Below are 123,545 nucleotides of genomic sequence, written 5' to 3' on the forward strand. Positions count from 1 at the left end.
GTCCATGGGATTTGAATCAGCTCTGCACGGGAGGGCCTGTAGTCAAGGATACCTGTATTATTTATGGCCAAGGTTTTCAGAAGGGAATAGTTGATCTTGCATCCCTTGGGTTTGGTCGCTCAGTGTGTGACCTGTGCAGAGCACCAGCCTCCCTGAAAAATGGCCTTTAGAAATCCTATTCCTCACTATTTATTTGTTGTGTTTGGTGTTCGTGGCTGGATGTAGGTGGGCAGAAACCCAGGATCCCCTCATTTAATGCTGCTGGGTCAGAACTGAGCAGGGCTGGACCTAACAAGGAATACAAGAACCTGCAGACTTCAGATTCCACAGAGAAAAGGGGTTTAAAGAAATGCTGGGAGGTGTTTTGTAGTTGTTTTTGGGAATGTGTGGCTGCAGTAGGTGACAGAGTGATGCTGTTTTAACCCTGGTGAGGAGTGATTGCCCCTCTGCTCCCCTATTGCTGGAAGTGCTCAGAGCTGCACAGGACCTGGCTCTCAGGATGTATCCCACACTTCAGCTCGGAGTTAATTTCATCTCACATCTGCTGCTTATTAAATTAATGCTAGATGGTTCCCTGGAATGAGCACTACAGATTTTTATAGCATCTCACAGGTGATCAGGTGCTGCAATGAGGGTCGGGACTCTGAAAGCAAAGCAGGCAACTGTACAGGAATCCATAAAGGGGGAAAATAAGGTGTGGTTTGTCACTGGAAAGGCTGACAATTGTTGAGGAAGAGATGAGATAAGAAAAACAAGACAAGTCGAGTTTGGTACTATACTGATGTTATTTATAATCTCACTACAGACCTAATTTCTCTTGTGACTTTAATCCTCCCCATTTGCAGCGAGCAATCTATTATATTGGAAGATATTTGAGATGCTTTGGGAGTAGGGAAATTATTATACATAAAATATGTAGCTAATATTATTAGAACAGACTTTGATTAATTTTGCAGCTGGCAACATTACCCCTGCCTGAAAATTAAATCCATTTGCTATCCGTGTGGAAGTAATTGTGTTAATATCAAAGCTAGTTTTAGAATGAAATGGGGAGAGCTCCACTCCATGTCTCCCATGCAAGGAATCAGGGATGCGAGACGAAGGGCTGGAGTGATAATTCCTTGCTAACACAAGGAGTTATCCTTTCCTCCACAAAATTTGCAAGACTTAACAGAGTTTTTTGTGATGTATTTAAGGTACATTCAAGCATATAGATAAATTCAAGTGACCTTGTCTCGGTCTCACCCTTGGTTTGCAATATTGCCTGTGGGCAGACACTAACATTTGTATTTGTCCTGCGTGTTTGTGCAGCCCCAAGCGCAGCAGAGCCCCGTTCTCATGGGCAGGTTTATCACCCCAGTAGTTATTGACAGCAAAGATACGTGCCCAAGCCAGAAATATCTCAGTCTAATTACACTGGAATGATTTTGAAAAGCAGTTGGACGAGATTAAAGAGACAGCTTTTGTTAATTAAGAACTGTTTGGGCTTCCGGTGCTATAAAGATCCCAGCTGGCCCCATATCCACCTCTGGCTGCAGCTGGGCTCTGGATCTCCCCCTTTATTTCTCCTGCTAAAGTTTTCCTCCCTGCAGCCTGTTTGCTAGAGTGCAGGGATTCTCTCCTCCTCCTTTTCCTCAGCAGGAGGTGGGCAGGTCTGACTACATTAAATATACAAACACGCTGTGCTCACTCTCTGCTCCAGAGGCATCATCGGTGGCCCGTCAGCAGCAAAATCCGAGCAAAGGCTGCCCCAAGGGCTGGGGAAAGGCTGAAAGCAGCAGCAGCAGCAAATAAACCAGCAGCCAAAGCGCCCCGTAGGAAAGGGGAGAGGAGCAGCAGGGAGCCCAGGGAGGCTGGGCAGCCCAGGCTCTTACAGGAGCTCTCTGCAGCCATTGCACATCACTTGTGGGTATCCGAGCAGCAGCGTCCCAGGAAAGAGCATCCTTCGAGGAGGAAGAGCTGGAAATCACTCAGAAGAGAGAAGAGAAAAAAAACAAAGCACCAGCTGTTATCCCTTCCCAGACGGAGAGAGAGCGAAAGGAGTTTAGGGGAATGAACCTGGAGGATCCAGAGACTCAGAGTGGAAAAGTTGCCCTGACGGGAGACTCTGCACACTAAAGCTCTGCTCCACGATGGGATTTCTCGTGCCTAAGGGAAACCTCCTCCTCCTGCTGTGTGCCAGCATTTTCCCCGGTAAGTTTGAGAAAGCTCTTCTCCCCCTGCTCTGCTCTTTAGTTCTTTCCTCCCTTGTCCCTCTCAAAGACACACTGCAGAGACCAGCCCCTGTCAACAGGGAATTTCCCTGACTCCTCCACCCTTCTGCCCCATCATTTCTGGTCCCCTGAACACCAGCCTCTGCTGAACAGTGCTTTGCCTTTATTTTCTGCTCCTTGTCTGATTTGATGGAGAAAGGGTTAAAGCCACGGTGGGAAGAGGACAGGAGGGGGAAACCAGACGGGGGCTCAGCATCTTTCTTCTTGCCTGGGCTTTTCTTCCTTAGGTAAAGTGTGTTAATGTGTCTCGGGGCTACAGCTCCGGCTGGGGAGAGCACAGCCAGCGCTCAGCTAATGCTTCCCTTTGTATAATCCAGGGCAGCTAAAGACTAAGTAGAAGCCATATTCCACGAGGGACGTGGGGAGAGCCCCCGGCTCCCTCTCCCCTCTGTCTGGTACAGCCGGCACAGGAGCACAGCTCCTCCAGCAGCCCCTGGGTGAAACTTGGCTTTAATTTTTAATAACCACCAGGCACCTCTGTAGCTCCTGGAGCCTACGTGCGGGGTCAGGGCTGCTCCTCACAGCCTCCAACTTTTAAAGTTATGCCTGAGCAAAACTGGGATCTTGTTATCCGACTTGTTCTCTTCACCATCCTCTTCCTTCCCCCACTGTTTTTGTGAAATGCCCACTAAGAAGGTTAAAAAGCTGAATTTCTGTCTACCTTTTTTTTTTTTTCCCTGATGCTTTTGATGCCAGTTTTTATGTGTAAATCTGATCCAAAATCCCTATCTCCCACCAGGAGGCTGCTCTTTCCCTTTTGGCTTGCCCTTCTAGCATCCCTCTTCCCTGCTTGCAGACTCCAGCGCTAGAAACTTGCCACAAAGTGGCCATAAAAATTAGACCAGATTCAGGGGGGAATGGCTCATGTAGTGTTTTCTAAATGGTATTACCAGTGCTGCCAGCTTTCTTCAGACCAGCTCTGCTCTTTAAGAGTGGGTGAATAGAATGAGGAATACCTGGCAGTGCCTGGGATAGAGGGGAGGCAAATCACCCGAGTAGCATCACCCTCCTGTGTGTTCCCAAGTGCCCATCGCTGGGGTTTGCTGGAGTTCCCCTCTGGAGAAGGCTCCAGCTATGCCAGCTCTTGGACCTGCAGGTGTTTCATTCCTTCCCCACAGCCTTTGGCCATGTGGAGACCCGAGCCCACGCAGAGGAGCGACTCCTGAAGAAACTCTTCTCTGGTTATAACAAGTGGTCCCGTCCCGTTGCCAACATCTCGGACGTGGTCCTCGTCCGCTTCGGCCTGTCCATCGCCCAGCTCATCGATGTGGTAAGTGCAACCTCTTTGTGCAACAAAGGCCAAGACTAGCCAGGCTGGGGCCCAGGTAGAGGCTTGAGAGATTGTGCAGATCTTGCTCCTGCATTTTTCTCCTTCCTGTCCCTATTTGCACGTGGTACTTCCCAGGACAGTGTGTCCGTGCAGCTGCATGTTCCTTGAGCAGGTGTTGGGTGGCTTTCAGAGAATAGTTTGGGTTGGAAGGGACCTTTAAAGGCCATCTCATCAAACCCCCTTATTTTTCAGAAGAGGGGACTCCCTGCCACTTTTTACTGTAGTCATGGGGCAGAGTGAAAAGGGTGATAATGCCCCAGCCCTGGAAGTGTTCAAGGACAGGTTGGATGAGGCTTTGATCAGCCTGGTTTAGTGGAAGGTGTTGGAGGGGGTTGGAACTGGATGAGCTTTAAAGCCCCTTCCAACACAAACCATCCTGTGATTTCTATGATAATGGAAAGAAGAATGCAACTTAAAGACATTACTGGTGTGGCACAATCATAATAAATGACTCTCCACACAGTTTTATATTTTGAATTCAGAGTTTTGAGATGAAAAGGAAGCAGCTAAGATGGTTCAGGAGGTGGGGAATCAAAGACACCAGTTGCTGGAGAGTCTCATCTCCTCATGCAGAAGCCATCAGCTTCCAGCTTTGCAGCACAGAAATGGTCTCCCATTCCCCTCCTCACTCTTACATCAGCCTGAGGGATCCAGGGCTGTTTGCAGTTGCTAATGTTGAAGTTGCATGGTTCTCATCTGAATAATTGATAAGACTAAAGATGAGACATTAGTGACTGTGGAGGCATGAGAGAGACTTTCCATTATGCAGCTGCTGAATCGTGGAAGAGGAGGGATCGATACACCTGCTCCTCAGTGCTTTCCTGGTTTACTTAAGAAAAATTAATCTTCTTAAAATCATGTCAGTGGTTAGAAGTGCAGCTTGTGGGCAGAGCTGTGCTGGGACCTGTGGGCATGGCTGGAGGAGAGCTCTCACCCCTCCTGCCCCAGTCTGTGACTGGTGACACTCCTGCCACCACTGTGGCTCTTCAGCTCCTCTCTCCCTTCCTGACAGTGACAGTTTTGGTGCAAACCCCGCTGCACTTGTTAGACCCAATGCTCAGCTCCCAACGACAAGGAGTCTGAAAGGGAAATCAGAGCTGTATTCAAACCCCAGCTCCTGCTGACAAAAGCTGGGGGCAGGGGAATGGAAATCAATGGGGAGCTCAACATTCCTGCATGTCCTTATCTCACCCTGGAGTGCTGAGGGATTTCTGAGTCCAGAAATAAGGGGGAAGGGATCAAATATGTGTCCGGGAGCAGCCACCGAGAGATGCACTTGGACTCCTATGCCCGTGTGTCTGCAGGACCTCACGTGCTGTGTTCACCTTGAGAGAAGGGGCCAGGTAGTGCAACGTCCCCATGGCTGTGGAGTCACTGCTGTCCTCCGGGCTGGCTTCATGAGGAGCATCCAGCTGTGCCAGCTGAGGAGGAACTCGGTCATTAGCACATTGCAAACCCCTCTGAGATAATCCCATGGGACTGGAGTTGTGCTTCGCTCAGGACAGGAGAACAGCAGAGCCTTGGGTGTAGTGATGGGCAGGAGCTTCCACAAAGGGTGGCTCCAGGGAGGAGAATTCCAGTAAAGGGCAGCACCTGCTACACTGGGATGCCCAGTGCAGGGCCTGTGGAGGAGACCCTCAGGTGCTTGGATTGAGAAGTAGTAAGAGAAGCAGGTTCTCAAGGATCAGTCCAGGTCATGGCATTCTTCATCTCCCATCAGCACCCGAGCAAGCAGCTGGATATTTTCTCTCCCTTTGTTTCTCATTGGAGTGTTTTTGTATTCCTCCTTACTCCATGTGCTTTTGGTCCCTAACCCTGGAGGAGAGAATCTCTGATCAGGTTTTACATCTGGTGCCACAACAGCAATGAGGAGGCTCAGGGAGGAGGAGGCAGAGCTCCCCCCAAACCTCCTGGGTTTTAATGTTCACAGTCAATCCTGAACTGCCACAAGAGCAAGGTTAATGATGAGCAGTTTGCTGTCAGATGAGCCCTGCCAGCTCAGCTGGGTTTGATGCCAGCCAAGGCAAGAGAGAAAAAAGAACCACACAAATACACCCTGAGCTGTGGTGGGACTCTTCAGTCAGACCAGCTCTAGGCTGTGCTTCACATAATTCATCTGACTTACTTACAGAGGGCACAAAAGGCAAGCAGCAAACAGCATTTAACTCTACTGCAGTGCTGCCAGCATTGTATCTGCCTGACATTATTTACATATATATATATATACAGTCCTACCTTTCCATACTATTTGTGCATAGGAGTGGGAAAAAGTCTACCCATTGGTGGAAATACACCAGGCTGCCCAAGAGTTCCATGTCAGTGGAGCAGCTGGGGTTTACTCAGAAAACCCAGTCCATAGTGCCACAAGTTCATGTGTTTGGTAGAAGGAGAAATGCTGCTGAGCTTCTTGTTTTCAGAACTGTGTCCATGGATAATGTTTCACAGGAGAACATCCATGCAGATGCAGCTGAGCATTGGAATCCACCACACGTGTGTGAGTAGGAGTTTATATGTCCATCACTGCCTTCCTTCAGCGCTCAGGTGGAAGGCAGGCTGGGGAGCTTTTTCCTCTACCTGGTATCATCATTCCAGGCTGAAACCATCAGCACTGAGGAAAATCCCAATAAATTCCAGTCCATCTGCTCACAGGATTGCTAGGTGCAGGCTCAGCTGTTCAGTGGTATCAGACAGCTGTGCCCTGTCCCATGTCAAATGACAGAAACATCTGCTTTTTATTTCCAAGATGGAACTTACATTTATTGCAGAGGTGATTTGTAATTACATAAATGAAATACAATTAAGAGAAATTAAGAGGGTTCTTTGGGCCGCTTAATCTGCTCCTGTAACCAGTATCTGATCTTGCATTTCAGGATGAGAAAAATCAAATGATGACCACGAATGTGTGGGTGAAGCAGGTGGGTGCCCCCAAATATGTATTTTTCGTGTTCCTTTTCAGCTTTTCTGTTGAACTCTCCCAACTTTGTAACCACCTCATTTTTGGCAGGAGTGGCACGACTACAAGCTGCGCTGGGACCCCCAGGAATACGAAAATGTCACATCCATCCGAATCCCCTCAGAGCTCATCTGGAGGCCAGACATTGTCCTTTACAACAAGTGAGTGTGAGCACTGTGGCCAGAGGGGAAAGCCATCCTTGCAGATTTTGTTCATGGGGTTAAAATGCTTCCTGTAATGATTCCTCTTTATTTGGTTCTCTGTGGTCGGATTTCATGTAGATTCTATAACATCTGTCCCAGACATGCCTTAAATGACATGACTGAAGTTCATCACAAGGGCTTTGCTCTCCTAATGATCCTTCCTCTGAGCAGCCAGTTTGGGGAACGCCAGGTATTGTTTCCTCTTCACATGGCAGATGCACAATTAAGCTGGATTTGAGCTTTCAGTCCTCTTCAATTTCATTTCACCCAAGAGCTCTCCCCTAATTCATCACCATCAACTGGAAAAGCCAATTACTGAGAATGGGCTTAAATAAGGAATATATGCTGAAACATGTCAGGCTTGTGCATCTACAAACAGAGGTTTCAGGTCAGCTAAATACCATTCTGGAATGATTCCTAAATAGGTATTTGTTCCTCATCCCAGTTGTTTGGAATCTGTCTCTGGTATGGACACTTCTAGGAAGCAGGTTGTGGTTTTCCTTCTTTCCTTTGCAGCCTGTTGATATTCTTAGAAATGCTGCCCAAGTGCCAAGGCTGTTTTCTCCCTGGAGCCCCACCACAGCTCTCCAGTCTCCCAGGATGTCAGATATCCCAGTCCCCTGCCCCAGCACAGGCCCCAGAGAAAAAGGCATCAAAGAAAAGCATCTTTGCATGCAGCTGGCACTCAGAGAAAACCCTCAGAGCAGCAGCCAGGCTTGGTTTTAATAAACAGTCGCCTGGTTCTAGCTTTATATGATTTTGTTTCTGTTTAAAAACCAAAATAAATGGCTGAAGCTGGAATCTGCCCAGGGGAATGTGAGCTTTGGAGACTACAGGGGCTGTTATCTTTCCCATTAGCTTGTTTCTGATCCTCAGTAGTGTGGAGTGATTGCAAACCTCTTGGAAATCACTGCATCCTCACCGAGCACCTTTCGGAGATTAGCCCAATGGAAATGACTCATCTGGAGGCACTTGGACCTTCCTGCCCTACAGGGACACACTCTGAGCATGAGCATTGCATTGCAAGTGCCTTGCTTGGCAGCCAAGAAGGGTCTTCACAGCTTCCACTGGGGAAAAAAAAAAGTCCTTGTCATTGTTTAACTAATGACAATGGCAAGGATTATTATTTTCAGAGCTCCTGGTGGTTGTTGTGGTGGACCACGGTGCCAAAGGAAATGGTGCAACACAAATCCCCACACGGCCTTTGTGCATCAAACCATCCTTTTGCTGGAGCTACTGGCACGTAAGAGCCTGATGTGTCACCTCTGCTTCCTCTCCCTTGGCTCAGCATGGTTGAAGAGGATGGTCCATGCAAGGAGGGGCCTGGAAATGAAGAATCACAGAATGACAGAATGGTTTGGGATGAACAGGATCCTAAAGATGGTCTCATTCCATCCCCCCTGCCGTGGGCAGGGACACCTTCCACTAGACCAGGTTGCTCAAAGCCCTGCCCAACCTTGCCTTGAGCACTTCCAGGGATAGGAAGGCTTCCAGAAGGAGACCTTGGTGTTCTTTAGGTCTCTGGATATTTTGGGATTTCACGCTGAAGGCATCCCCCAGATGTCCAGGACACCCAGACCTCAAGCTGGGCAGCCTTTGGCTCCTGCCCCTCTGCCTTGTTGTAGTTCACTGTTGCTGCGACTTGAGTCTCCACAGTGACTCCAGGGGTCTGATCTCCTGGCCACAGCAGCTACTCCAGAACGTCCTTCTCATCCTTGTCTGGGCTGAGAGTCTTTAGGCCCTGCCCACCTTACTGCTCTGACTTGCAGTAGCAAATCTGACTATCCTGGGACCTGCTCACACAGGGAGATCTCGTGCCTCAGCTCCTCACATCCAAGCTACTTCCCTCCCTTGATCCATACTTAGCATTAATAATCACACATTCATCTGCTGGTTGTCATGAGTCTATCATGCATTTTTAATTGGTTACTTTAGCCATGAATTAAACATGGTGTAGGCTAGGCACCAGACATTAGTGGGTTTCCATTAATTCCATATGTCTTCACAGCTGTGTTTCCCTGTGCAAACTGTTTTCTGCCTTGAGATGTGCTTCTCTCTTCCACCTAACTTCCTATCAAACCCACCTGCAGCTGCAGTCAATATCTGCATCAGGTTTCACATTTTTTAGGGATTGCAGGGCAAATGCAAAGCAAAATCTTCAGAGTGGTGGGGCACCAAAGTGAGGCTCTTCTGCAGAGCATTTCACCAACTGCATTCCCAGCCAGGGCTTCTCCTGGTGGGCATCTCAGCTGGAAACGATAGTGACTAGTCATGGTGATGCTAACAAGGAGTCCATCTCATATTTTACAAATATATATAGATAGTTTAGAGGGAGTTTAGCATAGCTGCACATAATTCTGGGTCTCTAAGAGCAAGAGAATGTGCAAAGTAACTTTGGTGGAAGAGAGTAAGAGGCCATGCTGACCTTTTGCACTCTTCAGGCTTTTTAGTGTGAGCTGATTATTGCTTATCACATTCTCTGGCAGAAATATGGTATTGCTGTTTGGGATAGAATCCTTTAGAAAAAAATTATACAAATACCACTTCTGTTTTCCTCTTGGATTATATACATAAATTTTAAAAATTCAGTTTATTTCATATTTACATCATTAAAGAAACCTAACCCTTTGTTGTGAGTTTGCTCTCATATCCTGGCTCATTATTGTAAAAAACATTTCATTTACCCACTCTAGAGACCCAAATTAAATCAGTAAATTCAGCTGGTTGGGCCTAGAGAGTAAATATAGTTGTCAACACTCATAAGGAATCTAAAACCAAATTAATATCCTTCAGGGAAATTAATACGCTGTTGAATTTTCAGGCTTGGTGAGATAAGTTCCAAGACTCTGCAAATAGTTTCTACTGGATGTGACACAACATATGTATAACAGAGGAATATGAGTTCACAGTGAAGTGACAAAGCCTCCTCTTTGCCAAGAAACCAGACTGTTCCTTATCTGAAGTTGTAAAGGCTCTTCAGGCACCACCAAATCATTTCTAAATGAATTATCTAATCCTCTGCATTGATTTGTTTTTCCATTCATGAATGGCTTTGAAGCACATTTTCATTTTTCTTTGTATATTTGAAGTATATAAAAAAGAATTGTATTTTTTTCCTCTAATGAGGGAATAAGCTCTTGGGGGTTGAATTTTTTGTTTGTGGTGGGGGTTTTTTTGGTGGTTTTTTTTTTTTTTTTTGCTTCTCCACCACTCTGTTGAGCCACTTGTTCATCATAGGAGGTCCAGAGGAGAAACCTCTGAAAGGACAGGTTTACATCCAGGTGTTCCAGTTGCTAAAGGCTGCTTGGGGCAATCCAAGCCCATGTCCTTGAGCCTAATGCATGGTCAGGGAATTTGAAATGTGAGCTCCACTGGCTGGTTTTCAACTGGATAATCATGGTAGTATCACAGCGTTTGTCTTCTCCAGCCTGGTGATTTTAAAACCTAGGAAGAAGCTACTAGGAACATTAAGAATTCAAAAGTTTTGTTTTTCTTGGTATTTTCTGGGGTTGACTGTTCCAGAAAGTAATCCCTGCCTTAGACTCCACAGTGACAAACAAAAAGAAATAAAAAAGGCAAGATCAGATATGAAGGAAAATCAAATACAAATTTCTGTAATTAGGGGTAGGAAACATCTTGAGGAATTCACCCAATGGTGAAATGGACACAAAGGGATTACTGGACTGGGTTAGAAGATCATCTGGCAGGCAGCTTTTGAGAATCATGGAAAAGCAAAGGGTTCTTTTGAAAATTACTGTAGCAGCTTGTTCTTGTGAGCTATACTGTGATGTTTGCAAGCAGTTAGATTTGGGGAGTAACACGGGTTTCATGACTCATCCCAAAGCTCTTTGGAGGAGAAATACCAAAAGATGCCCCAGTGCAACCTTTAAAATTGGAAACATGCTTGACATTTTTCTTTGTGTGCACTGGCACAGATCTCATCATTGTGCACCAACTGCATTTATAATAGGCAAAAAAGTCACTGATTCACTCTTCAGCTCTCCTGATTCTTCTGGGAGCTTCAGTGGTTGTTTTTCTGGAGAGGGATGTCTTCAGATGCTCTGAGGTTTGCTGCCAAGCTCTACCCCGTAATACAGGAGCTGATAGAAGGAAATCTATAGGAGGGATCCCTCTCCTGGGCTGCTGCTCTGTTCACACCCCAAGGGCTCCTCCTACCACTCTGCTAAGGACCGAGCAAGAGCTTTGCCTTCGAAGTGCTGGCGAGGATCCTGGGCAAAGGGGAGAATCAGAGCAAAATGCACCAATCCAGCACAGCCAGAGCCTCCTGAGACACTTGTGCTCATTCCATCAGCGTAGCACAGCCTTTTCTGAGAATGGTGCCTGTTTTGCTGAGGGACAATCAAAATTTCATTAGTTACTGCTGGTTTCTAAGCATCTAAACCAAGCAAAAGCTGGGATGTGACTGAAGGAAGTCCCATCAGTGCACAGACATCCCCACCTGTGCACCCAAGAAGTTTTGTACCCAAGTTGCCAAGATCCTGGAGATATTTAAAACCCAGCTACGTAAGGTCCTGATCCTCTTGTGGCTGACCTGCTTTGAGCAGGGAGTTTTGGGCAGGAGACAATTCCAGAGGTCCCTTCCAAGCAGTGCATTTGTAGTTATCATTTGGGAACACAAAACAGTAGTTAAACAACATATTTTCTGGTTTGCATTTGGAGAGAATTTTAATCTGAACATTACAGAAGCATCTCTTTAAAGTGTACCAAAAGGGTGCAGGCTCTTAATACTACAATTTTTCTTTGTTACTGCTCTTTGATGAAAAATGCTTTAAATGAGGACATTCTACTATATCCATGTATGTATATAGATAATTTTCAGGCTCTTAAAGCTCTATTTGGATTTAAATTGCATCATCAGAAATTAAAATAAATGTGTGCCTCATTTACATGCATTCTGAAAACACTTAATTTTGTGAGATGATGTTTTTCCCAACTGCAGGAAAATAGAAAGTGGCAAAAGAAAATAAAAATTCTCCGTCAGCAGAGCTTTTTAGTGAAACATGGCTGGTGGATGTCAGTAAAACAATGCCATCCTCAAACCCTTACAAACTTAGGATATTTGGAAGAGCAGCCTTTATTCTCAAAATGAGAAATCAAAGGCTGCAGCACACAGCAGAGCTCTTTCCTTGAGAAAAGAATAGGTAATTGTCTTCTCTCTTTCTTGGTGAGCATGGCTGTGTTTGACATGAAAATACAAGAGCTCCAGTTCTTTATTACTGACATATTTTTAAAGCTGTCAGGTCAGAGTAACCAGGAGAGCCTGACTATCTGAATTCTCCAGTTCTTGTGATGTTTACCTTGCACTCACGCCTTCTTCCAAATGGATTTTCATGACAACTGTCACAACAGAGTGGTCTCCAGTGAGCAAGATGAGAATGTGCTACTGCTCTAAAGGAATGTCTGCAGATTTTCTCTGTCCCCCTACATCAGCTCTCCTTGTGTAAGGCAATATTCATGTGGTGCAGTCAGGGCTGTCGGAACAGGACTGGGTTTTCCCACAGCAAAGCTTTCCAAAAGAGCACAGGGTTTCCCCAATCCCCTGACTGCAGACTGTGTTCTCACCTTCATCCCTTGGAGGAGACTGGGGAAAGACTTTGGAAGGCAGTCAACATCCAGGTGACCTTGTTTGCTCCCTCTCTCATGTGGAGAGAGGCAGAATCAAAGTCTCACCCAGGAGGGGAGAGAGAATCTCTCCAGGCTCCCCTGCACGGGCAGGGTGCCAGCAGGCACAGCTTCCAGTCCAGTAAACATATGCTTGAAGGTCCAGTGTGGGTGGAAAGCTTGCAGAAGGAGGCAAAAATATATGGATGCATGAAGGGTGAGACAAGTGGGAACATTGCCTTTGCATGATGTAGCTGGGATATTTTCTATGTACACAGCATGGCTGATTTACCCTACTTACAAACTCCTCTACGCTGAACTGCAGTGAGAAGTCCAAACACACCCAGTAAAGTCAGGAATTCCTTCCTAGTCCTGTTAGGTGGGTGAGGCAGGAGCATCCCAGGGTGTTTTGGGGCTCCTCAGAGTCAATAGTGGGCTAAATCTGAGGAGCTACTCTGCAGCTGGTTTCACTCCTGCCATGGCACTGCAGGCAAAATCCAGCCTGGAAAGCAGTGCCAGTGTTATTATTTGTAATAACATGGGAGCCAAAGAGGAGCGAGGATGAAGCTGGGTTTGTTAGATGAGCAATTAAAAAATTAAAAAATACATTCCTTGTTAAAAAGCAGATAATTTACAGAAACAAGGGACACACAAGATCTGCAGCATCTCAATGGTTCCATCCACACTTGCAGAAGAGGAGTGTGGCTGATCACACAGAAACTGCAAAAGTGCCAGGGAAGGCATTTCTGGGAATGAAACACAGTTACATGAATTATTATCATTCCTGGATGGCATCTTAGCAGGAGTTTCGTGTTCTTTTCCAAGAGTTTTCGAAGGAAAAATGCACACCTGTGTTGTTTACCCAGCCACTTACGCACTGCTCTACCTAAGAAGGGAAACACTCGTAGTGGATGCTCATAATCCCTTTTCTCTAATAAGATCAATTATAAATATTGCTCCATTAATGAGCGATTTAATCATGCCTCAGAGATATCATTAAATGCAGAATTGGATTCCATATTCCTATTGAGATTTAAGTGGAAAACCACCGAGAACAGCAAGCACTGGACTGTCACTTGCTGTGCATATTTCATGTCTCAATCTGGCTTTACTGTGCTCCTGGCAAAACCCAGGAGAAAAAAAAGAAGTGGTTTTCATCAAAATCACATGATCTGAAGTGTAACTTAGATTTAAGAATGAAGAGGTAAGACAGGAGCTGGATGGATTGTACAATGGCTCAGGTTTATTTGCTTCAGGGTAAATCACGGTGCTGATTTTGTTTTAGTCACTTTGGGAGAGTCTTGTACATAGTTTCCCCTTCCTTTTTTTTTTTTTTTAATAAATGTTTTAAATCTTTAGAAAAAAATCCAGTTATAGGTCAAAAGGCACTGTGTCCTTTCGTGTTCTTTTGTTTTTCCAAAATCTGCGACAAAGAACAAAGAAGAGTTTAGTATAACCTGGTTCTACACCGCACAAGAATTCTGAGTTTATTTTTCCATTAATTCAAGCAACCTAGAAAATTGTCTCAAGGACATCTGGGCTGTGATCCTGAGGACTGGGGACATATTCCATCTCTGCCCAGAAACCGTGTTAGCCAAGGCAGCTCAGCTAGGGCCAGATCCTGCCACTATTTCCCAATAATACACCAGTCTCATTTTTAGGATGTTTCACAGGGCAAGAAGAAATATGTGATGTGAGTTGTGAGGCCCTGGCACAGGCTGCCCAGAGAAGCTGTGGCTGTCCCAACCCTGGAATTGTTCATGGCCAGGTTGGATGGGGCTTGGAGCAACCTGGGAGAGAGGAAGGGAAAAAAAATGTCCATGGCAGGGAGTCGAAATGAGATGGTCTTTAAGGTCCTTTCCAACCCAAAGCATTCCATGATTCTATGATTCCATTAAACTATCAAAAAGTCCTTTTGTTTTTCAGTTTTGCTTATAAATGGATGGATGATCTCCTAAAGAAATGAATTTAGAAAGTTCCTCTGCCTTCTGCAGCTTGAGGAGCTCTGCTGGATCACCCCGTGTAGATGATCCTGCTGCTGGTGGGGAGGAGGAGGGATGTGACCCCTGTCACTGTGTGGCTGCTGTCAGGGCACATCTGGGCACTGAAGCAGCAGAGCAGGGCCCAGGGATTTTGCCGACTGCAGGCTGGGCTGGCTTCAGCCAGAAGGACTGGGCAGGTGCAGAGAGCTTTCTATCTATATCAGCCTGAATTATTCATCTCAAGTTTTTAGCAGAAGCTCTCTGCTCTGCGCAGCCTCCCCGTTGTCTGGCAGTGCTGCTGTTTGTAACTCGGCTTCTTCCTCCAAAAGCCTGGAAAATACAGTTTATTCATACAATTCCAATAAAAAGTCCTGTACTGTTATCTATTTATCTGATACCACCACACAGACCCCAGCTGAGAGTCCTTGTGAGAAGACACCACAAAAGACAGTTCTCTTCCTGACTGGGAAATCAAAAGATTAATGTTCTTTATTCCTATTAATAGGATGTTCTTGCTGTTTTTCACTTATAAAAGACTGAATGATTACCCAACACTCTTTCATTTTTAGCAGCTGTCACAAATAATTCTGCAGAGCCCACAGCTACACTACCTGATAGTACTTCCTCCCACCTCTAAAACAAACTCAACCCATTCCAGAGCACTTTGGGGAAAACCTGTGTACAATCACACCAAGGAACTGACTTATGCCAGGGAAAGGCTGATATTTGCATGCATTCCAGGGCTTGTGTAAGCCAAGAGTTCAAAGTCCACTGGACTGAGTGGATGGATCCAGTGTTTGGACATGATGCATCTTGCATCTCTGAGCTCATCTGGAAGCCAGGCACTAAATATCCTCTTTCCTTAACAGAGTTGTCATGTCCTAGAGAAGTCTCAGACTTTTTTTATCTTCCATCTGTTCCCAGTGCTGACGGTGACTTTGCAGTCACCCACCTGACCAAGGCTCACCTCTTCTACGACGGGAGAATTAAGTGGATGCCCCCTGCTATCTATAAAAGCTCCTGCAGCATCGACGTCACCTTCTTCCCCTTTGACCAGCAAAACTGCACGATGAAGTTTGGCTCCTGGACCTACGACAAAGCCAAGATAGACTTGGTGAGCATGCACAGCCACGTGGACCAGCTGGACTACTGGGAGAGTGGGGAGTGGGTCATCATCAATGCTGTGGGCAATTACAACAGCAAGAAATATGAGTGCTGCACAGAGATCTACCCCGATATAACTTATTCCTTCATTATCCGGAGGCTGCCGCTGTTCTACACCATCAACCTGATCATCCCCTGCCTGCTGATCTCCTGCCTGACCGTCCTGGTCTTCTACCTGCCCTCTGAGTGTGGAGAGAAGATAACCCTGTGCATCTCCGTGCTGCTGTCCCTCACTGTGTTCCTGCTGCTCATCACGGAGATCATCCCATCCACCTCCTTGGTCATCCCTCTGATTGGGGAGTACCTCCTCTTCACCATGATATTTGTTACCTTGTCTATCATCATCACTGTCTTTGTGCTCAACGTGCACCACCGCTCCCCCCGTACCCACACGATGCCAGACTGGGTGAGGAGGGTCTTCCTTGATGTAGTCCCACGGATCCTTTTCATGAAACGTCCCTCCACAGTGAAGGACAATTGCAAGAAGCTCATTGAGTCCATGCACAAAATAACCAACGCGCCAAGGCTTTGGTCCGAGATCGACGTGGAACCCAACTTCACTACCTCATCCTCCCCCAGCCCCCAGAGCAATGAGCCATCACCCACCTCTTCCTTCTGTGCCCACCTTGAGGAGCCAGCCAAGCCTCAGCCCATCTGCAGGTCCCCCTCTGGGCAGTACTCTGTGCTGCACCCAGAGCCCGTACAGGTGACCTGCTCCTCTCCACAGCCCTCCTGCCACCCCCCGAGAGACACCCAGGCCACCTCTGCCTTGAAAGGCAGGTCACTGAGTGTCCAGCAGATGTACAGCCCCAACAAGGCAGAGGAGGGGACAATCCGCTGCAGGTCCCGGAGCATCCAGTACTGCTACCTGCAGGAGGACTCTTCCCAGACCAATGGCCACTCCAGTGGCTCTCCAGCATCCCAGCGGTGCCACCTCAACGGGGAGCAGCCCCAGCACAAGCCCCCTCAGTGCAAGTGTAAGTGCAAAAAGGGTGAGGCAGCCGGCACAGCAGCCCAGGGGAGCAAGAGCCACAGCACCAAAGAGCAACACCTTGTGCTGATGTCCCCAGCCCTGAAGCTGGCAGTGGAAGGGGTTCACTACATCGCCGACCACCTGCGCGCGGAGGATGCGGATTTCTCAGTAAGTATTCCAACGGAGCCTGCTCTCCTTCAGAAAGTCAAAATGTGTACATGCTGATGCAGGCTCAGCCATCCCTCTGTTGCAGGTTTTGGCCAGTGTAGGCACAGCTGGAGATGTCCTTGGGGTCTTGGCACGAGGGCCAAGGGGGTTGCACAACCAGGTCACGCTCAGGGCTGCTCTAGAACAATGGATTCTCCCACAGAAAATAAGAGTAAAGTTGTTGTTAGGTAGCAAAGATACAGTTAGGATTGTGAGAGACCCAAAACGCAGGCGTCTCATGGGAACAGAGAATTATTCTTTATTTAAGCTTCTGATGAGCAGGGAATTCACACTCTCTGCTTTTTATTAATCACTGACTCTGACTGTGGAGCCCAGGAAAGCAAATTGCCCAAGCAAGGTGTGGGTGTGGGAAGCTGTAGTAGCGTGGGGATATTGCAGGGGCTGTTTAGCTCTGCTCTCATATCATGATGTGATTCCTCATTAGTGGACTTCCACTGGAGCAGTTGGCTCTGTGCAGGGAGGTGGGGGAACAAATTTCCTGCTTATTCTGTGGAGGTAAATAGGGCTACAAATAAAGGAAGTAGAAGCTGAAAGGATTTCTTTTCATGGAGATAGCAATGCACCCAACAAATGCCACATCCTTTCACAGCTCTTGGAGCTCTTTCCTGCGGGGCTATGGGTACGGTGTGCTAGTAATTATGGCCATAATGAAGGCAGGCACAAGATAACCTGAAGTTAGTCGTCTTATTAAAGAAAAGTCTTATCTAGCTTTTCCTAGGCAGATCTGTATACAAAGGTGCTTTTTAACTTTGCCTACAGTTTAAATTTCTTCAGATTTAGAATCAGTGCAAGACATAATGCATTTATACAAGACTTCCTAGGCATGGAGAGCATCTTTTATTTGCATTTTTCACAGCACTGCACACTGAGCAGCAGCAAGAAAAGCTTAAATACTCCTGTCCGTTTCTATACTCTTTGGTATCATAGTTAAGGGCCTCTGTTCTTCAATGGATTTCACTTCACAGCATCCCTTTGAGGAAAGAACTGTTTATTCCTTATGTTGAGGAGTTACAGCCAAAACACAAACCTCCTATTCAAGGTCACAGAACAAATCTGTGGCAGAGATGGGCTGTGAATCCTCATCTTCATTAGCTGCCAGTCCAAAACTCCTTGCCAGGGTAAAGCACTTCAGAAGCACATTAGGAGTGCAGGAATTAAACTCTGCTCTCTCCCCCTGGCAATAATCACAAGTAAACCCATGGATGTCAGTTCAGTTTAACTCAATTTTTCCCCACGGTGCAAATGAAATAATATTACACCAATAACACTTCCTGTTTCAAATTATTCTCCCTGCTGAGCTGGTTGGTGTTATCAAGAATGGACTCAATTAATATTTTGGGTTCCTTCCTCTTAATTTTTTTAAATGAAGCAGTCTTCATAAGCCACAGATTTTCTTCTGATACCTTCTGCTGCTCTTCTCTCTTGAAATTGAAGTGATTATCCTGAAGAGAAAGCTATTTACAGTACTAAACATCAAAAGAAGAAGAAAAGGAGCACTTTTGAGCCTTTGGTCTCTGACCCAACCTCCTGCCAGCCCAGGCTGTGAGAAAAGGCACCAGGAAAACATCCAGCAGTGAGCTGTGGGCAGGTTTTTGGGCTCTCCTGGGGACTGGGGGTGACCTTTCTCCACTGTTCCACAGTAGCTGTGGCTGACACAGAAAGCAGAGCTTGAGTTTTCAGATAGAGGGGGTAATGCTGACTCCAGCGTGGGGCTGCACTATTTTCTCTCCGTGGACCCAAGTAACATCAAGTAGGAAAGCAAATTTTTTTTCTCCTGGTGAAAATGAAGAAGGAAAATGATATTCTGGAACTGAAATGTACTGTGAGGAGCAGAACCGATGTAATAAAATGAGAATTTATTGGGGAAAAAAATCAGTAGTCAGAAATTCACTTTCATCTTAAAATCAAATTGTGGAATTTCTTCATGGAAGTCTTCAATAAATCTATCAGCAGGCACCTCTGATGCAGCTGCTGAGACACATCTCGCAGTCTTGTGGGCAATATTTCCAGGGACATTCACCTTCCCAGAAGGAGAACAGAGCTTCTTTTAAGTTCCTGTTTATTTTTTTTTAAATAAAGCTCCTTTGCCACAGGGGCAGTGCTTCTAAATTAAAAGTAAATAGCTCATTTAATTAAGTGCTCCAGCAAAGAGAAAATGGGAAATGCAAGAGGCAGTTGTTTGTTACAGAAAGATATCTGCAAACAATACAGGCACAATGGGACACTGGGGAAAACGCAGGGCGGAATTGTCCCGGCGTATGATGGAAATGCCATTAGAAATTAATTACAGACTGAAAGGCAAAACAAGTTCCATGGCACACATCAGCCAAAATAACCACACACCACCAGCACCATCTGGGAAATGGTTCTGTCCGGGGCTGTGTGCATCTCCGGAATACTCTGGTAGGAAGACATTTAAAAATAAAATGGGAAGGAATAAAGCTGAGGGGGAGGACACAGGATAATCTCACTGGGTTATTTTTAACAAAGTACAATAAAACCACCTGGGACTGCTCTAATCTGTGTTGCAGAGTCTGGGTCCTGGGGATCAGATGTTGCCAAGGCACCTCAATCCTCCACTCAAATCCTGAGGCTCAGACCCACAAGGAGCTGGCCCAGGGAAGAGCTGCAGATACATGCTTTTCGGAAATTTGAGAGTGGGGGAGTCAGCTGGTGTTTCCCCTGATTGTTTCCCAAAAATAATTTTGAGTGAGCTGCTTAAAAACTAATCAAAATAGAGGTCAAGAGTTGTGGTGGCAGATGTTGACAGCTGCATGGATGTCAGAGAGACGGCTGCGGATCAGACCCCACGTGGGGTGCTGGACCACGGGGAAATGCTACAGTGATGGCAGAACACAAAACAAAAAATCCAGATCATTTTGTCTCACTCATCCTCTTTTTTTTTTTTTTTTTTCATTATCTCCCCATAATTTCCAATTTCACCCTCTGTGCTCTCAGTCCAAAGCTGGATATTGATTTTACAAACATCTGATGCACCCCAGCTATCATTTTCAAGATGGGCTCAGTATTTCTGCATACACCCTTACATTAGAAAGCAAATTTCTGTCCAAGTTGTTCTTCTTCGCCCACTTTCCTCTTCTTTGCTCAGAGAGAAACTCATCAAGTTTCTTTTCTTTGTGTGACCTAGCACTTATTTTTATTAGCATAAATATTCAAAGTAAGTTATTTTACCAGAATGAGGCATTATTTACTCAATCCAGCTTTCCACTTGGACATCAGGTGGTAAATTTCAGATTTTCTTAACACGTTGGCTGCGTCATGAGACATTAATCCCATAAAAACAATCATCCAGAGCTTGCTTAGATGCCTTTCTCATGAGGAATTTTAAGCATCAGAGACTCCAACTCTCAGCAAGTGATGAATAGGTCAGAAAACAGGTGCAGCAAAGGGGAGTTATCCACGGAGCTCTTTCCACAGAACTGTAGAATCACAGGGTTGTTTGGGTTGGAAGGGACCTTAAAGCTCTTCTCATTCCACCTGCCATGAGCAGAGCCCCATCCAACCTGCCCTTGAACTTTCCAGGGATGGGGCAGCCACAGCTTCTCTGGGCAACTGTATCAGGGCCTCAGCATCCCCACAGTAAAGAATTTCTTCCTATTTTCTAATCTAAAGTACTCTATTTCAGTTGAAAGCCATTTCCCCTTGTCCTGGCAGTAGATGCTCTCATTAATTTGAATAAATTACAGTTCACAACCCAAGTAGATTATAGAAGCTTGGGATGAGAGAATTCCTTTTGATTTCAAGGGTCACTATTTTTTTTTACCTACCCTAATTATAGATGGCTGTGCAGAGGGCTGTACATAAAATAACATGATTTTCCCCAAGAAGGTGACAAGATGCAGGATGAACCTGGTTGTTTTCTCTGCCTATTCCATAGTAAAGGCTGGCTTAACTTTATGCTGGTTTTAAAAGGAATAAATCTATCCATTGCATGAAAACATTGAACCCATTCTTATGCTTTTGACAATGTTCAGGTGTTCCTGAAATTGAAAATGCTTTGTCCAGAGATAATGTAATATGGTTTCCAGTGCGTGCCTCATTTCCCAGCTCACCAGTCTGCTCACTGAGCCAAGGAGCTGAGCAACACCTCTGTACCTGGAAACATCCTCTGCTGCAAATGGCATTTCACTGATACCTGGATTGCTTCCTTTACCAAAATGCATTTTTGGCAGCTTTGCCATCCCCTGCTCCTTTCACCACTCACAGCCACTGAAGAGGTTTGAGCAGGCTCTTGCTGAGATGTTTTCTCCAAAGAACACGGCAGCGTGCCGAATTTCAGCCCTCGGGCCTATTAATCACCAAGTGGGAAGTCGTAGGAAATTATAATGGGTACAGTCATATCAAACAGAACTTTGCCATCTGATCAGGCCTCTCCCTGGGAAAGAAATGAATAACAGCAATGTAATAGAAGAAGTTTTCATATGTGTATGGTTTCTTAATGAAGCAACCATTTACCATTCTGCCTCATGGTACTAGACCTCCCCAGAGAGGAATTGCTGGAAAATCCTCCTACAGCAAGGCAAAAATGGGGAAAACAGAGGGTGAGGGTGCTTTTATTTGCTGGCTCGTTTTCCCTGCCTATTCACCCAAAGCTGTAAATGCCTTCACAGAAAGAGTTTGGCTTTATTAATCTGTAAGCAAATCTTTTTATGAGCGTGGGGAATCGAGTAATTTCTTACCCCCCACTCTCTCCAGCTTGAATCACAGCCTCATTCACACACCCAGTTACAGTTGTTGCTCATGGAAAATGGGAGAGTGAGTGTGCAGAGGACCTTAATTATCCACGGGGGTGTGTCTGTCATCCATAGGGATTTGTGATTTCACACACACACACCCCCCTGCAGTCTGGGAATCTCTCAGGTTATTGATAGAATAAACCTTTGTCATTTTATAGGACTGCTAAGTGTGAGTGAGACCTTCCCCTCCTATCTCTGGAATTATATGAAAATACCCTATTTTGGAGTCAAGGTCTAAGAGTTTTCACAAATTTTAATCTCAAGTAAATGTTAATGATTGGCCTTTCCCCTCTGTGTTCCAGGTGAAGGAGGACTGGAAGTACGTTGCAATGGTCATCGACAGGATTTTCCTCTGGATGTTCATCATTGTGTGTTTGCTGGGAACTGTTGGGCTCTTTCTCCCACCGTGGCTGGCAGGAATGATCTAAATATAGCACCAAAGGGAAGAAAGTATTGTCCCACTATCCCACTCTATGGATTTTAGTTCACCTGGAAGGAGAGAACAGAGAAATGGAGGCAGCCCTTTGAATAATTCACTGCTTATCCACACTTGAGCTGCTCCTGAGCTGTTGGGGAATCCTTTCCAAGGTTGCATTGTTTTGCCAAGCCATTTTCATCTCCTCCATCTAATTTAGGGGAAAAGTTCTTATCAAAGTCTGTACATAGCATGGTGGCATTCATTGGCATATACTCAGCAGTGTAAGAACATGAGCTTTTCCGTAAAGCAGCACAGAAGGGGCTCTGCATCCACAAACCAGCCCCTGGCAATAGCTCCAGTCACCCTCAGCAGTCTCACTGTGCCCTGCCCAGTGATTTTGCCCTGTCAGGCTGAAGTCTTTCAGGACTGTGTGTCCCTGTATGAGTCATTTTATAAATAAAGTTCCAGATTTGGGATACCTGTGCAGGATGTGGTCTGTGTTCAGCTGGTAAAGGCAGAGAGACTGGAAAGGTTTAAATAATTGCTTGTGACCAACAATGATCATTAGATGCAGATTTTATACAGATTTCACTTTGGCCAGTGCCCTCCAGAAGCTGTGGAGACTGGGGCTGAATGAGGATCATGCAAATGGAGGGAGGATTTGGGGTTAAGATTGGGACCATGTTGATAACACTTTAGTGTACTTTCAGAGGAGATCTCCCGGATCCAAGTTATGGCTTCTGCAAGACAGCAGAGGGTCACCCTGAGCTGTAAAACCCCTGGTGTATGTGGAGAAGATACCTAGACATGGGGAAGCCAGAATAGAAGTCCAGGATGACATCAGGATAATAAAGAAATGTGCCAGGGTCACCTACAGTGGCTTATTTAGAGAGAGAGACTCCGTGATCTCCCTGGGCAGCCTCAGTGCTCTGCCACCCTCAGTGTAAAGCAGATTTTCCTCATGTTGAGGTGAAACTTCTTGTGTTTCAGTCTGTCCAGCTCAGTTTGGTCTGGCTCACCAATCCCATCCTCACTGCTGGGTGCCAGCTGGGTACAGCCCACAGCCCAGAGTCTCCCTGCTTCCTTCAGAGCTCTCAGAGGCACAAGAGCTTATGAACATTTCACCTCTGTGTGCAGGCAAGGGCAGACGTGGTCTAAAAATCCAGCTTCCCCCAGGACCTGCTGTAAGAGCACGACCCAAAGGCCAGGCTGGCAGCTCTGGGATCTGGGCTTTGCCCAGCCCCTCCACCACACACCACAGCTGGGATCAGCACACACGAGACTGACTGGGCACTGGGAAGTTAACCCTGCCCTGAATTTAGGGGAATGCACACCAGGAGAGGCAGGCAGCTGCCTGGAGACCAGCACAGACGGTGCTGGTAGAAGCCAGAGCCAGGTGAGACCCCAGGCGAGACCCCAGGCGAGACCCCAGGCGAGACATGTCACCCCTGTGTGGTAGCCTGGCACATGAGGCTTGTTCCTGCCACATGGCTCAGTGAGCAGCACAGAGCTGCTCAGGCTCGTGACAGCAATGCTGGAACCGAAACAATGTGGTTTAGGGACTTCTTTGAATTTTAAGTTACTGCACTCAACGCAAACAACGCAGGTTAAAAATCAATGCAGTGATCAGCCTGTGAGGCCTCAGCTAAGAAACTACAACTGACCTCTGTGTTCACAGACTCAGCCAAGTGCTTAAAATCTTTTTGGCTCACAAAAAAACCGGAGTAGCCGTGATTTGGGCCAGTTCCACTAAGAGCTGTGCTGGCACAGCACGGGGAGGGAGGGAGGGAGGATGAGGGAGCCGAGCTGCTGTTCCTCGTTGCTTGTTTTCAGAATGAAGAGAGACTCAGCCTTTGGAGATGCTAATTTATCCCTTTTCACAGTCAGTGAGTTTGCTTATAGCAATGAAAGGAAAACAAACAGTCGAACATCTTCAAGGTCTAGTGCATAGATGTACCAGCACAGCTGCAGTCTGTGTGCAGGGCTGTGACACAGCGGGGCTGCCTCTCGGTCTGTCACTGCCACGACGGGGTCACAGGGGCAGCCTGAGCCCTCTCCAGCACCTTTTCACAGTTTGAGTGCACTGACAAAAGGATCATGAAGGTGGAAGATGTCTAACCCTGGGCCCTGCTGGGTCAGGGGCATCATATCACAGCAATGCCCACAACAGCTGCTCAGAGCTCCCTCTGCCTCCCCCTCCTCCTGCTCCTCCTCCCGAACACATGAGAATCACTAACAACGGAGCAGGTGGGAGGTTTGGCTGTGCATGCACATTTTTAGCAGTGAAACCACCAGCAGTTTCCAACTGGGATTGAGTCAGCAGCAGCTCGAGTCTCTGCTCACATCTCCCAGCAAACACGGGAGCGACAGCCAAAGCCAAACCAGGGTGGCTGGACAGCAACAGCTGCTGCTGGGCCCCTGAGGGCAGAAGGGAATGGTTTGGAGGCACCAGGAGAACTGATAGAGGTTTAAGGACAGAGTAAGAGCCAAATGTTTAAGGTGGCATATTGGGAAGTTCAGTGGGGACAGGCACAGGCTGTCCTTTGTTCACAGCAAAGGGTTCATCTCCTATCCTCACCTTTTCTGCTCGAAGTTATGGCCAGTGCACACAGTGTGAAGGGCAGCGTGGCACTTTGACTGCAACAGAGCAGGACATGAAACCCCGGGCAGAATGGCCCTGCCATGCAGGAGGGCAAGGAGGAAAGAGCTCCATTAGCACATCAGAAGTATCAGGTGTGGTTAGGAGTGCTAAGGATGTGATTTTGTCCCTGAAGAGTCAGTGCCACTGCAGGATCACTGGGTTTGGCAGGACAAGATGAGAAGTATCAGCTGAAACCAGTTACAAAGGTGTCACTGGCTTTTGGGGAGAAGCTGGGGTAGGCCAGGTCTGTGGCATCCTCTGCTTTGTTAATGTCTCAGCAGTTTTCATTCACTGATAACTACAGTTCTTGTCATGTTGCATTAGTAGTTTCCCAGGTTAAAGTTCAAATAAATTCTTGTTTCTGCTTCTGACGTGCCTCCTTTTAAAGTCTGAGGGGAGAAATTAGGAAACAACATCTACTGCTCTTTTTTAGGCAGGTTATTCCATCTTAGAGGTTGTTTAGGAGGATGCTCTCCCTCCATAGGATTCAATGATCAGAAACTGGAATAAAACTGGGACATGAACCAGACTATAACTGTAGAATAATGAATAATTGTGCTATTTCAAACCCATGGAACACAAAGAGGGGTTTTTAGCATATGAAAGACTCCGGGAAAATGCATGCAGCTAGACTGCTGGCATTTGTAATGTTCCCAGCTCAGAAATTATTCCCAGGACTGGAGTGAGCAAGCTGGCATCAGAAGAAGAGTGAGGAAGCAAGAGTGGGACACAACAAGAGCTCTAAAAGTTTCTTGGCAAAGATCCACAGAAAAGTAAATGGTTTTCAGGGTCGAGTGCAAAACTAAGTTCAGAGACCCCAAAGGCATCAAAGACAGCAGATATGGATGTTGATCTTTTCTGTTTTACTTGTGCAGATTGAATCCTTGCCATGGTGTTTGATGCTTTCCTTCCACTACCACTCCTTTGGGCATGAATAGAAGAAAAATGACTGCAACAACCTCAGTTACTTCCATTGTTCTGTTTTTCCCTACTTCTTCTTTCTTCTGCTTCCCTAATGCTCACTTTGCCTCATCATCTTCCCAGCCACAGAGGATGCAGGGTATTTTGTCTGCAGCTGGCTGGTAGGATGATCAATGTAATCCCCATTTCCCCAGCATTTTCAGAGCTGATTTCCATCTCATTCCCCAATGAGCTAATCCACATAGCTTATAACACCTCCATTTTGGCTAAGTTTCTCTAGACATTTATCAAGAAACTGGACTCAAGGAAATTCACTGGTGTAGAGACAGACAAGCAGAGAGATGCAGCTGTGAGATGCAAGATTCATGCTCAGTCCTTTGACAACCACCCCCATAACAGCCCCACCTGGCTTGATGATCCCACCTGGCCCTCCCCCACTGCAGTGATATCCATCAATGAGACCTTTCCTCCTCTCCCAGGATATCTTTTTGTTTCCAGCCCTTTAATTCTGGTCCAGCCAAGCTGTTGAGTCATGGAGAAAAGGCATAACAATCTCTGCTGCTTGTTGACAGCGTTGCTGGTTACTCCTGTGGTTATATCTTACTCCTGAGACAGAGATAACACCTCAAAAAGATGCTTGTAGCAAAAATATCTGTCACTGAAAGGTTCTCAGCCTCTGCCAGAATCCACCTACACCAGGTGGGTCAAAATCTCAGTGCCTAAAATCTCCCAGCAGAAAAGCTCTTTGGCTCAAGGAATTGGGTTACAAAGCTCTGGCACAGGCTCTGTGACACTTCATGGACTAAATATCCTTGATTTCAAGTAAATAAAACTACTCATGGGACAAAATTTAGGAAGATAAATGGGCAAGTTGTTTGTGCAGGTAGTCTGTCTCCTAATCAATAGCCCTGCAGGGACCCAATTTTGTGAAAGCCTGACCCTTCCTTTTGTATCTGAAATAATCAGACAAAAGCAAATGTTACTTGAAATTCTATCAAAATAGATCAAATCCCAAGCCAGGCAGTGAGGGAACGTGAGCAATTTTCAAAAACAGTTGACAAAGAAACATAGAGGAGCTCTGTCTCAAATCACCTGCAGTCACTAATTTGAACAGGCAGAACAGCAAGTTCAGAACTGGGAATTTGGCCGCACTGGCTTAAGTCAGAAAAGAAGAATAATTACCTGCAAATGCAGATATTCCTCACTGCACTGCTCACCTTCCCCACTTTGTGACCACTTCATGGTGATAATTTTCAGGTCTGCTCTGCAGGCACCCCTTTTACCTCCTTGCCTTTGCTGCCTTTCACCTGCCAGCTATCACAGCTTTGGAGTTTACACTCAGTGCTAAATTCAGAACCATTCTGAACCAACTTAATGCAGGTTTGCTTTGTTTGTTGGGGTTTTTTTTCCAAGGAATAGGGAAAGCACAGTTCCAAAGCTCTTTGACCTGTATCAACAGGTCACACAACACCTCAACTCCCAACACCTGTGCAGGGTGTTCCTGTGAATGTGTCTCTTCCAAACACTGTGTTCCTGCTGTGCTGGAACCTCCAGCTCCTTTGACCTCTCCTTTTTTCTTCTGACTGGAGCTCTGTCTGCAACAACTCTTCATCTGAGCTGAAAGGTTTCCATTTTATATGTCAAGACAAGTCTGGAGAGCTCCACAGTGAACAGAAATGTTACGTCTATCAGAGAGGCATTTCTGTGCATTTTCCTGTATTTTCCAAAGGGAATGTATGTCATACTGAAAATATTAATTCTTGGGAGTTTCTAGAGAATGAACACATGTAAAGCCAAGGACTACTTTAAATACTTACAGGATGCAGTAACCATATTTTATCTCACTTTTGTTGCAGGGTGGCTCCCACAAGAGTCTGACATGTTCCAATGTTCCTTTAGCAGAATTTCTTAGCTCTATAGGACTTTTCCTTAATCACTGGAAGAAATAATGTTTGGAATCATTGTCTAAAAAACTCAATTCTCCTAAGGTAAACCTCTTTCTCCTTGGTATTGGTGTGGCAATCTGCTTTCTAAATGTGATACATTTGCAGCTGAGTTTTCAAAGGTTGGCTGTAGCTGTATGAACACCCAGGCTGCCAGCCTGCATGTAACTGCAGAAATTACACATCCAGAAGAAATACACAGGAATGTGCACGATGCTCCATTTTTTACCTCTTAACAGCTTTGAAAAACCTGTACTGATACTTTTTGTGCCTACTCTGCTGTAGGGTTAGGGTTTAAATCAGAGCTTAGGAAGGTTTGTTTCTGAAGCAGGGGCAGGTTATAGGCAGTGATCCAGCACAGCCTGAAGCAGTGTTTGCAAAGAAGGAGGAACATTTTTCTCAGTATATCTGCATGATTTGTTGCAGACACATCTCAGCTGATGGCAAGGAAAGGGGTGTAACATGACAATTACTTCCATGTCATATGGGTAAAAGCCAGACTCGGAGCTATTCAGTATTCCACCTCATAAAATGTAAAGTAGCTACTCAGCCTGCAGGAGAGAGACATGGAAAAGGCAGTATGTTAATCTCCAGCTCCTCTCAGCACATGTTTGTGGCTCATGTAAGGCTTTGCCTGAGTTACCAAGCCTCAGAGAAGGAGTGGAACAGTGGTTTGTCACATCACACTGAGGTGATTTCTGGTTGCAATGTTGGTGTACAAAACACCCCTGCAAGGAAACCATCAGCATTCTGCCAAAAGCAGAAAGAGCCAAGATGGTGCTAGACTTTGTTACCTTGGCAGCCAGCAGAAAATGCAGATTTACTCCAGTGGATTTGCCTCTTTGGTCATGAGGTGCTATTTTTCTCTGTGCTGGGGACACAGAAAAACAATGGACATAGAGAAACCACAATCAGACAAACAGGCAGAAATTATCTGTTATTTCTGAGCATTTCAAGATAGTATTCTTTTTCTTGCAAGTCTGTCAGCCTGAGTGTCCAGTTGTGCCTTTTTTCTTGCTGTGGGACGTGAGATGTGAGTTGGAGCACTGCAGTTGTGCAGACAGATGGCTCCCCCAGACAAAGGCTGTGGCTGTGGAGTTTGATTGACTTGTCCATACAGAAATGATGGAGCATTAAAAAAACATAACACATCTGCTATTCGGGTTGCTGCTTCTTTTGGAGTGCATGGAGTTTTCTTCCAGAGATTTCCAGGGAAAAGCAATGTCTTCAGCTGCCTCCGCCCCAGCCATCAGGGGACAAAACCTGTGTGTGGAAAGGATGAAGCCACTGAGCAAATGAATAAATCAGTGTCAAGGTCTGAGAAGGAATGGCACAGAATTAATCCCTTTCCCTTGTAAACCTTTTGTTCCATGCCAGGGAATTTCTTCATCGCCCAGGTCTTTGTACCACTGAGCCTCCATGAAATGTAAATGTAGGAACTGAGGAATTGTTCCTCGCTCCATCACCCATGGAAACATTGCTGGGGACATGAAGAACTGATTCCCCATGATCACTCCCCACCTGCCTGACTACTGCTGCAGTTATGAGTTAATCCCTGAAAGATGGCTGAGGAACAGCCCATGGAGCTGGCTTTTATCCATGTGGATTGCATGGGAATCACCCTGACTGCTTTTCAGAGGAGGCTTTGCAGCAGTGATGGTGCCTGAAGGATGAACAGAGGTCTCTGCCTGGCTCAAGAGAAGTAACCAGAGACCAGCCATAAAATCCTAACTTCTGTACTGACATAGTCAGGACTTACCTCTTCTATCGGCCTCATAACATCCAGAGATATCACAGCCCCCTGGATATCCAGGCTGCCCAGGCTGCCCTCTGGCACCAGGGAAACCTGGAGGACCGGCATTCCCAGGGTAACCCTTCGGACCTGGTTTTCCCTGCACAACTTCTCCTGGAGGGCCTGCAGAAGGAGAAGCACTGTAAGCTGTAGCACATCTGCTTTAGCAGTGTGATACCTCTTCTGTATTTTCTTCCATCCTACATGGCAGGTTATTTTCTGAGCATGGCTTCCTCATTTTGGTGGACAAATAGGACCTGCCTGTTGGAAAACATGTTCTGAATCCCAGTATTCTTGACCTTAAGGGTGCCCAGCTTAGCTAAAACTGGAGCCTGGTTATGAGAACCCAAAAATCCACCTACATGTTAATGCAGAGAATCACCTTAACCCCAGGATCCATCCCAGAGTCATTGGGGTTTGTGTCTTCACATCTCAGCTATAGAAAATGAAATGAAGAATGCGTTTGACCACACTCTTTTGACAGTGCCTGGTTTGTTATGCCAGTGGAAAACTTCCCACAGACCCCCAAGAAGCAGGGATCAGGGTGGAGGAGTACGCCAAATCCTCACAGATTACTCACAAACCCTTATGTTCCATGAGCTGAATTTTCAGAGCTTCTATCTCCTGAGCATCTGGTCTTGCATGCAAAAAGGCAGCAAAACTAAAACTGCCTGGACGTGTCTCAGGTCCTTAAAATACATCATCCCCTGGGAATGGGTACCAGAGGGAAGAAGCTGCCTGGAGTAATCTCTTGCATCTTAGCAGAGAGGAACCATCAAGGATGCTGCCAGCAGGGCTGTGGTGGGAAGGTCAGTCCAACCCCACCACAGTGCTCCTTCAGCTGGATGATGCTTTGAATCTGAGAGCTGGTGGCCATCACACGGCCTTGCTGGATCAATAAACAGAGGTTGTGGTCACTCTACCTGTTCTGCCTCTGGGTCCTTGGCTCCCTTCCTCACTGGCTCCAGACATCCCTTTCTCTCCTTTGGGCCCTGGGGCACCTATTCACAAATAAGAGATAAGTATTGCTTCACTGTATTTCAAATTTCACCCTGAACTGAGGCTCCTGCAGTCTCCCCACATGTCAAAGTGGAGTCACAGCCCTTGGCAACACTGAGAAACGTCCATCTGCTTTCATTCAGCCCAGGCACCTACTCTTGCTATGACCAACAGGACATTGATTTCTTTGATCCACACAGCACTGATTTGCAGCCCAAGAGGGGTGGGAATAGAAATTTTTCACAGAGAAATTCATAGCAATAGTGTTACTGCACCAGCCTGAGAGTCAGGTCCACCTCTGTGCTCTTCATGCGCATCAAACAAATCACAAAGCTGAGCTGTCTCTTTGACCAGGTGTTGGTTAGCCAGGATTGCTGTTTTCATGTTAAATTACTCATGAAACCAGTACCTCTCAGAGAAAACAGGTACATTTTGACAAAATACGATTTTTCGTTGTTTTAGGATGAAAATATTTCAGTCAACCATGTCCTTCAGGTGGACATTTTCATTGAAATCCATCTTCTCCCATCTCCTGCTCGGCAGGCTGGAAAAATCTGCAGGCTGTTATTCCTTTTTCTCTGAAGTGACATTGTGATAAACTCTGCAGATACCAGCTAGGACTGATTACTGCAGGAGGAAGGAGTTAAACAGAACATTTCCAGTTACTCCGAGGTGTTAGGACACTGCTCAAACCAATGTTTTTCTTTTTATTTTGACGGACAACTACTTGAGCCACTGACAAACATCATCTGCAAATCCAAGCAAAACATCTTCCCACCTTTCACTCATTCGTGTGCAGTAACTGAGGCCAATTCTGAGATTACATTAATCTATTTCTTTAGTCACATCTGAGTCTTTCACTGTTGAAACTACTGCTCCAGAAACTTGCTTCCCCTTTAAAGATTGCTTCAGTTGCCTCATGCCCTCCATCGGTGTTTTCCAACACTTCTCATTTCTGCCCAAAGTCGATCTGTTCCACCACCATGTGTTCACCCAAAAGGCTGCTTCTTTTGCCTTTCTATAGGAAAAACCTCCTGCCCTCTAAAATTAAACTCTCCATGCCCCCCAAACCTACAAATGGTGCCAAACTGGCCTTTCCCTCAATGCAGAGCTTGAAAATAGAGTGGGCTCCATCTGGCTTCTCCCTACTCATTGAGATTTATAACTTGGGTGTCTCTTCCTAGAACTGAGGAGTCCAAAAGGAAAACAGCAATGAAATTAGATAATATCATGGATTATCTTTACATTACTGCTTGAGGCACTGAGATGTTTAGTTAAAGTATCAAAGATACAGTGAAAAATGTTTATGAACACTTCTGTCCATACCTCTCTCTCCTGGATACCCATCTTTGCCTGGCTGTCCAGGGGTGCCATTTTCTCCTCTTTCTCCACTGCTCCCAGGTGGGCCTGGAGGACCTGGTGGTCCTGGTTCTCCTGGTTTTAACCTTTCCTCCCAAATGGGAACTGGTTTCCTTGCATGTTCATGTATGAATGAATCAAATTTCAACACATGAGCTGAGAAGGCAAGGCAGAAAAAAAATGTTTCCTTGGCTGGGAAATTCAGAAGAGACATAAAAATCAAAGGATTTTGTCTAAAAAGGTACTCAAAATGATCAGCCAGTGCTAAAAAGCTGTCAGTCCCAACTGAGAAAGGCAGAAGATGAAGATGGGCAGCTGAGTGATGACTTTGCTGCCTGACCTTGGACAAGCCACTGCTTCTCTTTGCACATCACAGCACAGGAGCTTTACAAAACTGCCTCATCTTGGGAGGAATCAGCACATATCACTGAAAGAATAATTTCTCTCAAATTAGTTTCAAGCTTCTCCATTTAAGAAATAAAGGAGGCTTTTCAAAACACCAGAGGGTTTTGCAAATAAATATTTCACAGGTCTTCTCTGTGCTAATGCCACCTGCTAAAGCCAAAGTAGGGCTTAGAGCCTGAGATGGGACATTTGCTATCTGTGGTGCTCAGCAGGCCACAGGGTGCTGGAGCTCCTGGGACCACTACAGCTTCAGGCTGTCTCTCCTCTGGTTTTCCACTGCTGGAGAGTCACAGGATCACAGACTCACAGATGGTTTCACTTAGAAGGGACTTTAAAGCTCATCTCATTCCACCCCCCAGCCATGGGCAGGGACACCTTCCACTATCCCAGGTTGCTCCAAGCCCCATCCAACCTGGCCTGGGACACTTCCAGGGATGGGGCAGCCACAGCTTCTCTGGGCACCCTGTGCCAGGGCCTTCCCACCCTCACAGGGAACAATTTTATATCTGATATAAATGTATTCTTCCAGCTTAATTAAGCCAGTCCCCCTTGTCCTATCACCACATGAACACACTCAGGAGTTGGGTTGGTTGTACTCACTCTGGATCATCCGCTCACAAGCCTGGCTAACGAGCTGGTAAATTGTGGCCAAAGACTGTGGTTCCCCCTAAAATGAAGCAATTTTTTTTTAAATTAAGAAAAAAAGGAAGTATTAATATCTTTTAGAAAGGATCGATATCCTAATGCATTATAGCTTTCAGCCCATTCATTTTCTCAGCTTGTGTTCCAGAGATATTAATTACTGTGAAATGCAGCTCTATTTATTTATCACGAAGCTCTGAAACCAGAAAATTGAAATTGGAAACATCAATAATTGCTTTTCTCCTGCATATCAAAAGGCCCAGACTGAATCTAAATAATTACCAAAAAAGGGAGAGCAAATTTCACCCTCAAATTTTATCAGAAAAGATGCTAAGTCTATAACTCAGTGTTCTGTGATATGTAAAACATTTAGTATGATCAGATATTACAACATCCTATCTCTGACTCCATCTTCTATGAATATTGATTCTTCCTGTATTTTGAATAAATCATGATTAAGGGGCCCTCTAGAAAGTTTAGTAAAGCAGGGAAAAGTGATAAAAATGCAAAAACCTGCTTAAAAATAAGCACTGACTGAAAATTCATACCTAATGCATGTACTTCCAGAACTGTTTATAAAACATATATCTCTGGCTGGATAACAGTGCAGATAATCCAGGCTTAAAAAACTGCTTGGTGCAACACCCAAGGGAGGGGGGAATTGAAAGTTCCAATGTAAAGAAAAGTCTAGAAAAAGAAAAGCTGGTGGGATTGGAAGGAGAATGCTCTTAAAAATTATAATTCTGAGGCATTAACTTGAGACAAAAGCACCTCATCCCTGTCTGAAGACAAATTTGCATAAGTCAATCTTGGCAATGACTCCTAGAAAGACATGGCATTTTAATTTAACCAGAAGTCAGGATGAGAAAAACCTGAAAAACTTCCCAACAAAATAACCTTCCAAGGTAGTGTGGATGTCCTGACTGCCAGGGTTCTGTACTGGGGCACAGACAATGATTATTGCAGATGAGTTCCCTTTTGCAACACATTAAACCAGAACAAAGTGGGTTTGGTTTTTTTTCCTTCTCAGCAAAGAATAGATTTGCATTTGACATTTCTGCTTCATTACTACAAATGATACTAAGGAGCTCCTGACTGCTGTGGGATTATTTATATCCCACCAGCCCAGCCCCTGCAGGTGAAAGGAAAGGCAACAAGCAATAGGTACAGTCATCACTGGAGAGGTCTGGCTTGTATTTGTAAGCAAAGGTTGCAATTCAGGTTACCACACCCACTCTTTTGAGTGTAGGATGAACTGACAGTGTCACCTGGCACCACAAAAACTCACTTTCTCTCCTCTTTCTCCTTTTGGACCTGGCAGCCCCTATAGGGAAAAAAAATTAAAAATAAATAAGGCAAGGAAGAACAGAAAACAAATTCAGTGGGGGTGTGGGTTACATTAGTGGGACATGGAGCACAAAGTTTGTTTCTCACACTCTTGCTGTTTCCTTCTGGCAGTGCTTATAAGAGCTTTAAGTTCATAGGAACACTTTGTTTTTATAGAAAAATAATAATAAATCAGTAACTGGAGCAGTGGGATAAGCACCATCCATAGGGAAGCAGAAATTTCTCAGCTGTGATCTTTGAACAGATTTCCCAACTGGGCAGGTGGTTTTTAACATCTGAAAAGAAGAAATACCTGCGACATTTAGATCTGGGGTTTCACCTACAAGCCCAATGCTGGCTGCTATAGCTCAGGAGTGACTCTCTTGCTTTATTCTAGAAGCTTACACCAGAAATTTGTTTAGATTTTGTGTAGCAGGTGAATCTACAGAGGGCGAAGGGAGGTGGGGTTTGTTGAATGTTTTATCAACAGATTAGTAGCCTGGGCTTTGACTGCCCAGACATTGCCTTAGGAAGGATGAGTGTGAATTTAAAGCATCCTTTAGACTCTGAGGGAGAGCTGCTGTGGGAACAGCTCATTTCCATTCAATTATTCCATGCCTTGGCCTTCTTTGAGACCAAAAAGCAGAAACCTACTGTTGGCCCAACATCACCCGGAGGTCCCTTCTCGCCACTGCTGCCTCGGGTGCCTGTTGCTCCTTGGAAACCCTGCAGACATTAAAAATCCAGTTATTTCCAAACTTATTTTTCTGTTCAAGGGCTACAGGGCCACCAGCAGTGTGAGTTTAGAGGACTCAAGCAAGGGAACAGTAGCCTTAAGTTTCCTGTCCAGCCACGAGCCCACTGTTAAAAGCACATTGTGTGTGTGAGTCATGTTCACATCATTTCCCATCACCACCTCAATTATGGCCAAGCCAGCAAAGCTGAGTTTTACCAACAAACTGCAATGCAGTTTATATTCTACAGGCTTTTGATCCTTCATTAGATATTCAGATTTAGACATAGCCTAGAGCACAACCCTTTTCTTCAGCCTCCCAGTACCACATGGTTGTTTTCCTTTTCCTTTAAAACCTGTGCTAGCCTCTAATACTTTACAACATTAACAGCAGCTTAGAGAGTGGGAAGCACCTTCTGTGGTCATTCATCTCCTCTTTGTAAAGTTTCTATGCCTTTTGGAGCCATAAAGGGAAGAAAAAAAATTAGCCAAAAACAACTAGCAGAAATACTTTCTTTTAGAATTTTCCAGCTATTACATTTAAACTCAGTAGATATTAGCAACTTTTCTGAACAGTGAAAATGAGAAAAGTTTTCAAGACAGCACCAGAACAGCTTACAGAGCCTGCTCTGAAGATGACAGTGCTTTCCTCATATTTAAAAAGCTGAGGCTCAACCCTGCCAGCTCCACATCTTCCCAGGATGAACAAGTCAAAGTTACAAGCTGAATTCAACCTTGGCTCCCATAAATAACTTAGCACAACTACTGCCAAATTCCTTATAATTCAGCAGTGAGACTCAGATGTGAGATTCAGCTGTGAGAATTAGTAACTTATCAGGTCCACCAGCCATCAACTAAACCCAAATTTGGTTCAGTTTCCCAAGTAAAATGAAATGTTCCTGTGGTGCCTTCCAATTAACAGCTGTAAATCAACAGATCTCAAAGTTCTGCTCCAGGCCTGGCTGCAGATACTGGCAGTGATGTGGGGGGAAACCTTTCACACTGCCTGCATCCTCCAGCTCCTGCTGATTTCAGTCTAGCAAGCCAAATCACCTCCAACTCAACCAGCAGCTGGAAAACAGTAGTGTCAGGAAAGTGAAAATAGCAAAACAAGAATCTCCACGCTGGGATGAAGCTTCCTCAGGACTTGCCAGAGGAGGCCAAGAATTTTCTTCTCACACTGAGAGTGGCAGGGAAAGGGGGCTCCTGCACAATGTGCCAGGTGATCCCCATGGTACCCTGCAAAGGGGGTTTGCCCTGACACTTTCAGGTGAAACCACGAAACTCTGCTGAGGAACAGATTTTGATGTGCATCACTCACAGCGAGTACTCACCCTTGGTCCAGGAGGTCCTGGAGGCCCAGCTGTGCCTTCTAGTCCCCTCACACCCTGCAAAGCCAAATCCAGTCATTTACTAATGAGAGGATTCTAAGAGACCTCATCGGCAGTGAGATGTTTTTCCATGTGCTGCTTTTAACAGGAACTCGCTACAAATGGGTAAAACAAGCATCTGTCGAGCAGCAGGAAGGGTGGCACCTGCTCAAATTTGGCCAAACTTGAAATGATCCCATTTTTTTCCCCAGTCCCTCTGGTGTTGTGAAAAGACCATTCACTTCTACACTGAGTGCATAGGGATGTTTTGGGTCTCTGCTGGGACACTCCCAGCAGATTTTTAAGCAACCTCACATAAAAGCTCAGGGGTGAGGTGTTTTACCTTTGCGCCTTGAAGTCCATCCCTGCCTGGAGTTCCCTGCACACCAGGAATGCCCTGTAAATCAGAATGGCTGGGTAAAGTCAGCATCTGATTATCACTGCCCTAATTCATCTTGTAACAGAGGACAAAAGAAAAATGTCAAAGAAGAAACAGATTTATTCATTAAACAGAGCAAGGACTGTTGTCCCAGTTTTAATTCCATCATATCTAGCTTCCAGATAGGTCTATCTTTCTTACACCAAGTGACTCAGTTTCCCTTGGGAAAGTGATGACACTCCAAAATGACAGTTCCCAAGCAGACAACAGCAACAACTTTTCAGATTTCCCTCAAGTAGTTACTCAGAAAAAAAGGGCAAATCTTCGGGACAAGTAGAAGGAGTGGTGTTTACCATTACCTGCATGCCAGGGATTCCAGTGTCTCCTTTCTCTCCTTTAATTCCTGGTGGTCCCTTGGATAAAAACAGAAGCACACAGTTGGGTGTGTGGCAGAAGGCTTTAAGGCAAAGAGCATCCTGCTGCTCCACATCCATGTCCCGGGTTGTTCCTGCTCCCTGCAGTGTTCCAGGGTAATTTACAGCCACAGCATGTGCACAGGGATTTCTGCCATCCCAAACACGTGGCAGCCCTCCCCACTACTCCCTGCCAAGCAGTGATGATCGCTGGAAAGCAAAATGCCTGAATATTCATAGGATATCCTGAGTTGGAAAGGACCCCACTGGGCTGCTTTCAACAAAAGCCCGTTAAGGAGAGTCTGGACAAAAACAAGCTTTGGCCAGAATGATTAAGTGCAGGGCCTCATCAGCATAAAACTCACTGATTGTCAGCTCTCCCTCTGCAGCTGTTCAGCTGTTAGTGAGGGTGATGTAAATACATAAATCACAGCATTGATACCCGTTTCTGAGACAGGTTCTAACTGCAAAGAGTGAGTGAAAAAAAAAGGCAATGGAAGAGGTCACATACCACAGGGCCCTGAACTGTGATTCCTTGGGAACCTGGAGAGCCTTGTTGGCCACTGGGACCCGCTGGTCCTACTTGTCCAGGTGGGCCTGGTTCACCCTGAAACCAAAGACAAGGAAACAGTCATAGGGAAGGGAAGTGGTCGGTGCCTGCTGTCCTCATGGGCTGCACTGCTCGAGCTGGGTCAGCATGAACCATCTACGGGATTCAAGATGAAATTGGGGCACTGAGGACATCTCCGGTAACCTCAGCTGCCTTTGTATTTTAGATCCAAGATTTTGGTTCATCTTTCATGGGAGCAGACAGCAAAGCTGCAAAGGGTGCTTTGCAGAGCACAATTCACCTTTCCAAGCAGTTATTCCTGTTATTCAATGTAATCATAGAGCAAAGGGAAACGTTCCTTAGCCCATTGCTGTGATCTGTATCCATTCTCACTCCTTCCCTCAGATCTTTCCCCTGTAGCCATGCTGCTTTCCCAGATGTAATCCCAAAAAATGGCACCAGCGGGCTGCTCTGGCTCTGCCCTGTGCTGATCCATGGAGCTGTGAACACTTGCACCAGAGCTTGCTCCCATCCCCAGGGCTGGGGGATTCAGACCCAGCCATTCCCCGTGCTCAGCTCCCCATGCTGCTCAGCCCCAGGGCAGTACCAATGTGTCTGCTCCGGAGGCTTGGCAGCAACCACAAGCACAGTGCAAAGCCTGACCCTGTCCCAGCACAGCTGCTCTCAGAGGGCACTGCTGACCATGTACAGTGCATTAATTCAGCACAACCGGGCTCATGATCTCAATTTCCAAAGCCCAGCTGAGCATGTAATTAATGATAAGTGATCCCATCCTCCTCGATGTGTTGTTAAGACTCTGTTTGGGCTCAGCTTGGTGCAGTGAGATAATCTCCAGCCTAAGGACTCACCTTGGGTCCTGGCTCTCCCTGCTCCCCCTGAGGTCCTCTCCTCCCAGGGCTGCCCTGCCAGTGGGACACAAAGAACATCATCATATTTACTGCACTGTAGCAAGGAGCCTAGGGGACAGAACTTTGTGCATTTCACTGCCCCACAGTGAAAGATGCTTCCTGCCCCACAGAGCTCACACCAAATAGAGACAAGAAGAAAATTAGCTGAGTTGTCTGGGAAATGCGGGAAAGGGAAGAAGAAAGGAACAGCACAGCCCCTCCATGACCAGCCTTGGGAACACAGCACTCACTCCCAGCAGGGAGAGAGGAAGTCCCAACCTGTTTCAGCTCCCTCCAACTCCCTCAGTGGATCCATGCTGAGACGACATCTCATATGGACATGGGAACACACTTGAGAAGGAAAAAAAGGGGTGCTCACATCCACACCCCTCTGAGACTCTGTTGGGTTTTATATTCTCCATCCCAGAGAAGAGACACGTGCTGAGATCAGGGACAGCACCTGGCTCTGGGAGACCTGGCTTAGCTCTGCCTCTGCCTGACGCTGGGTGTGGAGAAGAAACCAACCTTCTGGCATGAACTCATTGTGTGTGAATTTTGACATCTTAATCTGAACATTGCTATTCTTGAATCCAATAAAAACGTGGATTTGAATTGAGAAGCACGGGCAGGGAACTTTGGGAAAAGTGCTTTCAGAAGTGTTCAGAAACTCATTCCAGAAGCCAGCTGGATCTGGTCAGAAACACTCATTAAGGACAGTGATAAATACAAGGTGGGACATGTCCTGCTAACCGGAGTTTTAAAAATAGCAGCGAGTGCTGTTGTAACTGCAGCAAATTACCAGGGGTTCAGTGGTGTGAGGAGAAGGTTATGTGTCAAAACCCGATTTCCTCTAATGCTTTAAAGAGTCCTGCTCTTTAAGGAGTTGTCTGTGGAGATGCTTAAACCACAGGGCAATGCAAGCTGGTAATTATGCACTTAGGATATTGGAGCAAACTGTGACAGTGGAGTGTGCTGTTAATTAAACTTCCACCGGAATGAGCAAGTAATTACTCTGCAATGAGGCACTTTCCTCTCACGGAACTGAACTCCCAGCTAAACCACAGGTCAATGCAGGAGGTGATCTGAGACCTTTTCACTTGAAAAAGGAGGCAAATGTTTCCATAATGGTTATTTTCCAGAAGAAAAGCACCTGGAGTGATTGAACTGAGGTGCTCTGGACAGGCTGTCTGTCAGGTTTCAGCTGGTTTGTGCAAATCAAATGTTTTCCCCCAAATTTTCAAAAAGCGATTTTTTTTTATAACTGCTTCCTAGTGTTTAACAGGAATATTTTCTCCTGTGATTTAAGCCCATGACAGCTTTCCTGCATCCATAATGGATAGGGCAGAATTTATGCCCTTTTTCCTGAGCATACTGCATATGTAATGACTGTTTTCTCTTCCCCCTCATTTCTTCAGGGTTTTCTTGCAAGTGACATTCAGAAAGAGAGCTTTGGGGACAGACAGGATAGCAAAGTCTCCCCTTTCTCTTTGCACTGTCCACCCACACAGACACTTACAAGACTCCAACAGGATCCAGACAGGAAGATTTTTTTGGTGAGTTGTTTTTTCTTTAAATTTACAGAGAGTTTCAGAGCCTCCAATCCATGAGATGAAATCTCTGCAGACACTAAGGGTGACCCGTCCTCCTCTCCTAAGAGGATTAATGTGGCACCAGGAGCTGCTCAGCCTGTTCCCAGCTGCAGCTGTTGCACTGCCAACTCTCCATCTCCCCATTTTATCACCATCCAAAATCCAAAGGGAAACTCTCAGCCTTGCCCTGGAAGAGCTCCTTGAGTTAGGATGAGAGGAAATGGCCTCAAGTTGCACCAGGGGAGGTCTAGATTAGACATGAGGATAAAATTTCTTCACCAAAAGGGTTGTCAAGCCCTGGCACAGGCTGCTCAGGGCAGGGGTGAAGTCACCACCCCTCCAGGGATTTAAAAGGGGTAGATGTGGCACTTGGGGACATGGTTTAGTGCTGGGCTTGGTGGCCCTGATTAATGGGTGGGTTCAATGATCTTTAGGATCTTTTCCAACTTGAACGATTCTGTGATTCTAAAACTTCACAGAGCCCCAGGAGTGTGATCCACATGCCCAACATGCCACAAAAAATGAAGCAACACCAGCACATGCAACACACGGGGCAGGAGGGTGAACTTACAGGGGGCCCCGGGGGTCCTGGCAAGCCTGGGCGCCCAGAAGTGCAAGAACAGGCAGGAGCCAAGGTAGGGCAGGTGTCCTCATCCCTCTGAAATGAAATCAAGCCAAAAACAATCATGAGCAGCTGCACAGCAAGAGCAGGATGGCTCACTCAGTGTTTCAAAATTCAGTCTTTTACTTGAAGAAAAGCAGATTTTTTTTCTATTCCACTGAGAGATTTTTGTGAGCAATCGAATGCTTTATTTTTTCTGTTGAATAACAAGTTTAGACAAAAAACCTATGAACCAGCCCTGCCTGCAATATGCAAACCACATATTGGAAGATAATTTTCTCCTTTCTACATATTTATACACCCCACATAGCAGCTCTCTGTGTTGAGAAATGAAAGGAAGAGTGGGGGATGCTGTGTCTCATGAGATGGCAGCAAAGCTGTAGGACTGCCAGGGCTCCTGGATGAGGTTATGACAGGAGAAACAAGCACTGCACAGGAATTTGAAGTTTTCACTCTTTTTGAAGCAAATATATTTTTGTTTACTTCATCAAGAAACATGCTGGTGTTATTCCCAAGAGAAGAGGGGAAAAAATGCTTTCCCTCTTGAGTCTATCAAAACCATTTGCAGCATCACTTCAGTGCCATGGACTTGTCCCATCCTCCCCAGCTTCCTGTCAATGAGCAGAGTGGTGCCCCTTGTCTTACCACTGCAGGGAGATCACAGCACCTGTCCTGCTCTGCCCCTACACTGCTGCACAAGATCTTCAGAGACTGCAGCTGGAACTGGGGGAAAAAAGAGAGTTTGATAAGAAAGTAGCACTGGCTCCCACCACCTGTCACCAAATCTTATGAAGTTCAAGTGATAAAAATAATCTTCAGAGATGATCTGACAGGACTCTTGTGTGTGGTCCCAATTATAACTGTGCCCCAAAAAAGCCACAACATGAAAACTACCCCCAGACTGAGCGTTCCACAAGCCCTCAGGTCTCTGTCTTGCTAAGCAAGTCAACAAAGCAGCTTCACAGCAAGTCTCCAATTTACTCACAGCCCTGCAATAGCACCAGGTTCTCAACTAATTGGGCATCAGCACCACCACAACATGAAAGCAAACTTTGATTTGCTCCCCTTGGGGGTATGGAGAGAAGAGTAAATGTGGCAGCAGCATTTCCCAGGGCAGATGAGATCCCCTCCCCAGAAACCCCAACTGGTCTTTCACTGCCTCCCTCACAGCAGCCACATCTTCCCATTCTGATTAACAGAAAAGCACAAACTGCACAAAGCCAAACAAAATAACGAGGCAGAGATTAATTTTTCTTTCCTTGGTTCCATTTCTCTTCTCTCTTTTTTTTTTTTCTTTCACTCCATGCATTTAACAAGGAGCGAGCTGTACAGCCCAGGGAGGGTGACAGGCACCGTACGGATACAGATGAGCCCAGCAGATCAAGTGGCATTTAAAGATTTCTTAAATTAAATAAGGTTCCATGATAACCAGTAATGAGGCACTGTGTCTTCTCAAGGGCAGCAGAGCTGTGGAAGATGTGAAATGTTGCTGTGCTTGAAAGGCAACGGCAGTAGGGACGGCACAAGGCTGTTCATTATTTGGCCAGACCTGTCTAGTTAAGGTGGTAGCAGGGAGAATTTGGGAGGGACAAGGGAAGCACAGATTCCTGCCTTGATGGCCACAGGCTTGTGATCAAATTGCCGCAGAATTTATTTAGGAAACAAGTAAATACTGACTGAATACACTGTCCCCTGGTTTGTTACACAGCTGAGCCTGTATCTTACGGGCAATTCCACTTTTTTCCTGGTATATCCCAGACCTCTGCCTCTCAGTTTGCAGCTGGGGATGCACAAGGGATAAACTGTTTTTACTGTGCTGCTTTGAGGGAAGGGGAGTTATAAATCACCTGATGAGCCGTTTCCCCCTGGAGTTCTAGATCTAAAAGTAGAGCCAAGGAGCAAGATCTGCACATCGGTGGTGAATGGTTTCCTACAGCCCCACTAGAACCTTGTGAGTGGTGAACTTGCCACTGATTCTGCACATAATTCACACTCCTGCTTTGGGGAGTAAGCATGGAACAGACTGACAGGGGAAGGGTGTTTTTGCCCTGAGGACTGTGCACAGGGCAGGACACCGAGTCCACACATCCCCTTTTTCTGTCCCCTTGCAGGGAGCAGCTCCCTGCAGCTCTGTGTGATGCAGTGAGGACATACCTGCAGGCTGGCACTCACTGTTTGGCTTGGGGTTTTTTTTCTAAGTAGCAGCAGATAAAGAGCCTCTCTACTGGAGATTAATTTCCTCTCATTTGCATGCAGATAGACACATCCAAACACACTGGAGACTGAGGCACACCCAGCTCTGCTGCCTTCAGCCACCAGCATTTCCCGACATCGCCCCGTGTGGGTTGATGTGCACAACTTTCCTTGCAGAAGCAATTCCCAAACCCTCCTGTCTGCTTCAGCATCTCAGGGCAGGAGCTGTGCTTCCCCAACCCCCAGCCAGCAGAAGGCCCCTCTGGGACACACTCATGCTGCTGCCCCCCATCACGGTCCCCACACCAAGGCAGGAGGTGAGAAGGACAAAAAACGCTCTCCCTGTGCTGGGAAAGCTCATTAAAACCCCAGGGATCAGTGGGATCAGGACACAGCCGTGCATCACAGCAGTGTTGGAGGTGTTCAGTGAGCATGATGTGACACGGCACTCCTGCCCATGTGCCCACCCCAGCCAGCCCCGGCAGCGCTTCCCAGGACTCACCGGCACGGAGCCGCTGCGGGGCCCTCTGGTCCTGGTCACTTTTCCCAGCATGATGAAGCCGGCTGTGGAGATGCTGCCGAGGGTGTTGATGGGTTTCTCTGCTATTTTCTTGCAGTCCACATAGAGCTTGACCTTAAAGTGGCTCACGGCCACGTGCACCTGGGCAGCAGGTGGAAAAAGGGGTGTTGGAGCTCCGTGGTGGGATGAGGGGGTCTCCTACCGACAGTGACACCTTCTGTCCCATCTGCAGCCCATCTGCTGGCATGGGTGGGGTGTTTTTAATGAGTGAATGGATCAAGGGGGCCCAGGAATAAGTTTTAGTATGTGCTTTCCCTTGTTGATGCCCACAACTCTCCGTGGGAAAAGCTTTCTGCAGCTGAGCAATGAACCTGCCCACAGATACCCACAGGAGGAGCTCATCGCTCATTTGGGTGCAACACCTTTGCTATGAGGACACAGCCAAAACCCCCACCCTGTTATGAGTGATAAAGTGGCTTTCTCTTAAGGCTGGATTCTCTTTTCCTTTCATTCAGAACTAAATGGTTACCAAAATTCTAAATTCTAAAAAAAAAAAAAATAAATTTTCAACTTTTTCCGATTATAAAGACTTAAAAAACACCTCAATTTTTGGAGTCTGGGGGAAAAGGGAAAAATCGATATGTGGATATCACATTTTGATCATGAGATCCACTTAAATTCTTTACAATTATGAATTTCAGCATATCAAAGAGGTTGGCCATTTCCCTGGAAACCAGGATGCAAAGCATTTGGATAATCACTCCTCACTTTGAACAACACACATTGCTGGCAAAACACTCCCAGACCAGAGTGAGATCATGAGCTACATTTCTCCCTCTCTTGACAAGGACCTTATGAAAGCTCCCATAGAATATCTTCTTCACTTCCTGCTGGTCAAAGGAGACTTCCTGTAAATCAGCCTTGTAGTCATGATTGAAATAGGTCAAGGATTTCTTACTGGCTACAGGGAAAATAGGACAGAAAACAGCTTGGAGTTAAAAGAGAAGTTGATTTCACACACATATAAAATAGTAAATAATTAGGCTTAAACATGGTGGAAGATTTCCTATGTAATCAAGAAATGCTTTTAAACAATGGAAAAAAATATGTAAAATAAAGAATATGTTACAAGTAGAATAAAAATGAAAACATGTCTTTTAATTGCACTGGGCCTTGTTTTAAATGTGAGGTTGGCAGCCCCGACAAAGCTTTCCAAGAAACTGCTGCTGAGTTCGGAAACCATTAAAATTATCCAAGTGAGTTCTGCTGCTTGCAAAATGTATGGAAACACCCAAATTTAATGTATTTAGCAAGAAAGCTTACGGTCAAGGTTAACACCCAGGAGAGGCTGGAAGTCCTCGTCCGTGACCTGCCACACAGCAAAGGGCTCCTTGGGGGAGTCGGGCAGGAGGCGCAGGAGGATGATGATGGTGTGCTCGGGTGGGATGGCAAACAGGTGGACATCACTGGAATGACACAAACCAAGGGAACATCGGTGATTTAAATCACCAGGCAACATCCTGCGGCCTCACCCAGTGTGTTTGCTGGGCAGGGGGGCCTGGAAAAGCTTTGCTCCCAGGAGTTGATGGTGATATGTCCAGAAAGAGCCTGGACCTGCTGAAGTCTGGGCTGAGTCATGAGCACTCATGGGGGGCTTCTCCTCATGGCTGGAGGATGCTCAGTCCTCCAGGAGCAGTTGGTGTCAATCCATCACTGCCAGAGCTGCCTCAGTGAGTGCAGCCTTAATGCTTTTCACAAGAGAGACTAGTGGAGGCCTACAAAACATCCCTGCCAGGTTCCCCCAGATCTCCTCTTCAAGAAGGAGGAATGGTTGCCATGCATCATGGGGTGAATCTTTAAACCTTGGCACAAAACTCTTGGCTAAGTGACATGGTTTAGTGGCAGACCTGGCAGCATTAGGTTAATGGCTGGACTCAGTGATTCTTCCAACCTTAATGATTCTATTATCCTAAATCAGTGTAAATGCCTTTCAGGGATAAGCACTGAGCCCACAGAAAAGCCCCCTCTGGGTCCCCACATCCCTGCTGCAGGATTTAGGCTCGGCAGCAGTGAGAGCATACAAGGCAATAAGGGAAGGTCAAATTGGTTTTGCCTGAAACACGCCTGTAATCTGAAACAGGACACGTTGGCACAGCATAAACACAGCCCATCAGACATCTTTTCAGGAATGATTCATAAATAATACAAGTTTTTTCTTTCTCTCTCGCTTTCTGAAGGGGTGGTGTCCTTGGAAAGGCATCTATAAGAGATGAACAAAAGGATTTGCCCATCATTTTCTGAGTATTCAGACCAAAGGGTTCTCTGAATCTCCCTGACTGTTTACTCTAAGCAGCTTTGCTTCTTTAACAAAGATTAAGCAGAGTCAGTGGCTCAGTAATTAGGCTTTAAACAAAGTAGCAATGAATGTTAGGAGTCAGATCACTCCTGATTCATAATCATAAAAAAGGAATGAGGTCATGGGAGCTGCCTGGCTCACTCGGGACCCTGTGGAGAAGCTTCATTTGCAACGGAATGGGGTCATGCCACAACCCAGAGCCAGTGGTTATTCCCTCTCACCAATGCAGCCCAGGCTGCAGAGAGCAGCCACAAGAGTGATATTTTCTAAAGCAAAGATCTCTCTCCAAACCAGAGATGTTTGGGAGAAGGGACTGAAGATGAAAATGTGACCTCAAACTGCCATCACTGAAGTGCAGGTGGCTGTGGACAGAATGCTTAAAGACTGGTGCAGTGTCCATATGTAACAGGATCCTCATGTCCATCACAGCAACAAAAAAGCTGGAAAAAAGTGATTTTGGGGAAACCAAAAACAGCACTGTGAAAATGTTGGGCTCTACAAATGTATAATAAATACTATTGTGTCCCCTTAATTTCTGCATGACAACTCATCTTGAGGAAAGTCAGGTGTTTATTTATTAATACATTAAGTAAAAACCCTCTGGCTGTTTTTTCAATCTACCAGTGGTTTGATTTAGCTCGTCATATTTATCATTTCATTTGGAAGCTGCCAGCGGGGCTGCACCCTTCCTCCCCAAAATGACCTTCCTTTGCCGTGTACATGGCATGAGACTGAGGATGAGGATGGCAACAGCTGCAGCTCTGCTCCCACCTGGTCCTCTGGGTGAGCTGAATGTCTCTGAACAGGGTGAAGGTGCGGGAACCACTGAATATAAAGGGCTCCATGGCTACGCCTTTAATGGAGGAATATTCCTTCTCTACCAAGCCAAAAGCTTCCATCAAATCAAATCCTGGAACAAAGGAAAACAGAAAAATCAGTGGTTAGACAAGAGTGCAAAAGAAGTGTGTTTGAAGAGCAGGTCGAATTAGCACAGAGAAGGAGACAGGAGAAAGTGCCCGTAATGATACAACACCAGCTCGAGTGTACTCCTCAAATGGCAGCCAGGGAAAGTAAGTTTGTGTGCACATTTGTTGTAATCTCTTCCTCTTGAAGGAGAGTGGACAAAGGATGGAGACTTTCACAATTGTGTTTTCAAATCTTCAGAATGAAAAAAAAAAAACCGAACAAGAAAGATGCTACTCCAACACTTTCTTCTTTTCAACTACACACAAAGTATTATCTTCAAAAGGCATGGAATCAGTCCAGTAATTGCTAGCAGGGAGAGAAAATTATTTCTACTCTGAAATGTCTTAAATGTAAGAGCCAGAAAAAATAGGAAAAAAACTTTAAAATATGAACATTTCCATTTCTCTCCATTTTCAGGAGACACCCAGGGGTGACCTGCCTTGTGTGGGCTACAGAGATTCTCCTCTGACATTGCCTCTGGCTCGTGCAGCTTCGTCTCTCTCCCCCAGCTCATCATTAAAGCTCCAAGTCATTTTCATTTCAGTTTTCTGCTCAGTAAGACAAGATCTCACCCTTTGGATTCTTTTCGAGTTTATCTGAGTTTGCAGCACACTGGAATGAAGGAGATGGTTCCTTCCTTAGCAAATGGAAGGGCTTCATTTCAGTGTGGTGCTTTCAGTCTGGATTCCCTCACCCCTCCACCATTGACAATCTTCTGCAGTTTCTTGGCTTGAGTTTTTATTTTGCCTGGGGGCTGGCCCAGGGTGCTTTTATTTTATTATTTTTTTCATATCCCAACAGTACAAGGGAGTCTGCTGAAATAAATGACCTACTCAAGGGCCATTTATCTCTGGTATGGAGCTTCTGCCACTGAAACTTCCTTTAAAATGTGCAGGAAGAGAAGGCTTGAGTCACAATTAAAAACATATTGAAATACAATCCCATTGTTATCACAGAATCATGGAATCATAGAACAGCTTGAGTTGGAAGAGACCTTAAAATCATCTGGTTCCATGGGCAGGGATGTTACCTGCAAGATCAGTTTGCTCAGGGCCACGTCCAACCTGCCTTGGGCAAAGATGAAGTGACTCAGCCACGGACTAACCAGACCTGAGAGCTGCAGCCAGGTTCTCAGTCTCACCTGTGACACAGAACTCTCTGGGAAGGAGGTGTTACCCCTTTCTAAGCAGAACTCAGGGTTTCTCAGTAAGAAACACTTGCACAGACAGGAGAAAGGGGAACTCGCTGCCCCAGCAAGTCCGTGCAGCCTGACTGCAGAGAGCTCCTCGGGCAGCGAGACCTCCTCTGGAGGCTGCACAGGTGATCCTGGGGACAGACTGAGAGGTTTGGAGTCTGAGGAGCCTTTGTGAGTTAGGAATTCAAATCCTCTTGAAATTCAATGGCTGTTTGAAGCTTCACCTCCTTAAGGCTGCTGAATATCCTGGTGTTAAGCACTAACAGCCAAGAGCACGAGCTGATGGAGCAGAACATAACAATTCAGGTACTGCAAAATATCCTTCTACCTGACAAAATACATGTTCCAATTTTGGTTCTCACACTTCTCCCCTTTTCTTTGGGACATTTCCCCCCCATCTCAGCTCTTGCACATGTCTCCAAATCAAGACCAGACTGTTTTCAGTTACAGCCCAGCAGCACCAGGGCTTGGATATGCTACTGTACCTCTTATGGACCCTTCCGTGGAGGTGATGGTGGGACAGGCTGTAAGAACAGGATAAAAAGGGAAAACCATTAGAGGAAAAAAAGACAGTAGGATTATGGAAGCAAAATGAACACAGTTCCTTTAGGCAGAGCAAAGAAAAGCATAGCAAAATTTAGAATATCCTGCAGCTTCATTCAGAGCCTGGACTTTAACCTTGTTTATACATGTATGGAGAAAGAGAGAATTGATGTTTATGCAAACATAAAAGTTGTTTCCTGGCTTGCCAGTCACAAAAATAAAAGTAGTGTCTTTCATCATCAAACATCTCCATGATCACTTTCTTTTGACTAACTCACCTGGCACCTGATGATATGAAACACAAGGAACCATCACTTTTGGCAAGTTTTTTTTAAAAACAGACTTCAAAACATTTTTCTTTTCTTTCTACAGTGCCTTAGTAGTGTGGTAAAATAAAGATATATGCAGTTGCAAATTTTGTACCTGAAATTAAAAATACACTCAGCAAAAATGTGAGAACTTGGCTTTTGATTTCTTTAGGAAAACACAGAGAGTTTTAAAAAGTTTTGCAGTTTGTCTTTCAAAAATCCTCTTGATGAATCCTCTGAGATGCCACAGGACAAAAAGCAAGACCAGAGGAGAAGAGACTGGGATGTGAAGCTGGAACATGAGGCACCAGTGCTCTGAGCACTCTCTGTAAAGGCCCGGGTAAGGGGGTGTTTTAGGAAACAGCTCATGAATGCTACTTTCAATTGTCTACTGCCATGTAAATCCCAGGCCATGGATGCCAGAGGGAGCTGGGACAAAGGAAGTGCTTGACGCAAAATGAGGAATGTCCCTGAAAATCAAGGATACTTGACAAGATGGGCTGTTTCACAAGGGGCTTTCTAGGTCATCAGGACAATAGAATCTAAGAGATCATTGTACTCAGGCTTAGGCAAGGCCTTGCCATTCTTGCATCAATGCCATTTCCTGCCTCATCACCAAAGCAGGGCTTTCCATTTCTCACGCCTAACTTTTGTGAAATGTGTAAAACATTTAAAGGAGGTGACTGACCTGCCCCAAAACACCCGAGATTCCTAAGCCTGAGGAGTTTCAATGCCATTCCTCATGATGAAGAAAGGGCACCCAAACCTATGACTCTGATGGCCACAGGGCTGCTAAAGCCAGGATTTAAACACAAAGACTTGCTGTGAACCTCCATTGTTCAAACTGATGCTTAATTTTTTACATACCATAATTCCTGTAGAACTGGGTGTAAAACTATTTGAGGAATATATGGAAATCCATTAAAAAATCACTTTCTGAAACTTGAGCCTTGAAACTCTGAGCGCAACCAGTCCTTGCATTTGGGATCATCCACCTATACACCGCTCCTGCTCTTCCCCTTCCAGAAACCAACTTTTCTAAATCTTAGAGAATGGTTTGGGTTGGAAGGGACCTTAAAGCTCATCTCATCCCACCCCCTGCCATGGGCAGGGACACCTTCCACTGTCCCAGGTTGCTCCAAGCCCCATTCAACCTGGCCTGGGACACTTTCAGGGATGGGGAACCCACAGCTTCTCTGGGCACCCTGTGCCAGGGCCTCACCACCCTCACAGGGAACAATTTCTTCCTAACATCTAATCCAAACCTGCTCTTTGTCAGTTTGAAGCCATTCCCCCTTGTTCTATTTTTCCACACCCTTCTCCCTCTCCAGCTCTCTTGGAATTGAAGCATGGTGAATGAAAAACAAAAAAGAAATGATCCCAAAGCAGGCTGCAAACTCCTCCATTTTCCAGGTATCTGACTTTCTTGTTTGGGAGTCAGTGAGCTCGTTCTGACCCTCGCCCAGGCCCCAGAGTCCCTCTTGCTGACATCCCTGGCAATTCTCCCCTCCTTCCCAGGTTGGAAGGCTCTGAGATTGCTCACAGCTCTTTGATCAGGCAATGCTCAGCTTGGGTGAAGCATCTCAGAGTCAGGACAAGGATACCTGACACTGGCAGTTACACTTCTGCTTTGAAAATCTTTCCCTAGACTTTGCAGCCTAGGATTCCTGCTGTCTTATTACTCTCTTTGTTTTTTTGTTGTTCTCTCCAAATCCCAGCCCAGTGCAGTTACTCACTGTACAATAAACACTCACTCCTGCAACGTCAGACCATTTTTCTCAATAATTTGGTTATGTATCAATATTGGAGTCTTTTATTGCACATCCAACTGTTTTCCCGGCATTGTTACGTATTGTCTCTCCTTCTTCAAAAAAAAAGGTACCTTATAAAACATAAAGAGTTTAGTATTTCTTCTATCGTCTTTTCAGCTGTCATAGCCAAACAGCTATGTTAAATTCTACAAGGTGACTCATCAGCCTTTTGGGAGGATTGTTTTCTGCTTGCAAGTTCACAGAACTTTTCCACTGTGATCTGAACACCTCAATAAACCACTTGAAAACTTAATCTGGTATGTTCTTTGTTGCCTATAAACTAACTTTTTTTTCTCATCTAAGCTGCCTCATTCTTCAATCTTGACTTCACTCAATAAATTTTAAAACTGAAATTTTGCTTGGAATAGTTTCAAATAGTCAGGAAAAGCCAGCGCTGCCACAATATCTTCATTCTAATATTTACTTATTAAAAACTTTTTATAACCCTCTTAATTCAACATTTCTCACTAATCCATTTCATAGTTTGCTTTACATCAGCTATGAGAGCATACGTTCATTAAATTTAATAAGGGACTTTACAGGGAATTTTAATTTAAAACATGTCACACTTCCCTGCACTACATTTCGGTCAAGTTGTGCAGAAATCCTCTAAAATACCATCGGTCTCTTTACTGAGCCTGATGTTAAGAAGTTCTGTGGTTTCTGGTTGTCCTTGGATTGTCCCCAAGGACATCTGTCAAGAGCTGATGGACCCCTCCTGCTGCTCTGCAGAGCCCACACTGTGCTGTTTGCTACTGAATTAAGAACCCCTAACAACAAAGCATGACTTTAGAGATGATTTACCCTCTGTTTTAGGTGGGGCAAATCCTCGGATGGAAGGGAATTTAGACAACACCGGAGCTGAAAGAGAAAGCAATCACAAAATCATAAAGTTGGAAAAAACCTTAAAGATCACCAAGTCCAACCTTTGACCAAATACCACCACGTCCACTCAACCGTATCGGCAAGTGCCACATCTGCTCGGTTTTTTAGCTCTTCCAGGGACAGTGACTCTACCACTTCCCTGGGGAGCATTTTCCAGTGCTCAACCACGCTTTCAGTGAAGAAATGTTTCCTAATATCTGACCTGAACCTCTCCTAGCTCAACTTGAGGCCATGCCTGAGCTCTGTTATTCAAGATTGTGATGCCTGGCTCAAAACCCAAAGGGCCACCAGCCCTTCCCACTCATCCCAGAATTGTCAATAACTCACAGGGCTACAGAAATTGGGGCAGGATTTCCACTCTTCAAGGCTAATATTCTATTGCTGAGCAAAACCCTGGCCTCAGCCGGAGGCAAGTGGAAGTGAGGCCATTATTGTCCCAGCAAAGGCTGCCTCGAGGCTGAGAGATGGAGGGTGATGGAGAATGTGCACATTCCAGCTGATCCCTGTACCTGTCCGTCCCGTCGTGGATGTGCTCTCGCTCTCTCCTGTGTAGTGGATGGCAGAAATGGTCACCTTGTAGGCTCGATCAGGCAGCAGGGACTGCAGGGTCACACTGCTGCTCTTGCCAGAAGCCATGATCTACAACGAGGGAAAAAAGATCCCGGTGTTTGGGGTTCTCATTCCAGTTCTTACTCACAGCCCAGGGTTAGGTGGGGCTGACTCCTGGGATGTGAGGCTCACAGCAGCATTCCTGCTCAGATCAGCCAAAGAAGCCTGGCTGTGTTGCTCTTGGTCTGGCCATGTGCAGGGAAAAAGCGTTTTCTCCTATAAAGACTCCAGTATTCCTCATGGAAATGCAGCAGAAGGGCCTTATAACAGGATAACCAGGCTGTTTAAGTAGGGAATCTGTGTTTTAAAAGGATAATATTTAACCTCCCTAAGCCAGAGGGGCAGTAGGTTTATCCCCCCGCTCCTCTTCCTCTAAGAATTCCCCACCCCAGTTCAGGGAGCAGAGAAAGCTGCATTATCAGTGGCTTTGATGGAGAAAAATATCTTAATTACAAAAGAGTCTTGGAGTCCTGTTTACAAAGCAACATATCAGCAGGAGGAGATTTGGTTTTGAGTCCTGATATCCTAATGGTAAACCTGACTGGAGTGAGCAGAGTTCCTCTGGACACATTGTCCCCATGGGCTTCTGGCCCAGTGTCTTTCCCCTACAAAGGAGTTGGGCACTCACAGTTTGCTGGGCAGCAGCATCAGAAACAGGGCTGTAGGTGATTTTGTAGTGCTGAACACGGCCATCAGGAGGGGTCCAGTGCACCTGGAGGCTGCTGGGGGTCTCGGAGTCGATGAAGAGGTTGGTGGGTGGGCTCCGGGAATCTGTGGCAGGGATGGAAGGTGAACAGCATCAAAAGCAGGGAGACATCTCTATAAATTGAGCCAGCAGCATTTGCTTCCTGGCCAATTTCTGAAGGCCTCAGTGCTCTGCTGTGCAGCTAATCAGTGCTCAGAGCAGATGTGGGCACCCTGGGCATCAGGCAAGAAGGAAAATAGATTCTGGAGGGATGAGGATTGACCAAGTACAACACCACACCTCAGGCATTCAGCAATTCCAAGTCTAGGACATGGGAAAAATGCTTGGAGGGGTGAAAGAATCCTGAAAGCACAAGGAAAAGAGACCCATTGTACTCATCATAAACAAACACCAAGGGTACTCAAACCGGAATTGAGTTTCATCAAACTGGACAAACAGCTTTACTGGCAATTAAACCTGGATCACACATCAGAGTTAATCCATTATTAATTTCTAATATTTTTCAGCTTTTTCTGTTTTAAAATTACTCTTAAAAAAAAAACCAAATCCAGAGCATCCAGCACACCAGTGTTCTGTCTAGAGCTTCTGACACCAACACCCACAGCCCTGGAATGCGTCACACACCGTCCCTGAGCTACTCCCTCTTCTCTGGCCCTGGGCTGGGATGTATGGACATACATCCTGGGATGTTTGTGTCCCAAACAGGAGATGGGCTGAGCCAGACAGCCAGAAGAGAGTTTGCCAGAGACCAAAGCTGAGCCATTTTAAATTACATAAATGCATTTCTTTCCCTGGTGTCCTGCTGTGCAGCAAACTGGATCTGACGACAGAGGCTCTTATGCTGGAGGGATTTCTCTGAGCAGAGATGGAGAGTGAGGAAGGGAAAGGCAGAGGGGGCTTAATCAGCTCAAAAAGAGGCTTGAGAGCATGGGGACATCTACTCCTGGGGCTTGTTTCCAAGCATAAAATCACATGTCTGCCCTTGAACCTGTGCTGGTATGAAGACACAGAAGTCTTGGACAGAGCAAAGGGAGAATTTATTCAGAAGACACTAAAAATGATGGGTGAGCCCTAAAGACAGTCAAAGAAACACACCCAGGTGATGAGGTTTTTGTTCTGCAGTTTTGCCTGTAAGGATCTTCTGCCCACCCAGCAAAGCCTGGGGTGACCTTAAAGCACAGGTTGAGTGAAGATCATTTGCATCTTCATCGATTCTCCTTCCCTTTTGTGTATAAAATGAGCTTACTTTTACTGAGGCTGAACCAAGACTGCAGCAGCTGAATCAGGCTGGAGGCTGTTGCTGTGCACGACCACGAGGTAAAGCAGAGAAGAAAACAAGAGTAGGAATAAAGTCACTTCAGCAGCACTTTTTTAGTCAGTGCTGCATCTTTGCTGCCTGCACTGCCTATTTCCTTCAGCTGAGGTAAGGGCAGACTCTGCTTAAGTGAACTTTAAAGGGAAAGTTAGGGGAAGTCTTTAGTCAGATTTATTCTGGAAAGCCCTCGGGCCTGGCAGAATTTGATGGCACGGATCTGACAGACAGGGGACAGGTCACCTTCTGAAGCTGCTCTGGAGGATAGAAGCATCTCTGCCACCATCTGTGTCTTTGTTTACCTCTTCAACCTCTGGTCCTCCACAGGAGCAATCCCTGCTTGCTCTCAGGTCTAACCAGCATCACAGGCACCTAAGTTCTCAAATAAGAATAAAACTCTGGGCTCCACTCCATCAAAATCCTCACCTGCAATGATTATTATATATTCACTATAAGCCATGTTTTTTCCTGCCATGGGTTGAAGCTTCATTCCCCCATTTCAAACCCTTTTATTTACCATGCACACTCTGCTAGGAAGAGCTCACTGAGGAGCTGGATGAAGAGATTTCCCAGCCCCAGGCTGGAGAAGCTGCTGGCACACAGGCACTTTATAAAACACTTAGTGCAAAGCCAGCCAGGGTGGCTCAGCCCAGCCTCAGCAGCAGTTCCCATCCAAACTGCTTTCTCTTTTTTCTCCAGGACTAACGAGGGACTGGGGTTTTTTGCTCAAGTTCTTTTTCCTCAGCCTAAATGAAAGAACTCTCCCTCAGTACAAAGGAGGGTCCTTGTCTGATTCTCAGCAGGACCAAAGCCATCCTTTCCAGCATTTTCCAAGGACCACCATTCAGCAACACCTCCATGTCCCAGCAGATTCCTCTCAGGAAAGCAGCATCTGCACCGCCCTGTGCTTGCTTGGAAGGTTTGTGTGGCTTTGAAGTACCACTACGGTTGTTTATTAGTATGACAAATAATCACTGTGGAAGTCTTTGGTCAAGGATAAGGACTCTGCTACACTTGACAATTTATAAAACGGGTTGAAAGGAGAGCTCAGCTCAAATGAGAATTCAGTCTAAATATAACAAAAAGAAAAAAGAAACATCAGAACCACGGGTAAGCAGCACATTTTAACAGTTTTGTTGTCTGTGGGAAATACATCAGTATGCTTTTGTTCCTGCTCTGCCTCTTGGAAAGTCTGCAGGGAGAAGTTTGCTAACTGGGTTACTCAAAAATAATCCCAAACTTTTTTCTTTCCTCTAGTCAAAACAAAGAATTAAAAAAACCTCCAATTCCTCCAAGACAAGAAGGGGCCTGCACCATATCACTGTCTCCGAATTTTCTTCTCCAGCTAAAGCTATTCACTGATTTTGAGTTCATAAAATGACAAGTCTCAAACCATAACTTTGAAACAACTATTTTTTCCTACCAGAAAGATGAGAGACCTCATCCCAGTCCTTCCAAATGACACATCACAGTGATGAGTGTTGTTGGTTTTTACAAAAGGATGATGCTTCTGGTGGCCTGTATTTTGTGAGGGATTGGTATCTGCAGGGTCCCATGAATGTAAAACATTTGGTCTCAAAATGGGTGTTGCAGGTGGGACAAGAGGAATTATTGGCCCTGAATAAAATGAACTTGGTGTTTTCACCTCACCCCAGGGGAAGAACTCAGTTCCATTTCACAAAACCAGAGGCAAAGAGCATTGCTCTGACCCAGCAATGTTTTCCCTTGACCTTCAAAGAAGAAAGTATTCCAGGAAGGATGAAGGACAGGGAGAGAATCTTGTGTTACCAGTTCCTGCTGAGTTTTGCTTCAGTCATTGCCCGTAAACGTCAGCATTTCTTGGAAGTTCTACCAAGACATTTTTAAGAAAAACTTTATGACTTGACCTATCCTTATATAAAGAGATGGTGCCAAGAGAGAAAAAGAGAAAAGCAATGATGAAAGCAAAAGAAAACACTTCCTCCCTTCCACAGCCTCCTCTAGCACACACTTTTGGTATTGCTCAGCACAGCCTGATCAGTCCTGTTCACCAGGCTGCAACCCAAAGTCTGCCACCTGGAGGAGAACCAGAGAGCTTTCTTCGATGTTTCAGCCCTCAGAATTTCATTTTATAATGAAAATTAAGGGGCAGAGGGCTCAAAGGTCAGACCAAGGGGTCTGGATTTTCAGATAACATACGAGATTTCCATGCTGTGTCTGAATGAGTTACTATCCACCAGCTCTGATGGTAGATTAACACCACTGGCCACGCTGACCACACACAGCACAGGGTGGCAGCTTTTGCTTGAAACACTGAAGATTTGAAATATAACCATGTCCCAGGATTTCCCAGAGTCCTGCCTAGTGTCACATCTTCCTGTACATCCCTTGCACAAGCCTTCAGCAATTTTCTGGCATCCCCAGTTTTCCCCTGACCTGCCCCAGAGCAGCACTGCAAATCACCAGCCACCTCTTCCCTGCCACTTCTCCTCTGTTGGCACTTCTTACTTCAAACATGAGAAAATAATTAGCATCAAAACCATTGATTTCACATGCAAATACTGGCTGGGAGAAGCACGGCAGTGTCCTGACTGCTCCTGCAAAGGGATCAGCAGCACCCAGGCACTGAACCCTGTGTTGGCTGCACAGCTGCACACCTGGCTTCCCACAGAATTTTTCTTCCTTCATGCAAAAGGCAAAGCCTGACAATTCCCAGGGCTCCTGCACAAGGACAGCAGCTGACAAGTAGAAATCAAATTGCTTTCCTTGTCCCACTGGGGTGCCAGCAGCAACAAGGACTGGCTTGTGCAAACGTGCCTAGAAGGGCACTGTCACGTGTCCTTTTGTTGGACTGAGAGAGCTCCTCTGACATTTCATAATTCATAGCTTAAAACACAGTAATTAATTTTCCTACACCCTCCAAACAGCTCTAATGGTCCTCTTGTCATCATATGTCAATAGGATGCTTGCTCTTTCTTTTTCTTTTGTCAGTATGCAGCTCCAAGGTACTTGTCTGAGGTAGTTTCCTATAAAAATGTTATTATTATTTATTATTAATAAAACCTGAGCTTCTTATTCCAAGATTACCATTTACTTCAGGTTTCATCAGCTCAACATCAGCCTAAATGAGTTTATTCTGCAGAGAAGGATGAGATCTGAGAGGAGAGGGAGGACTGCTGGTGTTGAATGGATTGTGTTCCATTCACTTCCACAAAAGCAATTTTACAGGCAATATTAATTACCAGGACCTCTGGGAGTGCCACTGTTAAATCTCATATCCTGCCTGTACAAAGCCAGATTCAGATAATGCTTCCAAGGCAGAGTGTGCCTGCAGGATTCCCTCCCATATTTGTAATGCCCCCAGTGAGGCACAGCCCAGCAACGACAGAGCTCAGGAAATCTTCACCCTCCTTACAGGCAGTATTTTATTAACAAGAACTGTTCCTTAGGCAGCACAGTGACACATTCAGCTGGACACCCTCAGAGTTCATTTCCATCCATGCACTGCACAGAAGCACAGGAGGGATGAAATGTACTCTACATGGAACATGTGCAAGGATTATCAGTTGCCTCTAAAATGCACCAGCCTGATGTGATTGTCCAGCCTCTTGTTCTCGGGGCAGATTGAAAACGTTTTCAGACAGAAGCCTAAATGTCTCTAGACTTTTTCACGCATTCAGGTTTGGGTTTTCAGAGCTGGAGGCGACCAGTCTGAGCTGCTGGTGCGTGCTGAGTTGTGAGGCATCCCATGCCCTGTTTGTCATCCCTGGGCTGTGGATCCCAGCACTGGTCACTTACTGGTCCTGTGGTGAACAGAAACGGTGTCGCTTCGAGCACCATCTTTGTAGTAGGCCCAGATGGATATTTTGTAGTCAGTGTTCTTCTGCAGGCCTGGCAGGACGGCTGTCGCCACATTTCCAGCGAGGGAGAGCTGCAGCAGGGGAGGAAATGAGTCAGTCCCACTCCCGAGCAGCCCCAGGCTGGTTCATGCCACCCAAGTGCCAGGCTCATAGCTTGTCTGTAGGCACAAATGAGTTAGCACTGGGCTTTGGGGCCAAAGTTTACTGTTTGGGGCTGCACACATGTAAGCAAAGGCAAAATTCCAGCCCTGAATAATGCAGAGCAGATGTGTGTGCATTGCAGCCCCGTTACAATTAGCAGCTCCTTCAGCACCACCACACAGAGCTCTGACACAAGGCAGTGCCTGCCTGGAGCACTGAATCCCTTTGCTGAGTTTCCAGCTTTTAGGAGGCCCAGGGACAGAAGCCCCAGTACCCCTCAGTTCCAGCCCAAATGGAACATGCTTAGTCTCTCTTACTGCAGGAAAAGCTCAGGTATTAAGCCTCCATTTAAACTGCTGTTTGACCTCATACTGAAAATAGGGGCTTCACATGGAAGAAGTCACCTGGTCCATCCCTGCCACACCTGCACCAGCTCTGTCTCTGGCCATTCTCCTCTGTGTGCTCCTCACTTGGACCTCATGCTTCCCAAAGAGCAGTATCCCAAAAGTATCAGTGTTTCCTAGCACTGAGAAGAGAAAATGCTTTGCCTTCTTGGAAGCAGTATCTCCAGCTATAAGTACTTGAGTGTTGTCTTTTTCTTTTCCACAGCATCTTGACATTGGGGGCTGGTGATCCTCTGCAACCCCAGATCTTTTTCTACTGAATTGCTTCTTAGCTATTTGTTCTACATCCTGTATACCTGTGGTTAATTATTCCTGCCTAAGCTTAACACTTTCTGCTTGTCCCTATTAAATTTCATCCTTGAGGTTTTCCAGGACACTTCTGCAATCTTCCCAGAGCCTGTAGGACTCTGCCTTGCTGTCCCTCCTGCTTCCAGCACTCAAGGTGACTGCTCCACTTACAGCCAGATCCAGGAGGGATCCTGCTGAACTGTTCAACTGCTGGAGTGCATCTGCCTGAATAGTTCTACGCAGCTCTCTGCCACTCCTGCAGGTGAGTTCAGAGCCAGCCCAGCCTCCCCAGAGCTCTGTGTGGGCTCGTACCTCCTGAGGCTTCTCTCCACTGGCTGTGCTCCACTTGATCTGATAGACAACCACATCCGAGGCAGCGACAGCTTCCCACTGCAGGCGGAGGCTGCTCCCGGAGAGCTCGGTGACCTTCAGAGCGCGCGGAGCAGGGACCTTCACTGAGGGATGCACAAGGAAAGGAGCTGAAGTGCAGGCACAGACAGCACCATGTCAGAGCCAAGGTGGGGAGCAGATGGCTGGGGAGCACAACATCAACCAAGCAGATGCCTGAGACCAGCCTGTCTGTCGCTTCTTCAGACCCATATGACAACAGTCATCAGGACAGACAGGGGTAAATTATTTTTAAAGCTGTAATTAAGAAAGATTATCTCATTTACGGAGAGGACACATATCACACCAGTTTTGTAAAGGGAAGAAGACTAGCAGGGCTCTCAAGGATGCAGATGTTAGGGATACATTATGCTTTTCTTAATTTGCTTATTTTCTTTATCCCTTCCACCTCATTTTGAGCATAACACAGTTGGACATATTCCACACACAAAGAACAGCAGCCATCTGCACTCTGTGCAAGGGTTTTGGCCACGAGCTGCTGGGGCCAGTCTTCAAAACATCCCAGTTCAGATGCCCACAAACCAACTTTGTCATCTCTTACTGAGACCAGAAGTATTTCTGTTGCCTACTTACAGGTGGTGACATTGCCAGTAATTGGAAAGGAGTCCCCTTCATCGTATGTAGATCTGACACTGATGAAGTATTGGGTGAGGGAGGACAGAGGTCTCAGGACAGTGGATGTTGCAGTGCCAGGAACTTCCACCTGCAGTGGGGGAGTTGTGTGAGTATTGTATGAGGCAGGCTGAGACACTTGGGCTTGTTCAGCCTGAAGAAAAAGAGACACCTTATTGCAGCCTTTCAATATTTAAAGGGAGCTTATAAGAAAGATGGGAACAGACTTTTTTAGCAAGGCTTGTTGCTATAGGACAAGGGGTCCTGACTTTAAACTAAAAGAGGTAGATTCAGATGAGATATAAGGAAGACTTTGACAACAAAGGTAGTAAAACACTAGCACAGGTTACCCAGAGACGTGGTAGATGCCCCATCCCTAGAAACATTCAAAGCCAGATTGGATGGGGATCTGAGCAACCTGATCTAGTTGAGGATGTCCCTGCTCACTGCAGAGGCGTTGGACTAGGTGGTTATGGATGTCCCTTCCAACCCAAACCATCCTATGGCTCTAGAGAGCACAGCTGCAGAGAGGTCAGCATTTGGTGATAACTGCAGCAAAAGTGCCCATTTCAGAGTTAACACACTGCCAGCACACAAGCTCTCCCTGAATCATGCAGCTGAAGGACAACAGGGCATTATCCAACTTCCCAAGCTCCTTTCCCTTCCCCCAGCCCCTGAGGACTCACCTCTCCAGCGTTGCCCCCTCTGCTAGAGACATAGGTGACGTGGTGAGCCCGCACGGCCGGGGCCGCGGCCTCCCAGCTGACCCGCACGGAAGCATGGCTGAGCTCGGAGAAGCTCAGGTACCTGGGAGGACTCAAGGCCACTGCAACAACAGTTAGTGACAGCACTCTGAGCCTTCACAGGCTGCACAATGGCAATGCCACCCGCTGCCTCCCGCTGCCCTCAGATGATCCCACCTTGAACCAAGAGGCTCATTCAACTACGCAGGCAAATATTCTCTTTATTCACTACCACACACACATATCTGGGAGGTTATGAAGGGCTGCCACAGATTTAGGTGAGGATGAGCCAGATGATTGCCTTCTCCCACCCCAGACAACAAAGACTTCAAGGAACACCTCTTTCAGGAGTCCTTTTTTACCAGGGGAGCATCACTCCTTTTTCACAGCTCACCATGCAATTAGACATCCCCTTGAGGACCAATACTTGCTTCAGATCCAGCAGGAAAGAGGCCAGATGCACAATATGGGAAGCACCTCATTTCACACGTCCCTCCTGCCTTAAGTGTTTAATAACAACTCAGTAGGGAGCAGCAGCACTTACAGGTGGTTTCCTGGATGCTGGCTGGATCACTGGCATCTTCCCCATACATGGCATACACTGCCACAGAGTACCCAGTGCTGGGGGACAGCCCCTCCAGCAGCACCTCGGGCTGGGTCACCTTCACCTGCCAACAGAGAGGGGGTTTAGGGTACCCTTCAGCTCTAGGGTATCTCCCAATGCACTTAAGAGAGCAGGACCTTACAGAGGCATGGGCCAAGCACCCTTTGGTTACACTTAGGGGTCATCTCCAATCTAGAATGGTCTTAGAATCGTAGTATCACAGAACATCCTGAGTTGGAATGGACTCACAATGATCATCAGAATCCAAGTCCTGTTCCTGAACAGGAAAACCCTATGAATCCAACCGTGTCCCTGAGAGTGTTGTCCAAATTTTCTTTGAGTTCTGTCAGGCTGCTGCTGTGACTATTCACAGCCTGTTCCCTCACCCAGCCATCCTCTGGGTAGAACCTTTTCCTAACCTCCAACCTAAACCTGCCCTGACACAGCTCCGGCTGCTCCCTCGGGTCCTGTCGCTGGTCACACAGAGGGGAGCTGCCCCTCCACTTCCCCTCATGAGGAAGCTGCAGACCCCGATGATGTCTCCCCTCATTCTCCTCTTCTCCAGTCCCTTCCCCACCTGGGCAGGCGATCTCTGTCTCTCTTGCCCTGGGACACCAAACCCTTTGGGGATACACAGCACCCCCTCCTACCCTGCTCTGCAGAGCCCTGATTCTCTCAGACCAAAACGCTGCTGCTCTGGGTTGGATCGGGGGGTATTCAAGAGCTGTGGTCCTGCTTTTCTCAGACACACGGGAAGCTCTGGCAGGAGCGCTGCCAGCAGCCCCAGAGCAGCCGGGCTGCTGCCATCTGCTGCTAACACGGCACGGGCACAGCTCTGCTCGCTGCAGAAAGGCACCACGGGGACACTTAGGAGTCTGCACACATTGGAGCACAGCTTATAAAAAGCTGGGAACATTTTAATGCTGGTTTTGCAGACATCCCATCGGCCTGGAGCATTGCACTCTAACAGGGAGTAGGTCAGGTAACTGTGGAAATGTTTTAATATTCTGAAATACAAATTTGAGTGTCGGTCTTGCTTCAGATGTTCTGAATCTTATTAAAACCCCGTGATTATGCACTGAAAGCAGAGTATTAATTGATCTGTTTTGAAAACCGTCCTGCAATTGCCTCTATCGCTGTGCATTCAGAGGGGCAATCTTAGTCAAAGACGTAGTAAATGTTCCTCCCCACTCTGTTTTTTTAAAATTCATATCCTCAGCCTACAGGTACTCCAGGTAATGTGTTAAAACACACAACAAAGCATTGTTAGATGTTTTCAAGGATTTTCCATCCACCAAGCATTGTTTCTTTCATCTGCAGTGTCATAGGTCTGTTTTCAGATGTCAGCAAAATCCGCCCTAACACATTTTCAGTTAACTTTTAAAGATACACACAATCAAGATGTTTATGTACAGCCTCAAGGATACAACAATTACACTTGGGGCTGCAAGGATGTGAGTTCAGTGCCTGGGTTTCCAGGGCCCCAGGAGGCAGTGAGATCTCTCCCATGTCTTGATTTCCCACGTGAAACCCTCACAGTTATAAATCACTTTGAGACAAACCATAAAAAAGAATCCTTTATGAAAGCTGTTTCTGGCAATAATTCTGATAGATTTTTTTTCTTTGCCCACATGATACCAATTGCCAAATCTTAGAGCTAGCACTAAACTCAGCCCAGACAGAGAAAAAACAGTATTATCATTATTGTCACAAACTCTACCTCTGTTGTATAGTCTTCTGCTCCATCAGGGGCTGCAGAGCAGAGCACCAGGTAGTGCGTGGCTCCCTGGGCTGCTTTCCAGCTCAGCCTCAGACTGTTGTGGCTCAGCTCAGAGACACGCAGGGAACGAGGGGAAGACAAAGGCACTAAAGAGAAAAATAAGGCACAAAGGTACCTTCAGTGTATGAGGTCTGCAACAACTCAAAACCCAGGGGATACCTGGCTTTACAACAGCTACTGCAAGCTGGCAGGCACCCACCCCACATCTAACACAGTCTCTACTTTACAGAGAGTTTAATTCACTCGGCGCCCATGGATAAAAAACCAGCAAGGAGTTGCAGTATATTTCTAGCAGGGTGTGTTACTGCCACATTCTGCTTTGCAGAATGACACAGGTGGGAAGGATCCCTGGAGGTCTCGGGCCCAACCTGCTGCTCAAAGCACAGGTTGCTCAGGGTCTTGTCTGGTTGAGTTCTGAGCACCTCCACAGATAAAGAGAGCTGTAGATAGCCCGAACTTGAGGGGTGAGGAAATGTACAATGGCATTCTCCAGTCGGAGGTGGTCAGAGATCGAGCTCTGTTTGCCTTTCCTCAGCACAATTCTCTGTACTCACGACCTACGTGTGGAGGTGACGCCTCTCAGCCCGTCCCCCACCGCGGTGTCGTACACAGGGATCACCGACACCAGGTACTCCGTGTGCGAGGTCAGGTTGGACAGCTGCAGAGAGGACTCTGCTCCCTCTAAAACCACCTGCAAGCACAAGGGAGGGCTGTCAGGGCAGGGAGGTGCTACTGCTCTTCAGCAATGGAACGGCTGAACTGGCCATCCCTGGCCAGTGTGGCTTCTCTGTGGCAGATCTGTGCCCAGAAACACGAAGCCCAGTTGCCCTCTGCACTTTGTGATAGCCAGCATCTCCCCAAAGCAGAGAGGTGAGAGGCAAAAAGGATTCCTGTCCTCTAAACCTGGGATCTCTGCAAACACTGAGCACAAGACTCCAGCCATGCTCTCACTGAAATCAATGGAAATTCATCCATGATTTGGATTTGCTTCTTTAAATCATATCCATCAGAGATATCCTTGGCTCTCTGTACCTGAGTGTCCTCTCCAAGTCAAAACACATGATTTAGGGAGGGGATAACACCGGCTAAGAGAAAAATCAGTGTCTTCTATCTTATCACCCTATTACCTCTTCACATTTACACTCATGGTGCATTTAATTTCATCTCTGGCTTAACTGATACCCCATTGCCATCCTCTTTTTGTCCACCCAAGCCTCCTTAAACTGCCAGCCACCATCTGGAAGCTGTGGCAGTCTCAGGTGTCCAGGGAAAGGTCTCTCACCTCTTTGGGTGTCCCACCCTTGGATGGATAATACACAACCCGGTATTTCTTTGGTGGTCTCAGAGGAGGGCTCCAGGCCAAGTGCATGCTCTTGGAGGTCACAGCAGATATTTTCAGGTCAGTTGGGCTGATCTGGGGACCCGTGTTGGCAGGGGTATCTTTCACAGCGCTGCCTAGGAATTAAAACCACAGTTATTTTCTTATATTCACACTTCTCATGCCAAATGTACTTTCCAGCTCATAAACATGAGTGACATTTTTCAAACCAAGTTGCAGTCTCCTTCCCTATAGAGTATAGAAACTGTTCCAGACTGCTCTGAAATAAATATTTTAAAACTGGCTGTACGGAGAACATAAATACTCCATAGAGAACAGGCTGTGTATTTTGCTGGGTGCTGCAAATAATTCTTCAACACAAGTCTGCGTTCCTCAAGCACAAAAATTTGCCAAAATTAACAAGCAAAAATTGCTTTGGTTTCGTCTTGGACAAGCCCATTTTTCTTCAGCCTAACCTTTACCTTTGTAAAATGTCTATGCCAAATACAAATAAGAATAAAGGAATTTATTAATATGGATCTCCAGAGCATTAAATGAAAGTATGCTTGAAATTTAGACTTTTCCATTCTGCTTAGGTCAATCTTAGAGCAGAAAGAGGTGGAAATGTGTACACGATATTTCTCTTGAGGATCTAAGTTAACATCTGGAGTGGTTCTTCATGCTCTTCATCATGCAAGCTGTTCCCAGCAAAGGAAAGAAATGGCTGCTTGATTTTAACTTGTTGGAGATCCAATATTAAAAGTTTTGTGGAGAAAAAACTGATGTGTTTAGGTGTTTTATTATTTCCTCACCTTACCTCCACATTTACTCCATAGACTTTCCCTAGTATATTTTCCTATTAGTTCTCCTGCTTTTTCTGCCTCGTTGGAAGAAACTCGGAAAAGAAGATGGTTACAACACATTTATCACACCATATGGTAAAGGAAGAGGGAAAGGAAGCTCCTTTTCCATATAGTGGTTATTATTGTCTTGAGGGGATTTTATCCACCAAGAGGAAGGGGGATGGTGAGCAGCAGGAAGCTCAGCCCTCACTGAGGAGGTCCCACCTCACCTGTGGTTTCCTTGTGGCTCCTCTCCTTGATCCTGGTGCACAGGACCCGTGTGAGTTTGCTGACCAGGGAGCTGAGCAGGGGGAAGTCCAGCACGTTGTACACGGTGAGCTCCAGCGGCTCCGAGGCCACTTGCCTCAGCTCCGCCTCGTCCGCGTTCTTCACCCCTGCGACCAGAGAACGAGGCTGAGAACCTCCCCAGACAGGAGCAGAGGGACTCCCCAGAGGTGGGTTTACCATCACCCTGCTCTCCAAGAACAGCCTCCCAGTTGTCCCAGTGGCAGAGGGGTGTCTTAGTGGCCCTGGGCTTTCCTGCAGCAACCACCTCAGCCCAGCCTGGGAAGAGCTTTCAGCTCAGAAGGCCTTTAGCAGCCTGGAGACAGTCTGGTGAATCCTCCTTCTGTCCTCCTGCCTCCTCACCACTTGCAGGCTTTGCTATCAGGAAGGGAGGTATTTTTCAACCTGAGAGGCTGTTGGCATAAACGGATAAGGGACTGAATGAACAAACAACCATTTTATATTTATGAGGTGCCAGCACTCCCCACAGAGAGCCTGTTGTTCATCAGAACATCACACTGCATCCCACAGAGTCAGGGATGAGCAAAAAGCAGCCCATTTGTATAACAGAACTTCTCCATCACAGAGCATCCTCCATCCCCATCCTTCAGCTCCTCATCCTCATTAACTCTCTGCAGACCAAGCTCCACAGTACAACTCATTTTGCTTCCCAGAGCTAGGTTCAGGGTTCCCTACCACTGTCCAAGGAGGCTCAGCACCTCTCCTCCCTCCATAAAAGCCACTTACCCACATAACCCTATGCAATAAAAGCTCGCTTGCATGTTCCCAACACAGATTAGCACAAACTTTTGGAGACTGCAATTTCAGGAGAGTTTTTATGTAACTCATGTATCAATCTCTAGCAGACCTTGTGTGGTCATCAAGGCCGGAGCTGCTCAAGGCCATTTTGTGTCTCAGTGTTGCTGCTGGACAGTGAAGAGCAAATAATGCTGTTATTTAGAGAAATGGGAAGTTGTGAGAGGCAGTAATAATACAGGAGGTCTCCTGCCATCCCCAATATAACATTCTCTGGCCTAATTCCACAGCTGAGAATATTGTTCTCATGGCACAGGTCCCTGAGGCTCCTAAAGGTCTTTAGATGGGAGGTGTGAAATCTCCCACGTGAATGCTTTTTCTAAAAAAAAAAAATATATTCTTTGAAAACACTGCCTGTGCTGAATAAATGAGTTAATTTTCATCTTAGCCTCAATGTAATGAGGTCTCATCCACTACTTCAGTTTTACAGCCTTAGGATCCTTCTGTCAAAGTTGAGGGAACGTAACCTTCAATTTAAAGATGACCAAAAATAGGTTGGCTTTGTCCTACAGATTATCAATGGCTGTGATCTTACCGATGGCAAATATCTCTATGCCCAGGTTTTTCAAGGTCTGAGCAGCCAGGTTGGCATCATCCTGGGATTTCCCATCAGTCAGGAGGATTACCAACTTCTCAGCCTCCAGCCGGGCACCAGCATCTGGTTTCAGATTCTGCTCCAGGACGTGGGTCAGTGCTAGACCTGGGGAGGAGCAGAGATGGAGGCTGTGCCACAGCCCTCCAAACAACCCCCATGCCTTTACTCTTTTTTCTGCTCCCCAGCAGCCACAGCCCCACAGAGCACATTGTCTCACGGGAACAGCTTCTCCCACTGTGGCTGCAAGGGCTGTTTAGAGCCCTGTAAGGTGGAGTTACCTGTAAAGGTGTTGCCACCCTTGTACCGCAAATTCCTCACGGCCTCCAGCACCTGTTCCCTCGTGGAGTAAGCGCTCAGATCCCACTCCGTGCGGGGGTCACTGCTGTACTGGGACAGCCCTGGGAAAAACAGGAGCTATGGGCATCCAGCCAGCCCAGGTGAGCTGCAGGAGACCCACTCTGGGAGCCGGTGTCAGGATTGCCAGGAAGGATGACACAAAATAATGAAAGGGACTGGGGGTGAGCAGATGGGGCTTCTAACTCCACTTCTCTGTGTGGTTCTGAGAAAATAGCATGAAGTTGAGTCAGGGGAGGAGGTTTAGGTTGGACATTAGGAAAAGGTTCTTCCCCCAGAGGGTGGTCAGGCACTGAACAGGCTCCCCAGGGCAGTGGTCACAGTCCCAGGCCTCACAGAGCTCCAGGAGCACTTGGACAATGCTCTCAGGCCCAGGGTGGGATTCTCAGGGTGTTCTGTGCAGGGCCAGGACTTGGACCCGATGATCCTTGTGGGTCCCTTCCAACTCAGGATATTCCATGATTTTATGGTCCTGCCATGCAGGCGGCAAAGCGATGCCTCAGACCCCACGGGGTACAGGGGTACACACCCCTCTCATGACGATCAGAGGTGTTTGATAAGGTGTCAAAGTTAATCAGGGTCAAACAATCAGTTTCAAAGGCTGAGAGGGATTTACATCATCCTATTTCACATACAGCCCAGCTGTCAGCAGCACTCAGAGCTGGAAGCAGCCCCATTCCAAGCTGAACTCACAGCAGCCCCAGTGTGGCATTGCCACTGCACACAGTGCATTGGTGGCTGAGCACCTCATCAGAGATGGCAGCAAATCCCAAAAGTATCTCAGCATCACCACCCGACCTGGTGCTGCCCAAAGACAGCGCTCCTGTTCACTGTGCAGATATTTTTCACAGCCACTAGAGGCCAGAGCTTGCTACCAGATGGAAAAAGCTTCCAAGAGCAGCTCTAGGACCGCATCCTAAAGGAATAAGAGCTCCCAAGAGGAGCACATAGCCACAGGGACAAGAGACCAAGGCTCCTTCAAACATCAACATCCCAAGGTCAGGAAACAGGAGCATGTCCTACCTACTCTTATCTTGTCTTCTGCAATACTGAATGGGGAAATCAGATTGCTCAGGAACTCCTTAATGAGCTTGAAATTGTTGCGTCCGATGCTCCAGGACCCATCCACAAGCAGGATGATATCAGTCATTGCAGGTGTGTCACACTGAAACTGGGAGCCTGCAGGGGAAAGGTTTGATACTGAGAGAAGCAATTGTAAGGAGGAAACCCACTTCAGTTTTAAGCTAAAAAGTGAAGCTGCTGGGCAGGGCCTTGTCTGGATGGTGGAATAGACCATCTGCCAGTCTGGCACATGCCAGCATCTTGTGAAAACCACAGAGCCAAGCATAACCCATGTCAGTACCAAGAAACGGAGTGGTGTGGAGCTGCACCTCTGCAAAGAAGGGGTTAATGCTCTCAGGAAGCGTGTGCTAACCCAAGCACTGCCCTCTGCAAGCTGTCAGCTCCATTCCATCTCAGCCCCAGCCCAGTGCTTCCTTTTATCTAGCCTAAGTCTCCAAGAATTGCAGGTGATTGCTTAATTCCATTCCATCACGAGATCCCCTGTGGGCTACAATTATTTCATGGCTTTATATTAAATCCAATCTCCCCGTAAAAACCTGCTGGCACCATGGATACTCCAGCCCTGCCTTCCTCCCCACCCCAGGCCTTCAGCTTAGCAGAGGATAAGATACGGCATGTTGCTAATTGAATGCATCTTCCTGGAGTATTTCTCAGATTTTGCATCTTTGGTGGAGGGGAAACAGATTATCCCATTAAGATTTATCAGGCTCCAGAGGGTTCTGTCTCTTATCACAGACACAGATTCTCTGGCCCATCCCATTCGCACCATTTCAGCCGAGCTGGGAGCTGTCACAGTCTCAACTGAATCTGAAGGATCCTCATGGATCAGTTATCTGTGAAACACGAAGAACAAGCCCAGAAGGAGGAGCAGGCTGGGTAACAAACATCACTGGTGTTTGCAAAGGAAACACCTTGGAAAGGTCCATGGCTGGGGGTGCTCTGCTGAAGAACACAAATGCTTACACGAATCTGCCAGAAGCAGGGGGAGATGACAACGCTGAAGAGACAATAGTGCCAAATCAATTAAAATCAATAAATTAAATCATCTGGAAGGAATTTTTGGCCTAACTCCAGCTTTCCTTAGAATTCATGTTGTTCTACAGAACTCCACATTTCTCCAGTGGGCTCTGACAGCTCCCAAAGCATGACCTAGTGATTGGAAGCACAACCAGCAGCACTGTACTCTGGGGGGCAGGGGGTGGGATGGAAAGCTTGAATTCAGTGCATGTTAGGGAAAAGAGCAGGGAAGAAGGAGAAAGACATGTTTGAACCCCTTCTCACCTCGCCTCAGTGAATCCTTTGGGGGTTTTTCTTTTCCTGGAGACTCTCGCTCTGCGTTTTCAGGAGTACGCGGGGATGATTTTGGGGTAATTGATGTTGTTTCTGTCACGCTGGCCTCCACACTGGGCTGGTTTCTTGTCGTTTCTCCGGAGCTCTTTGGCTGAATCCCCTTCTGCCTTTTCTTTTCAGCTCTGTCCTTTGCTGTGCTCCAAATAGAAAAATTCCATTGTCCCTAACTGTGTTATCCCCATGGAACCCCACTTCTCAGCTGATTTGAGCCACACTTGACACAGGTGGAAGGACCTCAGAGAGGGTAAAATTCCTACAGATTTATGCAAATAGGTGCATAGACTGACACCACCTTCATTCATACCTCTCTAACAGGGCTGCATGTGTGCTCAGGAGTTAATGTTAGGAACGGATCACATCAGCAAGTTTGTCTCTCCCATTATCCTTGATGATGAAAAACAATGAATGTTTATAAAATATAAACCAGGGAAAATATCCCAAGGGACTTCATACCCAGTTGCTCTCCAGAGCTCAGCAATCTGTGACTCACAAACACCCAAGACTTTTTGGATAACGTCCGTGATGGATCTTTCTTCCATCAGCAGGTGTAATTCCCTTTTGAGCTCATGGAAACATGAGACTCTGTAGTTACATACAGTCCTCAGCCAGGGAGGTTGAGGAAATCCTTCTTGTAGAGCACCTGCAGCCATCCTTGGAGCACAGAGCTTAGGGGGAAAAGCACCATTAGCCGCAGTGCTTAGGGAGCAGCTTGTTCTCCAAGGATCCACATTCAGTTGAAGGATAAGTTTGCATCTGCTGAATTTGGATACTTGGACGTGCATTGTCAGCTTGGCTGGAATGAGGGGCAAATATTTTTAAGTGTTTTACTGTGTTCCTGTAGCTAAGAATTGTATGCAAAGGATGAGACCAGGCTAGCAAGTTTCACTGACAGAATATATCTGATGAAGGGAGGTTGCAGGGAGAAAGTGGGAATGGTTTTAGGGACAGCTGTGTGCTCCAGCCATGGCAGCACGGCACAGGCCGCGGCTCAAAATCAATCCCATGTGACTCCAGAATGGTGACAGCACCCACCTGTCTGGGACAGGGCAGTGTTCAGGGGTGGTGGGGTGGCCTCTGCCACCCAACTGTGCTCAGCTGCCGAGCTCCCCGAGGAGGTGAGGTTCTTTCCTGATGCAGCTCCTGCGTTCCTTCGGTTACTTCTAGTCTGGGATGCATTTTTGAGTTCCTCTACTGTAGGAAGACCAAAAACAGAGAAACTGCCCATCTAGAGAGGCCTGTAAGCCACAGTCCCTCCCTCATCCCCTGAGTCTTCCCGATCTCCCTTTCCAGCCTTCCAACCAAAACAGTACCAGGCTCTGTGATTGCCAAAGAGTCTGCAGGGTGTGTGCCAGAGGATGAGCTCTGTGCAGCCACATCCCCAGGAGCCTCAGGAGCTCTGAGTGGTAAAATTTAGCCCTCTCCACTTACTCACAAATTTCCTCTTGGCAAACAGGGCTTCCTGGGAGCCGTTGAGCACATAGACCTGCAGGGTGTATTCCTTGGTGGGGCTCAGCCCTCCCACCGTGGCTTTGGGAGTCTTGGTTTTCAGCATGACTTCTTGCTCGGAGTCCCCTGAGGTGGGATGAAGCCACAGTTCAGAGCCTGTCAGAGCTTAAAGTTAAGCTGACAGTAGCAAAAGCAGCACCGAAATGCAGGGAATGTCTGCCTAGGGACCGCAGTCAGCTCCTATTTATTCTTTAAATTTTGAGGAGCTCTGATTTTTACTCTTTTTCTCAATGTAGAGTGGAGAAGATAGAGGTGGGGTTTTTTAAGTCCCTGATATGTGCCCAAATTAGGAAATTACTTCCCACCCGGGATTAGTGCAACTCTCACCGGCTTCCCAAGGAGCTGTTGAGTGAAAAGCTGGTGTTCAGAGTGTAGACTGGCAACTGCTGAATGAAGACACCCAACTGATTGAGGTCATATGTGACAAAATGAGGAAGTGACTCGATGTCTCTGGAGGTCACCACTGGCACTTGGGACTCATCTTACTTATCCCAGCTGTGCTGTCTCTGCCCCATCTCTGCACAAGGGCAGCTGCTGCCTGCAGGACACAGCTCATTTCTGGGGCTGGCACTGCCTCCAGACCCCTCCACAGCCATGTCCCAAGCTGCTGGACCCTGTCCCAGGATGCCTTGACCAGCCAAGAACTGGGCATTTCTGTGTTGGCAGGGCAGCGAGCAGATGGAGCGAGGCAACAATTGCTCCAGAGAGAGGCACAGCAGCTCCCTAAACCCCTCTGACCAGGAAAGGTCTGCAAGCTTGAAATTATGGAGATGGATCTGTTTCTGTCCAAGCCATCCCTGTGCCCCTGCCTAAGGCTGGAAACTCCCCAGCCTAAGAGGGAAAGCCTCAGGCATGTGCTGGGAGGCCGGTGGGGATTCCCTGCATTCCCGGGATGCTCATCAATCTCTGCTGAGCTGAGGCTCAGGGGAGGAGCAGGGCAGGGAAGGAATGAGAAACCTCCTGCTCCAGCTTGGGAAACAGGTGGGGGCTGAGCTAAAAGCGGGCGGATGATCACAGGAGCTGCCGCCCGCACTCCTGCCCGGCAGCTCCCTTTTCCGGCTCACTGGGAAAGCGGCAGCGACTGGAAACTGAATGCCAGCCTCGACTAAGGATGCCTGCAGCCCCTCCTCCCCGCTGCAGGACATCGTGTCCTTCCAACACCACCAGGTTCAACATCTGAAGTCAGGGAGTAGGGGTAGGGAGCAAGAGGGATGAGCCTCGCCACACAAATAGGGTCAAAGTCTTCCCATTCCATGTCCCTGCAGGTGGTGGGAGAGCTGGGAGCTCCCATAGAAGAGCCAGGCAATGAACCTTTTTCATATTTGTCTCGCAGAGTCCTAAAGAACAGCATTTCTGGCTAAACCTTTCCCCTGGGATGAACAGAGCTGAATTTCATCTCTTTCCTGTGAATGAGTGATAAAGGGACTGTGCCTGCACTGGGTGGCACTACAGACTGCTCCCACGGTGGCCAGAAAGGCTCCTTGTCCATACTGCATGTACAGCCCAGTGAAATCAACACCTGGAACAGAACAGGCTGTGGATAAGTCCCCCTCTGCCTTGTCTCTATTCCCTTAAGGTCTAAATAATGCTCATACTTAGGTCCTGTTGGCCACCAGACGAAAGGTGGAGCTCAGTCCCTCCCTCGCACACGAATCTCTGCTGGGTCTGATGTCCAGGGTGTCAGCACATACCTGCCATGGGCTTTACCCGAACTTTGTAGCCACTGATGTTCCCTTCAGTCTCTTTCCACTTCATCTGGAGCCTGTCTTCTGAGAGGACAGTGAGTTTCAGCCGGCCTGACCCTGGGGAGGAGGAGACATGTCCATGCTGTTACGGTGCAATTCCTCCCACAAAACCTCTGGGTGCTGTCTCCTCTAAGAACAAAGGAACAGCTGCAGTACAAAGGGAACCTTCACCATCCCAGGCAAGTCCTCAGCATCCCCTGGGATTGCATGGCAGCTCCTGCAGTCCCCTTGCACCTCTGCAGGCCTGGAGCCTCCCATGCAAAGAGCAGTTTCTCAGGTGCTCATTTTATACCCCTGCAGAAAAGGTAAAGCAGCCTCCCACAGAGGTGAGGGCTTTCTCTGCACCCTTCATGTCTTGAAGGGCTCTCCCAGGAGCTTTCATGCTGAATGTTTTTGTACAGCAAGAGTGTTCAGTGCAAACGTGAAATGGGAGGGCAGCAAACACATAAATGGGCTTGGCAAGGCTCTTCAATAGGCTTGGGCTGCTGAGAAATACAGAAATTCCCCAGGTGATGGATCCCACACTTCTGCAAAGATCATTTCAGAGGCAGCTCCAAGGACCAACTAGGTTTAGAAAGAAGAGAAAGGAGAAAAAAAGAAAGGAAAGAAACCTGATAAAGTGTAAATAACAGCTCCTGGCAGGACCATAACTCATGGGCACCAGCTTCTATCAGTTTGCTGCAGGGAGCTGCAAACTAAATGACAAATCCTGAGGAAAAAAATAGTATCAGACAAGGAGGTAAAGAGAAGAAAGAGCACATTCCCTTATCATCTCCAGATTTCACAGCTATCTGTTAACCCCAGCTAGAGGTCGGAGCTCACGTGTCACTCCTTGAATCAATGATTCCTGTCATACAAATGTCACCATATGAAACTTTTTCACTCGGCTGGATGCAGGATGGCAACTCAGCAGATTTCTCTCCCTTCCTTCTGACACCATGCCCAGAGCTGCCTTTCCAGCAGGATGCCCTAATTTGCAGCGAGTGAGCACACTATAAACATCTGCACCCAAGTGTTCCCCTCACTTGCAGCTGTTACCAATCTCTTTCCCTTTACAATTACTCACAAAAAAAACAAAACAAAACAAAACCAAAAAAAAAAAAAAAAAAAAAAAACCACCAAAAAAACTTAGGCTGACCTGGAGTTTCTGGTCAGTGCTGCCAGACTGTCACCCAGGGCTCCTCAGGTCCCTACTCTGGTCTTGCACGATGCCCAGACACCTCCTGACATCCCTGCCATGATGTCACCACCCAGGAAAGCAGTGAGAGCTGGCAGTGAGGTCTTGCTTGTCTCAGCCCAACATCTGTGCCTTAACCTTTCCTTGCAGAGACTTCCTGCAGGCTGCCCAACAAGCAGACAACTATTTGGGGAAACAAAGGGCAGATTCACATCTCACCCCAGGCAAATCTGAAGAGGAAGAAAGAAAACAGGGGAAAGAGGGGTGAAGGGCAAAAAGCAAATCTCAAAATCATGCCTAAGAGAAATGGTAAAAGATCATCAAACAATGAGGGGAATTCAGAGTTAGATTAAACATGGAGTTGTCTTCTTTTGGCCAAGTGTGGTCCAGCTCCTTGGGCATCACTCTAGGAGTCCAGAAGCTAAAAAGACAAGAATGTCCCCAGACATACCAGAAAGGACATCATCCTCTAAAGCACCATTATGTGCTGGATGCAAATGATCCCCAGTGCCATGAAAGCTCCACTGTTTCCTTGCCCTGCGTTAGATGTGCACTATTTGATGCTGTAACCTTGCTCTCCAGCTGACAGGGAGTTAAGCCCAGGCTTAAGTGCAGCAGTGTGGAAGACACACAGCAGGGAGACACATCTGTCCCAGCCCTGCAGTGCCATCACCTCCTAGAAACCTTTGTGCTCTTCCACACAGCGTTCAAGCATAACATTAAGGTGGTTCTTCCACGTCAGAAAGGCTGTGCTGAGGTGCAGTAGGTATTTTCTGGTCCCTCTGGGGAGCAGGATGATACAGGAGGAATCACCTCCTGCTTTCTCACCCAGATGTTGCACCACATCTCATCATATACACCCAAAGCAGCAGGAAGGTGCCGTGACTAAAGAAGTAACACCCTTTTTCTTCCTATTTCTCAGGCTCCCACTGATCACATAACCCCCTCATTGCTTGCACAGGCTGAAATGCATCCCTGGTGCAAGGGAGTGGCTGAACTGCTGCCAGAGATGAGGACAAGCCTGGCAGAGTGGGGAGGGATAGAGAGCCTCTCCCCAGATGGGCCCCCTGATCCCTCATCACTCTTCATGCATGGGAAAGGCTGTTTGGAGCTTCACCAACAGACACCAGAGCACAGCAGCCCCCTGAAATCCAGCCTGCCTTTGGGAATGCCCCTCACAGTGGTGCCACTGCCAACGGGAAGGGCTGGGCTATCCCAGGGGACAGACAAGGGAACAGCCCCACAAGGGCAGGCAGGCTCCTTACCTTGGCCCACTCGTCCCCAGACATGGCTCATCACAGGTAGGCAGGCAAGGAAGAACCAAGTGTGAATCAGCATTGTGACCAGGACCTACAAGAGGGCAAATGTCAGGAGGAAGAAGTAAAAGTTGTATTTCATCATGTCAAAATCCAGTTTTTTGCAGCTCCCAGTTAAGGCACCACAAGCTGGGATCTGCAGCTCAAGGCATCATTGATGGCACTGAAAGGGTGGGTGGAGAAGAACACACAGATTTTCCTGCAATTCCTACATATTATTTTATCTTTTTGGTCCTCCAATACAGCTGTTCAGTGCCTTGGACTAAACTGTGTTTATAAACCTGGTGGAGAACACTCCTCTCAGCCTGCTTGGGCCTGGGGCTGGGCACTGCTCTCTGGGCAGGACAATCTCAGCAGTGGAACTCAAAGCCATGGCTTCTGCTCTGATCGTGGGAATGAGCAACACTGGCAAATGACTGGACACACAGATTCCAGAATAACTTCTGGTTTAAATTGTACAGAAGTAATTATTTCTGATTATCATGACGAAGATCATTACAGGTGTACAGACAGCACGTTTCTCATGTCCCTGCCATGCACACACCGATCTTGAGATGAAAAGCATCAAGAGGAACAGCCAGGCTCCTCAAACCACTGATTTAATGACCTCAGTTGCTGTGATAAAGCAATTTTGTAGCAGGAGGGATCCACAGTGGAGTTTGTATGTGAACAGTTTAAAAAGAAGGGGTTTATTTCTTAATTAATTCCCAAGAAGTTGCATTCTGGACTCGCTGGAACAGTTTTGCTTTAACTGAACAGACTGAAAGCAGTGGCAGTTACAGAGTTAGCCATGGCAGAGGATCAATGGGACTCAGAAATAACCTCTGCAGCGTGGCCAGAGCTGACTGACCAAGGACAGCCAGCCTCAGCCCACAGACCTCAAGCACCTGCAGCTGGCTTTGCTGGCCTGGATTTCAGTGCTCTTCAGTTTGGGTCAGGAATTTCACGTCAGCAGAAAGTCACCCTGATGGAAACAGTGCCATCCCCTCATGTGGGTCTCAACAACCCGGGTTTTAAGCACAGATTGTTGGCCTTTTGTCATCTCTGTGCTCCACATTTCAGCCTCACTGCTTCTGGCAGAACCAGCCCCTGCCTCCTGCAGTGACATTTCACTTCTATTCACTTTGATGGACAGGTATGCAGAGGCTCCTGGCAAATGCCTGTTTCCCTTCAAAAACAGCAGCTTTGTAGCAATTTCAAGGAAAAATAAATATGCACGAGTGACCCAGGCATGATCTGTTTAAATCAGATCTAAATTGCTGGAAGAATGAATGGAAAAACATGCAAGTTGTAACAGGGAGTTGTTAACCACCCTTCCCTGGCTGTGATTTTTTTTTTTTTGATTGAAGATGAACGGAACAACTGCAGTGTAACTGAAGCCTTTAGCCATGGGAAGCACTTGCTTTATTTTTCCAGCTAATAAAATGAGGTCATTGTTTATAAAAAACAGCAAACATTTTACAGGTGGGTTTCAGGACTCTGACTGTCACCTCCAGGGAAGCAGAGCCTGCCCTGGCTGCAGAGGTACATGTGCCAAACAGCAGCAAAAAGTCGGCATTTTTCAGATTCCTTGAACTAAGAAACAGAGTGGCAGAGAGCAGGGGGAAGGTTCTGGCTTCTCTGATAACACCTCTTACAGAATTTTCCATTCTCCTGATTTGCTTTAACCGGGCATAAGGATTATTCTCTTTCAGAAGTGGAAAAGAATTAATTTAGAGTTCTGGAAGTTGTGAAAGGAAGAATTATGGAAGAACTGATCTGTTCAGGTGAGAAGAAAAGCAATAGATGGTGTCAAATAGGCCACGATGGTAACTGAGTGTGGGAAGGCAGGCAGGAGGGATCTTCTGAGACTCACAAACAACAGCAACAGGTTAAATAGCAGTGCAGGGCAGGAAGGCTTGGACATCAGGAAAACCTCAAATAGCAGAAGGTCCTGATTGCAAAATTCTTGTCTGATACTTCACAGAGGAGCTTTGTCAAGCTTACTATAAGGATTACAGAAATAGCCAAACAAAGGGATTTCTCAGCAACAGAAAATTCTGGGGCTTCCCCTTTCAATCTCCCTTTATTTTCCTCTGGATTAGCCTCAGCTGAACACTTGAAAACAAGTTATACCCATTCCGTACTCCGGGAAAATCCAGTCCGGGTTTTCCCCTAAGAGTCCATTCCGTACTCCGGGAAAAATCCAGTCCGGGTTTTCCCCCGAATCCATTCCGTACTCCGGGAAAAATCCAGTCCGGGTTTTCCCCCGAATCCATTCCGTACTCCGGGAAAAATCCAGTCCGGGTTTTCCCCTGAATCCATTCCGTACTCCGGGAAAATCCAGTCCGGGTTTTCCCCTGAATCCATTCCGTACTCCGGGAAAAATCCAGTCCGGGTTTTCCCCGAATCCATTCCGTACTCCGGGAAAAATCCAGTCCGGGTTTTCCCCCGAATCCATTCCGTACTCCGGGAAAAATCCAGTCCGGGTTTTCCCCCATTCCGTACTCCGGGAAATCTCCAGTCCGGGTTTTCCCGCAGCCTGGTTCCCGGATGGAATTGACCCGGTTTTTTTCATGGCTCCCCGTGTCCAGCGGGAGCCGGGGTGTGCTGAGCTGCACTCTCCACCCAACCCTGCAGCACTGGAACTTTCTCCAAGAAAATTCAGTGGTGCCATCCTGAGAGAAAACACAACCCAGCAACAAACAGAGCAGCATCTCGCTTGTACTGTAGCAAATAGACGGTACCTTTGAAATACAAGGTCACTTTCCCATGGAATTACTAGCAAAAATATCCACCAAAAGTTCAAATAAATAAGAACACATGAATACCAACATCAAAAGCTGGGCTGCAAATCCTCAGTTAATCAAATTCAGTCCTTCCAGTGTGGTCTGTTTATTTTTCAGATGAAAAACCACTAATGCAATGGGAGCAACAAAGGCTCAATACCTTTAAAATAAGGCCAAAAATTAATATATTCTAGGCACTTTCATACTGTAGAAATTTAAGTATAATATCAGCTCCAAAAAAGGATAGCACATACTGGCTGAAAAAAAAGTCAAAATTCTCTCAGAATTCTAACAAGATCCTGTAAATAGCAAATACAAGGTAACAGTTACCTCAAAGAACAATGAATGAAACACAGAAAGGACATGACCAGTGACGGGATTAGGGCAGATTCCAGCAGTCTGGAGTCAAACAGGACCTTTTAGCCCAATGAAACCAGCACAAGCCTCCTCGCAGCATTATCCTGCTGTATCCAACTGAAAACACGGTGGGAGAGGGGGCAGGGCAGATAAAACTTTAACTGCCCTCAGTATGAGATGGAAGCAATGGAGAAAAAAAGGAACGTGGCAAGAGAAAAACAGTATTGCTTTAAATTTCTTCATGTGATGCAATAAAAATACATTAGCATTACTACGGAAAACAGTTTATACATATTGGAGTAAATTCTGTTTCTTCACATCTTCTAACAGGGTCATTTCACTGAATTCATTTTTGCCATTTTGTAATGCCACCAAACTGCTCTTGATTTCCTTGAAACTTCTGTGCAACTCTCCTGACAAACAGGATGCCAAACTCTGGCAAAAGCACTGGTCTGTGTGTGATCTCTTCACGTTAACCAGGGTTATAAGGGATCTGAAGTCCAGAAAAATCAACTCCTCCAGCCTGCACCGATCTGGGCTTATGGCAGGCTCTGATTCAGGCAGGAGCTTCCACCCTGATGCATCAGTAAGGATCAGGTCAGTATTATCATGGAACCACAGGCTGGTTTGGGCTGGAAAGGATCTTAAAGCTCATCCCATTCCACCCCCTGCCATGGGCAGGGACACCTTCCACCAGCCCTGTCCAACCTGGCCTTGGACACTTCCAGGGATGAGGCAGCCACAGCTTCTCTGGGCACCCTGTGCCAGGGCCCCACCACCCTCACAGTAATCCTGGTTTTAACACAGATTGGACACAGTTGGACCCCAGGGTGTGGATCCTTACTGTGATTTTAAAGCAAGAAACAGGGACTTCATCTCTTCTGTCTGCTCAGAGGCAAACCCATCACCATTCTGCCTCTTCTCCAACAATTCATTTTCCTGCCTGTAAATCAGGAATAACAAATGCACCTGTCTGAAGTGGTGGAAAACACATTTCTGGAGGAGCTCCCTCTCCACAACTCGCCTGCCACATGCCAAGCCCCCACCCCAGGACTCTGTGGTCCCTCCCCATCCCTTTCTGCCATCAGTGGTGCCACCAGCCAGCCAGGCTGAGTGTGAACTCTGGGACTGAGGGGACCACAGTGACAGCAGCCTGCTGGCAGGCAGGGACCCCGCAGCACGCTGATGCCTCTCCCCTGTTACTCACCCCCAGGGAAGGAATTTGGAGGCAGCAACATATGGAGCATGTGGTGAGTATTTCCAGGGCCTGGAAAATAAGTGTGTGTCGGGAACACACCCCTTTCCACTTGCTCCAGCTGTGTGCTCGGAGGGGATTTGGAGGTTAAGGCAGTCAGAGATCCCCTTTTTTGTACAGGAAATCTTATATGTTGTCACTTTCGTTAAAGGGAAAAAAATGCCTGCCACATATTTAAATCAGCACAACTAAAGGTGAGGATTTGGAGGCACTGTGAATTATTTCCATCCTCCACAGCCACAGTTTGGGGACATTTCCTCATGCCAGAGGTCATCACTGTCTCTGCACAGAAGTGCCGGCAGAAGCAATGTCACCTCGTGTCCCACTCCCTGCTGGACACATGAGCAGCACCAGGGGCAGCCCTGCAGAAGAGACAGGGACCTGCCCGAGGCAGCCAACTGCAGGGGATAAATCTGTTCCACATTCCCCGAGTGCTTTGCTGGTTAAAGGACCTAAAAAACCCAGATTCATCAACCCCTTTCCGTTCTCTCCTGGAAAGTTCCTCTATTTCAGTTCCACTATTGAACAAAAGGTCTCAAACATCGCAGCACCAGACTCAAAACAGATACAATTGCACTCCCAGGCTGAGCTTTTGCAGCTCCCCCAGCCCATCAGGCTGAACCCACCCACTCATCCAGGTGGGAAAATCCCACACTGGTAGCAAACCCTTCCAAGTACGCTCTGGCAGCAATATCCTGCAGTTTTGGACAATTAACCACAAAATAGAAGGCCAAAAAAAAAAAAAATCAAACCAACAAAAAAAGTGCATTCCTCACAGCCCCGAAAGAGTTGCCAAGGCAGTCCTGGCAGTATTTAGACTGACTGTCAGGGAATGCATCTTGAAGCCACTTCACCATAAGAGGATGGGACCTGTCACCCCTGCCCAGCACTGCACCAATTCCAAGCTTCCCGGAGAGCAAAACCCTGCAGAAATTCCCTGCTTGGGATACCCACACGTGCCCCAAAACAGCACAGCCCCTCCTCGGCATCGCTGCAAACCCAGCCCCGAAGGCGAGCGAGGCACCGACCTCTCGGAGCGGCGCGGCTTCCCCTGGAGTCAGCCGGGACGGGCGGCGGGTCCGGCTACATTCTGGAACTGTGGGACAAGCTGCCCTGGCGCCTCATCTGCTCCTCGGCGTGATTAAAGATTTCAATTCCCAGACGTCAGGAGGGATAAGGAAGGGGAGGGAGAACAGAGGGAGAGGGATGGGATTCCCCCACCTCCCTCTCCACATGCACGGCTTGGCCCCTTCCCGCGGCCAAATAAAGCATGAAAAGCAAGCGGCTGCTTCTATGGGCAGCAGTAAACAGCTTTTAGGGGCTTTGCTAATGAAATAAAATAAAATCTCTGCCTGGGAGGCTGCACGCTGATTTCCTAGAACGCAGCAACAAGTCCTGGCTTCCGCCCACCCTCAGACTCCCCGGGATGAAGTCAGTCCAGGCTCACTCACATCCCATTAAATAGTTTTGAGAGCCCAGCATGTGCACTGAAGGGGAGTTGTGTTTCGCTTGCTTAAGGAAATTAAGCACATCTGTAAGTTTTTCAGGGCCAGAGGCTGAATCATGAACTGGAGCTCGATGGTGCTGCGGGCTCCCCAGCTGTGGGATCCAGCCCTGAGCTCCTCTGGGATGAGATCCTCAGCACCAGGAGCACCTGGGAGAGACACCCAGCTCCCTGCCAAAACTTATTTTGGACAGATTTGGTCCTCATTGCCAGGAGGGAATGACTGACAGTGACATTTCTCATTACAGACAGAGGCCAGATTTTCAGCTGCATCTGTAGGGACTGTCAGCATCAGTCTCCCCCTGCAACTGAGTGAAGTTTAAGATGCATTGCCATTCAGCAGGAAACAGGGACACCTTTGGAAGTTTCATGTTAAATGGGAAAGAAAATATCACAGTTTTCAAAGGGACACCTTTGGAAGTTTCATGTTAAATGGGAAAGAAAATATCACAGTTTTCAAAGTATTTTGCACAATAAACAAACATTTGTTAGTTCTTTGCAGTTTTGTTTTATAATCTTGTAAGCACTTAAAAGCATTACAATATATGGACTAAAGAATAACACCAAAACGAAGCACTTAAATGATAGAATTACAGAAGGATTTGGTCTGGAAGGGACATAACTGAGCATATTATTCCACCCCCTGCCATGGGCAGGGACACCTTCCACTATCCCAGATTGCTCCAAGCCTCATCTAACCCAGCCTTGAACACTTCCAGGGATGGGGCAGCCACAGCTTCCCTGAGCAAGAAGTGGGCAACAAATCTCAATAAAACAAAGCATAAAGCATTTGGTACCCCACGGAGAGAGGGTTGTCAATGCCCTATGCATAAATACCACAAATTACCTCTTCTGTAATTCCTATTGGGTTTCTGAGGTTGCTCAGAGCTGCTACAGTTTTCTTTAGAAGTAGGAGAGAAAGAAACGAGCACATATCTCCTGTGCTTTCAAAGGAATTCAGATACAGAATTAAAAATTCCTGCTTTGACACAGAAAAATCTGGAGCTGTTCTCAGTGCTTGTGTTCACGGTGCTGTTTTCTGGCCTGCCTTTCCCAAGGTGCCCACACAATGCCTAAATCTTCTGGCTTTGACCTTAGTCCAAGCCAATCACCCTGGGTTAAACCTTTGGGCCATCACAGACACCCAAACTCTCCCTAAATAGAATTTAAAAAGCAAAAAGGCAGATGGAGGTTGCTTAACTCGTGCACTGAATGCTGCAAATAACAACTGTGAGTTTACTGACAAACGGCTGAGGAGATGGTCTGGTTCCACTTAGGGGCTGGAAAGACCCCAATTATCAATGCAAACGTCTTGCTTGGACCCTGTTCCAGGAATTCTGTGCTCCAAGTCATCCCATTACCTCAGCACCAGCACTGGGGGAGCAGATATCCCTTTATACCAAGGGAAAAAAGGCAGCCAGGACTAAGGCAATACCTGACACACAGCTGACACCAGATTTGCCAAGAAAGTCAACCCCATCTTAACACAAATCAAAATTACTATTTTGGGCTTTTTTGGTTTTTTTTTTAAGGTTTGGTTTGTGACCAAAGGAGCTGCACTGAGGACCCTGCCCTAAGTAGGAGTGCTGGAGATCATCCTGTCTATGCACAGCACTGCAGGCTAATCACAAACAGGATGCTCTGTGAACTGGAAAGAGGGAAACCTCCCTAGCTTCTTGTTATCACCTGTTTTTCTATATTTAGTTCACTTTCAGGGTAGTTTGCAAGGAATATTTTGCACTGACTGCAAATACAGCCATCTTGTAAGCAGCAAGGGGTGGGGGGGCTGAATTTTGGTGGCTTTCACTCATTTTTGTTCCTTCCCAGAGTCAAACTCAGACTAGGACACATTTCCTTTTGGGCACACTCTGGTTTTGGCCCCTGCTTTGCCTCGCTGCCTTCCATCACTAGGTTGGTAGCAGCCTAGGATGTTTGGGATCTCTGCCTGCCCCCTTGCTGAGGCGAAGCTGATTAATGAAACCAAGCATTATTAAGGGGTGGAGGCACAAAATGCACAATCATGGAAGTGTCACCTTTTCAAGAAACATCTGGGAACAGCGACCAGCCCTGGCTGTGAGCGTGGCTAAGCCATGAGAGTAGCAGGAGCCTCGGAATTTACAAGGAAACACACATTCCTGTATTCATTTCCTTATTTTCTTGACAGAGCCGGTTGCACAGCTTATGGGGCCATCTGGGGAGCACATTTGTGTTCTCGGAAGACTGCACAGACAGCTCAGGGCAGCTCAGACAGACTCACTTGGTTTAAACTTCTTGCTGCTTACCAGCTTTGCCACCTGCCTCCCAGCTTGGCTGGTGAAAGGCTTGCTCTAAGGTGGGGTTCATTAAGTGCTAAATTCTCACAGTGGCATTAAAAAGGAGCTGCAAGAGCTTAGACACTCTCAAGAGCAGGTAGAGACAAATATTTCAAGAGCATAAAAGTCCAAGATTTGTCCATTAGAATGTATTTATTTGAAAATACATCAAAACACCTGGGTAACACATCGCAGTGAATGGTTGAGCTTGGTCCCTCCCCACAGTCCATCCCTGCTAAGTGGAGAGTCCTGCTTTTCCAAACAGCAGTGGGATGAGACTCCTTGGCTCATTCAATGGCTTCCATGACTTCCATCACCAGAGTCCGGGGTCCTGTCATGATGAGGCTGCTGATGGTCTGATAGTCCAGGTGCAAAACATACACTCCATTGACTGAGAAAACAAACTGGCACACCTGCAAGAGAGGAGGGACAGGTCACCTCCAGCCCCACAGCACCTCCTGCCCGTGATTAACTGGAACCAGGGGCTGTGATGCAAATAACTTGTGTCAAAATCCTTGAAACCTTAAAGCATCACCGCCCCGTAGCTACACCAATAATCACAGTGCTGCAATCACCGTGTCATAAAAACAGGACCAAAGGGATTTAGATTTGAGTTAACAGACGAAAAAAAGACTAATTCAGGAGCAGTGGCTCATTTCACACATGGAAATGAGGCACAATATTAACATCCAGCAATTTGGTAGCAAATGAGATTAGGTAAGGAGAAATTAACTGGGCTCTTGAGTAAATGAAACAAATTCATCCATCCCCTTCCAATCCTGCCTGAAGCAAACAAGGAGTCACACTCTGCCTCTGAAGAATCCCATTATTTCAAATATCCATGTGACTTTAGACTTATATCAGCTTTTAGAAATTACTCCCTTGCTGTTGGGGTTTTTGTAGGGAACCAGAGAACTCAACACTTCTTTCATTCATGCCTAAAACTCTACACATGAAACTCATACATGCCTGGGCCTAAAGTGAGTTTCAAGCTCGAAGTTCATTTCACCTGATCTGGAAATACTGGAAATTACTTGATGAATCAAATCAAGGCATCAATTTAATATTATTAAGGTTTTGTGTACATGGAAAAGAGCTCCATGCAGAAGTCCATCGCTAATAGCAGGGAAACAGAATGCTCAGGAACTGAAATGAGCGGGTGATTCAGGACAAAGCTCTGCTCCTTCCCTGCTTCACTGGGGTTATATAAAGTCACTGGAACTGAACTGGGAATTCTCTGCTTTGTTTTTAGTAGCTCAAACACTTTTGACTGTTCCAAGGTCTGGCACAGGGATGGTTTATTTTTGACAGAGTTTTTTGAGTTTTAGCTGCCCACAGCCCCTGTGCTGCCCTGGAGAAGGCAAATCCTCCACTCTGCCACACACACAGGGCACTCTGCCTGCAGAGAGCATCCCTCCCTCCACCTTTCCCAGAGTTCCATGTGCCCACTCCATCAGTTTGATCCCCACTGCAGGAAGGGATTATCATGGAGGATGTGTTCAGCCCAAAAAGCTCAAACAGGACACAAATCCTGTCTCCTGCTTGGTCTCCATGAGTAAGAAGTACCTTCATCCCTGCAGCAGCAGCGGGTCCTCCTGGGTCCACTGCCTGGATGTGGCAAGGTCTTCCTCCTCGAACCACAAACCCCCAGCCCACTGCATCCCCCACAATCTGCAAGCAGAACAAAAGGGGTTTAAAAATCAATGAATGGGCTGGAGAGAGGAGATGCAACAGTTCCCAGAGAGATGGAGAGCTCATGATCCTAACCCGTTATGGGTGGGAGAGAAAGGGCTGTGCACTAAGTGAGATGCAGAACTGATTAACTGGTCCCTGCAAAGCTGCTTTCTGATTAACTCCCTGTCAGCAAGTGCAGGAAAGAGAATCACAGGCAGCATCAAGCTGAAGTGCAAGGCATGCATCACAAGCATGCTTGAGAACATTCCCAGAGCACACACACGGTGCCTTTTCCTTGGCACAGCAGAGCATTTCCTGGTGGAAGGAGCTGCTCTTGCCTTGCCCCACTCTGATGTCAGCCTGCCAGAGCAGTTTGCTGCAATACTGCGGCCCTCTGATGTGACCAGAAGAGAAAAGGAATTCCCAAGGCACTTTGCACATCACCCATATAAATAAATAACAGCAACTGCAGAGCTAAGCAGGAGGAAATGAGCCATGAAAGGCCCAGGCTGGCAGAGTTGAAGGGCAGGGCAAGAGCATTCAGGAGGAGAATGAACAGCACGTCCTCAGACGTGCCATGCTGATCACCACCTTGATTTTTCTTGCCACTTCCCACCACTTTCTACAGCACACTTAATTTGGGAACCTGATCCACAGTTCCTCTGCAACCCTGCTTGTGCCAAACCAGCACGGCAAGGCAGCCCTTGCGCTTCCTACACTGCTCTCTGTGAGACTGCCCCTTTCAGAGGTGGGCAATGAAGGGATGAGGCACAAAAATAACCAAGTGTGATAGGATCCACAGGGCAGGAGCTGCCTTCCAACATTTCCACCCAGCACCCACCAGCTCTGCCTTGACCAGACTTACAGCTTTAGAAATAACATAAAAAGCAAAAGCCTCAAACTCAGGTTGTCTGCAGTCCTGGGTAAGTCCAACATAAGGAAGGCAAGAGCAGCCCTTGGATGCTCCCCCCATTCCATGCAGCTTCACCAGATGCTGATGGACCATATCAACACCCCTGATCTGCAGAGGGACCTGAAAGATGCATAAAGCTGTGCCTAAAGCCCTGTGACAGAGGGTGAGTGTCCCAGTCCCAAGCATCACAAGACTTACTGATTCTACGGTTTGCATGGAGCTGGATGGAACAGAAATCACAGAATCCTGGAATGGTTTGGATTGGAAAGGACCTTAAAGATCACCTCATTCTGATCCCTCTGCCACAGGCAGGGTCACCTTCCCCTATCCCAGGCTGCTCCAAGTCCCGTCCAACCTGGCCTTGGACACTTCCAGGGATGGGGCAGCCACAGCTTCTCTGGGCACCCTGTGCCAGGGCCTCACCAATGCAAAAAAAACCCTCCAAAATGGGAGGTTTTTTCTGCCCAGGATTTTTTTTTTTCCTGATCTACCTCATGGATATACATTAAACCCTCAGAGGGGCTGAGCACATTTCCACCCACAAGAATATGTGAAGACATTGACCCCTAGAGAGTCACCAACAAAAAGCCACAATGCTGTGACATGCAGTCAAAGTTTTAGCATAGAGAGGTCACAGCAGCCAACAGAAAACCACCAAAGAGCAGGCAGGAAGCTGAATATGCTGGATTAGCAATGCCAGTCCCCATGGTCACTCACAGTCAGTGTTTTCTTGACGTAGGGGGCCCCAGGGGACAGCAGCTCTTCGTTGGTGACGGGTCTCTTTAACACTAGAGCAGAAGGTGACAGATTCTATCAGCATCAAGGGGTTTGTACAGTAAAGTGCATAACAAGGCAGCCTGGGGATTGCCCTGGGCTGGAAAACAGATGTTAGAAGCACAGTTCCTGCACACAGAAACCATTGCATCCACCTCAGCGATTTTCCAAACACATGCACAACTCTTCAAGATGCAGAGGTGAGGCTGACCCTCTCCTCTCAATGGGTCTTGAGCCTGTGCCCTGAAGGAATCAATGCATCCCATGTAACAACAGGCAATGCAGAAGCCCAGACCTGATTTGGGGTTGCACTCAGCCACAGGAGGGAATACCAATGTAGGAGGAGCACTGAAGTAGGCGTTGGAATTTCCAGAGAGGGAAGTGATGCTGCTCCTTCGAACTGCTGAGACAACTTTGATCTCCTTGTTGGTCTGGACTGAAAGAGGCAGATAAAAAATTTTTCAATGAAAAAGTGGAGTAGTTTAAAGTAACAAACTTTCCCCCAAGCCTGACCTACTGACCTACACTTGAAAGGTATGTGTGGATTGAGGATGGCATTTGAGCTCAGAAAGAATAAAACCATTTCAAAGAAAGATCAAGAGCTGGGCTGACGCTAAGCTGTTTTCCTGGGACAGGGGTCTGTGCTAGAGACTGCCACTGCATTGTGACATCCACCACAAAGCAGTGGGATGGGCATTCACTTCATGGGATGCCCAGAGGAGCCTCTCAAACTCTGCTGGAACAACACCCTCGGCCCTGGGATCCTCTGGTAATGTAATCCTTGCTTTCACTCCCCTCCACAAACATATCCACAGTTACCAGAGAGGAAGCTGGTGTTGCCTGGGTCTGGGTTGAGCTTGCGAAGGCAGAAGGGGCTGTCAGGGCTCTCGGAGAGGGCACGGGAAGAGTTCTCATTGAGTAACTCTGTGAGACGCCGGCGGCGGCGGAAGTTGATCCAGAACTGGTAGAGGGTGTCACTGTCAAAGAAGTGATGCCGATTGGAGACTAGGAGAGAACAGGGGAGGAGGCAGAGGCTGAGGGGGTGGAAAAATATATAACAAATATCCTGAGGGACCCTCATGAATTGCTTTTAATGCCCCTGTGCTCTACTGCAGCTTTTCTGCCTGGTTGGGAGTGCTGCCTGCAGGGAGGGAGGAACAGCAGGGCCACCCCCCCAAGAGGTGCCATCTCCCTCGGTGTCACAGTCCTCCACCTGCTCCTGTCCCAAGACACTCAGAGGACTCCCTGCCTTCCGAATTGGAAGTTTAATTATAGCAGATGGATATGATCTGCCAAGTGGAGCTAAACATTACATCCTCACACCCCAGCCCTCCAAACCCAGGGGTGCAGCCCAGCCCTGTGGCCGGCAGCTTTGAAGAACTGAAGAGCAAGGGCTCAGATTTCATCTCAAAGCCTTTGTGGGTGGTGGAAGACTGCTCTGGTTTCAAAGGTCACCAGCTCCAAACATAGAACTAAAAGGCTCCATTGCCATCTCCAAGTGGGCACTTGACCAGCACTTGTTGCATGGCATGAATGGGGATTTGTTCCTCACACAGCCACGCTCATCCCTGGCTTTCCACCCCGGCTCCAGCCAGGCCCTGGCTCACCATGCTGAATGATCCCGTGCTCCAGCAGTGCCCGTCCCAGCTCCACCGCTTCCTGCCTGTTCTCCACTTCTCCCTCCTGAATGAGCCAGTCGATCATCTCAGAGCCCAGGAAAGTCCTCTGGTACTTCACAGAGTTCTCCTCTCTCACCTTCAGGATTGACTCTTCCACGCTCACCAGCCTGGCACAGAGGTGGGACAAGGCTCCCGTGATGCCAGACATCCCTGCCAGTCCCCACGGGAACTGCAGCCGGATGAAGGAAGGCCGAGAGAAGCAGGCAAAGCACTGCAGCCAGAACATTCCTGCCGGGGAGCAGCGGGAAAGGAGGGAGGAACATGGAGCTGCAGTCGGGTACCTTTGTAAATCTTCATCAGAGGCGAGGAAGCAGCTCCAGCAAAACCAGTTGGGCTGTGACCTCAGCTAAAGATCACAGGGAAAGCCAAGCAAGCGACCGAGCGTGGGTAACACCTGGCAGACAGTCCGAGTGCATGGATAAGGTGCGTTTCAGTCAGCAGGTGCTCCGCTGGCAGCGTGTGAGAGCTAAATCCAGCGTCTCCACGAGAGGGTGCAGCCGGCTCAGCCATGAGGCTGCCGGGATGCTCTCCCCATCCCACAGTCACTGCTGCGGATCAAGAGCAAAGTACAAGGACGCACATCCGGCAAAGGGGCAGGGACACACCCAAAATCACCACCCGCCTGGATGAAGGACTTCTCCTTCAGAGCCAGTTTGTGACTCTCCTTGCCAGAGTGGGAGGATGTGAAATGTGAAGAGCATGTTAAACGAAACTGGTCCAGAGAGTGGGTTGGGATTGAACTCTGGAAAGATGGCTCAGACTTAGAACCATAAACAGTCAACACAAAGAAAACTAAACACTTGGAGGTGGAAGGAGTTTTCTGTACTCTCTGGGAATTAACTTTTCCATTACAAATTTTGCAAACAGGCTAACCGAGGTGCAGGGACCCAGGCCTACGAGGACCCTGAAAATCCCATACCCTGCTGACTTTGGCGGGACGTAAGTCCTAATACAGCTGGTGGAAGCAGCTAACACGAGGAGGCTGGAAGAGTGCTGGGAATGTACCAGATCCCAGCACCTGCACTTGGGCTGGAGCCCCTAGAAGCATCCATGAGTTCATAGTAAGACTCCTGTCCCATCCCCAAGGATGCTGGTTGTCCTGCAGCTGTGACAGGGCTCAGGAAGCAGCACTTCCCAGCGGGACAGCAGGGAGTGCAGAGGAGGGAAAGCAAAGCCAGTAGGAGCTGTGGCTCCCAGCTGCAGAGCACCAGCAACCAGCACCGCCAGCAGGGCACAGTCCCAGTGCCCCAATGCCAGGGGAGGACTCACGTACTTCTCATAAAGGCTCTGCCCTCGCATGAACACCTTCACATCCTTACTGAGGGGGAAGGTGCCGTCATCCTTGCGGAAGCGGTAGAGCAGCTTGGCATCCTTGTAATCCGAGTGCTCGTCACAGACTGGAAGAACACAGGGCAGGGATGTCAGTCCATGAGGAACACACAGGGCTCACACTCAGCAGGATGTTGTCTCCAGGCTAAAAGCTGTGAGGGCTTCATGCCATGTCCTTCCCTGTGCCCCTTGTCCCATGGAACAATCAGCATCCGAGACCTCGTCCCCACAAATTACCTGCTCATGAATACCTGAAGCTCATACTGGTGGGAGAGGTCAGTCCCAATGTACAGACCTTGGGAAAGGTGGAGTCTGCATTTTGTTCCAGACACTAAAACATCCATTAGAAGAAATAGGGCTGCTTTTTTTTTTTTCCATTTAAGTGTTGTTGTTTAGATTTAGATTAAAAGAGGATGAACAGAACTGCCTCCATCAACTTTTTAAAAAAAGCTACAGCCACATGGAAGCAGACTTGGAGGACAGAGGAAAACAAACCACACTGCACTCAAACCCCCACAAAATCACCTCTGTCTGTCAAAAATGCTCATAAGCTAAAAAATAAAAAATGGCATAAACTTTTCCACACCATTTGGTGCCAACCCTGCCCAATTCATTTGCATGGCAAACTGACCTCAAGAGAAAATTTCCTTCAAAGCCAGGTGCAATACAACTGGAGTAATTAAATTTCTATGAAAAGCCTTGGATTCATCTTGGGGATGGGCACGCAGGTTGTAAATACAAATTTTTATAGTTCATGTAACCTTTAGCAGGTAAATATTTGGGATACAGTTGTGAGATAAACCTGCCTGAAAGAGACTCCTAGACTACAAGTACAAAAAAAGAACTAAAAAAAAGACTAAAAACCCAGCTCAAAAATCACAGTTCAGATCTTAAAAGTCAGCCTGCCTTCAGGTCCACCCATGTGAAGCAAGAAGAAAAAAGTCAAGTGGTAAAAAAAAAACCCAAACAAAAAACCGACAAAAACCAGAATGAAGAATATGCTGGGAGACAAAGAAAATTAGTCAAAGGGAAAAAGAAAAACCACAAATGTTTCCTCACTAAAGTAACATCATCCACTAGAGTGAAATTCAAAAGATTCAAGATACTTCTTGTGAGAATTTTAACACTTTTTCATCCATCTGAGCAGACCGGCAAAACCACATTCCCCTTCAGGTGAGCAGTGAAATGCCAAAACTCGTCAGATTATCTCGGGTTCATCATTCCTGCAGAGCAGCTGTCTCAGATGCAATCAGGACTCTAAAGCCTGTGACTCACGGAGCACGAGGGCAGGATGAGAAGGTTGTTTTAACAGTGAAAGTTCGCAGCTTCATAATTCCAAGGAGCAAATATCCCAAAGCCATTGCAACTGGGAATAGAACATAAAACCCTACAGGACTGTGCCCATAGAAAACCAAAGCAGTTTTACTATTTAAAGACCAATTTCAATGTGTTTCCAGTGTGTAACAGAACCAAAGCTCAAAGCACACCAGACAATTAAGAGGCAGCACGATGATCTGCATGAGATAATTATCTGGATGCCAGGGGAGAAGAGGGCAAACAGTGTAGCCAGACAATTGCCAAGCACCCAGAGCAGTGCTGCATTAGCTGGCAGCCCTCTTTCCACAGACTAACAAAATTAATAGACAAAAAGCAAGTTGGAAAGTCAACTTCTGTGTCCTGCCAGGAATTATCATAGGAGCAGGAGGGACATGTCTTAATAAGTAATCAAAACAGTGCTGGTACCCAGTGCTGCACAGGTTTAATTAACTAATGGATTTGTTTGAAACTGTCAGCTGGAGAGATGGAAAAAAATCAGGTTTAAGTGTTAATGGTTAACTGAGAACTCCCTGCTTCAGCTTTTTGTGATAAAGCCCAGCAGCAGTTTATTCAAGGCAGTTTAATGTAAAGGGCATTACCCTCAGCAAGGAGCAGATGGCAACAGGGAGTGTTTGCATTGCAGTGGTCAAAGGCAGCTATTTTTGGACCCCAGAGAAGAGGGGGGAGGAGAGGGTTTGGTTTGGTGTGGTCGTCATCTGCTTCTGTCTCTGCAGCTACATCCTTGTGTGACAAACCAGCACCCAGCTCCAGGCTGCCACAGCTCCTGTCCTAAAGCCCTGGGAGCGAGAGAGCTCAACCACAGCGATGGCAGAGGTGTCCCAGGGCTGTCTGACAGTCTGGGGCTTTTGTTCCTGGCTGGGCCTGAAAACCACATGGACAGAAATTGCTTTTTGCCCACCTGAAGCACCTGTTTTCTGTTGTTACATCGGGACCAAGGGCTGGACCTTGGGGATTGCTCTGCAGCTCAGAGCTCAGCACGTGATCGGAGTTAATCCAAAACTCCTGAAAGTTCCAAAGAAATTTTAAAAAGAAAAAAGACCTTGAATACTGCTAAGAACTGGGCCTGAGCCTCAAGGTGATTTTTCTCCACACTTTTTTTCCTTCCCTTTTTTTTTTTTTTTATTAGGTTTCACAGACAAGCCTTTGTAATGGCAGCACACACATAAATCCCAAGGGAGGCTTTCCTACAGGATTGCTGCAGCTCCAGGTCCACAGGTGTCAGATTAAATTTGCCTTGGAGCGATGTAGACTCCACAGCCCTATTTGTCCCAGCATGGGGAAACTAAGGAATACTGGGGTCTTATGGTAAGAAAATGAATTTCCCTGAAGATGTGAAGCGTGTGCTGTTAATTCAGCCTCCATTTCTATGTGATATAAACGTGAGCCAGACCAGCTTCTATACAAACATCCACCTGGCTGGATACAGGTCAGGGATACAGGTCAGGTACTACTGAGCTTGATTTCAAAGAGGAGACACTTTAGATGTCATTTACCAGTGCACAGCCCAAGCCCTTCTCTGGCGGGCAGGGAACTGGCACATCCCCCAAAGCAAAGCAGCTTCACACAAATCCAGCCCCATCCAGCCTCTCCAGGAGCCCTCACCCATGGCAGGGTGGCAGACAGGGACCTGGCCACGCTGCTGTGGCTGGGCTGAGGGACACACTGGGTGAGCAGACACACAGCCCCCGCCCTGGGGGTGGCAGGGACGCCCACACACCGTGGTGGATGATGTAGTGATCCATCAGCTTCTGCATGAGGCGGATGCCGGTCTCGCGGTCGGGCGCTTCCTTGTGGTCGATGAGCCAGTCCGTGAGCTCCTTGGCCACGAAGCAGTTCGGGTACGTGCGCAGGTGGTACCGCCTGTCCTTGATCAGCTTCCCATCGTGGAGGCGAAGCCTGGGGGGAAAGGCAGCCACTGAGCACAGCTGGGCTCACAGAGGAGTTTGGGTCTGATGGCCAAGGTCTGTCCAGCTGGGAGAGGCCACCCCGGATGAGCTGGGACTTGTGCCAAGCACTCAGGGACCGATAAATTCAACCAAACTGCCTGGCACTGCCAGACTGCACCAGTCAATCCCAAGGAGCCTCTCCACCATCCCCTTCTCTCCTACTGCCACCACTCAGGTTGCCTGAGCAGACAGTCTGACCCATACCTAGCTTTTTGTTCTAAACAAGCCTCTCAAACCCACAGCAGCCAACCAAAGGGGGTAAAGAGGGGCAAAACTCACAAAAATAAATAGCAGTACATGTATTTATTATCTTGGCATGATTCTGTGTCTCCTTCTCCTTCCTTGTGGACATGAAAGCAGGAATAAAGCTGCCCCCAGGACAGAGACTTACTCAGAAGTCCAGGTGGGAGCAGTAACAGGAGCCCTCCTTTCTTCTGTCCAAGCAATAAGTGCCAGGTGGATCCCATCACTACCTAATCCATGTACCCACTAACCCACAGCAACAGTGGACAACAGTCCTGACATTTTCTGGTTCCAGCTGGGATTGACTGGGACAGAGCTTACCCAAACAACAACCCTCCTATCCCCAAAACCCTGCTGTTATGGCTGGTCTGTGGCTCTGATGGAAAGATGGGGGAAGGTTACTCAGGTGAGCATGGCTTTGACTTTCAAAAGGACCTTAACAACTGAGCGAGCCACAAGGCACAGAGTTCCTCTGTGTTCCAGCCAAAGCCAGCCCAGTTTGGCAGGAGATCTGTCCAGGGGCCAAACTTTTGCCCTGTAGTCATGACCGTTCCCAAAACACCAGTGCTGGAAAATGCCCAGTGTGTGCAGCAGGCTCTGAGGAGAGATACTAATTAAACACCTCTGTAACTGCAGGATGGTTTTCGTTTCAAATTATTCATCGCAATTCCCAGTTTTGCCCTGGGCCAGTGAGTTTTACTGAGGCATTAAACACTGCAGCCTTTCGTTATTTCATGTCTCAATTTCTTTTGGGTTTTTTGGAAAAGTTATGCCTGTTGGACTACACTTTTAGATACCTCACAAGAAGTTTAAATACCCTAAAAAGCTATCAGCTAATAGTGGATTATCTTATATTGTAGGATTTACCAATACTAAATTCCTAAAAGTTTTACCATAAAACATTTTATTAGGGGAATAATTAGTAATTGATTGTTGTAATTAATGCTGAGAAGTTGACAGAAGTTTTCAGACCTTCCTGCTAATTAAAATACTAAACTAAAGATTAATGCAGAACCAGCTCCTGGCCTGGCCTTGCACAGACCTCCCTCAAATCCTGAGGTCCATATCCAGTATTTCCCTCTTTACCTGGAAGACTCATTCCCTCATGTCACCAGCACTTGTTCTGCAGATGGATTTTACCAGGACAGAACAGTCCTCAGACAGCTGCCTTGCTATTTTTAGAGTTTTTGTCTTTTTTCTTCCTTTATTTCATGGTCCACCATCACAATGCAACCAGACAAAGTCAGCAGTGACTGCAAAAAGAGGCTCCCCACCTATGAGGGAAGACACAGCCAATTTTTATGTTTTCTCTCTTTCACAATCAGCAAGTGGGAAGGCACTTTAGAGGAATGTTTGGTAAAGATAAGAAACGTTCCAAGAGTTCTCTATTGCCATCAAGAGTCTGCAGGACTCCATGACGAATATATATGTGTGTGTGTATATATATTTACACTCACACACACCCCCTGTACATACAGTAACACATGGACCATAATCATACAAGGCCTGAATAGAAACTGGTTGGGTGAACACTATTTCCCCTGCTTTACTCTCTTTTTAAAATCACGTTTCAGAATACAGAAAAAAAATGCACAGATTTTGAAGGAGAAAAATAAAATAAAGTTTTTAGCAAGCAATGCTGCTAAAGCCTAAGATTTAAAAATTTTAAAATACACTTATTCTGGAAATATTCTACTGGGAACAATTGCCAGCACAGGAATTAAGTGGTGTTTCAGCACCTCTGGAGCAGCAGCATCTTGGACCTTTAAGGGCTGGTTTAAGCCTGTGACAAGTTTTCCTTCTGTCCTGCAGACCCAGGGCAGCGGAAGAGGCTCGGCTTGAGTGTCCTTGTGGACTTTTCACTTTCCTCTTGTTTACTGTTTCCTGTCAACCCTGAAGACACAAACTTTGTCCTTCAGCACAGGATGTAAGAGCTCTTGTGTGATGTTGCAAAAACAAAGCTGGTGAAACCATGAGTGGGTTCTAATCATGCTTCCAGATAAAAAAGATTAGGGAAATATATAATAATATGCAATATTATGAGTTTTCTAGATGGCAAAATCTACCCTGTGGACATATTACTTCTTCAAAAGGATAAAAAAAAAAAAAAAGGAGGCAGAATAAGGTCAGGATAAAACACTTGCTGGAACATGAGAATGGGCTCTTATGAAACACTCCTGGCTTGGCAGTCGGAGCCTCCACGTGCGTTTGCTTTGGGTAGGCTGTGTTGGGTAAGCAAATTGTTTCTTTGTCAAGGTCACTACAAAGCCATCATTAGTCACCCCGGGTAACCTTGTTGAAAGGGACATCCAAACAGAAGGGAAATAAACTCTCCCTCACCTCCCATGTAAACAGACCTTGAGCATCTCAAATGACAAGGTGGATCTTTCAAGGATATTAACTCCAGTTCATTCTCACAGCAGCTAAGAACAAATGAGTGGCCTTGGAAAGATGAATCATCCAAAAGACCTTTTCTGTTCCTATCTTCACAGGGGAAAAAAAAATCCAACACATTTTAAAAAATCCCCAAACAAGAAACAAAGTGCTCACTAAAAGGCAGCAACAGAAACAGGAGCATTTCTGCAAAGCAGCTGCTGCTGGAGAGGCACATCCAGGCAAAAGAGCTGCTGCAAACAGGCTCAGGAAACCCCAGTTTTCATCACCCCCAGTCTGAAAAAGCACCAGTACATCTGGGGACAAGGGAGGGCTTTGCATGCCTGTGACAGCCCAAAGTGGTGCTGAGATGTTTTATTTTCCTTGTATTTAAATATAAGTATAGGAAGGCTTAAATCTCAAAAAGTAATCACAGGAAGCACAATTCTACTTCCCAGTCCTCCCTTTCACCAGTGCTAGAAATTTAATAATTAGCTTTTTAAGGTCATTCTGACCATGAAGTCTCATCTTTGAATGACACTCACTGCTACATCAAGCAGTGTCCCATGTTCCCTCAAGGAAGTCAAGCTCACTACAAGAGATCCAAGTCCAACAGGGAGCCACCAAACCTCCTGCAGACAAATGACTTTTGGGCAAGAATACAAATTTTGGCACATTCAGCTACACACCTTAAAGTGAGCCCAATTTCCAGAGCACCAAAATAATGAGCACTTTATCAGCATCACAGTTTGAGTATCCAAATAAAACACTCGTCACCTCTGAAAGTTTTGGACAGTGGCAGAAATTGCAATTTTATTCTTTGCAGGAAAAAAGCTTCCTTCTTCTCTAACTTTTCCTGTGCAAGACATAAATTTACTGAGTATATTTTATGTTTAGGAGTGGTTAATGCAGCTTAACAGAGCTATTAGAGCACAGCTGCTTCTCTTGACCATGGGAATATCCAGACGAGAGTGCACCAGGGCTTGTCCATACTTGAGGAACTCCAATTACAGCAGGGTGTGAATGCAAAGCGAGGAAGCTGTTCCAGAATCTCTCTGTGTAGATAAGCCATTTGTTGCAATTAGAAGTGACTAATTGGGCCTCTCTTACAGAATGCCACCCAGGAATACCCAACGCCCAGTAAAACTGATGTGATTTTCATGCAAGTTTTTATGTCTGACACAAGAGGAATGACAGCAGACGTGAGGAACGAGCCCGAGCCAGCAGCCCTCTCAAACTCAAGGCCAAAATATCAGTGAAAATTTTATCTTCATCTTTTTCGTGGAGAGAGACTCAAAATACAGAATTATTTTTCCTCCTCCCTGAACCAGGCAGCTGTTGAAGCAGAGGGACCCTGGCAGACAGGCAAACCCAAACCACACCAGCCAATCTCCCAGCGATTCCTTCAGGATCCACTTCATTCCCAGTCATCCACACGGAGCATTCTGTCAGCCCTCACTCGTGCAGCTATTCCTGGCTGGGAAACCCATCCTGACACTGAACAGACTCACCCCTCTGGCCAAGCCAAACTCAGAGGCATTTGCAAACTTGCTGGGAAGCCAAAGAACTGCAAAGATGGAGCAAAGGTTTGTTTGATTTAATGTAATAGTGGGGAGGCAGGGCAGGAAGCGGGGAGCAGGGAAAAACAAATGTTTGATGTTTCATGTGGACACAGCAGCGTTTTTTGCTGATGGAGGTTTACAGAGTCAGGGCAGCTGCAAGGCTCCTTCCCATGCCTCTGTATTCCACATCTGGGGAAAAGCAGAGGACAACGTGGACATTGTCCATCTGCTGCTGTCTGAGACATCACCCAGCCCCTCTGCCTCAGCTTCCCCACTGCTCTCCACCAGCCATCCAGGTCCCAGGAGATTCATACCACTCTAAGTCCTTACCTGCCAGGCTGTGAGATCCCCAAAATACAGAAGAGAAATTGAAACACTCAGTGTGTTCTCCCTCAGTTCTCCTTCCAGCCAGAGGTTCAGTAGAAGGAGCAGCCCAGCTCCAGGCTGGGGTCCATCTCCTCATCCTCCTCCCCAGGTTTTACACCAACAGCTCCTTCCCATCCTTCTGCACTGGGAACAGGCTCCTGCCCAGACCAAAGCAGAAGGATGCAGCTGCTGTGTGCCCAGCCCCAGCAAAAGGACCCTCCTCTCCCTCACTGTGAACTCTCAGATTTTGGGAGCTCCCTAAACCAAGAAACTTTAAGGCACTGCAGCCATGGGGGAAAAAATAAAATAAAAAAAAAAGATGAGTGTCCCCAAAACTACATAAATTTAGTGGTTTCTATTCAACGTCAGCCCAGTGTGCAGTGTACTGGAAGAGTTCTGTTCACAAACAAATTTACTGTATCCCCTTCTTGTGTTTACAGTCACAATCACCAAATGGTCCAGGGCCTGATCTGCTCCTGTCCTGCAGCAGGTACGGGGAAGTCACATCACTCCCCTCATGTGGAACACAGTTTCAACACACAGCTTGATTATTTTATATTCTCTCTGAATACCTGACCCCTTCCTTTGGCCCAGGCTATGGGGCTCAACTTAAACCTCAGTCACTCCAGATGAGTAAAATACTGGAAATTTAAATATGAATAAACCTGCTCTGTCCCTTGGCTGTATTTTTAAGATGGGGCCCCAGTCCTTAGCTGGAAGTTATCAATCCTTGGTACAGTACAAATAGTAAAGCTAAAGCTAACAGCGCTCACTGAGAATGAACAACATACCTACACCAAGCTCATTTTAGGGATCTGATGATAGCACACTCAGGCTCTGGGCTATTTACATTATCAAGGATATATTTCCTAGTTTCCACCCTCATTTCAAAATAAACCAGAATGGCTCCAGATACAAACAAGCAAACTCTGCTCTAGAGCTAGGAAAGCCCCAGTCACATGCTTGGAAGCAAGGAGAAGGTTCTCACCCCAGATACACGAGGAACACGTTTTCTCAGCCACACATAGCATAGGAGAATGGATTTCTGCCTCCATAAGAAGAAAGCCCTCAGAAGCTGCTGAAGAACTGGGACTACAAACCAGCAGAAGTTTCCAAAAGAGACTTCCAGGAAATGGAAGATTCAATTCAGGCACATGGCACCCATGGAATGCTCTTCCAAGTCACCCTGAAAGTCCGAGCATCCCCAGAAATGCTGCTGTCCTCATCCAGCCAGGGATCAGGGACCTTGTGGGGGCTGCTCAGTGCCACCACACCACTCTCTGTGCTTGGGGGAAGGTGGAAAGGGACAAAAAAATCTGTTGCCATCTAAACTCGCACATCAGTCCCCTGGCACCTGGGGGTGAAGGGCAGGAGACGCCAGAGAGGAGCAGCAGGACAAGGTATAACAGGAAAGGACGTGTGTCACCACTCTGGTGGGTGTAGGAAGGGTCAGCAGGTACTGGGGAGGGGGGTACCAGCACCTGGGGGAAGGAGCTTGCTCAAGGATAAAGCTTTGAGCCTGCTGCTAACGGGACACAGCCCAGACCCCCGGGTACAGCCGTGCCCCGGGCTGCAGGAGGACCCCGGGACCTCCTACCTCAGCTGCTCTCCAGCAATCATCACTTCAGCCCTGTAGTGGTGCTCCGTGGCTTTCTTCTTCAGGCTGCCGCTCAGGCTCTCCATGCCGGGCTGGCGGGGGGCGGCGCGGGGGAGATGCTCCGCATGGGATGCGGGTGGGGAAGATGCTGGTCCCCGTGCGGGCCCCGCCGCTGGCGCGCTGCAGGTGAGGCAGCCCGGAGTTGCTGACTCCAGCTCCACGCCTCTGCTTCCCTCCCGGCCGGCTCCGGAGGAGGAGCCTGCTGCAATCCGAGCCCGGCTCTGCCGGCTGCTCACCCGCTGGCTCCAGCTGCCAGCCGGGAGGGTGGCCGGGATGCTCCCAGCAGGCTGGGACAGTGTCCCCTCTGCCGGGGGATGACCCCGGCAGGCTCCGGGCACACACGAGCTGGAGGAGGAGTGGTTTGATGAGCCGTAAGATGGACAAAGCACTTCATTCCTTACGCTGTAACTTTCCTGCAAGGGTTCAAGATGTGCCATTCCCCAACGCAAGCCGTGTTCCCATCTTCCTCCCTGAGGACTCTCTGCCTTTCCACGGGTTGGGATCCATCCAACACCATGGGCAAGACTTGCTTAAAAGGGGACTCAGAGCAGCTTGAGCCCTCCCTCTGTGCAGGAGCCACTAGAGAGATTGGATGGAGAAGCACAGGCTGTAAATAGCAAGATTGGGCACTGGTGAATCTGGAGCTCTGCTGGTGCCAAGCTGACACTGATACCACCTCTAAAATCTGCCTCCAGGCACTGGCACCTGCCTCAGCTACCACTTGTCATTCCCATTATTTGAGGAACTTTCTGCAAGGCCAAAGCTGACCTGAAAGTGATGGTGACCAGCAAAGAAAAAGGCAGAGGAACTGGGATGTGGAGGGGGTTAATTACATCCACTACTGTCAGATTCCTGTGCAATCATACTTCCATCAGTTAAATCAGGAGTGGAAAATATTGCCTGGCACAGGGGACCAAACCTCAGAAACACAAAAGAAACTTACCAAAAGAGAGCATGGAGAAGATGGGTGTGAGGGCAGGGAAGGAAATTTTATCAGCTAAGGAGGTTTTGCTTCAATTTAAAGCCTAATAAAGCATCAATAAACTAAATGCTGTCCTTAATTAGCTCCTCTGCATTAACAATTCATCAGCAGGCTGTGAGTGTGCCGTTGCCTCCATCGGCAGAGACTTCCAGGCTTACATCCCCCCATGCCATAAACGCTGCTAAATCCAACCTGGGTTGGGGATTCGGGAAGTGCAGCGTGGAGTGGCCAGGGCCAGAAGGAACAGGAGACACAGGGCTGGACAAACCTCGCTCGCGGTGCTCCCATCCAAGTCAAACAGCCAGGGAGCAGCAGGATGGGCTGTGCCAACAAGACTCCCTCTATCCAGGCTGTCCCAGAGCACGCTCTCTGCACGTCCCGCTGTTCAGGCCAGGCCATAAAGGCAGGCGAACAGGCTCCCCTTGTGCGCACAGCCGGGCTCAGCCGGCAGCCCCGGGGCACGCTCGGGACGGCTCCTGGAGCCCGCTCCGACGGCGCCGATCCCGGCGTGTCCGAGCCAGTCGCAGCAAAAGGGCCTTTGAGGTGCCCCCAGGGCAAGCTGGGCTTGTCCCTGCCCTGCTGCAGCATCCTTCATTCCCAACAGGAACACGGTGGGGAGAGCTCCCCAAACCTGCCCATCCCATCGCTCACTGTGCTACTTCAACTGTGGAAAATCTGCTGCTGTTTTAATCATTGGACAATAACTATCTTCCTTTAAAAAAAACCCAACAAACCAAAAAAGAGACAGCTCCAATCCTGAGAGTGTTTTACAGTAACAAGGTAAAGGATTTCAGCTCTTGCCAGCTTCTTCCATGAAAAACACAGGAGGAAAAAAGCTTATTGTTCCCATAAATAACCTTGTAAAACGTGCCCTTTAAATTAGACATTAATGTTTCTACTTAAGACACAAAAACAAGGAAGAGAAGCTACTAAAAATATATTATCTCCCCATCTCAAGCCTGGGCAACAGTCAAGAGAGCAGAGTGAAGGCACAGCAGGCTGGGATATCCAGGGCTGCTGAGGATGAAGCTGTGCTTGGAAAGCTGCCTGTGGGGATGATGGGCGGGGAGATGGACTAAAACTTGTCCTGAGAGGACAGAGCCCCACTGTAAACCTGCAGCTGCCATAGAGGAGGTGACTGGAGTGGCTGTTCTCCCAACAAGGACCAGGGCCAAGCTCATGAAATGAGTCAGCAGCCTCGAGACAAACTAGAGGAGGGTTTTCCCCCTTCAGCTGCGTAAAATTAAATTGTACAAATGATCAATACTGGATGTTAAGACTCAAAATCTAATCTATAAAAGGAATTGGGTAAATTAATGCAGGACAGGCGTTGGTATAGAACATGGAAATCAAATGACTGCTTCTGTTTTCAGTGATGGAAGCTGCAAGAATACATTAGTGGAGAGTTCACTCACAATTTCTTCTCTTTCCCTGATTTCTGCTCCTGGTCCACACCAGAGCAAGAATCTAGGCCCAGAAGAATTTCCATCAGCTCAACATCCTGAATGTCACAACCTCAGGGCTTTTTACACTGACATTTAGGGGGAAGAGCATCTCAGCAATTCAGGAGATAAGGGATGCTAAACCAAAGCCCCGTGCTCACAGCACCGAGCTCTTATTTAACCTCAGCAGTGTCTTCTGCAGATCTGACAGCTTTCCCCCAAAGCATTTTGTTCCCTTTTGTGAAGGGAATACAGGGAATACACCCAGCAAGCTGCTGTTAACTCCATCCTGGAGGTGACAGAATTTCAGGGCTGGGAAAAACAGTCCCTGGATATGTCTCCCTCACTCCCCATACCTGCAGGGATTAATTAAGTTGAATCAGTTATCATCTCGATCTACAGATGAAAAGTGCTTTCCATGGCATGGCTTCAGAGTCCAATCTACAACAAATATGCAGAGTCCATCTAGGTCTCCCCTCCAGAGGAACTGCAGTGTCTGAATTTTTCTGTTTCCATAGATTAGCAAGTAGTTTGACTCATTAAGTGTTCAGATAATACAGAGGCACCTCTGGGTACAGCCAAATGTTTTTGTTCTCGGTTCCCAACTTTGTTCCATCAAATAGAAGGTTTAGCATCCTTTCATTTTTTTTGTTTCCTTCTTTTTTCCATGGCAGGGCTGAGGAAAAGACAGGAAGAAATCAGATGAGTTTGTTTTGAAAAGCTGTAAAAAGATAAAAGAACTGTTTGTAAATCTTGCCAGGAGTGAGCACAGAGGATACCAAGAGCTGTCACAGCCGTCCTTGTCCCCAGCTACAAAATTTGCCTTAGTCCTTTGCCTAAATTTTGTCCTCCCTGTGGCAGTTCAGGCTCTGCATTTCAAGCAGAGAGATGGAGAAATCTCCCGTGCAGGGGAGCAGAGCCTGGCAAGAGACAGATTCAGATTTTTCCTGCTCTGAGCTGGCACAGCCGATGCCAGCAGGCTGCAGCCGGCAGCCAGCCAGCACTGCTCGCCCCACACACCAAGTTTGATTTAGCTTAAGCAAAAAAAACTTTAAAAAATTTTAAAAATGAGTTTGCTGCCAACACCAACACAATAAAATCCCTGATTTGCATGGCCTGTGTTTCCTCTGGCCTTCCCCAGGCCAGCTGACACGGAGCTGTCCTTGCCAGAGAGCATTTCCCTGGGGTAAGTCCTTGTCCCCGGCAAGGTGTGCTCACCTGGGCTGGAGCCCGGCCAGCTGGGCTGGCAGCAGAGTGGCCAGCATTGTTCGGGAGCCAGGCCCTCCCTGCTGCTTTGGGAAAAGTTGTTTCTATTTGGCAGTAAAGGTCACAGGCAACCCCCGGGGCTGTTTGTGCTTAACTCTTTGGTTGTCAGTGCCACAGCAAACGCTGGAGGCCACCTCGCGTCAACCCCCTCCACTTGGAACAGCACATCGGCAATTCTGGGGACATCTTGCATGGAGATCCCTCATCTACAGCAGCCAGGGAATGGTCCCGTAGCCATTAAAGCCAGCCTGGAGGTTGCTGTGCACCAGGGAAGCACATTGCTACCTGGAGAATCCTCACTCCTGTGCTGGAAGCTGGGACTTGACAGCAGCGTTCTCAGAGCCCGAGAAAAGCGGGAAGATTTATTCCCACCTAGTGGCAGAAAACGAACACGTTATTCAGCAATTTCTCATTACCCAGTAATAAATCTGAGCTGGAGCTCTCCTGTCATTGAGTGTCCTTCATTTTGTTCCAGAAAAAACCCTGGATGTTTGAGCAATATGTTGCTTCTTTCCACAGAAAAGAGAGGCTGCTAACCCCAAGCAATCAAATTCAAGTTCAAATAATTTGCTTGGCTTCAAAGTAACAAATAGGGAGATCTTTGTTGCCCTTAAAATTGTAAACTAATACAGCTCAGGTGTGGTTCTCCAACTACAAGGAATAAAACTTTAGCTTGGAAAAAAGACAAACCAAAAAACAAACACTGAAAAATTAATTTCTCCCATTATTGCATTGCTTCAGGACCTGCAGCTTTAATGAAAACACCACCAAGTACTCACCTTCTTTATGAACTAATAAAAGTTTCAACTGGGAAAAAAGAAAACCAACAAAGAACAAATGACAACAAAAGAAATGCTCTTACACAACAAGACACAGAACCTGCATCACCTCCACTTCCCCATTCCTCAACATCAGAAGAAACATTTCAGACTGTCAATAGTCCTTAACTTTCAGCTCCCATACCAGTGTGTGGGTGTTAAGACTTCAAAGCAAGGCAGAGGATTTTAATTCCCTCTGCTCACCCTCAGGGTGAGGCTCTTCAATGTGTTTTTTAAAGATCAATCAGGTGTTGCAGATCACTGGGACAGGGACACAGAGACTTCCTTGTCCCTGCTCTGGGACATCTCCAAGATGCACCTCTGCTGCCTCAACTCCACAGAAGCCCCCAGGACTTGAGGATCTTACAGGTCTCTTCCAGTCAAAATGATTCAATGATTCAGGGAGGAGCAGACTGCAGAGCAGCACTCAGAGCTCCCCAGCATGGTCTGGACACCCTGACCTGGGTCAGGGCCATGCCAGGGCCAAATCTAGACCCACATTTCTCCCAGAGAAGGAACGCTCAAGCTTCAGAGGTGGGGAAGTCTCCAGTCTCCTGCTGTGATGGGAATGTGCTAATGATGTTACAATTAGCCCGGACTGAACACAGCCAAGGGAGCCACTCCTGGCAGGGGAAGTGTAATCCTATCATGATCCATTAAAAAGAGCTGTGGGCTATTGCTGTGCCAACCTGTATTGGGAGCAACGAGAGACAGCCCTGTCCTGGCTCTGCACCACGAGTCTGCTCTTCCTCGTCGTAAAGAAAGGGCTCTTACACTGGTTTAACAGCAAGAGCCAGAATAGCAGGGGTAACATAAAGCCTAGAACCTGGTATTTGTTACAGCGTGAGCTTTAAACTGCCTCCATCCAGCCTGGTGCACTCTGGCAGAGAGATGGGGGAGCTGAAATCCCAAGGCAGGATATAAAATCAAAGCAGTACCTGTGTGTGGCTGGAGGACAGGAATTTGCCCCGTGTTGGCTGAATGCAGCATGAAAGTCCCAGGCAGAGGACAGGATGGGGCTGTGGATAAGCAGATCCACGAGCAGGAACACATTTCCAACCCTGCATGCATCTTTCAAACCTCATGTAAGGTTCCCTCAGAGCCATCCATGCCCAGTGACACAATCCCCTCTAGAGGAAGGAAGCTGAAGTGACAAGTGAAGATCTCTGCCAGCAGCTCTGAAAGGAGCATCTTCACAGAATCATGAAATCATTTGGGGTGGAAAGGACCTTCAAGATCATCTAGTTCCAGCCCCTGCTCCGTGGGCAGGGACACTAACTAGGCCAGCATCATCTGTGTGAGCTAGTGCATTGCCCCAGTCCTTCCTCACACCCAGTGCAAGAGAGGGTTTTTGTGGCCTTTAGCACATGGTTAAAACCCCTTCCCAACCACCATCAGAGTGAAGACAGGCATTTAACAGACATGGCAGTGGGGGAGTTTATTCTGCAGAGGCTTAATTTGACAAGCTGGGATCTCACCAGCAGCCTAGATTACACAAGAAGTATTTATTCCACTTCTCTGATATGCTTTGTGCTTCCTCCCAAGGTCTGTGACCAGCTTAGAGACACACCTTGGTATGGGCAAGAAGTTTAAGAGTTGCAGTAGCCTCAGCTTCAGATTCTATCTCTTCTTGCTAGTCCTGCAGTAACACTGGGCAGCTTGTCTTGACCGGTGAAGCCCTGTCTGGACAGACTAAATTTGTAATTCAAGTTTAGTGCATTGAGCTGCACCCCAAAAGTGACATCCAGTCACATCCAGTGAGAGCTGGTGGCTGGAGTCAATAGGCAATTTGTGAACACAGAATTAAAACAGCAATTCCATCTCAACCCGTATCAAGCTTCAATGCAACAACACCACACAGAAAAGCTTCTGTAAGGCAGAAAATTCCTAGTTTGACCTTGATCACAACGGCCTTTATATAGGCTGGCACATCAATTTACATATACTAACCATCCATGTCAGCTGAGTAGGGAAAAAAATGTATGTACAAGTAGTTCTTGCCCTAGGTAGTAAAACACCATTCCATTGAAGGCAAAATGAGCAATCCAGTGCAGAACTGCTGATACTAAGCAGCAGCACTTCTCAATCAGAAGTGGTGAAATTTTTTTCATAAAAGACGCACTCCAGCCTTTCTGTGCTTCCCGGCAGGAGCTGATTTATCTATTGTAAAATTCACCAGCCTCAGCAATGCTGAGCAGCCTCTCCAGGGGAGCACACTTTGGCAGGGCTTAGAGGGAAAGACAAGAACTGGTTTCCAAAGTGTGCAGAGCTGATAGCACTGGATTTTCCTGCTTGAGCAGTGGTCACAATGCTGGTGAAGTACAACACGACTGTTCTTGGCAGTCCTTGCAGCCAGCCCTGCCAGAGACTCTCTCCCACTCATTCTCAGCAATTTCAAGTGCAAGAAGGCTTCTCCTTGGAGATCTTTTCAGTATTTCTTTAATCTCTTCTGATTTTAGCCAGTTTAAACATTGCCATCAGGGCAGTGTTGGTGAAATTCAGATTGGACGCAAAGCATCATTTGAGGATAAAAAAAACCAGGGTGGTTTCATCTCACCTAAAGCAAAAGCGCCTTGCTCAGAGGAGGAGCTGGCTTTTCTTTTCCAGCCTCCTTGAGGAGATGCAGCTTCTTGCTGACAGAGCACAAATGGCTGGAGCTGACACAGCCAGGCAGCATCTCTTGGCCTCCTGCAAATCGGTGACTGAACAGACAAGGAATGATCACACTGCAGGTCTGTCAGAGCTTCAGGGTTTGCAGCTTCCCAACAGGACAACGCAGCTCCCCCTTGTTTTCCTCATGGGATTTTCAGTTTTCACTCCATGGCTGCATCCTGCAAACCTCTGTCAAAGCAGTGGAGACCCTCAGGGGGTATGGGTGTACTGGGCTAAGCCTGTGGAGTTTGGGGGAGGTGATGGCTAAGCTCCTGAGCCCAAAGCCTGCTGCAGAAGGATCCTGTGGATGAACCTTCTGGAATAGGTCGAGTGCAGGAGGAGGGAAACCAGGACACATCCCCAGTGCCTGGCTGTACACCCCAGAGGGCATGAGAGTTTGGTTGCTCAAAGTGAGCTGTGAAGCCCAGAATCGCCTTCTGAGCCTGCATCTACCTTGGAGGGCACCTACACAGAGAAATAATGGCAGAAAGCTCCAACTGGACTTGCTGCTGGTACTGGGATCAGAGCACCGAGGGGGCCATGGCAATGCAGCAGTGACCTGTCCTCCCTCAAGTCCAAGAGTGGTGTTTTCTGGTCTAGACTCCGCTTTCTCTATCAGCTTTTACTGACTGTGCTGTCTGAAATCCAGAATACACATCACTGCTTTCATGGTGTTTTGTTTTTAGGTCATTGGCTCTGGATGTTGTCAGAATAAAGGGCCAAAATCCTGTCTCCAGAAGCAGCATATCCTGTTTACTGCCAGTAATCCCATGTGAAAACTTTGCACCTGACAGAGCAGCCCTTACGGCAAGAACAGATACAGCCGACCCGTGCAGTCATACCAGTGATGTTATCAACACAAATGTACATTTGAGTAAAAATCAGTAAAATTACCTCTACAGGGCAAGTAGGATTCAGTCCTGCTGACCAAGAACATAACAGAAGATATTTTAAATTTGCACAAAGCCCAGTGCAGTCACCTGGAGTACTCATGTGGCTGTTTGGCTCATGAAGGAAACTGGAACCTGAATATGAACCACCACCATAGCTGAAGAATTTGTCAGCAAAATCTCGCTTCTTGCAGGAAAACTGCTTTAAAAGTTACCTTTTTCTGCTGTAATAAGTGCCTTTGTAGACAAGCTAATAAAAATCTCAGTACATAAATTTATTTGCACTTTAATTTCTATTTTATAGTTGTCCTTCAATAAAGGAGGCAAACAATGTCTCCAAATTGTTTTTAAGTACAAGTTCGAAGTCAGACTGTGAAACTCCAATGAAATATAAAGATGTTTTTGGCTCTGTTAATGTTGGCAGCTTCCTTTCTCCTTTGTTACTAGCAGGGAAGAAGATGCCTGACACCAACACCTGGGTTGAAAATTAACTGAAGTCTCCTGAAAAAGGGCTGACCACTGTTCTGCTCCATATCTCTTTGCTTTATTATAATACTCTTTAAAAGATGACACTGCAGTTCAAGTCCAGAACCACTCTACAGAACAATGACTAGTGTTCACTGAAATCACCATTCCTGTGAACTTCACAAAAAAACACAGCAGGAAAATTAAAGATACAGTACTCCAGACTGACCAAGGTTCTGCTGACATGGGAATGAAAGAGGGTTCTGCAGCTAGAGGCCACTAAGCCATTAGGATCAGACTCTTAATAATGGCCATGGAAATGTTTCTTGATTTCTGTTTAAATCACTGATTGCTCAAACCTTTAACTGGGTCACCGAAATTTAGTATTTCAGCCAAAATAAGCTAAGAACTGAAATAATTGTGCAGACTGCTACTCTCCAAGAGGACCACTGTATCTTTAAATGTATCCTGGATTAAACAAAGGTTTTATCTACACTTGTTAAATTATTGCACAGACCATTACACTGACAAGTACATTATGAACCCATGGAATGTTACAGTCTGGCCTGGAAAATAAAAGCAGCAGCATTATCCTTGAGGTCTCAGCCATGAGGGAGAGCTGGCCAAGCACTTCTTGAATTGTAATAATTATTAATAGGTTTGAAGTCACAAATGAAACATTTTAAAATAACCCCTAACTGCTGTGATTATGTTTGGGAGCATTCTCCAACACTTCCACTCTTTTGCAAGTGGCACTTAGTTTGATTTCTTGACATTTTTATCAGGCTACCTGCAGAAATCCAGCTGCTCTGCATTTTCCAAAGTTGAAGCCGTACAAAGAAATAAAAGCTTGGGTCACCATGGGATTTGAACCATTGCAATGTCCAACTGGTGCAGCAATTTCACCTACTGCACATCTCCTGGCAGTTTGCTTGTTTGACTTAAAACTGCAGCTCCACAGGGGGGGATGGAAAGGGGAGCAGAGCCCTGGTCACCCCAGCACAGGGGGAGCTCATGGTGACACCAGGGCCCTGCCAAACCACACACTGAGACTCATGGCTGGATCCTCACTCAGCCAGGCAGCCTCAGCTCCAGCAGCCTGCACTCAATGCCTCTGCTCCTCACCAGGCCAAAAAGGGAGGATCTGGGGAGGAGGAGGAATTAAAAAAGAAAAAAAAGTCTGATTCATGAACGCTTGCTCCGCACATGCAACTTGATGGGATGCATCTCTTCATAGTGCAGAAACCTCCCAGCCACCTACTCTGAAAAAAAAGTAAAATTCAATAAAACAGAGGGTGTGCAAAAGAAAATGCCCTCGTTTTGTCCTGTCCTCTCGAAGACATGATCACACGCTGAGGCTCAGACAAGCCATTAAAAAATGCCCATGTGCCTGTCAAACTGACCAGCTGGCACACTGGTTTTGTGTCTGCAGTTACACCTTCTGCCATTATATTGGGTTTTTTGGATCTTCCAGGAACATCTTTCTGCCAGTTGCAGCATTTTGTTGCTTCCCTACAACAGTGAAGAAAGAGAGATGGCAACTGTTCTGTCCCTGTCTCCTCAACTGGAGGGAAAATCCTTACCCAAAGCTTCTGCTTGAGCAGGGCTCTGGCAGTTTGATTTAGAACATAAAAGTTTCAAAAGCTACAAAAATCAAATCAAAAGAACAAACAAATGGCTCATGCCAATCGTGGCTGCAAGGGATACATAAATAAGCCACTTCTGTCCCAGGCAAAGCTCACAGCTGAGGAGAATGTGCACACACATGTCACAGTACCATTGATTGAGTGGACTGAAATAAAGATTCTCCTGCCACGAGCCATTTCAGGAGGTTTATGAAATAGAAACTGTAATAAATTTATACAGAAGCAGCTGAATCAGCTTCAGACTGGGCAGCAGACACGTTGACAAGGAGGCAACAGAGGTGTAAGCATAAAAAAACAAAGTTATGTTTGACATGCAGCTAAGCTATGACAAAAATTATACTTGGAACTGGAGAAAAGCAGAAAAAAATCCTTGTTTTACAGTCAGACTGTGAACGCTGCCAGTGGTACCAGGAGCAGCACTGCAAACCAAGAGCTCTCGTGCCTTTGGCACTTCCAAAGGGCCAGTGACAGCAAGGACACCTCAGGAATGGCTCAGCCTGGAGCAGCACTTTCCAGACTTGGGTCTGGAGCAGCTCTGGGTCCTGCTGCAGAAGCTCAGAGACCACGAGCTTCAGACCACGCTATCAGGAGAAGCAGGGGGGAAAAAAGAAATCCCATCTCTTGCGGAACAGGGTGAGAAAAGACTGGAAAAATATTCTGTTCACCATCTGAAAGATCCTTCTAATAGAAATACAGAATCAGGCTGTAAATAGAGCTACTTCTACTCAGGCTTAAGCCTTTAAAATCTGCTATTTTTGAGGAAATTAATTTTCTTTCCTTTTTAAACTGTTGATATTACTATCTGCTCAAAAACCTCTGTGAGGAGTAAAAGAAGTGAAGTGTTATTTAAGGTAATTTTGACACCTTTGGTTGGTTGTTGAACAAGTAAACCATTTTTAAAAAGTAAAGGCTTTTTAGCTCAGTAATAGGATCTACAGGGTTCACAGAAAGAACTCCATGCTGGTAAAGCAGACCACATAAAACATCATGATTTGAGTTTCAAGCAAGCTGATTGTTTTCGTGCTGAGGGTACATTCACAACCCATCCCCCAAAATAAAATGGGATACCTATGACACCTTTGATGTTACAGTCACAATTCTTCTCTAGAAGTTATGGTTTGTGTCATGCAAAGCGATTTGTTGGGTCAAAACTGACACATAACTCAATCTCCTGTTCCAGTCCTTAATGCTGACAAGGAGTTTCTCAAGTTTCCAAAACAGTGTTTCTTTAACAAGATCCAGGAAGAAAATGTGGAGAAATATATGACAGAAACAGAGATACAGCCTGACACACGAAGAATCGTTTGGAAAACATCTGCTTAAATTAAATTTTACTATTAAATCCAGACACCTACTCATCTTGAAAGGGGCTTGCTGCCAGGCTCTTTCCTCAATGTTCTCATATTTTCCACCCATTTTTTCTTGCTGGAATCTTCTCTATAATTTTTTTTTTTCACTGCCAGGTTGCCAAACAGATGTAAAGAAGGCTGTAAGCAGCAGAAAGACTTCATTTTTAACAGCATTAATAAAATACTACACAGGTAGAAGGAAGAAAGAGAAAAAAGAGAGCACATAAAATACTCAAACTGGGGCAAGGGTGTAGGTGAGGAAGGAAAACACTACAGCTTTGCTCTTCTGTGTGGCAGAGCTGCACAGCACAAACTCAAATCCACTGAGTAAGGTGGGCAAGTAGAGCCATTCAGGATGTCCCTTGAGAGCTCAGGTCAAACCTGTCAGTTTACACAAATAATCATCTAGCTCTAGATTCCTTCTGAATTCTAAAAGGAAAAAATAAGTTTTAAAATATTAAAAAAAAATAAAGTCACAATGTTTAAAAACAAAGCTCCAATAAAAAATATGTTAAAGACCATCTTGAATTGCCAGACTTCCTGTAGTCAGAGCAATCCGTAAGGCATTGGAACGAGATGTATCCAACTGCAGCTTGCTCAGTTAATGGCTGTCTTTCCAAGTCACACCCTGTCCTTTGTTTGCATTAAACACCCCAAATCTCAAATTAGATGAGGACTGGATGAACACCTATTAACCTACACATGCAAGGTTGTGCCATGGAAGTGTCCTTGCACTGATTTCTTTCTGTTAACATTCGTGTTAACAAAGTCGCTGTAGCCAGCTCCAGTAGTGCAAGGAGAATACAATTACCACTATCCTTAAAAAAGGGAGAGCCACCTTTACGTAAGAAAAGATTCAGATGCTACTTTTTTTTTCCCTAAACCGGGGTAGAAGGAAGGAGAATGAATGGGAAGCACAAACAGATCAGAAAGGTCAACCATGATACTCCAGGTGTGTGTAAAACTTCCTCCCCTCCATCAGCCAGCACAGCCTCCCTTTCCCAGCTGTGCAAAGCAGGGTTAACAGAGTCCTAAAAGTCATCCCACGCATTTTTTGTTGCCTTAGGAGGTTTTCTGGTTTTGCTCTCCCCTCCTGTGTTCTCCCAGTTGGTCTCCCAGTTTTCCCAGCTGTCGCTGTTACTGTTCTTGTTGGAGACCGTTCCCGAGCCCCACACGTCCCAGCTATCCGAGCTCTTCTTCTCTGTGGAATTGTCCACATAGGTCCAGCTCTCACTGCTTGGAGATTTATGAGCTTTTGGTGGATCTGAGTTGCCAAAGGTCTCCCAGAAGCTTTGATCTATAGCATTGTTCTGGTAGCCCTCCCCTCCACTGTTCTGGTAGCTGTCTCCCTCAGCTGGTCTTTTGGGGAGTGGGGGGCGAGAGGGAGGGGGGAAGGAAGGTAGAAATAAATTAGTTTTGCCAAACATAACAATAAAAATCAATGACCCCGAAGAAAACTATAATTCTACTGCCCTTTGCTTAAAAAAACCCTAAAAACCCTGATGATAAATGCAGAACTAAATATTGCTCCAAATGACGTAAGTCTGCAGTCTAATTCAAAGATTGTTAATAGATTTAACAGGCCCAGGGCAAGGGAATGTGCATTTGGAGTAAGTTTTAAACCAAGCAGTGTGCATTGCTTTGTTCTCAGTTTAAACAGAGTTATAAACAAAGTTATATTGAATTCCTCCCTATTACATAGAGGAGGACTGTTAGCAAAGACAGAATAAATTATTAATATTGAAAAATTACCCTTCACTATTATACTGCAGAGAATGTACAGGAGATAAAATCATGTGTTTAAAGAGACAGAAAATAGGAACAAAAATTACCTTTCAGAATTATCATCTGGTTTGCCTGAAAAGAAAGTGGTGACATCTCTCCATCCCTTACTTCCCACTCCCTGAACCTACAGAATAAAAAAAGACACTCCATTCATTTGGATTGAACCAACACCTCTGCCAAGTCCAACAGCAAAAGCCACAACACATTCCCCCACTTGTTCCAATAAATCAAACACATTTAACTGACAGCTCATTCATGTTTTTGATGGGCAGACATGGTGGATGTAAAGAACATACATCTGACAGCACCACGATTCTGGAAAGGGTGGGACGCAGGTCAGGCTTAGCTTTTTCACCCATTAGTGTAACATCTTTTAAATTCTCTCCTAGACTTCCTTGACAAAAATACTGGAATTAGTCCTAACACAAAATTCAACTTAATGAAAGCACTGATGTTTTATGATTAACGTAACTCTAATTTATATTTCTACTGTTCTAAAAAGCTATTTTCACTCTGTTTCAGCATTATTTCACTACCCCTGTAAAACAGGCCAAAAGTTGAGTCCCAGAATTGGATTAGAAATATAAATTCTGAAGTGTCACCATGAAAGGTACTATTCTGAGTTACAGACATAGAGGATGAATCCCAGAATTCAGCCTGAGAGTGGCCAGGCTCTAAACAGAACAGGTAACATCATTTATTTTATTTTATTCAAACAGTACCAAAATCTAAGACACTGAGCTGGTCTATGACAGTGTTTCCAGTGCTGACTTTCCCAGTGTTAAAAGACACACATTCCTGGGTAACACCATGCAATTTATCACCACAGGTGTTAGTCTGTGCAGGATTTCTGTGCTTGGCAGCCTCAGGCAGCACTTACCACGTCACCAAGCACCGAGAGCAGTGGAAGGCAAAGGAGAAAGGTGCAGAGCATTAATAAGTTTTACTGGACCAGTGGAACACAAGCTGTCTCCATATTCCCTCACACATTTTCTTTGCTGTTTAGGACACTGGTTGTTTATAACCATACTATGTCCTCATTCAAATTACTAAGAGGACACCACCATGCCTGTGCAGCTTTTAACACCCCAGCAGAAGGGCTGCCCGCTGAAAATTACACTTTCCAAATTTCTGTATTCAACAGAAGCACAGACCAAAGCTGAATTGGGGTTTTGTATCATTTTTCATAAGAATATGGAGACGGGCTTGACTTGTTTGGCCTCCTTAAAGCCAGGCAGGCCACCTCATACCTTGCTGGCCAACTGCGATACCCCCGTGGTGACCTCCTCAAATATTTTCCCCTCTTTCACCTATGTGGACCAAAGTATTGGTAATTAGTCATAAAACAGAGGATTACTGAAACCTTCAGACACGCTCACTTGTGCTTAACAGCTAAAATGTATAAAAACCCAACCCCAAACTGAGTTAAAATAGGTTTAAGTCAAATTAACAAAGTTAAGAGAATTATATACAAAGTCTGTTGATCTATAGTGGAGTGAACCTCAGTCCTTTGAGTTTGTGGGAATTTTCTATGCCTAAACACCCAGTTTGAGGAAGGTATCACACCCAGTTTGAGGCAGGTATCATTTACACACAGTTCAGGTAGCATTACACTACTGCTGAGCATAAAAACACCAGTACAAAAAACATCTGCAAACATGAAGCTTTACAAATATATTCTACCATGTATAAAGATTGTGTTTAGAAACTTAACAGATCCCTTTTATTCTCTTTTACAGATGCTTATTTAAATATTAAAAGGGATTTGAACTTTGCTGAAACACAATACAACAGGTACCTTTCACCACTTAATAAATGGCAGTTGTTCCAAAGCAAGTGACTTTGTATAACCATATAGAGAATACTTATTTCAGAAAGTAACACTTATTTAGAACTAACAGCACAACATCCTAAGGGAAATGGATCTCTTTTTAACACAGAATACATAATTCCTCATTAAATTGTCCTACAAAATAAAAATCAGCTCAAGGAAATGCACCCTAAAAATAACCCTGACAATAATGCAACTAAGCCCTCTGAAATAAGCTGTGGGTAATTCTAGGGAACAGAAAACCAATTAGAGCCTTCTCCTGTGGTTTGAAACGCCATGTAAAGAATGGTGAATTAATAAAGGTAATGAAAGAGAAATTAGTCTGCAGTATCATTAAAACATTCTTTTCAAACGGCTCAAAGATATTTGACTGAATTAAAATAAAGCTGGCAGGTAGATGGTAAAACACTAGAAACTTAACACTCTGAGATACACCTACTAATACATATAAATATCTATATATATATATTTAAATAACTGATTTTATTTCCATTTAGGGTGCATTTTCCCCTTGTTCCATCGTCCACTACTGAAAGCATGAAATCTATAAAAATGGTATCTAACAAGAATGAATGTGACAGACTCTGGTAGACATGAGAAAGGTTGGTGGAAGGAATTTACTCCTCATCAACATTTTTCTGGTAACAGCCTAACTTTGAGTTGTTTAATGTTTCCCTTTTTCAGAAAAGCCCCCTGAGAACCTGGGCAGCTGTGGCAGGAGGAATCAGCCACTCCCTGAGTGAGTATAACCGTTTTTGTGCAAGTCATTTACTAGTTCCAAAGTTACCTTTTCCTGTGCAGGTTTGAGAACATTTTCATTTAATGTCTGACCTAACTCTGATGCCTATTTAAAAGCAAAACAAAAACAAAGTCAGTTATATTAAAAAAAAAAAAAACAATAAAAACCCACAGGCAACACCTTCTGCAGGCTCATTTCTCAGCATTATCTCCAAAAACACATGAAGCCTTTAGCTTTGATTCATACAAGCAGAATGAGCTGAAAAGCACACACAGCAAAGTGCTGCAGGAGGCATTAAAAGACAATAAATTAAAATCAGATAGACATGGCAATAGATGCCCAGAGCCCAAGCAAAATCTGACCTTGCACTGGAAGCAGAAGCGATGGTTCAACCAGCAACAGCTTCAAGGATGGGCCCCTTGCTAATGCCTGCAGCTCAATATTTGGAAAAACTGACCTCATTCCCCCCTTATTTTTCCATACAAATTAAATTACTTGTAGAATTAGATCTTTTGGGCTGATTTTCCCACAATTCCTCTGTCTTGTAGTGCTCCAATTGTCATCTGTTAGTAAGAGCCTAAGTGTTTCTGAGCAATACACAAGAGCCAAAGCTGTGACAGAAGATTTCTGTTATTTTTTTAAAGCTCCAGGTTTGCAGGGTGAAAAAACAATGAACTTCAGAAATCTGTTGCAATCCAGAACAAGATGCACAAGGATATTGTACTTCAGGGGCAGTTTACAAAAATGTAAGCCCACAGTCTAAGTCACAAAATTACTTTCCTAAGGCAATGCTGACAAGGACAGGAGGTTTAGAAGAGTTTGAAATCATTCATTTCTCTATGACCATATTAAGCCTTTGACAGATTTAAGCTTTCTTCACAATTGCCGTATCATACTGAGTGCCTTCTGAATGATCCTGGTTAATCCAAGAGAGCCAATATGCCAGGTAATTAAGTTTCATTTCCTAAGGGTTCATATTTTAACACTACCATTGGTCAGGGTGTGAGCCTTCACTCATGTTCTTCCTGGGAATGGAGCACCTTAAACATCTTTCCTCCACAGACTCCCAGGTGTCTAAGAAGCCTTTCTCTTACCACAGCATTCCCAGGATCTCCCCTTTCCCCAGCCATTGTCTCCAGTACTTCTACTCCTTACTGGATAAAAGTTCTTTGAGAAGCAAAGGCAAAAGCAAACCCCACTTCCACCCAGTGAGAAACATGAATGCAAATCACAAAGGGCTTGTTACCTTTGGAAGTGAGGCTACAAAGTGTTTAAGAAAAACAACACAAAAAGGGGTGTTCTCACCTTTGAAAAACCCTCTGGAGTCTACTGAACCCAGCAAACTGTTTATAAGAAAGAGTGTAATACACCCAGACTAACAGTTCAGGCGTCCTAAGTAGAGTCACTGCTACAATTAGAAAGAATTCTTATCTGATCCCTCTTAGTCAAGCGCATAATTTTGTAAATGTGGAATGGAAAGATTTGGGTACAATTGTATTTTCATCTGAATCACTTCATCTTTCCTTCCTATTGCTGAGTTTAGGACAGTGCTCTAACCACCATTACAAACACTTCATTCAAGCGTCTGCCTTCCAACAACACCCAGCTCTTGGCACATTCCTGGGGCAGACATGCAAACAGAAATCCTGAAATCATCAGAATGTGGACAGCAGCACAGTCAATTTTCGGACAGTGCACAGCTTGGGTATCTCTACCCAACTGAACAAATTTTAAATAGGTTTAAAGAAATGTTACCATACAAAACACACAACATTATTCTAAACAGGTTTGACGTAAGGCAGAAAAAGAAAAGACAGCTCAGGAGCAAATGCACATATTCAGCACGAACAGACAAGGAGTCCATGCACAAGAACAGATGTGAGGGTGTTACCGGCTCTGGCTGCTGCTTGTAGCCCCAAAACTTTACCCAGAGAGCAAAAGAGAAAAGAGCAAGGAAGGTAGAAGCAGCTTTTAGCAAAAAATTGGCAGCATTTTTTCAGGCAAGTTAAGTAGCATGAACCTTTTCCAACTTTTAACATCTACTGACAAGAGAAGCAGTGAAATGTGTTTGGTCACTGGACCCCAAATACGCTTTTAACCAATGCAGTGCATCAAAACTGTGCTACATCTTTTCTGCAAAGGGTCAGAAGTTTCAGGAACAAAATTTCATCTTCAGTAACACAGCTTAGACTCTAGAGCGCCACGTTGCTGTGGTCCTTGTCAGTAGATGTGATGAGCTTTTAAACTTAATATTATATTTATATTTGTTAATAATACTAAAGAAAGAAAAGCTTCTAAAAGGGAAACTGCCAGAAGGAGTGAAGAGGAAGACCTGTAGAAAAACTAGTTTTTCTTAAGCCAGGCAGTAAACACTTTAAAGCTTTGAAATAGGAAGTTTGGGTGCTTTAACAAGGCATTTTTGTTGCAAACATGCCCAAGTTTGGCCATTTGAAGGATTAATAGACCTGTCTGAACACCAACATCTGCAGCTGGCACATTTGTTTTGAGCAACACTTTCTATGCCTATCAGAAAGCAAACCAGGCTAATGCTGCACATACACAAGAGTTAGAGTTCAATTAAAACTCCTGAACCATCTATAAATATATATAAGGCTTATCTCACTCAGAACTAGGCAAATTAGGAATCCCATTCTTTTATACATTTCTACATTTGAATTTAAAACTTTTCCTTGCAGACAGATCTTGCTTATGTCAGAGCTCTGTGTAATTCTGACTCTGTTTTAACCCCAGTTTGATAAATGAAATGCTTTTGTCATTGCTACTTTTTAAAATACACACAGGCAAATTGATGTATTAATAATGAGCAGTTCACATTTTTAACACCTTACTAGGCTTCAGCCATGGGAAGACTGCTTGCATTGTATTTTATCACCACGAAAACTACTTCAAGATAGCTGAAGATTCACAGAAGTAAGATAAGGGGATGTTAAGTTTGCAAGCTCTGCAGCCTCTCCAATACATCCAACAGGAACAAACAGCAGAGTATCCCTGTTTATCTCTTGCTTAATTTGATCACTGCAGCTGATTGCAACTCCCACGGAATTAAAAGCTAGAACTAAACACTACTGTGCACTGTGAAGGAAAAGCACACTGGTCTGTTGATGATCAAATCTAAGTCAGCTGGTGCAGGCAAACACATGGCATTTAAAGACAATTACACTGACTAAGAGCTAAATCTATAATCACCTTCTGACTTGCTTGAGATCCAAATCTGGTAGCCTGTGAAAAGAAACAAAAACATTCAGGCTTACCAGGAATAAATCCTTTGATTTTTAAGGACACACATTTAGAAATGCTCCATGATCCTCTCCAAGGCAATGGAGCTTTGGTAGAATTTCACAATGAAAAGAACACACCCATATCACCACCCCTGGCATTCCACTGCTTTGGGGAAGTGTCAGTCTTTCCCAACTTGCAGCAGAGGGAAGAAAGGGTCTTCAAAGTGGACTAAACCTTGGTGGGCCAATGCAGGTGAGTATCAATATTTTTCTCTCCTATGTCACCGAAAGTACCAGGTAATTGTTATGTTTATGAAGATTTGGAATAATATTAAGCAAAACTGAAAAAAGTTGCAATGCATTATGTTCACAAAAATATTTAGTCTCTTTCCATCAGCATCTATGCAAAATGTAATATTCTTATTTCCTCTGGTTTTAAATGACAGTGAGTCGAATCACTGTCACTCAAGTGTGCAAATTTGTAGAACATGCAGAACATGAAGACCACGCCTCAGTTTTTCCCAAATCATCCCACTGGACACAATCGTGGCCCAACGAGCTTTTTATTTAAACTGACAAAAATGCTGCAGTTAAGACACAAGACAAAGCAAGGAAAAATAGAAACCCATCAGCAGTTTTTAACTTGGTATCAAATTCCTGCTGAAAAATGCAATTTAGCCTTGCTTGGCACAGATTGAAATTCTGAATTTTCTGCTTTATAATGAAAGCTTTTCTTGAGTTCTTTCTTGATGCTTAAATCCAGTGGACAGATTTACAAAAATGTCCATCTAGAAACATGAGAAATGGTTAAGAGATCTCCATTCAATATGTAACTATTTTATGAGCCATAGGCAAAGACAGGAGAGCAAAATTTAGCCAGTCGTGGTAATACTTTTAAGGATTCATCACTATTAGAACACAATTGGAATCTCCAGAATTCACAAGAATTAACTAAAGCACATTTTATTTACTTACACCCTCTTTAGCAGCTGAGGCAATTTTGCTTGCTCCGGTTGTGAAACTGCTCCATCCCTTTAAAGAAAGCAAGAAAATCATGAGCTACATGTTAATAATAATAGCAAATAATCAAGTTTTCATGAAAACAGATTAGCTTAAGTCAAAATTCTCTAATACAGCTTGTCCTGTAGTCCTAAGAACTACCTGCTACTGACAGAAAAACTAGAGCCTCTCACTTAACTGAAAGAGAACGATGAACTGCAGTATTTGTGTCAATTTGAACAAGCCAGAGTGTTTCAGATGTCACTCTGCTAAAAATGGCTACAAGTGTGGGAAAAATCATCCCATGCAGTGGAAGGCAAATTGGTTTCCTCACCAGGATGAACAGCCATGCCAAGAACTCAGCCTCCCAGAAATACAGGACTTCAGAGCACATGGCGCCGTGCGTCTGTGCTCACACGAGGCCCTTTCAGCCAGGACATTCAGGGAGATCCTGAGCTCCAAGAATGGCTCACAGGAACGTGAATAGTGTCCCCTCTCCTTGGCTGTCTCAGCTCACCTGCAATACACTGCAGATGTGCTTTCTAATCTGAACTCTCTGGCTTCAAAACTGTGAGACACCTAGAAAATACTCAGCTGATCCCAAGCAGCCTGTGGGATCACCTGGAATATGGTGATCAACCTGTTCAAAGGCTCAGGCATTTCCTTTCTGTGGTAAGTTCTAGTGAAAAGTATTTATTTATTTTTAAATAAACGGTGGAACCTGGTGTGGGTATTTAGGCCAGTGAGGCTCTACAGAGGGCTGTTGGCCACTAACCTTGGTAGGATACCTTACTGTATTTCCAAATGACTCCAAACCCCAAATATTGTTCAGCACTGTGACTTTGCAGCCTGTCAAAGCACCAGGATGGCCCTGACTGCCTCTGACTTTATTCCCATTTTATTTCAACAATGCATCTTTCACTATCTTTACTTGAATCATGACAACTGTTCAGCCATATGCTGTTATCTGTTCACACCCTGTCACAAGTATTTCAAATGTTTTCATCACTGCTCATGGCTTCTGGCACTCACATACACACACATTTCAGTTGTTTTCCTCAGAACATCCCTAATATGGTTAATAGATTTAATTCCCTACAGGTAATTACATTTTTTTCCTTCAGCCCTGTTGATTATTTCTTAATCCACTGCTATATCCTCACTTATTTCTATGAACGGATACCAGACAAAACTCTTAAGTTTTGCTCAAGTTTCTCCATTTTGCCTTTTAAAGTTCACCAATATCTTCTTCACTCTTTGAGAATACAACCAATACTCTGCATCGCTCCAAATCCACCTGAAGTCTTTAGTTTCTCTTCTCTTCTCTGCTTATGTTCTCCCAAACCAGGATAAAATAGAAGAAAATGGTAATTCAGAAAGCTCCAAGCAATTCCTTACTGAGTACAACGAGGACATGGCATTATTCAGGAAGTCATCCTCTTTTTTTGGAGGGTTTACTGTGTTCCCAAACCCCACGTAGCGATTCTCTTGGCCACTGCCACAGGAAAAGGAATAAATAGTATCTGTATCAGCATGCAGCCATTAAAAGAACTGAAAAGCATGGAAGAATGACAATTGTTTTTGCACCTGGAAAATAAAGTCCTTTAGCACCCAGCACTCAAAATACACAACTACTCACTTCATAAAGACATAGCACCAAGGATCCACTGAGGAATCCTTGGACAACACAATTTCCTCTGTGCAAGCTAATGTGGTCTTAATGATTCTCCAGGTTTAACAGATCACTGACATCAGAAAGCTGAGTAAATCCTAATAAAGTGATACATGAAAATGAGAAAAGGAATGAAAGAAGCTTTATAAATGCATCTGTTTAACTCAAATCACTGTAAGGTACAACATACAATCAGAATTCGCTGGTTTTGAACCCACCACAGTAACATTTGGAGTTACAAACTTTTTCTTCAATGCTTCAAACATTTTGTTATGCTAGAGAGAGAGGCACTCAGAAAGTCAGTAAATATTTCATTGCATTACCCTTGGTAGGAGCTGACATCATCATTTAACCAGTCTTCAAAAGCCTTGTCAGAAGAGGCAGTTGCAGTGTGAGATTGTCCAGCAGAACTGAAATAAAACATTAAAGAATCAAAGCCATGTAAAGCAAAACCCACTAGCTCAGCAGTGCAGCTTGATGTATATCACCATAATACAGGTCAAAAATTGATTAATTATATCATCTATCAAGTAGGGAACTCTAATGCAACCACTAAAAGGCATGAAGCTCTTGTTCCTTTGATTTACAACTACTTTTGCAGTTAACTTGTATCTTTAGTGCACAGAGTAACAACCACTACATGCAAAAGCAGAACAACAGAATTGCTGTGGTACAAGAGCTTTGATGCTCCCAAGGTAATTAGCACCATAAGGGAAAAGTCTGTTTCTTCTTCCCTAGCATCCAATCCCAAACTGGCACAGCACCACAGTTAAGGTGAGGATGTCATACACTACCTGTGAGTGACACAAAATGTCTAATTTCAGGTTGCAGGATAACACAAACATGGCTTGTCCCCTGCTCTCCCTCACTTGTCTCTGCCATCGTTTAAGGTTCAGGTGCACGGGATGGGAATGATTCCAGAAATAAAGTCCTGTTACCTCATACTCCATAACTTCAGCTTGTTCAGACACCAGCAGCAACAGGGTAAACCCAGCAGCCACTAAATATCAGGTTTTGATGTTGTATCTGTATCTGATGCTGTATCTGTACCCACATTAGATAAGCAGGGCACCTACCGGTGAGCAGAAGACAGAGACATTTTAGGCTGAGGTGGGGTCCAGTTCCTGGCAGGAGAAGTTTCAATGGACCACTCCTTGCCTTCAGCTACTGTAGCTACCTACGAGAGGAAGAATAGTCAAGAATAGGTCAGAGATTCCATAGAAGTTATAAACTGGTTCTGTAACATGAGGACAACCTATTTTTGCAATCTGCTGCCAGCTCCATGGATCAATTTATCTGTTTTCACAATAAACCTTTTTTTTTTCTGACTCCCAGGCTGTGATGTTGAATTGAACACCGATTTTATTTCAGGCAACTGAAATAGAAAATTAGACAATTTCCTCAAAGAGGCAGGTTTGGTTTGAAGAGGAAAGACTGGATTAATGAAGACAAGTAAGCCCTAATCACACAGTAGTGGGGGAACAGAACTATGTTATTGTTGTATGTTACTACATACACTAAAGATTTATCAAAAAATCACTTTGGATACAACTGTACAGCTGAAGTAGTGAACTGAGGAGTGAGACAGCTCCACTGACTAAACAGCTGCAAACTGCAGCACTGGAAATCTGAGCTACCTCAGCTAAATACAGAAATTAAAATTTCAATAGAAAACTCTGACAAGACTTGGGAAGAAGCACTCTAAGACCTGTAGGGTCCCACGAGGGCAGTCCTGGACTGCCTACTCTGAGGTACCAGACCCTCTGGATACCGTTGGGCTAAATTAGAGAGAGTTACCCAAAATAAGGAAGTTAGTCCAGAAAGGCTCCTGCCTGCCCAAGACACTCTTTTCTAACCCCATCTTATCTCCCTGGCAGGACAATATTCCTTTTCTCTTCTGCCAAATACTTGAGCCATGAACTCATTCAGGTTTACATTAACTCTTCCAGGATTTCACTCTCTCACATTTAGCTTTTCAGGAACCACTGCACAGACTCAAAGAGTTGCAACTTTCCCTCCTTTCAAAACCAAGTGCTTACAAAGCACTTTGATATTTTCAGATCCTAGGGGTGAGGACACACCTAAAAGTGAGCTTACCTGGTCTCTAAACAGAGCTGCAGCTTTGCTGTTGTATTTCTCTTGCATTGTCCAGCATGGATCATAATCATCTTGAGACTCCAAGAACTCTCGGAATTTGCTGTTACCTCCAGCCTTCATTTTCTCCAGCTCAATATCCTTCCACTTGTCCATGGTTACAGAACGCACAAAACTGAAAAGCAGGTTTTAAAAAACAATTTTAGACCACAGCTTGTTATAATTTCCTGCTGTATCAACAGTGACCCAAAAAAGCTTATTACAACCTATCTCAAAAGTTGAGAGTATAAACATGTTAGAGAACACTCTCCAAGTACAGAAAGACAGATCATCATAAGAAGGTGGGCAGATCCTCACTGAAATAAGCCAAAATCATGTCATTTATTGGCATTTAAAGGAGACAGTCAACAGAAGGCAAGTGACAGAAAAAGCAGCTTCCATCGAGTCCAGAAATTAATCTAACCCACTGTGTAACAGAAACTTTTCCCATAACTTCACTCTGCAATTTACTTTTCTGTCTA

The 123,545-nt window shown here is 46.2% G+C and overlaps 4 protein-coding genes across 13 annotated transcripts in view; 1 reads left to right on the forward strand and 3 right to left on the reverse strand.

Moving 5' to 3' along the window:
- Positions 1 to 2,132: 2,132 nt before the first annotated feature.
- On the forward strand, positions 2,133 to 22,267 carry CHRNA4 (cholinergic receptor nicotinic alpha 4 subunit). Its single transcript, XM_069033974.1, has 6 exons — positions 2,133 to 2,193; positions 3,392 to 3,543; positions 6,474 to 6,518; positions 6,608 to 6,717; positions 15,288 to 16,668; positions 21,788 to 22,267. Exons 1-6 carry the CDS (start codon positions 2,133 to 2,135, stop codon positions 21,911 to 21,913), a joined length of 1,875 nt encoding a protein of 624 aa, XP_068890075.1. The 3' UTR covers positions 21,914 to 22,267.
- Positions 22,268 to 27,712: 5,445 nt separating this feature from the next.
- Positions 27,713 to 80,895, reverse strand: COL20A1 (collagen type XX alpha 1 chain). 4 transcript variants are annotated; one of them, XM_069034378.1, is made up of 40 exons: positions 80,514 to 80,895; positions 75,055 to 75,139; positions 72,559 to 72,669; positions 70,790 to 70,933; positions 70,394 to 70,552; positions 69,293 to 69,493; positions 67,952 to 68,107; positions 66,853 to 66,972; positions 66,515 to 66,679; positions 65,109 to 65,273; positions 64,001 to 64,173; positions 63,280 to 63,409; positions 62,659 to 62,804; positions 60,879 to 61,002; positions 60,278 to 60,417; positions 59,553 to 59,682; positions 58,884 to 59,026; positions 57,677 to 57,809; positions 52,510 to 52,652; positions 51,782 to 51,911; positions 51,192 to 51,248; positions 48,211 to 48,249; positions 46,336 to 46,474; positions 44,532 to 44,674; positions 44,060 to 44,169; positions 43,191 to 43,349; positions 41,141 to 41,218; positions 40,445 to 40,531; positions 38,246 to 38,299; positions 37,338 to 37,433; positions 36,773 to 36,826; positions 36,378 to 36,431; positions 35,999 to 36,052; positions 34,586 to 34,657; positions 33,894 to 33,929; positions 32,564 to 32,630; positions 31,526 to 31,714; positions 30,124 to 30,201; positions 29,168 to 29,323; positions 27,715 to 28,671 (listed from the first exon to the last, which is right to left on the reverse strand). In XM_069034378.1, the coding sequence occupies exons 2-40, from the start codon at positions 75,125 to 75,127 to the stop codon at positions 28,658 to 28,660; spliced, it is 4,422 nt and encodes a 1,473-aa protein (XP_068890479.1). In that variant the 5' UTR covers positions 75,128 to 75,139; positions 80,514 to 80,895; the 3' UTR covers positions 27,715 to 28,657. The 4 variants fall into 4 exon arrangements, with proteins under 4 accessions (XP_068890482.1, XP_068890479.1, XP_068890480.1 ...); XM_069034379.1 differs by lacking the exon at positions 80,514 to 80,895 and adding an exon at positions 78,204 to 78,357; XM_069034381.1 differs by lacking the exon at positions 30,124 to 30,201 and having other exon boundaries at positions 27,713 to 28,671.
- A 2,540-nt stretch (positions 80,896 to 83,435) lies between these two features.
- Positions 83,436 to 99,805, reverse strand: LOC138120833 (DEP domain-containing mTOR-interacting protein-like). 4 transcript variants are annotated; one of them, XM_069033845.1, is made up of 9 exons: positions 99,096 to 99,484; positions 92,726 to 92,904; positions 89,615 to 89,738; positions 88,270 to 88,448; positions 87,482 to 87,667; positions 86,958 to 87,098; positions 86,606 to 86,676; positions 84,868 to 84,972; positions 83,436 to 83,714 (listed from the first exon to the last, which is right to left on the reverse strand). In XM_069033845.1, the coding sequence occupies exons 1-9, from the start codon at positions 99,179 to 99,181 to the stop codon at positions 83,589 to 83,591; spliced, it is 1,197 nt and encodes a 398-aa protein (XP_068889946.1). In that variant the 5' UTR covers positions 99,182 to 99,484; the 3' UTR covers positions 83,436 to 83,588. The 4 variants fall into 4 exon arrangements, 3 of the variants coding, with proteins under 3 accessions (XP_068889946.1, XP_068889948.1, XP_068889947.1); XM_069033847.1 differs by lacking the exon at positions 99,096 to 99,484 and adding an exon at positions 93,252 to 93,597; XM_069033846.1 differs by lacking the exon at positions 99,096 to 99,484 and adding an exon at positions 93,234 to 93,365.
- A 2,371-nt stretch (positions 99,806 to 102,176) lies between these two features.
- Positions 102,177 to 123,545, reverse strand: part of ARFGAP1 (ARF GTPase activating protein 1) — a 26,335-nt gene continuing 4,966 nt past the window's right edge. The window contains exons 5-15 of one of the 4 annotated variants that reach the window (XR_011155980.1): positions 123,028 to 123,199; positions 122,007 to 122,107; positions 121,254 to 121,340; positions 120,657 to 120,753; positions 119,235 to 119,291; positions 118,228 to 118,260; positions 115,069 to 115,125; positions 113,701 to 113,760; positions 112,498 to 112,574; positions 110,672 to 112,024; positions 102,177 to 103,217 (exon numbers count right to left, since the gene is read on the reverse strand). Coding sequence is in view for 3 of the 4 variants with exons in the window: in XM_069033848.1 (XP_068889949.1) it covers positions 111,697 to 112,024; positions 112,498 to 112,574; positions 113,701 to 113,760; positions 115,069 to 115,125; positions 118,228 to 118,260; positions 119,235 to 119,291; positions 120,657 to 120,753; positions 121,254 to 121,340; positions 122,007 to 122,107; positions 123,028 to 123,199 (1,069 nt within the window). In the remaining variant the exon portion in view is untranslated. Of the gene's footprint in view, positions 103,218 to 107,047; positions 112,025 to 112,497; positions 112,575 to 113,700; positions 113,761 to 115,068; positions 115,126 to 118,227; positions 118,261 to 119,234; positions 119,292 to 120,656; positions 120,754 to 121,253; positions 121,341 to 122,006; positions 122,108 to 123,027; positions 123,200 to 123,545 lie in introns of those variants that run through there. The other 3 variants (XM_069033848.1, XM_069033849.1, XM_069033850.1) reach the window with 3 other exon arrangements.

This window comes from Aphelocoma coerulescens, chromosome 20, assembly GCF_041296385.1.
Source record: "Aphelocoma coerulescens isolate FSJ_1873_10779 chromosome 20, UR_Acoe_1.0, whole genome shotgun sequence".
Classification (NCBI taxonomy): Eukaryota; Metazoa; Chordata; class Aves; order Passeriformes; family Corvidae; genus Aphelocoma; species Aphelocoma coerulescens.

Excerpts from the sequence above, each read along its gene's own strand:
- CHRNA4 (XM_069033974.1), top strand. The coding sequence starts at position 2,133 with ATGGGATTTCTCGTGCCTAAGGGAAACCTCCTCCTCCTGCTGTGTGCC. Across the intron at positions 2,194-3,391 it reads GTGTGCCAGCATTTTCCCCG|CCTTTGGCCATGTGGAGACC; the intron begins GTAAGTTTGAGA and ends CCTTCCCCACAG. Across the intron at positions 3,544-6,473 it reads TCGCCCAGCTCATCGATGTG|GATGAGAAAAATCAAATGAT; the intron begins GTAAGTGCAACC and ends CTTGCATTTCAG.
- COL20A1 (XM_069034378.1), bottom strand. The coding sequence starts at position 75,127 with ATGCTGATTCACACTTGGTTCTTCCTTGCCTGCCTACCTGTGATGAGC. Across the intron at positions 68,108-69,292 it reads AAAGGATTCACTGAGGCGAG|GCTCCCAGTTTCAGTGTGAC; the intron begins GTGAGAAGGGGT and ends TTTCCCCTGCAG. Across the intron at positions 51,249-51,781 it reads ATCCACGACGGGACGGACAG|CTCCGGTGTTGTCTAAATTC; the intron begins GTACAGGGATCA and ends TTTCTCTTTCAG.
- LOC138120833 (XM_069033847.1), bottom strand. The coding sequence starts at position 93,421 with ATGGGATCCACCTGGCACTTATTGCTTGGACAGAAGAAAGGAGGGCTC. Across the intron at positions 86,677-86,957 it reads TGAGTGCAACCCCAAATCAG|TGTTAAAGAGACCCGTCACC; the intron begins GTCTGGGCTTCT and ends CTTCTGCTCTAG. Across the intron at positions 83,715-84,867 it reads CTGCTGCTGCAGGGATGAAG|GTGTGCCAGTTTGTTTTCTC; the intron begins GTACTTCTTACT and ends CCTCTCTTGCAG.